The following is a 144,179-nucleotide window of genomic DNA, read 5'->3' as shown; positions in this document are numbered from 1 at the left end:
CACCCCCTAAACCCCTATATCCTAGTAAAATGAAGCAGTCATTACAGGCTTTGTGAAAACTCTCATAATCCTGGGATCCGTTTGTAGTCTCCAATAAATACTGAAAGACATGGGCAAGGTTTTGTAGCTACACAACTGAAAAATGGAGAGAACTTTAAATCCAGAGAAACCTTCCTTGGCTGTCCTGAGAGAAGAGGAAAATTCTCCCATCTACATATGGGGGGGGGGGGCAGTCAATGCATTGGCTACCATATGGAAGTTGAACTGGTGAGATTCAAGAACTGCAGGTGGTGCGAGAGAGCCGACCAACATCCAGGAAGAAAACAGGGTGCTCTGTCCTAACACCTTGTCTGATGAGCTCTTTAAATAGGGGACCCAGCTAGCTCATGCCTGGGCTGGTGACTTACAGGTGCTGTTTTAAAGTCGGTAACACGGCCGGCGCCACGGCTCACTAGGCTAATCCTCCGCCTTGCGGCGCCGGCACACCGGGTTCTAGTCCCGGTCGGGGTGCCGGATTCTGTCCCGGTTGCCCCTCTTCCAGGCCAGCTCTCTGCTGTGGCCAGGGAGTGCAGTGGAGGATGGCCCAAGTCCTTGGGCCCAGCACCCCATGGAAGACCAGGAGAAGCACCTGTCTCCTGCCATCGGATCAGTGGGGTGCGCCCTGTGGCCGCGGTTGCCATTGGAGGGTGAACCAATGGCAAAGGAAGACCTTTCCCTCTGTCTCTCTCTCTCTCACTGTCCACTCTGCCTGTCAAAAAATAAATAAATAAATAAAGTCGGTAACACTGGGTTATTTTACAAGACAGCAACACTTGCAACTTTCTCTCTGCCTCGCTTGGAACGGGCTCCCTTCCACTTAAACTCAGTCAGTGGAAGGTACCAGGGGACCAGAGGGTGATGGGCTGGTGGGGTGGGGCATTCATTCTCCTGATGCCTTTTTCTCCATGCAATCAGCACTGGCAATATGGCTACTATCTCCAGGATACTGTTCCCTCTCTTCACTCTGTGAGTTTGACCTGGTGTTACTCTTACCTCTGGTTCCCCATACCTTTTCTTATGCTTTTCCTATACCATGACCACACTTTTGTAAACAGTCTCTTTGTTAATTATCCCCTAGAGAATCCACATAGATGCGCCACTTTCTTCCTGATGGGACATAACTGATATGAGATGCCTCCTAGAAGATGCAACACATGAAGTTGCTTTCCTGCTCCCAACAAATGCAATGAGGAAAAATGAAATTAGAACATCCATGGCAAGTGGCCTTTGGACAAGCCTGAGAGAACTGACTTAAACTTTTACACTTAGAGGTCTATAGAGAGGACACTTCAAAACCTTCCTGGAAATGCATATTATGAAAGAAAATATGCATTAGTTTCATTTTTTTGCACCAAAATAAACATCACTTAATTCTATTTTTTTCACTTAATTCTATTTTCCACAAACATGCTCTCATACTGAAAGAAACCAAATTTGGCCATTCCTGCAAGACAATGACATAGATTTCTCAATTAAAGTTTTATCTCTACCTGTATAGTGAAAACTGATCAGAAAAGAAGGGAAGAAAAGGACACTCATTGATTCCATGTTTGTTGGTATGTAATGAGATGAGCTTATTCCATGCCTGCCACCAGGATGGGATGTCTCACATTTATAATCTTTGTCACTGCTGTCACTTACTGGGTATCAGTTAAGCATACAGAATATGATGCTATAGGGCCTTGTTAGGATACAGTACTGGAGCAAGGAGGCACCTGAGGCTCACAGAGGAGAAATAATTTGTCTGATTTCACAAAGCAGTTGACGGCCTCCATATGCACCTGCCCATCTAGCTCTTTCTTTGTGCTGAGTACCCTGAACTAATTCACCATATTGCACACTTCATCCGTGGAAAGCGAGGGCTTCTATTAGGCCTTGAGTTGTGAAATGGAAGACTATTATTTATTTATAATGGCAGTGATTTCAATCGCAGTAGAAGTTGCTTGAAATAAATAATGCGCCTTTGATATAGACATGTAAATATGACCTTGTTTCATGAATATACCCATCACTCTTTCTGTTGCCAGTGATAAGCTGAAATGCATTCTTAAGGCCTAACATGTAAAGCAAGAGACATGCACTGAGCACGTCTTGTGTCTTTATTTTTTAAAATCATGATGCTTATTCCCTCAAAGGAATGTTACCAATTAAGTGTTGCATTATAGTTCCCAAAACTCATTAAGAAATTATTAATTTTTGCCTTTTCCTCCAATGCCAGAATGATCCTGCTGTTGCAACTGCTCTTTTTTTCCCCAATTGTATTTTTACAAGCTCCTTATAAAGCCAGGTCCCTGCACTCTGTTATGTGGTGGCTGAGACAGACACAAAAGAAGGTGAAATGTCTCATTAAATGCACTCTGAGTTTCTAGAATATCGGCTGAACTGTGGTGCTCAACAGTTTATCTTGTAGTCATTCTGAATGCAAGAGAGGCCAGAAAAGGAGTGGGCATGCTGCCTTTTCGCTATTCAACATCCCCCGTTCCCTGCCGCATCCCCAGGGAATGAGGCCCTATGACCTTGCTGTCATTTTCGGCCTGAGCTCACTCACTGATGATCTGACATTGAGCTTGTATTCTGATGTGCAGCGAGTGTGTCTGAAGGGATGTGTAGCTCTGTTTTCCAGAAAGTGGATGTATTGACACACAGCTCCCAGAGGATCTGGACTCAGGGATTTGGGGATGGTATGTTTTACCAGAACACCAGGGACTAGGATTATAAGTATGGGCTTCTCTGTGGAGTTTGCAGTCTGGCTTGTGATAGTGGGTAGATTGGTCATGCTGAATTTGCCAAGGGCCCATCTACTGAGTGGGAAATCCATGTTTCCTTACTCCCCCTGTGCTCTATAAGGCTTTGCTCATGTAACTATACAGTTGGCAGGAACACACATTAGAGGGGTTGGCAAAACCCAATAGGATCTGGGTTTCATGGCCCCAGTACATGGGCATGAACTTTTCCCCCTTGGCCCGGATTTTTCACATCTCTGATCCATCCTCTGTCCCTAAGGTTCCCCTCTCTGCCTCTCAGTACCCTCTGTCTTCCCTCCTGTCCTTCACCTGTCCCTTACCTGTATGGCCCTCAGAATCTTCTTTCCCCTTCTCAGCCATTGATTTCCAAGGAGGGTAATGTAGAGAGGTGTAGGCATCTTGATAGGTTGTGGGTCTTCTTCTTTTTGACATACTTTGGAAAAAGTTTGAACCCAGCCTCGGTGTCAATATCCATGCCAGAGTCCCAGGATTATTAAGATATCATCTTTGTTGCATTACAAATTTTGGAAAAGGATTAAGATATGGTAAAAATCATGAAGGGTCAGCAATTGCAAAAATTGGAGTAGTCACACTATCAGACAAAATGATCTTTATCAATGTTTAAAGTGAATAATCCATGGTCATGTTAAGCCATTTATTAGACAGGACACTCTTAGCCTCAAGGAAAAGGCACATGATTCATACTGGATTGAACAGTAAGAGATTTTATTGGTTTTCAGTACTGGAAGTGCAGTGGTAGATTGTAATTCATGGACAGCTTGATCAAAGGCATTGTCTTAGTTCTGTATTCTGTCTGGATTCTTCCTCTTGTCATTTCATGAGCTGCTGCAACAGCTGGGGCCTCAGTGTTTCTGATTCTATCATAAGAGTAAGCTGGGCGGTCGGTGCTGTGGCTCACTAGGCTAATCCTCCACCTTGCGGCGCCGGCACACCGGGTTCTAGTCCCGGTCGGGGCGCCGGATTCTGTCCTGGTTGCCCCTCTTCCAGGCCAGCTCTCTGCTGTGGCCGAGGAGTGCAGTGGAGGATGGCCCAAGTACTTAGGCCCTGCACCCCATGGGAGACCAGGATAAGTACCCGGCTCCTGCTATCGGATCAGCGCGGTGCACCGGCCACGGTGGCCATTGGAGGGTGAACCAACGGCAAAAGGAAGACCTTTCTCTCTCTGTCTCTCTCTCACTGTCCACTCTGCCTGTCAAAAAAAAAAAAAAAAAAAAAGAGTAAGCTGGGCTTCCCATTCTGAAATCACTGACAAGCATCCTGTTTGGTTTCATTGAATCAAATTTGCTAGAGATTTGCATTCCCGTTTCAAAATAGCAAGGCAGCTAAGAGGATCAAGATTGCTATAGACAGACGAGGACCCAATTCTGGAGCTAGTGGTCTATTCTCCAGTTTTTGCTGCTGCTACACAATAAGGGTGGGTAAAATGGATATGGGGAGTCATATACAAGGTCTCTTACAATGATTTCCTAGAAATGCCCCATTTCCTACAAAATAAACCCTAAATATTTATCAAACTGTCTGTATGGCACAATACCTAATTAAAGCCCTTTAACATTACTTCCCTCACCTTAACTCCCATTTCTTTCACACAGACTCTTTCTGTTTTACTCGTACTAATGTACCATGTGGACTGAACTCACTGGTCTCTCTCCAATGCCCCTAACAGTCGTGTCAAGACTGGGTCTGAAGTCAGAAGGTGGGAATACAATTCAGATCTCCCATGTGGGTTGCAAGAACTCAGTGACTTGAGTCTTCACTGCTGCCCCCAAGGGGATCTGCATTACCAGGAAGCTGAAGTCTAGGGTGGAGTTGCATATCAAACCCAGGTACCCTGAGGTAAGACACCGGCATCTTAACTGGTGTCTTAACTTCTAGGCCAAATGCTTGCCCCCTCTCCTAATTAACCATTTAAAAAGTGTATAGACAGATGACTTTATAGGAATGTTCATAGAGAATGAATGGATGATCATACCCAAGAAGAGGACCGACCATGCATAACAAGACTTGGTGATCATTTGTGTTTGAAAAAAAAAATCTGTCTTTTTGTCTTTTATGCTTACCTTTAGACATATTTTTAATAGCCTACTTAGATTCACAGAAAATTTGAGAAGATGGTACAGATAGATTCCATATATATCACACCCGATTTCTCCAATTATTAACATCTTGCATTAGTGGTATGCATTGTCACTGTTAATGAGCCAACACTGGCACACTGTTATTAACTAACATTCATAGTTTATTAAATTCTCTTTAGCTTTTACCAAATGCCTTTTTCTATGTTTCAAATTACCCATCAGGATGCCACATCATATTCTAGTCATCACGTCTCCCAAGGCTCCTCGTGGCTGTGGCAGGTTCTCAGCTCTTCCCATATATGATGACTATTTTGAAAAGCACTAGTCACGTATTTTATGGCATGTCCCTCTACTGGGATCCGTCTGATTTGTTTTTCTCTGAGTTGTACTGGGATTATGTGTTTCAGCAAGGATAGACCAGAGACAAAGTGCCATTTTCACTGCGTCATTTCAAGGCTGCTTGCTCTCAGTGTCACTTATCACTGTTGATTCTAACCTTGATCACTTAACTGAGGTAGCGCTTGTCAAGTCTCTCCACAGTAAATTTATTATTTTCTTCTTTCAATCCTGTCTGGAAGAATTTCACAATGCACAATCCACACTTGAAGAATAGGTAGTTAAACTCCACATTTTTGAAGACAGAATATCTATACATATTACTTGGAATTCTGTTGCAAGGGAGTTTTTGTTTTAAATTTTCCTCTATTTATTGAGTTGTCTATTTATTACTATAGACTGAAGTGTGTCACTCCTAAGTTCATGTTGAAACCTCAACCCCCAGTGTGACTTTGGAGATAAACCTTTTAAGATGCAATCTGTTTTTAAAGATTTATTTCACTTATTTGAAAGGTAGAGCAACAAAGAGAGGGAGATACAGAGAAAGACAGAGATCTCCCATCTATTGGTTCCCTCCCCAAATGGCTGCAATGGCCTGAGTGGGCCAGGCTGAAGCCAGGATGCTGGAATTTGATTTGGGTCTCCCACATGGATGTCAGGGGCCCAAGCATTTGGGCTACCTTCCACTGCTTTCGCGGGAGTATTAGTAGGCACTGGATGGAATTCAGAGCAGCTGGAACTTGAACCAGCACTCCAATATGGGATGCTGGCATTGCAGGCAGTACCTTAATGCACTCTGCCACAATGCCAGCCCCAGATGTGATCAGTTTAAGATGGAGTCATGAAAGTGGGGTTGGTAAAATGAGATAAGAAGAGACACTAGAGAGCATACCCCTCCCCTCCACCCACCTTCAGTAGCAGTGCAGGGGAGGCCCTATAGGCTGGAAGAGATCCCTTCCTGGAACCCAGCCATGCTGTCAACCTAATCTGGAATTTCTAGCTTCTAGTACTGTGAGAAATAAAGCTCCATTGCTTAAGCTGCCCCACATATGGTATTTTGTTATAACAGTTCAAGCTGACTAGAACACGTTCATAAGGAAGGGCTAGTGGATGTTTATTTGATACTTTGGGTTACATCCAATACTACTTCATTTTGTTCAAATTGTTTCACCCTTGGCCATAGGACACAGGTTGATTTGGTCCCTTTGTCCATCTGACAAACTTCCATCATTGTGTATGTACATATATGTGTTTTTGTGTGTATTTGTGTGTATGTATACATGTGTATATATGTAGATATGTATGTATGTATATGTGTTTGTATGTATGTCTTCACACACACATACACCCCCTTACTTTTTGGCATAAGAAAGTGCTTAGCACTCATGTTGCATATTTTCCCTAGTCGTAAATCAACCATTTCTCTAAGATGTAAGTTTTCCAGTCGGTTGCATTTATAAGGGGGGATGTATTTGTTCAGTCATATGGGAAGACTATGTTTACCTTTGTAGCAAACTTCAAAACAACATGGTTACATCATTTTGCATTCCCATCAGCAATGACTGAGAGTGTCCACACTCTGCATTCTCACTAGCAATCAATATTGTCTATATTTTTCAAATTTAGCCATTTTAGTCAATGTGGAATGTTATATGCCTGGCAAATGATGTTGAATGTATCTTGTATACTTATTTTCTAGTTTTTAGATTGAAAGTCAGAGATGGAGAAATGGAAAGGTAGAAATAGAGCTACACACACACACACACAGAGAGAGAGAGAGAGAGAGAGAGAGAGGTACAGAGAAATATCTTCCATCTGAAGGCTCACACCCCAAATGCCTGCGAATGTCCACAATAGCTGGGGCTGGGGCAGGGGGAAGCCAGGAGCCTAAAACTCGGTGAGGGCCTCCCATGTGGGTGGCAGCAACCTAACTACTTGAGCCATCACCTGCTGCTTCCTAGGGTGCACACTGGAAGGAAGCTAGGATCAAGAATGGAGCTGGGACTCCAACTCAGGCACTCTGACATGGGGTGTGGGTGTCCCAAGAGACGTCTTCACTGCTGGGCTGGCTGTGTGTCACCCACTCTATTTCTCCTTTAAGCTTTCTGTTGATATCTGTTGTTAGTTTTTAGTTATTAATTTTTGGTTTTATTATTGATGAGTTGTAAGGGTACTTCAAAAAGTTTGTTGAAAATGGGCTTAAAAGATAAATGTATTTTGTCCAAAACATTTTTTAAATTTATTTGACAGATAGAGTTAGACAGTGAGAGAGAGAGAGAGAGAGAGAGAAAGGTCTTCCTTCCGTTGGTTCACCCCTCAAATGGCTGCTATGGGCGGAGCTATGCTGATCCAAAGCCAGGAGCCAGGTGCTTCCTTCTGGTCTCCCATGCGGGTGCAGGGGCCCAAGCACTTGGGCCATCCTCCACTGCCTTCCTGGGCCACAGCAGAGAGCTGGACTGGAAGAGGAGCAACTGGGACTAGAACCCAGTGCTCATATGGGATGCCGGTGCCGCAGGCAGGGGATTAACCAAGTGAGCCATGGCGCCAGCCCCCTGTCCAAAAATTGGAAATTCATGCACAGTTTTTTCATAATATCCAGTTTACCTGAGTTTTTGAAGACCTCTAATACACAGTAGAAGTCCTTTATCAGATATAGATTGTCTCAATATTTTATCTGTCTGTGGCTTAGTTTTTCATTCTCTTAATGGTGTCTTTCTCAAAGCTGAACTTATGAATTTTTTTTTCATACTTGGGTGATGACTTTGATGTTGTTTCTGAAAACCTATCATCAAATCCAAGTTTAGTTAGATTTTCTTCCGTGACTCTAAAATATTTGTAATTTTGGTTTATGTGAAGTATAAGATTTGTGACTTCTCTCTCTCTCTCTCTCTCTCTCTCTCTCTCTCTCTCGTGTGTGTGTTGATGCCCAACTGTTCCAGAACCTTTTGTTGAAAAACTACTCTTTTTTCATCTCATTGACTTTGTGCCTTTGTCAATAGTCAGTCGACCACTTTTGCATGTGATTATTTTGGGGCTCGCTGTTCTACTCCATTCATAGATGTGTCTATTTTATCCCCTAATATTGTACTGTCTTTATTAGTCAACATTTATAATAATTCTTAAAATAGGGAAGTAATTACTGATGCTTATTTATATTCAGTAATTTATTGGCTATCCCAGGCATTTTGACTTTGCATTTAAAACTTAAAATCTATTTATTTGTATCTACAAAATATATTCCTGGAAATTTTGTATGAGAGTTGCATTGAATTAATACAGTAAATTGGGGATAATTGACACTTTAATAGCATTTTTAATTTTTCTTTAACTTATTTCCTAATGGTTTCGTAATTTTGCCCTATAGATCTTGTACATATTCTTTTAGATATGTAACTATGTCATTGCTTGAATCTTATAAATGGTATTATCTTAAATTTTGATAATTCATTTCTGGTGTTAGGAAAGTAATTAGCTTTTATATTTTGGCCTTCTGGCCTCTGACTTTGCTGTGTTTGCATTTTAGTTTATGTTTTTTTATAAAGATTTATTTTATTTATTTGAAAGACAGAGTTACAGAGAGGTAGAGAGAAAGAGGCAGGGAGGGAGAGAGAAAGAGAGGGAGAGAAAGGTCTTCCATTCCACTGGTTCACTCCCCAAATGACTGCAATGGCCAGAGCTGAGCTGATCCGAAGCCAGGAGCTTCTTCTGGGTCTCCCACATAGGTACAGGGGCCCAAGGACTTGGAGCATCTTCTACTGCTTTCCCAGGCCATAGCAGAGAGCTGGATGGGAAGAGGAGCAGCCAGGACTCGAACCGGAGTCAATATGGGATTCCGGTGCTGCACCCTGTGGCTTTAATCAGCTGCGTCACAGCGCTGGCCCCCTATGATGTTTTCAGTAGATTCTTTGGTGGTTTATTCTTTGGTAATCACGTAATCTATGAATAAAGATAGTTTTATTTTAAAACTTCTGATCTGTAGGCCTCCTATTTATTTTCATTCCATTGATTGAGGTTTTTAGTACAATGTTTATGATGAAGAGCTAAATGGGACATTCTTGCTTCCTCCTCTTTATTAAGAGAAATCTGATTGCAGAACTGTGTCATCCTTTAGCTCTTGACCTTATGCTGGGATCTAGATACACAAGCAGGCACTTGCTAGGGAATCTGGAATGCTCACACATCTTAGGGCAAGAACTCTTGGCTCAGAACATGGGCTCTGGGGGTGAGCAGGCAAGAGAAGAAAATAAATTGGCAAGGAAAGGATATAATCCAATGAAGGAGACTGAGATGCTGTATCAAGGAGTTTGGACTTTTTCCTGAAGACAGTGGGGAACCACTGAAATGTTTGAAGCAGGAGGTAATATCTACATCTTAATTAGAGCAAAATAAAAGCAAAGGCAAACCTAAAGACAGATCCAAGCAAGATGCACACTTACTCACCTCTATCTATTTCAATGCCTGACTCTTAGAAGCTACTTTGTAAATATGTATTAAATCAAGTTTTGTTTCACAGAGTAAAGATGAGAACTAGGAGACTGTGTCAGTCAAGAATCAAGAAATGCCATTTCTTCATGCATGCAAAGGTACCTACTAAGTTGACATTGATAAATTAGCACAGTCAGGGTTCTATGTGTAGTGTCACCAGCTTTTTGTCCTGGCCACCTTGTGAACCCTGCAGAGGAAAGCTATTTGTCTCTTCTCTGCAATTGCAGGCTAAATCTAATCAGTTCTAGAAAGTGTAGCACTATTATTTTTGCCACTCCCCTGGTATTCTGATAAATGATTTCAGGAGTTGATAATTATAAATTCTCAGCAGTTGCTGACTAAGGTTGGCCAATGCAATCAATTAGATTAACTGCCAGGAAATTGGTCACTGCACAATCAATTATACCCCATAGTCAGGGTGGGAGTCTTTCTTGAGGCTGGGAATATTTACTGCTGGAAGGCTGGGATATTAAATACTTGAGAATTGGTGCACTTCTGGGCGACAGTGGTGATTGTGAGGGCCACTAGCTTAATGAATATGGTTGGATTAATGGCTACAGGTGGGCAAACTTAAATTGCTTCCTCCCTGAAGTTGTCCATCTTTCTGTCTCACTGCATGGTAGGTTGGAGTTTTAGGCTCTGCAGTCCCAGTCAGATCCATGCTTTTCCAAACAACAGGGCCCCACATAGAAACACTTTCTCCCTTGTCCCACTTCTCATATACTCCATGTCCACTCATATGTATTTGTTTTAAGTTCTTACTGTTTCATACACTCCAGGGTCTGTTTGCTTATTCCCGATAGGACAGAAGGAAACAAACACAAGAAAAATCCTGGCTTCCAAGTTGATTTGCATGCTTTAAAACATAGGTCCATCTCCACCCCAATAATGTCAGCCACACTTTTGCTTGTCTTGGTGATCTTTAATATTCGTATTTCGAACACACAATTTAACACTTATTGCATTGTCTTGTAGAACTTTCACATCCTGAAGTTGGGATGAGCTGTCCAGCTTGGACAATGCGTGCTCATGCGCTGGGTTCCAGAGCCTTGTGACTAGATGGAATGCCCACTCTCCCCTGCCATAGCCATTTCAGTTGTTTTGATTCTTAGAACAAATCAATCAATTTACCAATGATGGGCTAGATGCACTAGCTAATAAATAATTATCACATAAATTGGTTCAAGTACAGACTTTCAAACCAGAATTTGGAATGGAGTCCAGAAATCTCAGCTTCTAATTTGGAGTTCGATAATTTCCAAGGCAGAAGCATCTCCAGTAACCTCAATTCTCTGTCCCACTAAGAATTTAATTTCACACACTGCGGCAGATTGTGTCTTCCAAAAATGACAGCGTCAATTTTTCTGATCCCATTTGCTCTCTCCGAGTTTCTTCCATTTCTAATATTGCTTATAAATTAGGTGTTACATCTAAGAAATTATTGACAAACTCAAGGTCACACGGATTTACTTACTCCTGAGTGTTCCTCTAAGCATTTTGTAGCTTTTGATTTTACATTTGGGAGCATTAGGCATTTTAAGATAATTTTTGCATATGATGTGAGGTGAGTCCTGTTTCCCAGCACCATTTGTTGAAAAGACTATTAGGGAGTGGGAAAGGGGAGGGTTGTGGGTGGGAGGGACGGTATGGGGGGAAGCCATAGTAATCCATTATTCGTACTTTGGAAACGTATATTCATTAAATAAAAGTTAAAAAAAAAAAAAAAAGAAAAGACTATTACTTTACTCCACAGAATTATCTTGACACCCAAATAAAAAATCAATTAAGTACAAATGTAATGGTCATTGGAGTCTCACTTCTGTCCCAGTGATTTATATGTCTATTCTTATGCCACAGTCTTATTTACTGCAGCACAGTAGTAGTAAGTTCTGAAGCTGAGAAATGAGAGTTCTTCAACTTTGGTCTTATTTTTCAGGATCACTTGGCTTTTCATTCCTTGCATATCCATTTGTGTTTTAGGATCAACATTTCTATTTCTGCAAAGAGATGTAATGGGAATTTTGGTAGAGCTTATGTTGCATCTAGATCAATTTTCCATCTTAAAAAATCTGGATGATGAATCTAAATGTGAAACCTAGATCAATATGCCATCTTAAAAATATTAAGCTTTCTTAGTCTTGTTATCCATAAACCTGAAATTCTTTTTCATTTATTTCTACTTCTGATTTCTTCCAACAATGTTTTGTGGTTTTCACTTTACAAATTTTGCACCACTTTTGTTGGGTTTATTCAAAAGTATTTTGTCTTTTTGATGGCACTATGAACATAATTTTCAAAATTTCTTTTTTAGATGGCTCATTGGTGGTGAATATAATTGACTTCTTGTACCTTTCTGAATTTGATTCTTTGTTCTAATAGATTGTGGATGTGTATTCTCCAGGACTTTCTACATATAGGATTGTGTAATCTATACATAGAGGCAGATTTGATTCTTTTATCTCAATATTGAGGTCCTTTATTATTATTTTTCTTTTCCAGTTGCCCTAGACTGACCCCAGGATAAAGTCAGATAAAAACAACGATAGAGGACCTTAGATCTAGGTTTCTCATGCAGGAAGTTCCTTTCTATTCCTAGTGTTGCATTTTTCTCAAAATTTCAAATTGATGCTGGGTTTTGTCAAGTGCTTTCTGTATTTCTATTGAGATAGATTTTAGATCATGGATTATGCCCCAATTCTATTAGTATAATTTCTTACATTAATTGATTTTATACCATGTTATTCCCCACCCGAACTTACATTTCTCTGATAAATATATGACTACAATCTCTTTTAGTTTTTTTGGATTCTTTTTGCCACTATTTGACTGAAGGTGTTTGCATCTATATTCACAAGAGATACTTATTTCTTTTTTACTGAATATCCTGTCTCATTCTCTTGTCAGCTAATGACTCGGGACATGCTCCCTTATCTAAGACGGGTTTGTGAGAGATGGTTAATAATTCCTTTTAAATGTTTGATAAAAATCACCAGTGAAGGCATCTCAATATGTGCCTTATTTGTGGGAAATTTTAAAATTATGAATTCAGTATTTTCATTTGTTGTAGGTTTAGTCACATTTCTATTTTTTCTTCAATTTTTGCAGCTAATTCTCCCTAGGTATTTGTCCATTTCATCTAGCTTACCTTTTTAAAAATTTTTTTGCCATAGATTTCTTCATACTGCTGTGGGCAGTGGGGTCCCTGTCTGTATTTATTCCATTTTCTTCCCTGCACACATAAAATAATCCAAGTGGAGGCATAAAGATGTGCAAGGAAACAGGATTTATTCCAAGCACAGGAAAAGTTCAGGCAAGCCTGAAAGAAAGAAGGAAAAAAACACTAAAACACAAAAAGATCCCAAGCATAGAAAAAATTCAAATAGAAGAAAACCCCGTCTGTCCACTCATTTCAGACTGTACAATTGGAAGGCAGAGGAAGTGGTTTTGGAGAGGGTGGAGCATAATTGAATATTCAAAAGGGGGCAGAAACCTGACTACCCTCATCCTAAGCCCTGTTTGGGAAATACTCCAAGTGCCATGGCATCAGATGCATGATGGGAGTGGTGGTGCCAGCCTTGGTAATTTTATTACAATGACATGATATGACCTAAAGGTTATAGCAGGAACACATCCTGCAGCCATGTTGGATGTTTTCAGCTGGTGCTGGTTCTAAGTTTGCAACATTGGTAAACCTGCTGTTTCCAACACTCTGAAGGAAGTGGGGCTTGATGGTGCAAGGAAGGCAGGCCCAGATGGTGCCTGAGAGGGGCTGTCATGCAGGCTGGGCTGGCCTGCTAGGCTGGGGTTGGCTGCAGAGCTACCCTGCACAGGTCAAGCCAGGGCTATGAAACTGCAGAACACCCCTGCTGCTGAATGGGTTGGCTGAAGCTGCCAGCTCATGGCTACACTACCATGCAGCTCACCCATAGCTGTGAAAACTCAGCTCCTGGGCTGGCGCCACGGCTCACTAGGCTAATCCTCCGCCTTGCGGCGCCGGCACACCGGGTTCTAGTCCTAGTCGGGGTGCCGGATTCTGTCCCGATTGCCCCTCTTCCAGGCCAGCTCTCTGCTGTGCCCCGGGTGTGCAGTGGAGGGTGGCCCAAGTGCTTGGGCCCTGCACCCCATGGGAGACCAGGAGAAGCACCTGGCTCCTGCCTTCAGATCAGCGTGGTGCGCCGGCTGTAGCGTGCCTGCTGCGGCGGCCATTGGAGGGTGAACCAGTGGCAAAGGAAGACCTTTCTCTCTGTCTCTCTCTCTCACTGTCCACTCTGCCTGTCAAAAAAAAAAAAACAAACCCAAAAACAAACAAAAAAAACACAAAACTCAGCTCCTCCCTCCAGATACTTACCTTCCCACATCAATACCTCCACCTTACGTTTTCTTTTGCTTTCCCTCCCTCCCTCTCTCCTTCCTTTTTTCCTTCTTTCCTTCCTCCTTCATTGTTTTTCCTTTCTCCCCCCACTTCCACCCTGTGTATTCTCTCTCTCTCCCTCTCCCCTTTTCCCTCTCTCTCCTTGCTTTAATATCTGTGACATCAGTCAGTAAGAATGCTCCCTCTTCCATTCTTAATGTGGTTATTTTATTTTGTTCTTGGTGTTCTAGATGATTTCTTGACTTTTAACATAGAATTAACTTTTGGCATTTTTGTGTTCTCTATTTCGCTTAGGACCACTTTAATATTTACTTTAACCTTGCTTTAGTTTTTTTTGGTTTCCAAAGAATGAATGTTAACATTGATTTTACATCTTTCTAATTTTTGTTATGTATATTTAAGATGTACAACATGGTATTTTGATTTATATGGTGAAATGATTAGTACAGTCAAGCAAATTAAAATATCTATCACATCACATAGTTACCTATGTGTGTTTGGGGGCAGGGGGCTAAGAGCACCTAAAACCTACTCTCTTGGCAGATTTCCATTAGACAGTGCAATAATATTGACTATAGTTCTCATAGTGGGCATAATATCTCTAGACTTTCTAGACAGGTCATTTTCCATAAATGCAGCTTGATACAATTTGGCTTATATCTTTCCATTCTCTCCTTCATTATAACCACTATTATACTGTTTCTATGTACAAATATTCCTGAATTAAGATGAGATTATCTCTTGATAGAGAGAGGTTTCTGAGGAATCTCCAGACTGACTTCCATAGTGGCTTAACCAGTTTGCATTCCCACCAACAGTGGGTTAGTGTCCCTTTTCCCCCACATCCTCGCCAGCATCTGTTGTTGGTAGATTTCTGAATGTGAGGCATTCTAACCGGGGTAAGGTGAAACCTCATTGTAGTTTTGATTTGCATTTCCCTGATTGCTAGTGTTCTTGAACATTTTTTCATGTGCCTGTTGGCCATTTGGATTTCCTCTTTTGAAAAATGTCTATTGAGGTCCTTGGCCCATCTCTTAAGTGTGTTGTTTGTTTTGATGTTGTGGAGTTTCTTGATCTCTTTGTAGATTCTGGTTATTAACCCTTTATCTGTTGCATAGTTTGCAAATATTTTTTCCCATTCTGTCGGTTGTCTCTTCACTCTCCTGACTGTTTCTTTTGAAGTACAGAAACTTCTAAATTTGATGCAATCCCAAATGTTAATTTTGGCTTTGACTGCCTGTGCTTCTGGGGTATTTTCCAAGAAGTCTTTGACAGTACCTATATCTTGCAGGGTTTCTCCAATGCTCTCTAGTAATTTGATGGTGTCGGGTCATAGATTTAAGTCTTTAATCCATGTTGAGTGAATTTTTGTGTAAGGTGAAAGGTAGGGGTCTTGCTTCATGATTCTGCACGTGGAAATCTAATTTTCCCAGCACCATTTATTGAATAGACTGTCCTTACTCCAGGGATTGGTTTTGGATCCGTGATCAAATATAAGTTGGCTGTAGATGTTTGGATTGATTTCTGGTGTTTCTATTTCTGTTCCATTGGTCTATCCATCTGTTTCTGTACCAGTACCATGCTGTTTTGATAACAACTGCCCTGTAGTATGTCCTGAAATCTGGTATTGTGATGCCTCCGGCTTTGTTTTTGTTGTACAAGATTGCTTTAGCTATTCGAGGTCTCCTGTGTCTCCATATGAATTTCAGCATCATTTTTTCCAGATCTGAGAAGAAGGTCTTCGGTATCTTGATTGGGATTGCATTGAATCTATAAATTGCTTTTGGGAGAATGGACATTTTGATGTTGTTGATTCTTCCAATCCATGAGCATGGAAGATTTTTCCATTTTTTGGTATCCTCTTCTATTTCTTTCTTTAAGGTTTTATAATTTTCATCATAGAGCTCTTTAACATCCTTGGTTAAGTTTATTCCAAGGTATTTGATTGTTTTTGTAGCTATTGTGAATGGGATTGATCTTAGAAGTTCTTCCTCAGCCGTGGCATTGCCTGTGTATACAAAGGCTGTTGATTTTTGTGCATTGATTTTATATCCTGCTACTTTGCCAAACTCTTCTATGAGTTCCAATAGTCTCTTAGTAGAGTTCTTTGGGTCCCCTAAATACAGAATCATGTCATCTGCAAAGAGGGATAGTTTGAGTTATTCCTTCCCAATTTGTATCCCTTTAATTTCTTTTTCTTGCCTAATAGCTCTGGCTAAAACTTCCAGAACTATATTGAATAGCAGTGTTGAGAGTGGGCATCCCTGTCTGGTACCAGATCTCAGTGGAAATGCTTCCAACTTTTCCCCATTCAATAGGATGTTGGCTGTGGGTTTTTCATAGATTGCTTTGATTGTATTGAGGAATGTTCCTTCCAAACCCAGTTTGCTTAGAGTTTTCATCATGAACGGGTGTTGTATTTTATCAAATGCTTTCTTGGCATCTATTGAGATAATCATATGGTTTTTCTTCTGCAGTCTGTTAATGTGGTGTATCACATTGATTGTTTTGCACACATTGAACCATCCCTGCATACCAGGGATAAATCCCACTTGGTCTGGGTGGATGATCTTTCTAATGTGTTATTGCATTCTATTGGCCAGAATTTTATTGAGGATTTTTGCATATATGTTCATCAGGGATATTGGTCTGTAATTCTCTTTCTCTGCTAGTATCTCACTAAAAAGGCCTTCTAATCCTTTTTCCCTCTCCATGCCTTCAGGAACTCCTAGAACCCGAATGTTGGGTTTTTTAATAGTATCCTGAAGATTCCCGACAATATTTTTTAGATTTCTAATTTCCTCTTCTTTTCTTTGGTCTGACTGTATCCTTTCCTGTTCTCTGTCTTCTAAGTCCGATATTCTCTCTTCTGCTTCACTCATTCTGTTTGTAAGGCTCTCTAATGTGTTTGTCATTTGATCAATTGAATTCTTCATTTCATTATGATTTCTCGTCACTATCACAGTTTCATGTTCTACTAGTTGTTTCATTTCATTTTGATTCCTCCTTAATATTTCATTTTCACAAGAGAGATTTTCTATCTTGCCCATTAAGGATTTCTGTAGTTCGAGAATTTGTTTTTGAGAAATTCTTAATGTTCTTATCCACTTTTTGAGATCTGCTTCTTGCATTTCTTCTATCTCATCATCTTCATAATCTTGAATTGGGGTGTCTATTTCATTTGGGGGTGTCATGGTGTCTTCCTTGTTCTTGTTACCTCGGTTTCTGCATTTGTTGTTTGGCATATTGGAGATATTCTTTGGTTTCTTCTCATTATACTGTGACTCTACATTAAGTGGACTCTCTGCTTTGATGGATCCTTAGAGGCTCTGATGGGTGTGGCCAGAGAGCTCTGTTTGGTTCTTCAGGGTTAAGGGTGTGCCAGAGGTGACTCACCCAGATTGTTCTCATGCTTGCTCTCTCTCTCTCTCTCTCTCTCTCTCTTTTTTTCTGACTCAGTTGGGAAGTAGTTCCACACAGCTGAGTGGAATTGAGGGTAGCTGATGTATGAAATCTGGCCCCTGTGGGTATTTGTCTGGTTACCCCTGGGACCACACAAAGAGTTTATGCGGCCCTCAGTGTGGTCTCAAATTTCTCAACAGTCTCTCACCAGTTTGCCCAAGTTACCGAGTTTGTGTCCTCGGTGAGTTCTTTCACGCTCCCCTCAGATTTTCACAGTCTTAGCTTGTTAGCTCCTCACTTTCACTAACTAAGTCTTAACCTCCTGTTATTTCTCCCCACCAGAGTCAGGTTTTTCTGCTTGGCTAATGGCCAGCGCCTCTTTACATACGTAAAATGGTGCCTGCTCTTTGTCTTGCCTGGCTTTGTAAGGTGAGTGGAGAGAGAGGCTAATGTCCGTGCCGGTTCCCCTTATTTGTTCGTTTTTTCTCTCCTCCAGTCCGCCTGGTGAACTTTGTGGGGCTTTCATTCCTTCTAGGCTCTTTCTGCCTTTCCCCGCCAATGTCTTGGGTTACCAAGGTTTTTATCTCACCTCCCCTTCCAGCGCTGGCGCGCAGACTCTGCGGTGCGGCTTCTGCCTCCATGGGTTCTTGAAAACCATGTGTATTCTGCTATTGTTGGTGGATGTTCTATCAGTGTTTTCTAGGTCTAGTTGTTTCATGGTGTTATTCAAGTCCTCTCTAGTGCTCAGTCTTTCCATGTAGTGTCTAGTTGTTATAGTTAATATTAAAAGGGAGTTCTTGGAGTCTTTTGCTATTATTGTTAAATTATTATGTCTTTCTTTGATTCTGTCAGGTTTTTCTCTTGTATTTTGAGACTATATTATTAGTTGCACATATATTTATGATTGTATCACTTTAATTGGTTAACTATATGCTTACAAAAAAGTCTTCAGTAACAATGTTGTTAAAACATATTTTTATGGGGCTGGCATTGTGGTGTATAGGGTTAAGCCACAGCCTACAGCATCAGCAACCCATGTGGACACCGATTTGACTCCCAGTTGCTTCACTTCTGATCCATCTTTTTGCTAACGTGCTTGGGAATGCAGTAAAGGATTCCCCAAGAGCTTGGGTCCGTGAACCCAGGTGGGAGACTGGGAAGAAGTTCCAGGCTCTTGGCTTCAGATGCCCAGCTCTGGCTGTTTTGGTCATTTGGAGAGTGAACCAAATGAGAGGTGGAAAACTTCTGTGTCTCTCCCTCTCTTTCTCTGTTACTCTGATTTAAAAAATAAGATAAAGCATGTTTTTACTTGTAGAACTCTTTAGTTATAAGAGCTCTAAGTATGTGATTATAAAGTAAATTAAAAGTATCCTATCTCAGCCAGCACTGCCGCTCACTAGGCTAATCCTCTGCCTGTGGCGCCGGTACCCTGGGTTCTAGTCCCGGTCGGGGAGCCAGATTCTGTCCCGGTTGCTCCTCTTCCAGTCCAGCTCTCTGCTGTGGCCTGGGAGTGCAGGGGAGGATGGCCCAAGTGCTTGGGCTCTGCACCCGCATGGGAGACCAGGAGGAAGCACCTGGCTCCTGGCTTCAGATCAGCGCAATGAGCTGGCTGCAATGTGCTGGCCATAGCGGCCACTTCGGGGGTGAACCAAAGGAAAAAGGAAGATCTTTCTGTCTCTCTCTCTCACTGTCTAACTCTGCCTGTCAAAAAAATGTATCCTATCTCAAAAATTGAAAGAGAAAGAATGGAAGGAGGAGGGAGAGAGGAAGTAAAGCATTATTATTTTCTTGGAATCATATCTATTAAATACATGAAATCTATTCTTCTTATGGTAATCAATAGAAAATGTAATAAAAAGCATATTTTACCTGGTGTTGGGATAGGCAGCTCTTGCTTGTTTGCATGTTGTGTCCTGTCATTTTACTTTCAATCTATTCATTTCTTTTACAGTGTGTCTCTTATATACAGAATATATCTAGATAATGTTTTTATTTTTTACCCAATCTATTAAAATTGTTTTTAATTGAAGTGCATAACTCATTTATATTTGGTATCATTACTGACAAGGTAGACTTTATGTTTACTATTTTGCTATTTGTTTTCTGTGAGTCTTACCAACTTTGATTTTCTATCTTTCTCTTGTTATCTTATCCTGATTAAATATTTTCTAATGCAGTATATAAATTCTTTCCTTGTTTTCTTTTGTATAATTTTTGAGTTATTCTTGGTAGCTTCCCTGGACATTACACTTAACATCTTGATATATGATGATCTAACTTAGATTAATACTAATTTAATTAAACTGTATATAGACATTTTGCTCCTATATAGCTGTATTTCTTCCCTATTATTTGTGCTATTATTTCCATGTATTTATATCCTTTTGCAGTCTAAATCAATCAACACACATTCTTGTGATTGTTTCATGTGACTGTCATCTTTTATAGTGGTCAGAAGAAGACATCTAGAAAATGCATTTACTTCTTCCTTTCTGATATATAAGCCTTTTATATATTTTCTTTTTCTTTTTTTTTTTTTTTGACAGGCAGAGTGGACAGTGAGAGAGAGACAGAGAGAAAGGTCTTCCTTTTGCCATTGGTTCACCCTCCAATGGCCGCTGTGGCTGGTGCGCTGCAGCCGGCGCACCGCGCTGATCCGATGGCAGGAGCCAGGTACTTATCCTGGTCTCCCATGGGGTGCAGGGCCCAAGCACTTGGGCCATCCTCCACTGCACTCCCTGGCCACAGCAGAGAGCTGGCCTGGAAGAGGGGCAACCGGGACAGAATCCGGTGCCCCGACTGGGACTAGAACCCGGTGTGCCGGCGCTGCAAGGTGGAGGATTAGCCTAGTGAGCCGCAGCGCCGGCCTATCTATTTTCTTGACTAATTTCTTTGGTTCTTCCATTACATATAGTGAATAGAAGTAGTGGGAATGAGAATACTTGTCTTGCTATTCAATGTAGAGGGAAAGTTTCAACATTCGCTGTTGAGTATGATATTAGGTGTCGGTTTGTGATGGTGGCCTTTATTGTGTTCAGGTACATTCTTTCTACATATAATTTATTGAGTCTTTATTATGAAATGATGATGACTTGTCAAATGATTTTACCGTATTTTTGAGGCCATCGTAAGATGATTATATGACTTTTGTTCTTCATTAGTGTGGTGTATTACATTTGTTGATTTACTTATGTTAATCTATCACTTCATTCCAGAAACAAACACCATATGTTCATGGCATTTGATCCTTTTAGCATATTGTTGAGTTATTTGCTAATTATTTTGTTGGTGATTTTTGAAATTTATATTCTATTTCTAGGATTATATCCAAAAGAAATAGAATCAGTATCTCAAAAAGATATCTGCATTTTTATATTCATTTCAGCATTATTCACAATAGCAGAGACATGGAAACAACATATGTGTCCATCAACAGATGAATTCATTAAGAAAATGTGCTGCATTATGTGTGTATTTCTTTGTATATTATAAATTGTCTTTCAGCCTTAAAAAAGAAAATCTTGTCATTTGTGACAACATCAACAAGTGAAATACACCAGGCACAGGAAGATGAAAATTACATGATCTCACTTGTATGTGAGAATCTAAAAATCAGACTCATGGTGGTAACAGAGTAGAATGGTAGGTTTCCAGGGCTGCAGGCAAAGGAAGTGAGGAGATGTTGGTCAAAGGGTATGAACTTTCAGTGTTCCAATGAGTAAATTCTGGAGACCTGGTTTTTAGTGGCATGATTGTAGTTAATAAATATGTGCTGTTTTCTTTAAAGTTGTGAAGGGAGTAGATCTTAAGTGTTCACATCACACATGCAAGTAAGGTAATTATGTGAGTCATAAATGTGTTAATTAGCTTCATTTCATCATTTCACAATGTACACATATATCAACACATTACACTACATACTTTGGATATATACAATTTTTGCCTATCATACCTTAATGAAACTGGAAAAGAGGTCAGCGTTTTTCCAAACACCGCCTCCCCCGACCCCTGGCCTTGTCTTCCATGTATCTTCCTTCAATGCTTTGGTCAGGGTCTCATTTTCCCTAATTGGCATCACAGCCTCCAACAGCTAGGGCATTTAAACCATTAGTGTTTTGATAAATGGCTTGTGAATGGTTTGTTTTCTTACAGCCCTGTGAGACGGATCAATTAGTAATGATGCTTTGAGGATGGAACTTTTTTTTAAATACTCTAAATCTACCCTGGTTTTTCCCTGCTGCTATGCTTGTTTTTTTTTTTTTTTTATTTTCTGTTTTTCTTTTTTCTTTTTGCCTTCTTTTTTTTTTTAAATAGTAGGATTCCTCAAGTGGTTACCAAGCATTCTTTTTAAAAAAATTTTATTCATTTGAAAGTGTCACAGTTAGAGAGAGCGGGAAGTGGGATGAGGGGAAGGGGGGGTGGAGAGAGAGAGAGAGATCTTCCATTTGCTGGTTCACTCCCCAGATGGCTGTAATGACCGGGGCAGGGCCAGACCAAAGGCAGAAGCCAAGAGCTTCAGCCAGGTCTCCCATGTAGGTGGCAGGGGCCCAAGCACTATCTTCTGCTGCTTTTCCCAGGCCATTAGCAGAGAGCTGGATTAGAAGTGGATGTGCCATCCTCTGCTGCTTCCAAGACTCATTAGCAGGAAGCTGAATTATAAGTGCAGAGTAGCCAGGACTCAAGTGGAAGCTGGTGTCTCAAGAGGTGGGGCAACCTGCTTAACCCCACTGCCTGCCTCCAGGCTGCTGGTTTTCAACGCTCCTGTGGGCTTAGAGAGGATGAGGATGTGACAGGTTACATGGTCCCGAGCTCCACTCCTTAGCAGTTGTCCTGCAATGGATTCTCCCCAGATTGGTGCAAACATGGCTCATGTCCAGAGTTCTTTTTGCAAAATATTGTTTTTACAGGAGGGAGGGCGCAGCTTCACCTCAGCCCTCAGACTGCCTTTATGGAATCCACACTCATTGTTTCTCCCCACGGCCAAGATGGTGTGCACTTGGTTATCTCCTGTTGTTGATGACCTGAAGGTCACACAGGTAATGCATGACTCCATCCTCTGAAAAGGCATGATGTGTCTTCACAGACCTAGAGAACCCAGTGTCCCTTACCCAGGAGTCACAGACAGGTGATCAGGTCCCTAGTTCATTGCAACCTGCCTTGGTACATAGATAGAACCAATGACTGCTCACCCTGCAGAATTCTGGACACTTTGGCTCTTCCTCTGAATTCTACTCATGCTTCTGGCTAGTTCAAAAATTCCGGGTGACTTGTTTTCCTCCTTCCTCTTCCTTTATCACTTGCTGAAAATGATGAAGTCAGCAGTCTCCCACAGTCATGCCTGTAGCTGAAGCCACAGCGATACTACCCACTCCTCCTCTGGCAAACACATATTTCATTTCTCTCCTGACCTTTCCCTCCCAGGGAGCAAATTCTGTGTGATGCCAGCTTCTATATTTACTCAGCAGACTTCCAAACCTTTCTAAGAGGCTGTTCACTTCTTGCTGTCAGAAGGTGGGAAACCCATTCAGTTCGTCTGCACCATTTTCCAAAGAGGCCTCTCTGCCCCTCTGCATGTAGATCTGTCTTTTTACCCTTATGAGCAGTGTTCTACTCTGCCGACGCCAAGATTGGCTGCATGTGGAGAGGCAGTGCTGCTGTCTCCATAGTCTCCATGAATGAGAGGATTTGAGAGGGGGCAGGGTTGGACACCTGTCCCTCAGAGCCTTCATAAGTTCCACTCGCTGAGGGTCTGATCAGTGAGCAGGGGTCCTGTCCTGCTATGCCCTTAGTAATGTGGCTTGACTATAGGTAACACTTCACCCCTAAGGATCATCAACCATGCAAACCGGCCGCATCTTTCATTTTGTGCTGCAGATTCCGGTTCAGGCTCCAGAGTGCATCTGTAGGCTATGACTCTCACTCGGGCTTGTGGGCTGTTTGGGAGCAGTGCACCTCATGCAGTGGATGGATGGCTTATCTTGCCTGCCTGAGCCTGAGCCACCTACACAACTGGCATGCACAGTAGGTCAGTACTGGATCTTGAACTCATGTTGGCCTTGGCCCTGTGGTTTGCAGACTTTCAGCTGGCTGAATGTCCAGATATTTCCCCTCCAATCAGGGGTAGCAGCAATTCTAATGGAGATTCTTCCCTCCCTCACTATCTCTGCCCCTCTCCCTCCCTCCTTCCATCTCTCCTTTTCTTTCCTCTCCCTTCCTCTTCTTCTCACTCTCATCCTTCTTTCCTTGAACTTCCTGTAGTCACCTGTGCAGGTCGCTCTGCTGAAATAATTGGAACATTAAGATGAACGGGGTAGGGGGAGCTGACTGTGAGCAGCTGCTCTTCTCCTGGGAGAAACAAGCAGAAAAACAGTTGGTGGAGCTGCAGAGGAGAGGAGAGAGGTGCAGTGGGAGGTGGCTGGGGTTGATAGTGGCTCCTACCTCACAGTCAGGATCAGAGGGTGCACAGCAATGGAAAGACATCAGCATCAGTCTTGGAAGAAGCAACAGAGCCCATCATACAGATGAGAGGATAAGGAGGAAGCTTTGGCAAAGAGGACCATGAGGTCCCAAAGAAAGACAAAAAGATGAGTCCATGGAAACATCAAGGTGCAGGGTGAGCCAGGGTGCAGCAGGGACACACTGGCCAAGGCCAGGTCTGAGAGGCTGAGGTTGACCTTGAGGAGTCCTAGATACCTAGCTCAGGAGTGTTTGAAAGGCTGAGTGGGTGAGATTTGCATAAGCAACATGGATACCAAGTCCATTGGTCTTACAGACCCAAGACAGGACTTGGCTTCAGCTCAGTGGGGAAGATACTGTTGCCAGGCAAGTGTTCAGTCGGGAGCATCCTGCCTGGATTGTTGCCATCTCAAACAATGTGAAAGATAATCTGTTAGAGAAATCTATGCTTATGTGGGAGCCCTGTAAACACAGGGTGCGTGTAGAACAAGAAGAAATTTCTGGTGCAGCTTGGTGAAGGCCTTTGAGGACATACTTAGACAGGCAGTTCTTTCATTACTTCCCAGCTCGGACTGTGTCTGGTTCTGACATGAATGATTTCATCTTCATATCATCAACCTTCACACCTTGTTTGTCTTTGAATATCCATGGGATTTGGCATGGCTGCTCTCCGCGGTGTATTTTGGCTAAGTTTCTTCCTCTCAGTGTGATCCTGTCCTGGTTAGCGTCTTCCAGGAATCTTAGAACAGTTTGATATGCACATGATTCACTTACTTGTTTTTTAAAGTAGTGACATCACCCAAGTAAGTTATTTTTCTTACTTTCAATTCTTAATTTTGGCAAACAAGCGAAAGGAATTCTCTCTTCTGTAACTGCATTTTTTTTTATTTTGAATATTACTCGGTGCAGGTGACCTCCCAAATTTTGCAACTTCCCAAGTGTGCATATCCTGTTGTTTTTTCTTGACATTGAACACAGCAGCTAAAGCAGTGCCCAGCCTACAGTAAGCATCTGATATTTATCTGCTGAAGGAATGCCTACGTATGTCAGTGGGGATATGCAAGGAGCCCAGGCAGAGGCCAAGGAGCTGTGATGTGAGCAGCAGGTACACTGGATTCCTTAGTGCTTGACTGCTAAAATTGTAAACTCTTTCTGCTTAAATTAAGAATGACACATGTAAATGTGTGGTTACATGAACACAATACTTGGAATTAGAGTAGAAAAGGGATGACTCAAACAATGAACATATAGAACTACTTTATGATCCAGTGTTTCCATTTCTGGGTCTATATTCAAAGCAGTTGAAATTAATGTCTTGAAGCAATATCAGAACTCCCATGTTTATGACTGCATTATTCACAATAGGCAAGATATAGTTGTATCATCTTAAGGATCCATCAACAGAAGCATGGATAAATATTGGGATGCAAACATACACTGGAATACTATTCATCCTTTTAAAGGAAGGAAATTCAGTCATTTGCCACTACATAATGATCTAGAGGAGATTATGCTAAGTGAAAGAAGCCAGACCCAGAAAGATAAGAACAATGTGTTTTCATTTATACTTGGAGTCTGAAGAAAAAAAAAGATGATCTTACAGAAGCAGAGAGCTGAGTGTTGGTTACCAGGCACACTTGGCAGTTGGGAGAAATTCGGAAGGTGTTGGACAAAGGATATTAAATTTTAGTTCATCAGGAGGAATAAATGCAAGAGAGCCGTGGTCCATCATGATGACTACAGTTTAACAATATAATGTATATGGAGGCTTCTCCACTTATGATGAGACTATGTGTGTCCCAGTAAACCTGTAGTAAGTTCAAAGTATTGCATCTTGGAACAGCGAGTTACAAAAGATGCCAAAGTCTCAGGATCGAATTATAGAGTCTTTATTCCTGAAAGCCTGCAAAGCCGGCAGCTGCACGGGGGCAGGTGTTCTCCAAATCACGCAGCTTCGATTGAGCTCAGAGGTAAGCTTATAAAGGCAAAAACCACATCCTATTGTGAGTTAATTACAAAGCCAAGCATTCATTACAGAAGCCAGAACAAGCAAGGTTACGCTTCTCTCGGAGGGAGGAGGGATTTACACATTTTCCCAGCACTTAATGTAAACAGTCCTTACATAAGATGACATTCTTACAAGGCTAGTTGTGCAACTGGTTAGAAAGAGGACAAACGAGTGAATAGAGATCATGTAGAGACAAAATAGAGTGGATCAGGTCAGGCCATAGCTCACTTCAAAGTACCGCTCAGTTGAAATGCATTGATGCACCTGACCTACAGAACACTTCGACTTAGAAGCACCACCCACGGTACACTGTGAGTGCTTGAGTTGTGTCAGTGGTGGTATGGATGGCTTGGAACTGTGGCTTCCTATATCCTAAAGTTGAACCATTATAAGTTGGGGACTGTTTGTACTTCAGAGGTGCTAAAGGAGTAGATTTTAAGTGTTCTCATCACAAAAAATTAGATTAGCATGTGATGTTCCTCCCAGCAAAAAAAAAAAAAAAAAAAAAAAAAGAGGAGGAGATACAAGGAGACACATAGTACACCCTATAGGGCACTGGCTGTTGGGTAATTAGTAGCAGCAGCTGTTCATTGGACTTTGGGTGACTCAATGATTTTCTAGACTCAACTTCCCCTTCTGTACAATGGGAGTATGAAGAGCTCTTCTGTCTATCCCACAGAGCTGTTCTGATGCCCACATGAGCTGCTCATATTTGGGTGAGTTCCTTTGTGAGCCAGTGTCTCTGAAGTATCCAAGGTGCGGCGGGGGACCCCACTCTCTGGTCATCAAGCTCCTGTTGTCACTGTCAGTTCTCAAAGGAGTGTTTTGTCAGGAGCACAAGCTGCTGTCTGTCAAAAACCATTGCCTGAGTCAGGAAAGTACCAGTGGTGTTTCCACCAAACGGGCTTGAACTGGAATTATCCAGCTTAGTTGTCGGTTCAGTTTCATTTAAGCCCAGTTGAATGAAGCTTTTAATGAAATCAATTCTTATGGTCTTAACGTTCCCCACGGGCACTTAAAGAGTATTATTATTCCAAGCAGAACCGTTTGGCATGAAGAATAGAGCTGATGGCATTTTCGAATTATGGGGAATAACTGGCACTAGAAGACACGTAAAGAAAATCAAAATAAACCAGGCAGAGTCCTGGAATGGCTGGGAAGGGAGGACGGTTTATGATGTTCCCCCAGCTTCCAGCAGGGGGCGCTGAGGTCAGGGAGGGGGGCTCCTGATTTTTGTAGTAAGCGAGGTCCTGTAGGGTGCTCCTCAGGCAGGCCTGACCTTGCATCCCTCAGGGCCCGCGCGGAAGGTCAGGGAGCGGTGGAAGTTGTGGAGGTGGCCCTGGGAGGATGAGCCCAGAGGCCTGCGAAGATAGTGTCCATTTCCCCTCATAGTCACCGTCTCCGGCCGCTTCTGCAGGCCCAGTGTGCGCGTGGTGGCCTTACAGATCGGCCCGGGATCCAGCACATGCCTGCTGCTTCATCAACTGTACCTCCCCGTGTGCCCACGGAGCACCATTGCTCCTCTTAAGGCCCTGCTCAGCCGTCTCATTCCTACAAATGCTCCCTAGAACCCTCTGGGCAGAGACCACTCTGTCGCTACTGACATCTCACAGACAAAGGGTGGAGTTTCAGACAGATCAGGAATTGTCTAGAGTCTTGAAGCCCATCTGCCCTGGGCAGGGATTCATAGTGTACATGCTCATATGGACTCAGGAACCTTGGATTCTCTGTGAGTCTCAGTCAAGGAAGACCTGTGTGGAATTCCAGGCTACTGGCTTCAGCCCGGCCCAGCTCCAGCCATTGTGATCATTTGGGGAGCAAACTAGTGGGCGGAAGATCTCTCTTCTGTGCCTCTCCTTCTTTTTGTGTCATTTTTTCATTCAAATAAATAAAAGAAACCTTAAAAAAAAGTGCACATATGAAAGAGAACATGTAGTATTGGTTTTTCCATTTCTGGCTTATTTCACTTAATATAATGAACTCCAGTATCGTTCATTTTGCTGCAAATGACAGAATTCCATTCTTTTTACACCAAATAGTCATCCATTGCGTACATATACCACGTTTTCTTTATCCACTAATCTATTAATGGACACGTAGGCTAATCTGTACCTTGTCCATTGTGAATGGTCCTGCAATCCACAGGTGGAATGAAGATATGTGTCTTTCATATGCTGATTTCATTTCCCCTGGCTAAGATACCCAGAATGGGGATAGCTGGGTCATACGGTAGATAGCCCTGTTTGTGTTTTTTGAAGAACCTCTATTACTGTTGTCCATAATGGCTTTACTAATTTGCATTTCCACCAACAGTGTCTTTTTTATACTAGGCATTCTATGTGGAATGAGATGATACCTCGCTGTGGTTTTGGCTTGCATTTTCCTGATGGTTAGTGACATTGAGCACTTTTCATGTATTGTCCATTTCTCTTTCTTCTTTGGATGAATGTCTATTCAGATTCTTTGTCCATTTCCTTTTGATTTTTTCTTCAGATTTCTGAGTTCCTTATATATTCTGTGTATTACTCCTTTGTCAGATAAATAGCTTGTAAATGTTTTCTCTGATTCCATTGGCTGTCTCTTCACTTTGTTTTGTTCAGGAGCATGCCTATCAGATTGCTTGTTTTCAGAGAATTCTGGGATGGCCACAGCTTCTCCTATTTTTTTTTATATCCAAACTCCTTTTATCTCTCCTATCCTAGGCTCTAATAATCAACAACTTGTGTTCAGATTAACTTCCTTCCTTCCTTCCTTCCTTCCTTCCTTCCTTCCTCCCTCCCACCCTCCCTCTCTCTTTCTATCTCCTCTCCTCTCCCCTCCCCTCCCCTCCCCTCTCCTCTCCTCTCCTCTCCCACCCGTAAGGGAGAACATGTGGTATAGTCTTTCTAGTGTCTACTTTATTTCACTCAACATGATGTCCTCCATTTCCATCCATTTTGCTAAAAATTATGAGATTTCAGTCCTTTTTATGGCTGGATAATATTTTATTATGTATTTATATATCACATTTTTTTCAGCCATTCATCTGATGATGGGCATCTTGGTTTGTTCCTGATTTTGGCTATTGTAAACAGTGCTGCTATAAACACAGTGGAGCAGGTATCTCTTCAATAAAGTGTCATTTGAGTACACTCCCAGTAGTGGGGTTGCTCGGTCCTATGACATTTTCATTTATAGCTTTTAAAGAAATCTCTATACAGTTTTCCATAGTAGCTGCACTAATTTATACTGCCACCCACAGAGTGTACGTGTTGCCCTTTTTTCTTTTCCTCATCAGCATTTGTTACTCTCTGTCTTTTTGATAACAGCCATCTGATAGGCACAAGGGTATATCTCATTGTGGTTTTGCTTTGCATTCCCATGATGGTTAGTGATATTGAGCATTTCTTCACATATTTGTTGGCTACTTGTATTTTTTCTTTCAGGAATTGTTTATTCTTGTCCTTTGCCCATTTCTCAAATGGATTGTTTTTCTTTTAATTGTTGAGTTTTTTGATTTACTAAAATATTCTGGATTTTATCCCCTTGTTGGACAATCAGTTTGTAAATCTTTTCTCCTGATTTGTGGGATATCTCTTAACTCTATTAATTGCTTCCTTTGCTATGCAGAAGTTCTGAGTTTAATATAATTTTATTGGTCTAATTATACTTCTGTGGCCTGCACTTGGGGTCTTAACCAAGAAATCATCTCTTATCCCAATGTCTTGAAGTGTTTCCCTTACATTTTCCTCTAGCAATTTCAGAGTCTTACATCTTATGTTTAGGCTTTGATCCATCTTGTACTGATGTTTGTGTGCATTGAGAGGTAGTGTCTATTGTCAGTCTCCTAGGTATGTATGTTCCATTTTGCCAGCCCCTTCTATAGAAAATATTATCCTTTCTCCACCATATGTTCTTGGTGCCTTTGTGAAAAAAATCAGATGAACGCATGTATGTGGGATTAATTTCTGAGTTCCAATTTGTTATGATCCTTTGTATTTCCATGGCATTGGTGGTAATGTATCATTTTTCATCTCTAATTTTATTTATTTAAGTTTTTGGTCTTTTTTTTTCTTAGCCTGGCTAAAGATTGATATATTTTATTTATCTTTTCAAAAAACCTCAGCTTTTTATTTTGTTCATCTATTGTATTATTTTTTAGTTTCAATTTCATAAATATATGTAGATACTAAATATACTATACTTTACTAAATATTAAATCAAAACCACAATGAGATATTGCCTTATCCCTTTCAGAACGGCTATTATCAAAAAGACAGAAAGTAGCAAATTTTGTCAAGGAAGTGAAAAAAGGGGAGCACATATACACTCTAGGGACAATGAATTAGTATATATGTGTGTGTGTGTGTGTGTGTGTGTATATATATATATCAAAGTACATTTAAACCCGCATGTTTAGACATGTTTTAACATATAGGCTACTTTACTTAGTATCCTTTAAAGTATACTAAGGGTTTTAAGTAAAAATTGGTAATACCTGGAAGAAAAGAGTTCTCCATTATAAAATTAACTGGTGCTCATTCAGAAAATATGAAAATCTGACTTTGAGCCTATCAAAATAATGAACCATTGTTAAGATTGTTTCACTCCTTTCATTCTCTTCTTTAAGTAAAAAAAAAAAGTGAAGAGATTTATTGACTTATTTTAAAGTCAGACTTACATAAAGAGAGAGAGGGAGATATATCTATATATCTATATATATATATAGAGAGAGAGAGAACCTGCCATCCATTGGTTGACTCCCCAGATGGCTGCAACAGCCAGTCAGAAGCCAAGAACTTCTTTATTCCATCTTATTTCCAAATAATGATCCATTGTAAAGATATACCATCATCATATTTTCTATGATGCATGTATTGCTATAGAATTTCAAACATGTTTTATGAGGACATATGTCTTTATTTGCCTTAGGTGTACAGCTATGAGTGAAAATGCTGGGTGAAGTGATACCTCTCTTGTTACCTTTTAGAAAACCTCCCGAATATTTTCTGAAGCAGTTGCATCATTTTACATTCCACCAGTAATGTCTGAGAGTTCTTATCTCCCCTCAGCCTTGCCAACTGATCATTACCTGTCATTTAAAAATTTCAGCAATTTAGGTGATGTGAAAGAGTTTCTCAGTGTGGTTTGGATTTGCATTTCACTAATGACTGATGATGTTGAGCATCTTTTCAAGTGCCTTCTGGTGACTTGTCTTCATGTACCCGTGAAGAAGAAATATCTTCACAAATCCTATCCTATTTTTAAATTGAGTTTTCTTTTTTAAAAAAGATTTGTTTATTTATTTGCAAGACAGAACTACAGAGAAGCAGAAGCAGAGAAAAAGAGAAATCATCCATCTACTAATTCACTCTCCAGATTGCCAGAGCTGTGTGGATCCAAAGCCAGGATCCAAGAGGTTCTTCCATGTCTCCCATGGGCAGGGGCCTAAGTATTTGGGGAATCTACTGCTTTCCAAGGCCGTAGCAGAGAGTTGGGTCAGAGGTGGAGCAGTCAGGACTTGAACTGGTTCCCATATGGGATGCTGGCACTATAGGTGATGACTTTACTCGCTACACCACAGCACTGCATTCACCTCTTTTAAAAATAAAGATTCATTTGTTATTTATTTGAAAAGCAGAGAGAGAGAGAGGGAGAGAGAAGAAAAGAGAGAGCAAGAGCAAGAGTGAGAGAGTGAGATTTATTTTCCATCTTTCAATCCATTCCCCAAATGCCCAAAACAGAAAGAGTTTTGCCAGGCCACAGCCAGGAGGCAGGAACTCCATCTGAGTCTCTCACATGAGCCATCATCTGCTGTTCCCTGAGGCACATCAGCTGGAAGCTGGATTAGAAGTGGAGCAGCCAGGACTTGAATTGGCACTCTGATATGGGATCCCAGTGACACAGACATCAACTTAACCTGCTGTGCCACAATACTGGCCCCTGGGTTGTCTTTTTTAATATTGGATTGTCAGAGTTTTTAATTTATTTTGTATTACAGCCTCTTGTCAGACATACAATCTGCAAATAGTTTCTCCCCTTCTGTGCGATGTTTTTCATTCTCTTAGTGGTATCATTTAGACCATGGACATTTTAAATTTTGATTAATCCAATTTCTCTGAGTTTTCTTTAGATGTTTATGGTTTTCTTATCCAAAGTCATAGAGGTTTACTTATACAGTTTTTTATTTATTTATTTATTTTTGACAGGCAGAGTGGACAGTGAGAGAGAGAGAGACAGAGAGAAAGGTCTTCCTTTGCCGTTGGTTCACCCTCCAATGGCCTCCGCGGCCGGCGTGCTGCGGCTGGCACACCGTGCTGATCCAACGCCAGGAGCCGGGTGCTTCTCCTGGTCTCCCATGGGGTTCAGGGCCCAAGCACTTGGGCCATCCTCCACTGCACTCCCGGGCCACAGCAGAGAGCTGGACTGGAAGAGGGGCAGCCGGGACAGAATCCGGCACCCCGACTGGGACTAGAACCCGGTGTGCCAGCGCCGCAAGGCGGAGGATTAGCCTAATGAGCCGCAGCACCGGCCTGCTTATACAGTTTCTTAAAATATTTCAGTCTTACCTCTTGAGTTTATGTCTTTGGACCACTTGAGTTAACTTTGTGTATGATATGAAAGAAGCGGAACAAATTCATTCTTTGCATGGAGATATCCAGTTAGCACTGAACAAATTGTTGAAAACTTGCTTACTACTGAACTATATAAAGGCCCTGGCACAAAATCAATTGTAAGGGTTTATTTCTGGATTCCAAATTCTAGACTATATGTGTAGCACTATACCAGTATCTCATTGTTTTATTATTATAGATTTGTAGTAAATTTTATATTAGAAAATGTGAACCATCTTAACTTTCTTCCTTCTCAAATTGTTTTGTATAGTCCATAAAAACTTCAAATTCAGCTGTCCGATTTCTGGAAAGAGTGCCAGTGTAGATTTTGATATAGATTGCCTTAAATCTGTTGATCAACATGGACAGTACTGCCACTTTGGCCATTTCAAACCCCCAGATCCATGAACATAGTAGGTCTTCTTATTTATTTAGATCTTTTTAGTTTATTTCCATTGTATTTTGTAGTTTTCAGAGTACAGTCATACATTTTGAGGTAATATTTATTCCTAGATATGTTTTAATAATATTGCAGATATATTTTTTTAATTTAATGTTTGAGTTGTTCACTGACAGTATATAGAAATATACTTGTTTTATGTGGTGATTTTCTATCCTACAACTTTGTTGAATTCATTTTTTGGTTACAATATCATGTTTTCTTTGATAGAGTTTTTAAAATTTTCTGTATTCAGGATCATGTATTTACAAATAGACATAGTTTTCCTTTTTGCTGTCTAATCAGCTACTCATGTGTTTTTGTTGTTTGTATAATTTGTATGGTGACTCACATGGATTTATTTTCACATCTCAAGCCAACCTTTCATTCCAGGAAACACCTCCAATGGTCATGGTTCATGAGAACTTTATATGTTGTTGATTTTTTTTACCAGTATTTTGAAATTTTTGTGTCCATGTTTATAAGATGTATTGGACTTTAGTTTTTGTTCCTTGTGATTTATTTGTTTTTATTACCAGTGTCAAATAAGCTTCATAGAATGATTTGGGGATTGTTATCTCTTCTCCAGTTTTGTTGAAGAACTTGTGAGAAATTAGGTAAATTTTGATTTAAACACTTGGTTGACACCAGTGAAGCCATCTGGGAGTGAGCTTTTCTTAATGAAAAATTTAAAAATTAGCAGACACTAGTCTTGTTTGTGTGATCCCTTTGACTCTTAGACCTATCAGTGTGATCAATTGTGAACTGAAATCGATCACTTGGACTAGTGAGATGGCATTGGTACATGCAACCTTGATGGGATTGTATTGGAATCCCCTGGCACATTTCTAACTCCACCATTTGGGGCAAGTCCGACTGAGCATGTCCCAAATTGTACATCTCCTCCCTCTCTTATTCCCCCTCTTATATTTAATTGAATTATTAGTTCAATTTATATGTGCTGTAAGTATTTTAGATTTCTCTATTTGAGTTAGTATGAGATGTTGTCTCTTTCTAGGAATCTAGGCTATCTAATTTCATCTGGGCTATCTAATTTTTGCATGCATTTATTTTTTTGTATTCTTTCATAATCACTTTTGTTTAGGTTAGTTTGGTAATGATGCTTCCTCTTTCATTCTTTATTTTAGTAATTTGAGCATTCTCTCTTTTGTTCTTGGTTAGTCTACCTAAATATTTTTTTCTATTTTGTAGGTTTTCTCTTTATTTATTGTTTTATTTCATTTTTGTTGTACCCATAATTGTAAATATTTATTACACACAATGTGATATTTTATTCATGTTTACATTGTGTAATTATCAAATTAGAGTAGCAAAAATATCATATCAAACAGTTATCAATCGTTTGGGATGAGAGCAAAATTCACTCTTCAAGCTACTCCAAAACATATATTATTGTTAACTGTTTCACCATAATATGCAAAAAAATCCCACTAGAATTCTTATCTCTTATCTAGCTGTTACTTTTTACCCATTGCCTAAACTGTTGTTTTTTTCCAATTTCCTGTCCTGTCCCCTAGTTCTAGTGGCTATTATTCTACTCTCAACTTCTGTAGGATCAACTTTTTTTTTTTTTTTAAAGATTTTATTTTTTTGACAGGTAGAGTTACAGACAGTACAAGGGTGAGAGAGAGAGAGGTCTTCCTTCCATTGGTTTACTCCCCAGATGGCCACAACAGTTGGAGATGTACCAATCCAAAGCCAGGAGCAAGGAGCTTCTTCCCGGTCTTCCATGTGGGTTCAGGGTCCCAAGCACTTGGGCCATCTTCTACTGCTTTCCCAGGCCACAGCAGAGAGCTGAATTGGAAGAGGGGCAGCTGGGACTAGAACCAGCTCCTATATGGGATGCCAGTGTCGCAAGTAGAGGATTAACCTACTGCGCCATGGAGCTGGTCCCAGGATCAACTTTTTAAGATTCTGCATGAATGGGATGTCACAGTATTTGTCTTTCTGTCCCTGATCGATTTCACCTAACATAATGTCCTCTAGGCCCATCCATCTTGTCAGAAATTACAAAATTTCAACCTTTTCATGGCTGAATAGTGTGTGTGTGTGTGTGTGTGTGTGTGTGTGTTTATAACATTGTCTGTACCCTTTAATTAATTGACTGACTCAGATTGATTCTATTCATTCTTAGCTACTGTGAATAATGCTACAATAATCGTGTGAACAGCATTACAACAGCAGCTATATCTTTGGCAGGTTTATTTCATTTCCTTTGAATATATACCTAGCTGTGAGATCTGTACGTTGTAGAGTAGCTCTATTTTCAAAAATTTAAAAGGATGTTAATCAGTTTTATTCTAATAATTTTGACAGATACTGTGAAATGCACACAGTTCTTCAAAAACAAATTTAGAAAACTAAAATGGAAATTAAAAAATGAATAGCCTCATGTATATTTAAGACATTAATTATTTTAAAATTATATTTAAGGTATACAAATTTCATGTATTTCATATATACAGATTCAGGAACATAGTGATACTTTCTACTCTACCCTCACTCCTGCCCATACTCCTACTCTTCTTCCTCCTCCCTCTCCTAACCTATTCTTATTTTTTAAAAAGATCTTCTTTCCCTAGAGATAACTACATGTCTAAATACTGTCATTGGTGAATTCTAGCAAATGTCTATAGAAGAAATAATATCACAATAATATGTTAATTCAGCTAGTAAAGAGTCAACTTAAGAAACTGGTTGTGGGGTGGGGTGGGAAGATAAGCAGAAGGAAGAGAATAATACTGTATTGGAAATGAATGAGATAAAGAATAGAAAAACAAAGTAGAAAATAAGGAGAAGGTATTGAGTCCAGATCTTAGAACCAGGTCCATCATGGTGAAATCCAGTGCCAGGAAGGACCTCGCATTCAGCCTATGAAACTGAATTAGACAAGTAGGAAGAGGGACTGTTGCCACCATCATTTCCCCAGCTCTGGCAGCACAGAACAGAGAGTGAGATAAGAAAGGGAGTACATGAGTAGTTGCTGCAGAGTGAGGAGATATGTGATGGTCTTATAAAGAGGACTAAGCACACAACATCTGCTGTACTCTCTTTTAAGATCCACCTGAGCCAAGAGGTACTTTTCTTGGCAGGAAAAGAGTAAGCAGATGTCAATCTCCATGTATACCACAAACGCCTGAGTGATTTACATCTGGAAAGCCTTAAGGCCCAGACAGATCCTGAACCCAGTTTGGGGAACTGCTGGGATACCACACCACTGAACTGCCCTGGAATAACAGCCCAGTCCATGATGCGCCTGTTCCCACCCAGGTCCTGGCTGCAAAGGGCCATCTTTAGACTTCACTCGTATGGGTGCTGTGAAGTAGCTGCCCACCTGGAGCCCCATAACAAGTCAGGAGACATCACTCTTCCTCACACTTGGTCATTTTGGTGTGTTGATTAGTTTTCCACATTTTTTCCTTTATTAATCTCTGATTCAATTTTATTGTCATAGAACATATTTTGATTTTTAAGTCTTTTTACTGAAGCTTGTTTCATAGCCAAGCATACTGTCTATCTTGGAGAAAGTTACATGCACACTAGAGAAGACTGTGTTACCGTAAGTCGACACTTTCATAGATGACTGTGAGTTCCAGATGCAGTTGGCTGAAGTGCTGTTAAAGCCTTCTATTTATTGATCTTATGTCTAGTTTTATCCATGAGGTAAAGTGTGGCTTTGAAATCTCCAACTACCATTCAGTTCCATAATTTTCTCTTTCAGGTAGTTCAGGACTTTCTTTTTATGTACATACATGTTTAAGATGTTTTTCCTAACATGTTGAACTCTGACATTACAAAATATCCCTGTTTCTGGTAACAATTTTGTCTTACTATTTTTTTTTCTGATATTGACATGTTCACTTCAGTAGTTATTTGTTTAATGTTTGTGTGGCGTATTCTTTCTTACCAGTTCAAGCCTATTGTTCAGTCTCAAGTGTGTCAGTTACAAACATCATATACTTGGACTATGCTTTTCTTTTTCTTTTTTCTTTTTATTTATTTATTTATTTTATCTTTATTTTTAATGGAGCAGCCAGGTCTTGAACTGGTACCCATATGGGATGCTGGCTCTTCAGGCCAGGGCATTAACTTGCTACGCCACTATGCCTCTTGGATGCAGAGTTTAATCCATTTACATTTATTATTTTATTGGAAAGGTGAAATTTACACTTGAAATTTTGTTATTTTTGTGTTTTAGGTGTTTTTTGTCTCATTATGACTTTATTTACTTACTTTTGTGATTTATAGATATTTTCTAACATGCCACTTATTTTTTCTGTTTATTATGTTTTATACTTTTTCTTCATGTTGCCGTAAGAACTACAAAGTAATAGTTTGTCTTAAAACAATCTGAGTTAGTACCAACTTAATCATGTAAACATTTCTTTAATAAAGTTTCATCTCCTCCCCCCTCACTTGTGCCAGTGTTTTCATGCAAATTACATGTATATGCATTATAATTCTATCATCACAATTTTAAAATTGTTGCTTTATGCATTTTTTAAAAAATTAGACAAAAGTAGAAAAATGGTATATACAAAAATACATTTACAGTGTTTTCATATTTATCTAGGTGATTTGTTTCCTTATGAGTATTTGAGTCACTGTGTCATGGTATTTTTCTACTTCAGCTTGAAGCTCTCCTTTAAGTATTTCTTGTAAGACAGGTCATTTATTACCAACTTTCCTCAGGTTTCATTCATCTGAGAATGTCTTGCTATTTTTTTCATTTTAAAATATTTTTAAAAGATGTATTTATTTGAAAGAGAGAGAGAGTGGGAAAGGGAGAGGGAGAAAGAGTCTTCTGTTGGTTCACTCCGCAAATGGCCATAATAGCCAGAGCTTAAGGGATCTAGGAACTCCATCTGGCTCTCCCTCATGGATGACAGGAACTCAAGTACTTGAGCCATCATCTGCTGCTTCCCAGTTACATTAGAGGAGAGCTGGATCAGAAGCAAAGTAGATAGGACTTGAACCTAAACTCCGATATGAGGTGCCGGCATCCCAAGCGGTGGCTCACCCCTCTTTAACTCTTTAAACATAGTTCAGTTGTTTGAATATATTTGTAGTAGGTGTTTTAGTTTTACTTTAAGAAAACAACAAGAGTTTTAAAGTCTTATTTTACTAATTCTAGTGTCTGGGATTCCCAGATCAGTTGATATTGACTGCTTTTTAAAGCATCCATGGATTGTACTGTCCCGTTTCTTTTCATAATAGCTTTTTGGGCATTTTCTAGCTACTGTGGCCAGTTGGAGAGTGAACCAGAGGATGTAAGATATCTCTCTCCCACTCCCCTCCACTATTCAATTAAGCAAATCTTAGAAAAAGATAGACAGTTGCATGGAATAAGACTTTGTTGGACATTCCAAACCTGTTCTTCATCATTAGTGAATTCTAGGTTCCTGTTTCCTACAGTTACTGTAGTGGTGAGATCATTAGTTTTCAAAACTCTGGGACCAGAGGTAGAGATGTGCAAATACAGTTAAGTAAAGTTGCACAAAGCCAACTGTTTTTTTCCCCATAGTCTCATTTTTTTCTTGCATTAACTCTGTTCACAATGTTTCAAAGCTTTGGTTCTTTTTTAAAGACCTATTTATTTATTCGAAAGGCAGAATTACACAGAGGGGGGGAGAGAGAGAGAGAGAGAGAGGGAGAGAGACAAAGAGAGGTCTTCCATCTGCTGGTTCACTCCCCATCTGGTTGCATGGGTTGGAGTTGGGCTGATCCAAAGTCAGGAGCCAGAAGCGAGGAGCTTCTTCCTGGTCTCCCACATGGGTTCAGGGGCCCAGGGACTTGGGCCATCCTCCATTGCTTTTTCCTGGCACATGAGCAGGGAGCTGGATTGGAAGTGGAACAGCCAAGACTTGAATTGGCACTCATATGGGATGCTGACGTCACAGGCTGTAGCATTATTCACTATGCCGCCACAGCCCTGGCTCCAGAAACTTTGGTTCTCAGCCAGAGTTTTCACCTTCGTAATTTCTTTCCAGAGCTGTTCCTGCACTCCGAATCTACGTTCTGAACTCAAGTTCTTTCTATTCCTTTATGTACCACATGTCCCCAAAGCTTCATCTCATCACAGCATGAGCGCAGACTCAAGATCCAGCATGCAGCTACCTGATCAGGTCCATACTCAGATGAAGCCCCTACATGTCCTTGGATTCTGTTCTCAGTCAGAATATCTGTGAACTAAAGAGATCATTCCCACAGACCCAACACCTGGCAGTGGAAAAAATCTTACTGGAGTTTATCCTACCAGACATAAACCACCACTGTAAGCCTATTGCAGTAACCCTATCTTTACCACATGGTCCCTTTCATTCTCCTGCAGGATAGTGCCTGTGCAGCTACCAGAGGCTCCACTATTTAATGAAGAATTTCGGCAGAGAATATCCGTACAATCCTCAGATGGCCTTTTGCTAGCCTGAGGGGCTTTATGAAAGCACTACTTTAAATATCTTTGAGGTCTTAAAAAAAGATTTGCCTTGTTCCAACTTGGAATTGATATTTGGTCTAAGGCCTTTCTACTCTGAAAATTGTTTTCAGGAGATGCTGAAAATAAACAATCTATTTTCAAATCCAGCAAGTCTTACCTCGTTTGAATTTAACAGTTTAATTTCCACCTCATTTCTATGCTAGGCATTTTATCATAGGCAGTGAATAGAAGTCAGGTACAGCTTCTAGCTTCCTGTGTAGAGATTTCAATTGTTAAATCCTTGAGTTTTTGAGTAGACTTACTATTGTGTAAATTTTTGCAATCAACTTTTTTGTTTAAATTTCTGTTCCTATATAATATATATATTTTTTTAAATTTTACTTATTTATTTGAGAAGAAGAGTTACAAACAAAGAGAGGGAGAGACAGACAGCGAGAGAGAGAGAGAGAGAGAGAGAGAGGTCTTCCATCTGCTGGTTCACTCCCCAAATGACTGCAATGGCCAGAGATAAGCTGATCCAAAGCCAAGACCCAGGAGCTTCTCCTAGGTCTCCCACATGGGTGCAGGGGCCCAGGCACTTGAACCATCTTTAACTGCTTTCCCAGGACATTAGCAGGAAGCTGGATTGGAAGCAGAGCATCCAGGACTTGAACCTGCACCCATATGTTATGCTGGTGTTGCAGAGGGAGACTTAACCTACTACACCACCACATTGGCTCCAGCTCTTTTTTTTAAGGATTTATTTTATTTATTTGAAAGACAGAATTACAGAGTAAGGTGGAACCAGAGAGAGAGAGAGAGAGTGCTTCCATCCGCTGGTTCACTCCCCAAATGACCGCAACAGCCAGAGCTGAGCTGATCCGAAGCCCAGAGCCAGGAGCTTCCTCTGGGTCTCCCACGTGGCACAGCGGGGCAAGGACTTGGGCCATCTTCTACTGCTTTCCCAGGCCATAGCAGAGAGCTGGATTGGAAGTGGAGCAGCGAGGACTTGAACTGGCACCCATATGGGATGCTGGTGCTGCAGGCTGCGGCTTGAACTTGCTATGTCACAGCGCTGGCCCCAGCCCCAGTTCTATTCTTGGGACATCTTCCACTGCTTTCCCAAACACATTAGCAGGGAGCTGGATCAGAAGTGTAGCTGCAGGGACTCGAACTGGCACCCATATGGAATGCTGGCATTGCAGAAAGCAGCTTAACCCACTGGGCCACAACACCTGCCACAGGGTTCCATTTCTTTTGGCCTCAAATGGTACTTCCTTTATATTGCTTTGTGACTCCTTAGGTATACATCAAAAGTCTTCTCAATATCCTTTTAGCTTCTATGCAATACACAGTTTCCAAGTCAATAGCAAGGGTCTTTTTCTATGATTTATTTATTTATTTGGAAGGCAGAGTTACAGAGCGAGAGGGAGAGACACACAGAGAGAAGAGAGAGAAAGGAGAGAGCGAGCAAGAGCGAGAGCAAGAGAGAGTTCTTCCATCTGTTGGTTCACTCCCCAAATGGCCACAACAGCCAGAAATGAGCAGGCCAAAGCCAGGAGCCAAGAGCTGCATGCAGGTCTCCCACATGGGTGCAAGAACCCAAGCACTTGGACCATCTTCTGCTTTTTTCCCAGGTGCATTAGCATGGAGCTGGATGGGAAGTGTGCCCATATGGGATGCCAGTGTTGCAGACAGTGGCTTTACCTGTTGTGTCACAATGCCAGTCCCACCATGTGTCTTTTAAAAAAAATTCATATCTCACTTTTAGTTAACAGAATATGTATCAGTTATGTAACTCACCCTAAAGCCCAGTAGCTTAATAAAGCAGTTATTTATGAATGCAACTTAGGGAAGATTTCCCAGGGGCAGCTTTGTCTTGCTTGTTTCACCTGGGATAGCTCAGCTGGGACTAGAGCGTCCATTTTGAAAGTAGCTCACTCATAGGCTTAGAGAGTGCATGGGGACAGTCAGTTCCTGGCTGTGTGCTCTCTGTGGGATGGCTGAGCAGTCTCACAGTATGGTGGCTGGGTTCCAAGAGTCAGCATCCTGAAAGACAGGAAGGAAGACAGCCAGAATTATTTCTCCTGCTTTTTATTAATCAGTCAGGAAGTCCAGACTCAAGGGGGAGGAGAAGAGGGTCAAAGTGCTTTGGATTCATCTTTTTAAAAGGTTTTAGTTTATTTACTTGAAAGGCTGAGTAAGATGGAAAGACAGAGAGAGAAAGAGATTTTCTATATACTGATTCTCTCCCCCAAATGATTGCAAAGGCTGCAGCTGGGCCTGGCCAAATCCAGGAGGCAGGAATTCTATCTGGGTCTCTCATGTGGGTAGCAAGGGCCTGAGGACTTAGGCTATCTTTTGCTGCCTTGCCAGGCTTACAAGCAGGGAGCTAGATTGGAAGTGCAGCAACCAGGACTCAAACCAGCACTCCTATATGGGATGCTGGTGACATAACCCACTGCATCACAACGCCAGCCTCTGGAGTCATGTTTTGAACAAAGATCACATTCATGAGATTTTAATGAGAAAACGTCATACAAATGAAATAATCAGTTATGGGAAGAACCATGTATAGGCAAAGTCTCTCTTCCTTGAGGAAAATTCAGAAACAAATCTGGGGAGGACTTGGCTGGGCAAAGGAGGGGGTCAGCAAATAATGACTGTAGGCATAAATCAGGGGCATCAGTGATCTTGAAACAGCTCATGCTTTACGATCGCTGGCAAGCTACTGTGTCTCTTGATAGTCAGTTATGGTTGATCTAAGTAGTCCAGGTACTCAGATCAGGGATCTGATTAAAACCCACCAATTCTATTGAAAATAGCTGAGATTTTTGAATACAAAATGTCTGAGAATTAGGAGATTATTTCTCTCACATGGACATTTGGAAAATACTCTTTGAGGCAGTTTCCACATTTGAAAAGATATAAACAGAGAGAGAGAGAGAGAGAGAGAGAGAGAAATAGATCTTCAATCTACTGGTTCACTCCCCAAATGGATGCAATGGCCAGGGCTGGGCCAAGTAAAAGCCAGCAGCCTGGAATGTCATCTAGGTCTCCCATGTAGGTGATAGGGGCCCAAGTACTTGGGCCACCTTCATCTGTTTTCCCAGGTGCATTAGCGGGGAGCTGAATTGGAAATGGAGCAGCTGGGACTCAAATCGACGCTCCAATATGGGATGCAGCATCATAGGTGGTGGCTTAAACTGTTGTGCCACAACACCAGCACCATCTTCGCAATTTTTTTTTAAAGTTTCCTTCAATAAAGATACCAAAAATCCCAGGCAGAGAGTCTCAGGATTTGACTTTTCTTTTCTTTTTCTATGAGACAGAAACTGGTCTTGGATTGAAGAGCTCTCTGGGTCAGAGAAAGAGGCTGCATCCCGCCATCCATTGGCCCTCCTATCAGACCCTTCTAGCTTGCATCCAGAAACATTGCCCCAGGGACGCACTAAACGTCAGACTCTCTTACCCCTCCCACTGCAGGCTCTGCAGGAAATTTGCAGCACAGCACGTGGGGATTTAGTTACAGTCCTGTCACTGCTGTGAGTGGAAATGGCACAGCTAAATCTTCAGGCTCCACTTTGAAACCAGCTCCCCTGGTGTTAGGAGAACACTCCTTCCCATTACCTCTCAAACAGCACGGTGGAATGTCAAAGAGAATATGACACTCCAGGAAGGGGCCTGTGCCTCTTCAAAACCAAGTCATGAGTTTCTTTGGCCTCGTCGTTAACTGTTGGAGCTGATTTAATAAGTCTAAGTTGATTATTTATAAGCACACAGGGGAAAAAAGAGAGGCGCCGTTGTAATGGATGACATCACTTATGAGAGGAAACACTGCCTCTCACCCCCTTCTCCTTTCCAACTGAGAGGAGGACGATGCTTCTCCCTGGGAAGCATCTTCCTGTGTGGGTGCTTTCCTCGGGGACAAGGATAACAAAGTTTGTTCAAAAGCACCTTGAGTGCTTCATGCTTCCTAACAACTCACGGGAGGAGAGAGTCCCGCATGGGGTGATGAGTGTGTACCAATCAAAGGGCAGGGTGACAAGAATGGCACAGCCACGCTTTTGGGCACATCCTTAAAAATGTCTCTTTTCCAAGAAAAGGCTAATGGCATCATTTCTTTGGCTACAGAGTCAGAATTATTCCTCAGGAAGCCTACATTGTGAATGTCAGCCTCCTGATGTATGTTCCTGCGTGGCAATAACTCTGCTCTCTTGTCAAGCGCGAGGAGAGAAGGGACTTTTTCATATACCCAGACTGCAGCTTCATGGGGCCTCTTCTCCCTGGAAGCCTCATACAGCACCGCCCTGTAGCACAGTGTCTCTTGAAATGAGGTGCTCTGCAGATTTCTATGCGGCAAGAACAGCGACGCCAAAAGCAGCATATGTGTCGAAGAACCCGACAGAATGAAAAGCTATTTGCACCTTGCAGTGCTGCCTGACAAGCTGTAGAGGTCGTGATCCATGGACCCTCGTCCCTCAGCATCAGGCCCAAGCTCCTGGGGGGCTGGATGACTCCACTCACTCTACCCTCAGTCAGCAACTGCTCTCCGAGAGCCTGGGATGGGCACCCAAGGTGAATAAATCAGAGTCCTCCAGACACTGGCATTGAAAACGCCCAGGTTGATGGAATAGGTTCTGTGCCAGCGGAGGGAAGGGAGGAGATGACTGTGTCAAGAACAGCTGAGACAGAACTGAAGTTGTACGTCAATGCTGGCAGGTGCCACCTGAGGAATTGGAGCCTGACGTCTTTCCCCTGAAATTTTGATGATGACACAGATACATCTAGAAGTCTCCTCTTAGAGCTTTTACATTATTAAGGTTCGAGAGATGATTGAAGAGGAGGCATATTTGATGCCAGCCAAGATTATGGCATTTTCTGTTTATTCTGGGCTCTCTCTCCGTAGGCTCACATTTATTACACTTCAAGGGGCTCTTTGGAGTTTAGGAGAGAGACCGAACATTGTTCTTCTGGTTGCTTCCCCTTGAACTGCATCTGCACTCCCACCTGGCAAGATGGAGTAGTGAGACCGGGGGCCATACCCATCCTTCACTTCTCTGTAGAAGTGGAATCTATCCTCGGTTCTCTTTGGAGTTGATCTGGCTCAAGACATCCTCAGATGCCAGGAGATCAGTCATTATCCCCAGGACATCATTAGGGAAGCCAGCTACAGCACGGCTGTATATCAATATGTTGTGCCTCACCTACAACCCAAAATTACTTGAGATGCTCTGGAATGATGCATTTAAGATGAAAGTCATACATTTCAGAGGCGCCAGACCAGATGAAGGAATAATTACCATTCCACCTGCCTGTCCATGGCATTCAGCAATGAGCACCAGACAGGTGGGATGATGGCAGTCTGTCACAAAGTAGAGAGAGGAAGAGCCAAAATGTTGAAAAATTCAGTTTATTCCTGGATTCTTCTGTTTCCTGCTAGTTTTTGCCTGACTCCATCCTTTAGTATAGAATAGCTTATGGATATGACTGAAATTGGTAAGATGTTCTTATTTGAGTACACTTTTTACTTTATAATGGTTTCAGGTTTTCAGAAAAATTGCACAGTTATCATCTATCAAACATGTAGCTTACTTTATTATTGGCATCTCACATTAATATTGCACATTTGCCACCATGAATGCACCCATGTTGTCATATTTTATTCATATTTCCTTATATTTTCCTGTGTCCTTTTTCTGTCCTAGAATGTCATACAGGATATAACATTTAGGTTTCTTGTGTCTGTAGGATCCTCACAGCTGTGGTCATGTCTCCTGTTTTTCTTCTTTTTGATGACGCTGACAGTATAGAGGAGCACTGGTAAGGTACTTTGCATAATGTCTTTCAGTTGGGATTTGATGTTTTCCATGATTATACTGAGTTATGGATTTCAGGGTGGAAAATCAAGTCACATCATATCAAGGGGAAAGCTGTCAACCTGATTATCATTGATGGTGCTCTTGAGCAGCTTGTTGAGGTGGTGTGTGTAAGTTTCTCCACTGTAAAGCTGTCGTTATTGCCTCCTTTTCTGTTATTGTTTGGAAGGAAGCCACTATTGATAGCTCGAGTGTGTAGTATCTGCATGAGTTATTTAGAGTTATTCCGAATGAGAGATTTGTCTATTGTCTCATATTTATACATTTGGTCATTCAACCATTTTTATATCACTATGAATTCTTGGCTACTTACTTTATACTTTGGGTCAGAATCCAAATTATCCTTTATTCATTTTGATCAAATTGTTCTAGCTTTGGCCATTAAGAGCTCTTGTAGTTTTCTCATGGGTGTCTTTGACATATCCCCGTTACTGTTCTTTTAAAATGTTGTATATATTTTGTCGATTGATTTTTGACAAGAGCACAAAACTCTTAAATGGGAAAAAATAATATTTTCCATAAATAGTGCAGGGAAAACTGATATCCTCTTTCAAAATAGATATCTTTGCCTCTTAACTTACACCATACAGAAAAGTAACTCAAAATGTATTAAAAATCCAAGCATAAGAGTTGAACTTGTAAAATGCTCAGAAGAAAACATATGAGAAAAGCTTTATAACACTGGGTTTCTCAGATGTGACAACAAAAGCATGGACAACAGAGGAAATTGATGACTAAGTTGTACTTTATTAAAATTAAAAATTTTTGTGCAACAAAAGACATCTGAAGAAGATGAAAGGATAGTACACAGAGTGGGGAAATATTTTAAAATCATATATTTAGTAAATAATTAATATCTAGAATATATGTAAAGAATTCCTATAAATTAACAATAGCAGCAATAAACAACCCAATTCAAAATGGGTAAAGAACTTGAAAAGATACTTCTTCAGTGAGTCTATCTATCTATCTATCTATCTATCTACCTACCTACCTATAACCAATAAACACATGGTAAGATGCTCAATATCATCAGCCATTGGGTAAATGCAAACCAAAACCACTATGAGATACAACTTCACACCTGTTAGGAGGATGGCTTTTTAAAAAGGAAGTAATAAATTTGGGAGAAGATATAAAGAAATTTGAATTCTGGTAAATTTCTGATAGGAATGGGAAATGATTCAGGCATTGTGGAAAACAAGCTGTTCCTCAAAAAGATCAACATCGAAACACCATATGATCCAGCAATCCCATGGTGAAGTCCATACTGCAAATAATTGAAAGCATGGTCTCCACTAGATATGTGTATGCCTGTGTTCAAGGAGCACTATTCCCGATAGCCAAGAGACAGAAACAATTTGGGTGTCCACCGACAGTAGAATGCGTACACAAAATCTAGTGCATATGTACAATAGGACATTATCCAACCTTAAAAAGAAATGGAATTCTGTTACATGCTATCACATAGATAAACTTTGAAAATGGTATGGTGTATGAAATAAGCAAGATACAAAGGGAAGATAAACATTGTGTAATTGCATTCATATGAAGGACCTCAAAAGGCACAGTCCTACAGATAGAATGCAAAACAAAGGTTACCAGATGTTTTGGGGAAGGGGGATTGGGGAATTTCATGGGTATGGTTTCTCATGAGGATGATGAAAAAATTCTGGAAATGGGTAGTGGTGATGGCATCATAACTTTGTGAATGTACTTAATGCCACTAATTTTCACACTTGAAAACAGTTAGAATGGAAACTTTAAACAATATATATTTAAAAATACAATAAAACATTGGGGCAAAACATCCCCCCAAACCTCCCGGCAATGCTCATGTTCAGCAGGGCTGATAACCAGTGGCCTTGCTCCTCAGGATGACTTCGCTAGTAAGGGATTCTCCTTCACATGAGTGCAGGGTGGTGGTATAGACACATGCCCCAATTTACACAGTGAAGCACAGAAATCTGGCTCTTGATATGTTGTGTGTACCCTGGATAGACCTTTTAACAACACTGAGGCTCAATTATCTCATCTGTAAAGCTGAAATGTTCCACCAGATTTTTTTTTAAATTAAACAAGAAACTTCATGTAGAAGATTTAGAATAGAATTTGATAGTGACCGACAGTCAGTTGATGGGCAAATGTATCTGAATCCAAGGTTGAGGCTTCTGGGTAAAAATGAGATTGGCTTAAATAGACTTACACTTGAGTAGTTCTCACGCTTGGGCAGTGCCAGAATTACAGGCAGGGCTAGTAAAAATCCACTCTCAGCCCTTGGGTGGGGCCAGGGAATTTGCTTTTTTGGAGAGTGATTGTCCTGGATGGTGCTGGTGTTGCTGGTCCAGGGACACACTTTGAGACTTGTGGGACTAGCCACCCCTGAGGTCCTCCTCACTCACTGGATGACCCCATGCTGGCCCATGGACTCTGCTCTTCAAAGGTGATTCTTTTTTTTTTTTTTTTTGACAGGCAGAGTGGACAGTGTGAGAGAGAGACAGGGAGAAAGGTCTTCCTTTTGCTGTTGGTTCACCCCACAATGGCCGCCGTGGCCGGCGCGCTGCGGCTGGCGCACCACGCTGATCCAATGACAGGAGCCAGGTGCTTCTCCTGGTCTCCCATGGGGTGCAGGGCCCAAACATTTGGGCCATCCTCCACTGCACTCCCTGGCCACAGCAGAGAGCTGGCCTGGAAGAGGGGCAACTGGGACAGAATCTGGCGCCCCGACCGGGACTAGAACCCGGTGTGCCAGCACCGCAGGCGGAGGATTAGCCTATTGAGCCATGGCGCCAGCCGAAGGTGATTCTTAAAGAGGTTTACCATCTATTTTCTGGTCTAACAGACTTGTAATCTTTAAAGAAAAATGTTGTTTATTCCTTTGAGAGACAGACACACACACATACACACACACACACATACCTCCTACCTACTGGTTTTACTCCCCATATGCCTGCAACAACTGAGCCTGGGTTGGCACCAAAGCCAGAAGCCAGAAACACCATGGAGATCTCCCCCATACATGGGAGGAACCCAATTACTTCAGCCTTCGCCGCTGCCTGCCAGGGATTGCATTAGCAGAAAGCTGGAATCTGAAGCTGGAGCCAGGAATTAATCCCAGATAATTGCTAGGCCAAATGCCCATCCCCAGAAATAAAATCTTATCCTCAGGAATTCAAAAAATATCTCAAATACATATGCTTCAAACAAAGTAGTCAAACTTGGAAGTAAATCTTAAACTAAAATTTTTTCATTTTAGGATTCAGTAAATTCAGTCACCAAGTTTCTGAGAACTTGGTGAATCCCCGAACTTTATTTCAGTGAAAAGTCACAGGTGCAAACCTCGAGTCTTGCTCTAGCTCTTGGGACCTCTGCTGCCCTTGACGGAAGATGAACATCTGTGTCAACATTGAGCTTCCCACCAGACGTCCTTGTCACACCAACTTGGCCTTGGACAAATGCAATGAAACTAACATTGCAGATGACTTGGCCTCAGAAAGCAGTGGGAAAAAGGACTGAAGTCCCTTTTGTGTACACCTGTGTGCATCTGTGTGTTGAGAGTGAGGTCTGAGGACTGCAGTCACACTGTCCAGTTCCTGGTCTTTCAAGGCATTTGTAATCTCAGCTATGAAATGAGGAGAACAATTTCTACCTACTTGAAAGGACTGATACTGTTCTTGACACATGGAAAAACCCGATACAGGATTGCTGGTATTATTCACTGTTCTTACTGAATGGTTCCAAAAGTAGAGATTTAATCTGGGACTCAGTCCTTTCCAGTTCATGAAACAGAAGGTCACATTGATTTCCTTCTCTTGTCTTCTTCCTCCTTTTCCTCTTCTTTCCCCCATCTGCCTCCTCTCTCACATAAGCATATTTCCTGCCAGCAAACTTCCACAGACAAGTTTCTCAGCAGGACTTTCTAGAATGTGCTAGACCCCACGAGAAGAGGTAGCATGCTAAGGAGCTGCCCCAATTTTACTTGAACATCTCTAAAATCAGTTAAGGCAAGGCTTCAGCAGCCCATGCGGCCTCATTGCTATGCCATTCCACGCAGGAGCGCCGGGCACTGTAAATGACACATGAATAATGCATGCCGGAGCTCAGTGTAACATTTAGCACGCCTGACGCAGCCTGCATCTTGAGAGAAAGGCATTTTCATTCTGTGATGTCTTACAAGTGCAGACGCCTAGCAGGAGCCAAAGCCTGCATGCTGGTCTCTGAGAGCTCACCGTGGCAAGCACACAGTGTGGCTGCAGCCCCTGTGGCTGCTGCATTCAAACCCTTTCCCCACGTGGGAGGCTGCTCTCCTATTCCGCCCTCCCTCTGGGTTAACTCTTAAGGTGTTAGCCTTCCTTGTCCTCTGCAATGTGCTGGCTTATCAAGCTTTCCTTTGAAGATCAATTAAATCCAGGGGCTCCCCCTAAACCTTGTGGGAAAGGCGGTCTCCAACACGGCTTAGCTCTCGGTAGTCTCTTGCCCTGCCATCCGACTCCCCTGAACAGAACTGTCCTCTCCTTGTTGGGCTCTGGTGCTCTGCACAGCTGGAGACTTGATGGAGGAGCTCTGTCCACAGAAATGATGCAGGGCCCTCCTGGCCCGGATGCAGTGACCTGAACATGCTGGCACACTGCTCCAACACACAGTGGTCCTTTAGCCAGCAGCACCAGCTCTTCCTTCTGCATCTGGAAAACTCCAGGCATCATGTAGTATCTGTTCCTGGTGAGACCTCCACAAAACTCTTTACACCTGCCTGCTCTCATCACCAGCCCCCACTTCCCCAAAGGGAAACACACACAAAGCAGAAGTAAAAATCTCGAGCGGACACCTGCCCTGCCTAATCACGTTCATTGCTGGAATGACGATTTCCCCCCAGGGGACTTTTAGCTTCAGAGCATGGGCCTCTGCTCTCTTTTTATCTTTTATTACTAGCCTCTAGCATAGTGCCCAGTCCTGGGAAGCATCACAAAAAGCAATCATGTTGATTTGGTGAAAATGTGATTTATTCACGAGATGGAACTTGCACAAAGTGGTGCCTGGCTGGAGGCTCTGGAGACTTAAAATTAGCACACCTTGTTAGCTTCAGAAGGAACTTTGCTCCTTACCAGATGGATGCCCTTTGAGCACTTAACACAAGTCCCCTGTCTTATTTGGCCACTGAAAGGACCAGATAAACAAAGGTTAGGACATGAGCCTTGCCTAACGTTAACATGTGAAGAGCTGTCACTGGCACAGGTCTGTTACCTGAAGAATGCGTCCCACTTTCTACAGCATTCTCGCTTTTCATTTAATTGCCCCAAGAATGATTCTCAGAAAGCTACATCTGGTGCCTGAGAACTGTAATTAGCATACTTCCTGGTTCCTGTGCTACACAATATTAGACCAAGCAAAAATAATTCACCTGCTTTGCTTTAAACAGGGCTTGTTCCTGGACGATAAGCCTGGGAGCCATGCCCAAATAGCTTTCTTATCAACGCTGACAGCCTGACATGCCATTACTCACTTCATGATCCTCGTCCATCTGTGCCTCTGGATCCAAATCTACTATGCGAAAACGCTTTCCCATCCCAACCAGTTCCCTTCCTTGTAAGGCCCATCTCAGAGTGACCTGGCTGACACATGAAATCCTGCAAAATACTCTCCCTGGAGTCCCCTTAGTGAGATGCCACTGGGATTCTGTTTAAGTGGCATTGTCCTGTAACATGGTGGTCTGATACACTCAGCTTGGCTGTGTCAGCAGTTTTGTAGTGGTCTTTGAATGCTACTGCCGACCTAGGGCCTAAATTGGTAAGAATGTCACGCTTACCTAGATGTCATGTGGTTAGAAAACCTTGACTGTCAGGATGGCAGCCGTGACAACAACCATGCACTGCAGGCTGCGTGCTTTGCTCACCTTCCTCGCCCCTTGTGTCTGTCTGTTCTGCTTCCGGTGTGATTATCACAGCCTTGGTTGCCTGCTTTCCCAGCCTACCTCAAGGAGATTGCTGAGTCCCTCAGGAAGTGAGGAAATGGGGTCTCTGTACCAAGCCAGAGACCAGGTGCAAAGTCACAAGGGAAGCCCCCACATGGGTTTGGGAGGAGGACTGCAGGCCCTCTTTGCAGGTTCTTCAATTATTTGCAGTGCACTGTGCATCCTGACCCCTAGCACGACACACAGGTATTCCTGGTGCCAAGTCATTCTGTTAGCTGAAGGCAGGAAGGAGGCTGCAGGATGCCACCTCTGGACTCATGGGGCGGGCACAGGCCCTGCCCTCACCCCTCTGTGCTCCTGTCACAGGGGAGCTTATAAGGAACAGACGTTTGTCAGAGTTCTGGAGGCTGAGGGCCCCAAGATCATGGTGCTGGTGCATTCGGTAGCTGCTGAGGGCTACTCTGCTTGAACATGGCTCCTTGTGCTCTGTGTCCTCACAGGGCAGCAGGTGGAGAGGCCAAAAAAGCCAAACCCTGGGCCGAAGCCTCTTCTACAAGTGCCTCAATCCCATTCCCGAGGGAGGAGCCCTCATAGGCTAATCACACCTCCTGAAGGTCCCAGCGCTTGACACCACTACACTGGAGAGCCTTTCAATATGAAATTGGCAGGGACACAGACATTCAAGCCACAGCAGGCACATGCATGGCAGAGGGAACATGAGACAATCCTCAGGGCTCCAGAAAGGGGTGGAAGGCATGTCATAGTGTTGCTTGTCACCCAGTGATGCTTCCTGTCCCCGCTCAGGCTTGGGGCTTGGGGTAGCTGCTGAAGTGGGTCACTGAAGTTTCATTTTACGTTTGGTGCGTATGCTCCATCTTGCACCTAGGCTGGGTCCAGTGCGACCCTTCTCTTCCCACCAGTTCTAAGAAATTTTCCTGCAGAAACAACCTCACAACATCTGTACAGACGAGGCTGGGGCCTGGCCAGTTCCAGGAGGCCTGTGTCCAGTACTTCTCACGGCTGAGAGAAGTGGGAAGAGGAAAGAGCTCTTAGAACTCCCCTGAGCAACCTCAGATGTGGGCCGAACACCAGCACAGCCGCCAGTCCATGTCCATAGAGCAGGCTTCCTCACGTACTGAGCCATCAGGCACCTTTGCGATGTCACCCTGGCCACCACACTCCCCCACAGAAGTCCTCCGAGGATAAGAAGGGAGAACCCGAGCAAGCTAATGAGCCAGGGTGCAGAGGAAGCTGAGAGGACGGATACACAGCTGTCTGTGAGGAGCACAGGCCTCTGTCCAGACAGCGTGGGCATCTGCAGGAAGGCAGTCATGGCAATGACCTTCAAAATTCCGAGACTGATGCATCTTTCCTGAAAAATGAAAGATGGCCCAGTCAGTATCTGCATCATTCTGCACATCCTGACGAGGAGGAATGATGCATTTCTGCCTTTGCTGATGGCTCTGTGGCTTCCTGCTCTCAAGGGAGGAGGTGTGTACCTGGGTGTGGAGGGAGGAGGGCAGGGCAGCCCCAGCCACTCAGCACTGTGTGACCACATTCATCGTGTTGTGATTTGGATGCGGCTTCTCCTATCAGAACTTTCCAAAATGTGAGGTGTAATTCATGGTGTCAAGCTGGGTGGGCTTTGAAGTGGCATTTGAGGTCATGAGGAAGCCATCCTCATGAATGGATTAATGGTTTTGTTGAGAGACTGCATGAGTTCTCTTGAGCTTGGATTAGTTCTTTCTTTTTTTACTTATCTTTTTTTTTAAATTTTTATTTAATAAATATAAATTTCCAAAGTACAGCTTTTGGATTACAGTGGCTTTTTCCCCCTCCATAACTTCCCTCCCACCTGCAACCCTCCCATCTCCCACTCGCTCTCCCATTCCATTCACATCAAGATTCATTTTCAATTATCTTTATATACAGAAGATCAATTTAGTACATATTAAGTAAAGATTTCAACAGTTTGCACCCATACAGAAACACGAAGTGTAAAGTACTGTTTGAGTACTAGTTATAGAATTAATTCACATTGGACAACACATTAAGGACAGAGATCCTACGTGAGGAGTAAGTGCACAGTGACTCCTGTTGCTGACTTAACAATTTGACACTATTGTTTATGGCATCAGTAATCACCCTAGGCTCTTGTCATGAGTTGCCAAGGCTATGGAAGCCTTTTGAGTTCGCCAACTCCCATCTTATTCAGACAAGGTCATAGCCAAAGTGGAAGTTCTCTCCTCCCTTCAGAGAAAGGTACCTCCTTCTTTGATGGCCCGCTCTTTCAGCTGGGATCTCACTTGCAGAGATCTTTCATTTAGGTCTTTTTTTCTTTTTTGCCAGAGTGTCTTGGCTTTCCATGCCTAAAATACTCTAATGGGTTCTTCAGCCAGATCTGAATGCCTTAAGGGCTGATTCTGAGGTCAGAGTGCTGTTTAGGACATCTGGCATTCTATGAGTCTGCTGTTTATCTCGCTTCCCATGTTGGATCGTTCTCTCCTTTTTTAATTCTATCAGTTAGTATTAGCAGACACTAGTCTTGTTTATGTGATCCCTTTGACTTTTAAACCTATCATTATGATCAATTGTGAACTGAAACTGATCACTTGGACTAGTGAGATGGCATTGGTACATGCAATCTTGATGGGATTGAACTGGAATCCCCTGGTACGTTTCCAACTCTACCATTTTGGCAAGTCGGATTGAGCATGTGGATTAGTTCTTGAAGGACAGGATTAGCTACTGCAAGAGTGGATTATTATACAGCATGTTGAGCCTTCTTAGCTCAGTCTTTCATTCCCTTCCTTGCCATCTGGTCTCTCTCTCTCTCTCTCTCTCACACACACACACACACACCCAAACGCCTAAACTCACTTACTCCTGGCCTGTGATGTCACCTGTCGGGAGGCCCCGACCAGAAGATGATGCCAGCAGCATACTCTGTGGTACCCCAGAACTGTGAGTGAAATAAACCTCTTTTCTCAGGTATTTTGTTATAGTTACACACACTAGACTAATTCAAATTGTAACTTTTGCCTCAACTTCAATTTACCTGAGCCTGGGCACCAGGTAAATTTGGACCAACCCTTTCCCCCAAAGGTCACTTATAAAGTATCAGAAGCTTAGAGAAGAGGTCAGAGCCCTTGCCAGGAAGGAGATGGTGGCTGGGGGCCAGGATGGTGATCCCATGGAGACTCAGGGTGCAAGGGTGCAGAAAGATGTGAAACACAGCAGCAGGACTGGAGGTGAACTGTGGCATCCACACTTTCTAAGCTGGGGAGGGCATGAGCCTGAATGAGACCCTAACTCAGGGATTAACCCCTTGTTTCTGCCCATTGGTTTACCAGCTATGAATACAGAGTCTGGCTCATAGAGAGCCTTGCAAACAGAAATCAGTAAAGGAATGTGCCTCAAGTCTCTCGCAGTCTACAGAAAAGCCACCAACGCTGTTCATCACAAACAGGAGTGATCACCATGCATGACACTGAGGGATGAAGCTGCCATCAGAAATCATACAGCTGCTCTAGGACTCCAGATCTGCCACAGGCAGAACCCAGGGGAAAATGCCCATGGCATCGTCAGACAGATGCTTCAGCTCTTCCATCTAAAGTCTGACACTGTGCCTTAGACTAAGTCTGTCTGTGGCACTGGCATCCCATATGGGCACCAGTTCAAGTCTCAGCTGCTCCACTTCCAGTCCAGCTCCCTGATAATGGCCTGGGAAAGCAGTGGAAGATGGCCCAGTGCTGGGGCCCCTGCACCCACGTGGGATATCCAGAGAAAGCTCCTGGCTCCTGATTCCTGGATTTGGATCTGCCCAGCTCCTGCCATTGCGGCCATTTGGGGGAATGAACCAGTGGATGGAAGACTTTTCTCTCTGTTTCTCCTTCTCTAGGTCTGCAACTCTGCCTGTCAAATAAATAAATCTTAAAAAATGTCTGTTTCTAAATAAGGTCAGAGTTTGTGAACTCAAGAGGCTTCCATAGCCTTGGCAGCTCATGAGAAGAGCCTCGGGTGATTACTGATGTCATAAATAAGAATATCAATTGTTAAATCAACAATGGAAGTCACTGTGCACTTACTCCCCATATAGGATTTCTGTCCTTAATGTGTTGTACTATGAGAATTAACGGTAAAACTAGTGTTCAAACAGTTAAAAAAAAGTCTGTTTGAAACTTTAAAACCTAGAAAGAAATAACTATCTGAGCTTAGACTTCCAAGAAGTGTATTCTGAAGCAATAGTCTACATGCAGGCAGCTTATTTTGGGGAAAAATTTCAGGTAAGAAGATGTGGATGTGGGGAAGTTGGGGAAAGAGATGGTGAAAGCCACTGTAAGGAGACTTTGGCCACGGCTGCCACTGTGTGGGGCTCAATGCTGCAGGACTCCTAGGCAGACTTGGAAGATCAAAGGGCCCATTGACTTTTTAAGATTTATTTATTTATTTCAAAGGCAGAGTTACAGAGAGGCAGGGGGAGAGAGAGAGAGAAAGAGAGAGAGAGATCTTCCATCCACTGGTTCACTCCCCAGGTGGACGCAATGGCAGGAGCTTTGCCAATCCGAAGACAGGAGCCTGGAGCCAGGAGCTTCTTCCAGGTCTCCTACACAGGTGCAGGGGCCAAGGTCTTGGGCCACCTTCTACTGCTTTCCCAGGCCATAGCAGAGAGCTGGATCAGAAGTGGAGCAGCCAGGACCTGAGCTGGTGTCCATATGGGATGCAGCACTTAATGGGAAAGCTTTACCCGTTACACCACAGCACTGGCCCCTGGGTTCATTGACTTCTGTGCCCCTTGGCAAGTATGTCTGCAAGGTCCTTGGCTGAATGGTGCTGAGAGCCTGAGGCCTGAATTGACAAATGATGTAAAACTTCTGAGTATACCTTTCCTTATACCTCAGTGGTCGAAACCAAGTAATACTTCAGATTTAGTGATTTATCATGGGGATAGAACACAGTGATGACATAAGGTGCATCAAACTCTTCCAAGGAGGGTTTAGCTGGTTTTTCTCCTATTTCATTGACCCATTTGGTGTTTCCCAAACTTTCCAGAAGATTCACCCAGGTACCTGTTTAAAATTCAGATTCATAGGTCTCCACTTTGAGTTGATTTTTCAAGCTTAAGATGAACTCTCCATGGTGCATGCATGTGCATGGAAGTGTGTGACTTGCTTCTTTAACCTGAAAGGTGAGGGTAGCAGAGCCTTGAGGTGGCTGAGACTTGCACAGTGTTCACTCTGGTTCATCAAGGTTTATCTAGAATGGCCAAGGGAATATCTTCAAGGAGGCTCCCAGGGTGTTGAATGCCCAGGGATTTGCTTTGCAAAGCCAGAGAAAGCAGGAGGTGATGGTGATGGAAGGGAAGGTTCAACTCAGGCCTGAAGCCACACAGATGACAAATGCAAGCAAATGTGAGAGAGACAGTTGGGCAAGCATAGCACCAATTTCAAACAAAACAGGCAGAAAGGAACAATTTCACCTCGGTGTCAGCCATGTCTGATGCTGGAAAAAATTCCCTGCTGTGTCAGCCTCCTCACAGAGGACACCAAAGGACACCATGCAGTGCTGACCTTGCTGACACATTCATGGTCAGCTCTGCAGGGAATGCCTTTCATACCCTGAGTCCTGCTTCTGAAGAGGGCATAGGTGTGCATCTTGATCTCTACTACCTGTGTCAGGTAAAGCCAGCACTTTTCTTTGGGGTAAAATGGGCCCAAGTAACCAGAAGGTGTGCAATCCCACTGCAGCTGCAGTGCAACCCTCCATCTGGGGCATCTCAGGAGTCTGCCCACCTGCAGTGGGTCATCTGGCCTTAGTGCCCTGCCCTTAGGGTCTTCCGTGTGGTTCCTGTGCATGGTAGGTAGGGACCTAGGACACAGGAAGCTGCTCCTTCCTCGCCCATGTGCAGATCAGACAGTGGCAGTGTCCTCTGTCTCTATTCCTGCCCTAATTTGTCTTTATTGCCACCACTAGTTGGCCTCCTCCGGCTCCTGCATCTCTTCCCTCCCCCTCCTCACCTAAGCTTCCCACCTATGCTCCACTGTGCACCTTGCACCCATGTCTTCCTCCTCACTCATCTTGCCGCCCAGCTCCATTGCAGCTGACTCCATGCAGTTGTTCCAGTCCTGTGAGCTCTGACCACGCCTCCTGGGACAGTCCCCTTTCCCATGCTCTGCCTAATTTGGACCTCAGGGCTGAGTCCATCTCTCTTGGGCAAGGTAGGGTGCTGACCTCACTTGCTTCCTGGCTTCCCCATGAAACATGCTGGGATCAGACAGGAGGATTGTGAAGCTGCACCAAGCATGTAAACTGTGGAAGAGGTGCTGGTGGTCCAAGTCTTTGAACTTGATGGGATTCAGACAACACAGAGGTACCTGGGAAGACATTAGCCTCACAGATCTGTTGTGTCATGAAGCCTGGCCCATAGCAATGGTGTGTGCTCCCAGAAAAGGATCCTGGGGCAGAGAGCAGGCAAAATTCAATAGACCCTGTCCAACTGCAGATACATTCTGGTATAATTATGTCTCTTGCAGTACTTGGGATCTACTTATTGTGCTAAGCAGAATAAACTTTCCAACAATGACCAGTCCCAAACCCTAGGAGCTGTGTATTAATATGTTACCTTGCATGGCCATGGGTATGAAAATAGCTCATCAACCTAAGGTAAGAATAAGAGCATTGTCCTGGACGCTCTGAGAAGTCCCAAGGGAGGCAGAAGGGGCATCCATGGTAAACTGGGAGGCAGGATGGGCTGTGCCAGGGCCATGCAGGGTGAGAAGCTGACTGCCCGTTGCAGGCTTTGAAACCAAGAAAGGGGCCAGGAGCTAAGGGCTCTGGGTGGCCTTAGGAGCTGAGAAAGACAAGGTAATGGTTTCTTTCTAGGGCCTCTGGAAAAGAATGCGATACTCTTTTTTTTTTTTTTTTTTTTTTTTAAAAAGACTATTTCTTTGAAAGGCAGAATTACACACAGAGAGAGGGAGATACAGAGAGAGCGATCTTCCATCTGCTGGTTCACTCCTCGAATGGCTGCAATGACCAGGGCTGGACAAGGAGCCAGGAACTCCATCTGGCTCTCCCATGTGGATGGCAGGGGCCCAAGCACTTGAGCCATCTTGCACGGCTTTCCCAGGCGCATCAGCAGGGAGTTGTACTGGAAGTGGAGCAGCCAAGACTTAAAATGGTGCCCATAAGGGATGCTGGCATTGCAGGTGTCGTCTTAACCACTGCCCCATGACACTGGCCCCAAAGAATGCGATTCTTCTGATGCCTTGAATGTGGTCCAGGGAGACCCCTTTCAGACTTCTGGCCTCCAGACGTGTGAGATAATAGAGCTGTTGTGCTTTATGCCATAAACCTATGGTGATTTGTTTGAATATCAACAGGAAACACACACACACATACTAAGAGAAGAAGAAAAAATAGTGTTCATTCAAATAAACTCAAGTTTATTTGAGTGGCCAGTATTTTATCTGGAAATTCTAATCAGAGCACGAATAAAAGGCTGAGCTATATTAGGGCCAGAAACAGAGCCAGACTCTGTTAGGGACATGAAATCTGCGCAGTGTGGGTCTGGCAGGGTCCTCATCTATAGACTGAGGATGAAGTAAGGAACTTCATAAGCGAGGTTTTTATCTGCCATAAGGTTGTCGCAAGTGAAATGACCATAAATACTAGAATGCCAGCACGGTTTCTGAAGTATAATTATGGTAAACATTATGGTCCAACACAGATTCTGGCAGAGAGTGCACAAGTGAAATCATTTGGTTTCTTTCCCTCTCTCCCTTCCTGCTGCAGGAAAGGGTCCTAATACCTTCCCACAGCCTGATTATCCAGTATTCCCAGAGGGGCTGGTGCAGGACATGCAGGCACAGCCTGGGTCAATCTGCAGAGGCACGGCGTGGCCACTTGTCCCAATATGCAGGGCTCTGGCAGCCTCTGTGCAGGGAGCGCATTCTGCCATCAAAGAGGGGCTCTGGCCATTTGTTCAGTCACATTTAGCAAGCCAGGAATTTCCAGTAATTGAGAGTACATTCGTTTCTAAACCTGGAAATGGCTTGTAGGGAAAATATCCTTTTACCTGGATCCTGTTGCTGGGAGAGCTGTACAAGAGAAATTCAGCAAGTCCGTGGAAAATAGTACTAAAAGATAAGTTTATCAGCTTGTTACAGGATGCCATTGCAAGGTGATTTGGGAGGGAGAAATGTGACCCCCACTTTTTCTCCTCTAGTTTGGCATGTACACCATCCCCCACAGAGCTCCAAGCTGAATTCCCTCCAGGCTCTTCCTGCAGCTTTAACTTTATTTAGTGTAGAGTTGGTCTGTGTATAAAGTTAATTGAAAATGTATCTTAGTGGAGAATGGGACTGGGAATGGGAGAGAGAGGAGCAAGAGAGGTAGGAGTGTTGGTGGGAGGGTGGGTATGGTGAGAAGAATCACTATATTCCTAAAGTTGTATTTATGAAATGCATGACGTTTGTAATCCCTAAATAAAATATTTCTTTGGGGGAAAAACATAAGTTTATTTGGGTGCAAAATTTTGCAGCCCAAGCATAGTTTTTTTTTTATAATACACATTTCTATGAGTTTCTTTTTTGGAGATTTATTTATTTGAAAGGCAGAGTTACACAGAGAAAGAGTAAGAGAGAGAGAGAGAGAGAGAGAGGTCTTCCATCTGCAGCTTCACTCCCCAAGTGCTTGCAATGATTGTGGTTGAGTCAGGCCAAAGCCAGGAGCCAGGAGCTTCTTCCAACTCTCCCATGTGGGTACAGAGGTGGAAGCATTTGGGCTATCTTTCACTGTCTTCCCAGACACATTAACAAGGAGCTGCATCAAAAGTAGAGCACCTGGGACTTGAACCGGTTCCCATATTGGATGCCAGCTCAGCAGGCAGCAGCTTTACCCGCTATGGCACAGTGCCAACTCCATGAGTTTCTTTTTTCGAAGATTTATTTATTTGTTTGAAAGGCAGAATGATGGTGGTGGTGGGCGGATGCAAAGAAAGAGATCTTCCACCGACTGGTTCACTACCCAAATGGTCACAACTGCAGGGGCTGGCAGGCTGAAGCCAGGAGCCTGGAACTCCATCTGGATCTCCCATGAGGGTGACAGGGGCCCAAGCACTTGGGCCATCTTCTGTTGCTTTCCCAGGCACAATAGCAAGGAGCTCTATCAGAAGTGGAACAGCTGAGACTCATATTCATATAAGATACCAGCATCATAAATGGTGGCGCAATGCCAGCCTCTCCATCAGGTTTTAAAGAGCCCTTGTATGGATGGATTTCAAGAATTTTTTTTTTGCACCCAAATAAAACTTATCTTTTAATTCAATTTTCCATGAATGTGATGAAGTATCCTCATGTATGCTAAGCCTCAAAACAGCTTCAGGCAAATGTTAATCCTGTTTCCAGCCAGTTCTCATCAAGAAGCCCTGTGAATAAAATGAGGACTCTAGGGCCCAGCTGGTCCTCACCCTGCTACAGTAAAAGCCTTGGCCGCTCCACAGTTCCCCGTCCACCCTCCCCTCCCCACTCCGGCAGCCCCTGGTCCCTGCAGTAATGGCAGAGGGAAGTCTGAGCCTGTGCATGCAAATGGCTACTAAGGGAAATTTCAACCCTGGGAAATTCAACAGTAATTTTTGAGATGTTTTTCAGCAAGCTTCACAGCAAGCCTTCATCTACAAAATTAAAGGACAGAAGAGGCAGGCTGGTGCCCTCCCAGGAAACCCTTACAAATGCATCTTCATGAAGACCTGTTGTTCCTCTCAGGTCTCACCAGTGTACCCAGGGCTCCCCAGGAGCAAATGAGCAAACACACAACTAAGGGAGAATATGGGGACTGGTATTGTGGTCCAAGAGGTTAAGCTGCAGCTTGCAGTGCCAGCATCCCATATTGGAGCACTGGTTCGAATCCCTGCTGCTCTATTTCTGATCCAGCTCCCTGCTACTGCACCTGGGAAGGCAGTGGAAGCCCTTCTGAGTGCTTGGGCTCCTGCCACCCACATAGGAGATTAGGATGGAGTTTCTGGCTTCTGCCTGGCTCAAGCCTGGCCATTGTGGCCATTTGAAGAGTGAACCAGTGATGAAAGATCCCTCTCTCTCTTTCTCTATTGCTCTGCCTTTCAAGTCAATCAATCTTGGAAACAATAATTTAAAACAATAAAGATGAAGTGTGACCCCCATTAAGTTGCTGTAAAGATTCACCGAGCTGTCCCTAAAGTTCCCTGTCCTGGCTTCTGCCTGCTCTCCTGGTTTCATTCTGCGCCATCCCTGCTCACACACATGGACACACCATGGTTTCCCGTGTGAGTCATGCACACACTTGTCCCTGTGTTGCATCCATGTGAGGTGTTTGTGCAACTCCTTGCCTCTTCCTGGCCCAGCCCTTGTGCCAAGCCAAGTTCACTCCTGCTTACTCATGGAGCCCCGAGTGTCCTGTGATTTCTTCCACCAGTGGTCACCCCATGCTCAGCCTGCACCAGTACCGCTCCTTACATGACTCCACCCTAGCAGCGAGCATACCTTTTCCGGCTGGCTTATGTCCTCACGGCTGTTCCACAGCTCGCCCCTGGCAACAAGCAGTGAGAGAGGAGGGACGTTCCCTGCTACGTCTCTGGCACAGATGGGAAGCCAGCTGACATCATTTGCTGTCAAGAGAATAAATGCAAGGCTGACACCAGGGGTCCTGCTGTGCTCTTGGGACAGATTGGAGCCCCTGCCCCCCAGCTGTCTCCCCTCTCTCTTGGGCCTCTGATGGCACTCCTGCCATTGCCGTGTTGCCTGTCCCTGGTGGCCAGCTGAGGTAGTGCCTTCACTGCAGAAGTGATGCGGCCCTATGGCAGGCCCTGTAGGCTCCTGCCTGCAGTGGGCATGTGCTTGGTGGATTCCCCAGGCCCTCCACAAACAGAGCTCAGTGGGGGCAAATTGGGTTCCCTCCTCGCAGTGCATCCAGCAGGACTGGGCAAGCCAGGGACAATGCAAGGGCTCCTGGTGCTCACTGATGCCCATGTCCTTCTCTATGGAGTGGCATGGCTGGTGTCAGGGGGGCGTGGCAGTGGGGAATCAGACAGTGAAAGCAGAGAGCAGCTTCCTCTTCTCCCCAGGTGAGCAACTCAGCACACTCAAACACACACTCCGTACACACCCCAAATCAGTGCATGGCACTCACGGGTCCCGCTGAAGAAACATCTTTCTAGTAACGCTCTCCCTCTGCTGATTGGACTGCCTGGGTGTCAGGAATGACTGTTCAAGTGCTTGAGTGTTGAGGTGATCAGGATGCTATAGAGCAGATGTGATAAAGGGTTCACACTGGAGCAGGCACCCGGGGGGCCCTGAAACTCAGCTGTGGGAGTCTGGAGGTGCGCCAGGACCCTCTCCTGGATCCCAGTCCCCCAAGGGGGCATTGCTGGACCTTGAGCTTCTCTGGAGGTGATGCATTTTTCAGATTGACCTAAGACGGCACCAGGACAGTGTGGGCAGCTTCAGCTGCTCCCCCAAAGCACATGGATTCCTTTTCTGAGTCTGCTGTTTTTCTCTGCACTCACCTCCACACTAGAGCTTGATCTCACCTGGCTGGGATCTTTCTCCTACTGGGCAATAACTTGAGTCCTTGCATCTGAAAGGGACATATCTGAACATCAGAAGAGCAGCTAGCATTGATCTTAGGTCTTGGAGGATGAGGTCCCATGCTGACTTTAAGGGAAGAAGCGTGCTGGCTCTGAGGTTTCTGCAGGCTGTGACTTTTCCCTCTAGTGATCTGGCTAAGATTAACCTGCTCCTTACGGTCTGTGGCTGGCCAGGTTATCATCATGGCATTAGTGGAGGTTAAGGATAGTGGGTGTGATGCTGTGGACACAGTTTGGAAATAATTGCAATTGGCAACCAATCTCATTTTGTACAAATCTGGGCAAAGTCACTAATGTTTGTTAGAGCACCTTGAACCTGTCACACTCCTCCCTCATACAGTTGTCCCTGCGGGTTCACATGGACAAGCCCATGCCCACGGCCCAGCTTCTGAGAGTCAAGTAAAATGGCAATGGCGCCCTGCTCATGGGTATTGTTGATCAAGAGAGTTCTGCCTCTGGTTGTTGATCCTCCAAAGACAGACCGCAGGGACGGCTCTAGGGGAAGGGCAGCAGTAACCACACGTCCCTCTCTGGGGCCTCATCTTAACTTGGGCACCCCATGCAGCCGCAACTGCCCCCTCAGAGCAAGGCCAGGACCCTTTCCTCCCAAGGTCAGGGGCTGGATTAAACCACCGAAGGAATAAAGGTACAGAGGCCCCATCCCCGCTTGAAACTTTAGACCTGGGCAGAGGGTGGAGGTGGATGCCGAAAGCATAGTCACACCGAAAAACACCTCTCTAAAAATTTCTATGTTGGAGCTCCCGCCCCTAGTGCCTCAGAATGCACTTGGAGGTAGGGTCTTTAAAGAGGTGATGAAATAAAAACAGATCATGAGATGGCCTCCCATCCAGCTGGACTGGCGTCCTTGTGAGATCAAGAAAGAGTGGAGATGTGGGAGTTCGAAGGGGAGGCTGTGTGAGGACACGGTGAGGAGGTGGCCCTCTGCAAGCAGAAGAATCCATACCTGCTGGCACTTTTTTTTCTTAAAGATTTATGTTATGGCCAGCACCATGGCTCACTAGGCTAATCCTCCGCCTGCGGCACCGGCACCCAGGGTTCTAGTCCCGGTTGGGGCGCCAGATTCTGTCCTGGTTGCTCCTCTTCCAGTCCAGCTCTCTGCTGTGGCCTGGGAAGGCAGTGGAGGATGGCCCAGGTCCTTGGGCCCTGCACTCGCATGGGAGACCAGGAGGAAGCACCTGGCTCCTGGCTTTGGATCGGCACATCGCTCTGGCTGCAACACACCAGCCGTAGCGGCCACTTTGGGGGTGAGCCAACAGAAAAAGGAAGACCTTTCTCTCTGTCTGTTTCTCTCTCACTGTCTAACTCTGCCTATCAAAAAAAAAAATGAAAAATAAAAAAAGATTTATTTCATTTCAAAGTCAGAGAGAGAAAGAGAGGTCTTCCATCTGCTGGTTCACTCCCTGATTGGCCTCAATGGCCAGAGCCGTGCCCATCCGAAGCCAGGAGCCAGGAGCTTCTTCCGGATCTCCCACACGGGTGCGGGGACCCAAGGACTTTGGCCATCCTCCATTGCTTTCCCAGGCTATATCAAAGAGCTTGATCATAAGGGGAGCAGCAGGGACACGAACCAGCACCTATATGGGATGCCAGCACTGCAGGGAACAGCTTTACCCACTATGCCACAGTGCAGGCCCCAACCTGATGGCACTTTGCTCTGGGACTTCGAGCCTCCAGAACTGTGGGAAACAGATTCAGCTGTGGAAGTGGCCATATCTGCTGTATTTCAGCACGCTAGCCCATGCTGACTAGTAAGGTAGACATGGAGCCCCAGAGGCGCTGCAGCCGGGAAAGGCACAGGCGAGGCACCGCATGAAGGAGGTGGCGATTGGTGCAAATCCCATACGGATTTGGCCATAATGGGTACCTGGAGAACCTGATCCTGGCATTGCCCCTCTGTGCCCCCACCCCATGCTTTGGTTTCTCTGCCTGTCTTGTGCCTCCTACTCACCTTTCTACATAAGGTAGGCAGCTCTTCATTGTTCCCCGTCAGCAACCGAGAAACCGAGGTTCAGAGAAGGTGTGATTTGCCTGTAATTTTATAAATGCCAGGAGCAGCTCTCCTGAGCCTGTTAATGAATCTCCCATCAGAATTCTCTCAGGCCACTCCTCTGAGCAGAGTGATTCTCGAACGTCAGGTTGGAGCTTGTTTATCACAGCTTTGCTGTATCAGCTCTGGCCCAACAGAGGGCAAGTCCAGCACAAGCGAGTGTCCCAGACAGCGAGACGTATGATCTCATCTTGGCAGCTGGCAGGAGTCCATGGTAAGCCAACGGAGGGTGGCGGTGAGCCTCAGGCTGGAGCTGAGGTTCTGGGGGTGGGGTGCTGGCTTCCCTGCCAGCCTCTGGGGTGACCTGGGCATGCGGCTCCAGGGACAGCAGAAGCTGCTGCAGGGAAGTGAATACGGCACGGTGTTGGCTTAGTGGCTGGTGGGGGAAGCCCCTAGGTCTTCTCCCCTGGCAGAATCTTCAGCAACTTTTATGTGACTCCAGTGCTTGGAACAATTGTTTCATGTGTGTGTGTGTGCATGTGTGTGTGTGTGTGTGTGTGTGTGTGTGAGTGTAACTGTTTTGTTTTGGGAATGGGGAAAACTCCAAGAGATAGCCAACCAGTTACTTAGATTAGTCTAAAGGCAAGCTGGCCTCTGATATAGAAACAGTAGCACAAATCCTATGAGCTCCCTATACTTTCCAGAGCACCTTCTTCTTTGGGTGTACCATTTCCTACAACCCCACAACCCAGGGACCCATACCCACCCTCAGTGATCCTACCCAGAACCTCAGCCTGGGCTCGCCTGAGTCCTGTGTGTTGGCTTCCCTGGGACCAAAACTGTCTTCAGAAGACCTCTCCCTCCACTGTGCTAAGTTCTGGCTTGGTTCAACAGCCACTTCAATAACCTTCGCAAAACAGCCTCTTTAACCTGGGAACGTGACCCCCTGGCTGCTTCCAGCTGAGTTGCAATCAGGATACAGTTTCTGACCTAGCCCCCAGCTTGCACCAGTTGGCAGGGTTTCAGGGGCCTCCACCTTCTTGTTGGAGCCTGAGCCAAGATCTGGGCTGCAGGTTACAGAGGTAGAATTGGCAAGAGCAAGGAAATTCATTGTCTCCCTATTTGTCTGTGTGTGGGGGGTGGGGTGAGGAGGGGATCTCATGGTGATGTGCTGTAACTAGGGAACTAGATTAGTCTGTGTGAGCTGGAAGCCTCGAAAGACACAAATGTGATACTGTCCTCCTTCCTGTCCATCAAAACTCCCCCTTTCCCAGGATGCCCTGCGGCATCCAGGACCTAAAGGAGATGCCATAAAAATAGGGATATTAAGCTCCATGTGGAATGTGTGGAGGGGCCATAAAATTCCCAGGTGGCTTCATGCCTGTAGAGGTGCCGCTCTCTACCCCTTAAAGGGGGCCAACAACTGAGGGGAGCCCTGTCTTTTGCTGAAGACCACAGCTGGAGGAGTTACGTGGTGCTTGCTCCCTCTCTCTCTCCCTCTCCTCCCTCCCCCTTCCTCCTGTTGGGCAATCCTCTGACCCATCCATACCAGGTATTAATCCACACGGGGAAACTCACACTCATGTATATATGTGTGTTCACATACTCATTTTTTTAAAAGGATCTATTTATTTATTTATTTGAAAGTCAGAGTTAGAGAGAAAGAGAGGAGAGAGAATCTTCTATCTCCTGGTTCATTACCCAGATGATTGCAACAACCAGGGCTGGGCCAGATTATATCCTGGAACCAGGAGCTTACTCAGGTCTCCCACCTAAGTGGCAGGTACCCAGGCACTTGGGCCATTTTCTCTGCTTTTCCCAAGCCATCAATAGGGAGCTAGATTGGAAGTGGATCGGCTGGGACGCTCACCAGCCTTGATATGGGATGCTGGCATTGCAAGTGGCAGACTTACCCACTATGCCACAACTGCAGCCCCCACTTTCTCATCGTTTGAATAAAATTTGTTATCTCTCTGTGTACTTTATACCTGTCTGCACTTGGCAATCTTACCACTGTTTCTGTGAGACAAGAGCCCACATCAATAACTCTCTTCATGGGCCTTTGTAGGTGAGGACAGGGTCTTGGGACATCCCTTGAATCAAAAGTGAGAGCTGAGTGAACCTTTCCAGGTCAGTAGTTGGTGATGGGAGACCACCTACCTGGCAGTCACAACATGATACCCTGTGTGGGAACTACATTTTAACCACCCAATCTCATTCTCTGTGAAAACTAGCAATTCAAATGCACCATATTTAAGGACAGAAAATGTGCAAAAATAAGATAAGGGCTTGCACTAGGAGCAGGGAGAATTCTCTGTTTTTTTTTTTTTTCTTCTTCCAGAATTATCAACATAAATGATCCCTGTTTACATTGTGAACTCATGTTGACTCACAGCAACTTAATTGCATGTTTGTTATCAAACAAAGCGATGGCTGCCCGTGACTGCTGGAGCTGCAGAGTTTAATTGGGGAGGGAGCCTCAAAGAGCACCTGTGTCAAGCTGAGTGAACATCAGCCCGCAAGCAGCTGCGTTTGTAGCATTTAGCCTGCGGCTGGGTTACTGAGGGCAGGGCTTGCTCCTTGCTGTCTCTGGTGAGCGCCAGGCTCTGCCTGCTGTCCACACAGAGTGCCTGCTGGGCCTCCGCTCAGGCCCAGCCCTGCCTCCCCTCTGCAGGGCTGCTACAGATGCCTCAACGCCTCCTGACACTTCTCTGGACTCTTCTCTCTGGGAAGGAGGGATTGAGAGGACGAAGGCAGAAGTTGCGGGCCTTTGCAATCCAGTGTCCTGCATTCTTCAGCTCGGGCAGCACCCAGGAACCTCATCGTCCATCTTTAAGTTAGCAAGGAGTGCAGCATTCAGTCTAAGAGGTGTTTTTAGGAGGAATGGAATCAAAGACTGGCCCCATTGATCTTGCTTGCCTCTTTTTATGTAGCCTTCCTATGTGTACATCATGTCAAATCATTCACTCATGCACTTATGTAACACATTATTACATGCTACTACATGGAAGGCACAGAACTTGGGGTTAACTGGACAATGAGAGGAGGCATGCTTTTGTGTGGGAATCATGCACATTGTAATCATGCCATTGGTGCCGCATCAAGTCTTGCTGTCTAGTTGGCTTTGGCTTGGCTGGGCTAGTCACCCCCAAGTAATCCCTCCAGCCCTTTCCCATTCCTCGCTGAACAATCGCCTTTGAGAAGCATCCGTTCTCACTTAAACATTGACCTTGCATGTCATGGCAGGTTTGCATGATTAATCTTGAAGGCACGCTTGTTCTTTTATCAGAGTGAATGTGAGTGCCTGACTGTAAAGGTTTCACAGCGCAGCTGTTCCCAGGACAGTCCTGTCCGGCTTTCTACTGAGGGTGCTGGAGGTGAATGACACCTCCCAACTGAGCTCTTCTCATTCATTCATTCACCCATCTGATGTAAGGAAAATGTTTGTGGATTTAAGAAATAATGTCAATCTCGTTGGCAAGGACTGGGTTCTTCTTCTTTTTTTTTTTTTTAATAAGATTTATTTATTTGAAAGGTAGAGTTACAGAGAGAGGAGAGACAGAGTGAGAGATCCTCTATCCACTGGTTCATCCCCCAAATGGCCACAATGGCCAGGGTTGTACCAGGATGATGCCAGGAGCCAGGAGTTCTTCTGGGTCTTCCATGTGGGTGAAGGGGCCCGGGGACTTGGGCCATTTTCCGTTGCTTTCCCAGGCACCTTAACAGGAGCAGCCAGGACTCAAACTGGTGCCCATATGGGATGCTGGCACTGTGGCATGCAGCTTAACCACCTGTACCACAGAGCCAGACCCAGGGACTGGGTTTTAAAGGTGGCACCATGTCCCTCCAAGGTCAACCTGCTTGTGTGGCCACCTTCATGCACAGTTCACCATTAACACCTTAACTGCCCCTCAGAGAAGCGAGTTGTGACCACACTCTGTTAGTGGGCCTCTGTGCAAACCTTGCCCTGGCTCACTTAACTAAAAGAGGGGAATGTGATCTGTACTTGAACCTTATTGGAGTCAAGCATGTGGTCGTTCCTTCACATACATCCTTTTCGGTAACTTTGTCTACCCTAAAGATACTCTTCCATATTTTTCAAAAGTTTCAAGTTTTGCTCTCTCCCTGTCAGTTTGACATTTGCCAACTGTCCTGGTACCACTCAGTGGGATCCCACCCTTTTCTACTGATTTGTAAGGAAATCATGGCCAAATATCAAGTTTTTACATACAACTATGTGCAGATTATTTTTGGCCTGTTTTATTCTGTTGCTTTATTTCTATTCCTGCAATAATAAGTTTTAAAAACTGCTATTGCTTTGTAAATCTAAAATCTAATAAGGTTCATCCCTTTTTTGTTTGTTTGTTTGTTTTTGGTTATTCGAAGATTTTTGAATTTTGCCTACCTGTTAAGATAAGGTGACAAATTTCAGAAAAAAAATTGTTGAAGCTTAGATTTACCTTGAGTTTTTAGCTTCATTTTGGAAGAATTGACATTTTTAAACTATTGAATCTTGAAGACATTGGTGTGATCAATCTCCATTTATGCTATTCGTTGTTATATTTTTCAATTAAGTTGTAATTTCTATATATAGATGCCTTGGCTGTATTTATTGGGAATCATTTCTCTAAAATTTACTTACCTGGTTATTGCAATGAGAATATTCTATTTTATTGCCTATTTTGATTTGCCATTGGTAGTAAATGGAAATGTTACTAATTCTTGCATATCCACCTTGTTCTAACATGCTTTAGTGGTACATATGAAGTGCTCAGATTTCCTGAGGTGGGACTCACGTTTCTAACTTTATTCTCTTTTTTTGTCGCTGAGTGACTGTGCTTCTCAACACTTTTGTGTAAAGAGGGACCTTGTTAATGGTTCCCCATAATTTCCACTGTGGTTGACAGTTACTCTTTATCAATGGAGGAAAGTTTTTCTGTTTCTTACTTGGTATAATTGCCTAGTTTAAAACTATGATGAATATGTGGTAAACTTTATTTGAATGTTTTTGGTGTCTTTTGGTACAATTTGAAACACGTCTTCTATTGTAGTGTAAAATGTTAGCCTTTCCTTTAATTACTATCATCTATCTAAGACACACATTTTAACATTTCCAAACCTTTGATTTATCTTACAATCAATAGTCTATTGTAGGTTTGGAAAAGATTTTCCTTCCTTTTAGTGGTACATTAAAGAAATATGTTATAATTAATAGCATTTCTGATGAAACAAAACGCATTAATAGGCTTTTTAATGTTTAAATATGTAGCAGTTCTGGCACAAACCCAACATAATAAGTCTTATCTAGGACCTCTATATTTATTTCGTAAGAATGGTCCATTTGCAGGGCTGGAGCTGCTTCATAGCAGATTAAGCTGCCACCTGAGATTCTGGCATCCCAGGCTGACTTGAGACCTAATGGCTCCCCTTCAAATCCAGCTCCCTGCTAATGCACCTGGAAAGCAGTGGAAGATGGCCCAAGTGCTTGGGCCCCTGCACTCACATGGGAGATCCAGAAGAGGCTCCTGACTCCTGACTTCAGCCTGCATAGCCCTGGCACTTGTGGCCATCCAGGGAATGCACCAGCAGGTGGAAGATCTCTCTCTCTCTCTCTCTCACTCTCGCTCTCTCTCTCGCTCTCGCTCTCTCCCCGACCCCCATAACTCTGCTTTTCAAATAAATAAAAGGTAAATAAATCTTAAAAGAAATGGGCCATTTTTGCTTTCTCCTACCTATCAAAGTGATATAATCAATCCCACGAAAGTAGCTGTGGGAACTTCCTTTTCATTTTTTCTCTGGGAGAATTTTTTTCTTTCTTTTTTTTGAACTTTTTATCTCAAAATAGTTTTAAGCTTATCAAACAAAATTGTGAAGTAGTACAAAGAATTCCCATGTATCCCCCACCCAACTTCCCCTATTATTAACATCTCAGACAAGCATGATGAACTTGTCTTGATCAATACCACTCCTAGTTTCCTCTATTATTAAAACCTCGTGTTAGTATGATATATTTGTCATAATGAATGAATCACACCTATCTTCCCCTGCTTTTAAATCCAAGCTCCTGATATCTCTTCCACCCTTCCCAGCCCCATATTTCACCAGTTTCACATCACTGTGTGGTATGCATGGGATTTTTTAAAAAGAGATTTATTTGTTTATTTGAGAGGCAGAGTTACAGAGAGAGGGAGGGAAGCAGAGAGTCCTCCATCTGCTGGTTCACTCCTCACATGGCTGCAAGGGCTGGAGCTGGGCGGATCCAAAGCCAGGAGCCTAGGAGCTACCTCTGGGTCTCCCACATGGTGCAGGATCCTAAACACTTGAGCTATCTTCCACTGCTTTCTCAGGCTGTTAGCAGAGAGCTGAATTGGAACAGGAACAACCAGAACACGAACCAGCACCCATTATGGAATGCTGGCACAGCAGGCAGAGGCTTAACCTACTACACCACAGTGCTGGCATCTATGCATGCAAATTTACTCAGGAAACAATCTAGAAGGTCCTTCCCCATGCAACTCATGATCGCAACAACATTGTCTCTAACACACGACAACTACTGTTCTGCTTGCCATCTCCACAATGTTGATATTTCAAGCATGATGCCTGGATGGATCAGGCAGCATGTGATCTCCTCCTCAGCATCATTTCCTGAAGGTTCACCCAAGCCGTTGTGTGCTCACTGCCTTTTCTCTTCTTGTGGCTAAACAATGTACCATGGGAGAGATGTCCCACAGATTGTTCCACTGCTCAGTTCTTGAAGAATATCTGAATCATGTAGAGTTGGTGATTTTTAATGATAAAACCACTCTGAATATAGGCTTTTGCATGAGCATAAGCCTTCATTTATTGGGGAAAAAAATGCCAGACTATGACTGTACAGCAGGGATATGCTGTTCTTCAGAAACTGATGAAGAATTTCTAGAGTTCCTGCACCATTTGTCATTCCCACCAGCACTGTGTTGGTAGTTGGTTTTCTTTGTATCCTCACCAGCATTTGGTGCTATCAGCTTTGTTATCAGGCTATTGTGACTGGTCTGAAGAGATCTCTCTCCATTTTTTATTTCGTTCATGGCTAATGATGTTGCTCTTGTATGCATACTGTATTTGTATTGTACTTATGGAGACATATTTATGCCTGTGTTTGCCCATTTTGTAATGGATTATTTATTTTTGTCCTTAGGGCTTTTTTTATATTTTTTATATTTTATTATATTTTCTAGATACAAATCCTTTCTAAAACATGTGATTTGAGAACATTTTCTCCCAGTATGTAGCTTGTCTTTTCATGGTCTTCACAGGGTCCTTTTTAAAACAAAACAAAACAAAACAAAACAAAACAAAAAACAAATGAAAAAAACAAACAAAACAAAATGGGGGCTGGCACTGTGGCGCAAGGGGTTAAAGCCCTGGCTTGAAGTGCCAGCATCCCATATGTGTGCCGGTTCTAGTCCCAGCTGCTCCTCTTCTGATCCAGCTCTCTGCTGTGGCCTGGGATAGCAGTGGAGGATGGCCCAAATCCTTGGGCCCCTGCACCCATGTGGGAGACCTGGAAGAAACTCCTGGCTCCTGGCTTCGGATCGGTGCAGCTCTGGCCGTTGCGGCCATCTGAGGGGTGAACCAGCACACAGAAGACCTCCCTCTGTTCTACCTCTCTCTGTAACTTTGTCTTTCGAATAAATAAAATAATTCTTAAAAAAATCAAGCTTTTTGTTTCAGAATACTTTTAAATTTGCAAAACAAAAATTATGAAGTAATGCAAACAATTTCCATGTACCCACACCCAACTTCCTTATCATTAATATCTTATATGAACATGATGAACATGATGTAGTTCTCACAATTAATGAACCACATCCACTTCCCCCTATTTTTTTAAGTCCAAACTCCTTCTGTTCCTCCGAGCCCTATAGTTAAAGCCTCTAAGTTCAATAAAAGCCTCTAGTAATTGGCATACTCTGTTCCTACTGAATTTTTCTTTTAGCTCCTGTGTAAGAGGGAGCACATGTGGCATTTGTCTTTCTGTGTTTGGCTTTTTTTCACTCAACATGATGTCATTCAGTTCCATCACTTTTGCTGCAAATGACATACATTTTATTATTTCTTACAGAAGTATTCCATTGTGTTCATATATATATATATATATATATTCTTTAGACATTCATCTGATGATAGACTCCTCTTGTGATTCCATATCTTGGCTTTTGTGAACATGCTGTGACAAGTATGATGGAGCAGTTATCTCCTTGATCAATGATTTCATGTCTTTTGTGTATATATTCAGAAGTGGGATTGCTGGGTCATTTGGTAGTTCTTTCTCTAGTTTTTAAAGAAATCTCTATAGTCTTTTACAGAGCAATTTTTTTTTTTTAAGTTTGGTGAAGTCCAAATAAAGTCCAAGTTTAATAATTCTTTTTTAATAATTTTTTAAAAGATTTTATTTATTTATTTGAAAGGTAGAGTTACAGAGAGGCAGAAGCAGAAAGAGGGAGAGGTCTTCCATCTGTTGGTTCACTCCCCAAGTGGCTGCAATGGCTGGAGCTGTGCTGATCTGATGACAGAAGCCAGGAGCTTCTTCCAGGTTTCCCACGTGGGTGCAGGGGCCCAAGGACTTGGGCCATTTTCTACTACTTTCCTAGGCCATAGCAGAGAGCCAGGTTGGAAGTGGAGCAGCCAAGATTTGAACTGGCATCCATATAGGATGCTGGCACTACAGGTGGCAACTCTACCCACTATGCCACAGTGCTGGCCCCTCCTTTCAGTCTTATTTGTTGTGTTTTTAAGAATTAAAAATTTCAATATGCTTATTGTTTTCCAATTTCATTGATTACTGCTATGTATATGTTGTGGGTGTATTTGTTTCTTGATATCTTTTGATGAGTAATAAATTAATTTTGATGCAGTTCAATTTCTCTTTTTCTTTGATTGTACATTTGTCATATATAAGAAACAGTTCCATAATCCAAAGTTATATAGATCTAGATTTATACCTGAACTGTCTTCCAGTAGTTTTGCAGTTTCTGCTCTTATATCTATCATGATTCAATTATGAGTTGTTTTTGTATATCTTTTGAAGCAGAGGTTCAAATTCATTCTTTAGCATGTATATATTCAGTTGTATCAGCAAAAATTGACAACAAGTCTATTCTATCCACTTACATGACTATGGCATGCCTGGCAATATTTAATGAATGTATCGTCGATGTATGGGTTTATTTGTGAACTCTCTATTCCATCATATTTATTTTTATTTCTAATTTTATGCCAACATCATTCTTCTTAATTAGTGCCATCTTGTACCAGGTTTTGAATTAGGAAGTGCTAATATTAAGAGGGTTTTTAAAGATTCTTTAGGGTGCTTTGACCAATGTCTTACTATTCCATGCCTATGGAGCTATTCCATATGAATTTTAGTTTCAACTTGCCCATTTCTGTAAAAATAGCAATTGGAATTTGATAGGGACTATGTTCAATGTCTAGATCAACTTTGAGATTGTGCCATCTTAAACATATTAAGTTTTCCAATTAATTACATGGGACACAATAGCATTTTGAATATCTTATTTAATTTTTCAGCAATGTTTTGCAGTTTTCTATATACATATCTTGTGATTTTTTTGTTAAATTTTATGCTATTTTACATGGAAACTTTTTTTTTGAGATTAAAAGAATTTTATTTTAAAAAAGGGACAAATTTGTGCATTTCATAGGTACAGTTTTCAGAACATAATGATGCTTCCCATTCTACCCTCTCTCCTTCACTCCCACACTCTCCCTTCCTTTCTTATTTTTCTTTTAGTTTTTGCAATGACGTACTTTAATTTACTTTATAATCACAAACTCAACCCTCTACCACATAAAGAATTCAACAAGAAGAAAAACTACAGTTCCTCAGGAGTATAGACAAGGACTCTAAATAATAAAATCTCAAAATGTCAATTTGTATCCATTTTGTTTTGAAAGATAGGATATTTTTTATGGCAGAGTAGTATTCCATTGTGTGTATATACCACAATTCTTTTTCCAATCATCACTTGATGAACATCTGGGTTAATTCCATACCTTAGGTATTGTGAGTTAAGCTGTTGTAAATGTGAGGGTACAGATAAATCTTTCATATGCAGATTTCATTTCCTTTGGATAAATTCCCAAGAGAGGAATGAGAGGGTCATATGGTAAATCTTTTTTCAGTTTTCAGTGTACACATCTTGCTATTTTTTTGTTAAATTTTATCATTTAATGCCATTGTACATGAGAATTGTTTTCTTAACTTTCCTGTTCGTATTTTTCATTAATAGTACATAGAATTACAAATCATTTTGTACATTGAACTCAACACTGCAAACCTGTTGGGTCTATTTATTAGCTCTAATATTTTGGGGGTATTCTTTTGGAATTTATGTATAAAATCAGTCATCTACAAATAGAGAAAGCTTTACTTATTCTCCTTGATATTTTGATGATTTTTCTTTTTTTGACCAATAGGTCTGGCTAGAAAGTCTACTGCAATATTGAGAAGACTTGGCTTGAATGGGTATCACTTACTTCCTTAACTTAGGGAGAAGTTCTCAGTTTATCACCATTAGGTTCTGTATTGTCTGGGTTTTCATAATAGATGATCCAAGTTGAGAAGTCCTTTTATACTCTCACTATTTTATTTTTTTTTAGAAGAAGGGATGCTGTATTTTCTCAAATTATTTTTCTGCATCTATTGAGATTACCATGTGTTTTTGCCTTTTATCCTATTAATGTGGCATGTAATGTTGATTTATTTTTATTTGTTAAGCCAGCATTGCCTTCCTGTGATAAATCTAAATTTGTCATAGTATATAATCCTTTTTACATGCTGCTGGATTCAGTCTGACAATATTTGGTTGAGGATTTTATTGTCTATGTTGATAACACATATTTATCTAGTACTTATTTCAGCATAGATTTGTTTGTCTGATTTTTATATTAGATTTATGGTGGCCTCATAGAATACATTAAGATGCATTCCCGTCTCATATTTTTGAAAGCATTCATGAAAGATTGGCACTAATTTTTGTCTAAACATTTAGAGATATTACAGTGAAGTTTTTTGATACTTAGATTTTTTTGTAGGAGTTCTTAAAAAATACTGATTCAATTCATTTACTTGTAGATTTAGTAATAATTTGTGCATTCTTGAATCAGCTTTGATCATTATTTTTGTTTTTTTTTTGTTAGGGATTTGTCATTATCCAAGTTGTCGCCGTACAGTTACGTGTAGTGTTAGAATATTTCTCTTATTTGTATATTAGTGTTGTTTGTCCATCTCTGATTTTAATAATTTGATTCTTCTCAGTTTCTTTCTTGGCCAAGGTACTCAAAGATTTGTGAGTGTTGATTCTTTTCAAAAATGTAACTTTTGTGCTTTGTTTCTGTGTAATGCTTTCTAGCCTGTTTTATTTTTAGCATAAACTTTTTATGATTTTATTCATTCTACTTGCCTTTTGGTTAATCTGCTCTCCCTTTCCTATTTTTTTAAGGTGGGAGATTCGCTATTGATTTGAAATTTCTTCTAACCCCTTTTTGTTTGAAAAATATTTGTAAGGAGCTAGAATTCACAATAGATAGTTCTTTAAGTGCTTGAAAATTCTTGCGGTATTTCATTTTAGCATTCATGGTTTCAGATGGGAAATACGCTGTCATCCAAACAGACATGTCCTCACCAGGAATTTGTCATTTTTGTCTGGCCTCACTCAGATCTTCTTAGTTGCCAGAATTCTAACTGTGTCATGTCTTGACTTAGATTTCGTGGTGTACATCTATTCTGGAATTTGCTCAAGGAGGGCTGCAGAGAAGGCTGCCATTCAGGAAAGTCTTGTATGGTTTGGGACTCCCACAGTAGCAAAGCAGGGATGACCTGGGATTCTCATCACCTGGCTCTCATGCGGTGCAGAAGGCAAAGACATGGGAGAGAGGCTTAGGAGGTTTTAGTAGTGAGAACTCAGGAAATGGAGTCAGGCTGTTTCCTCGAGTTGTGCTTCACACCGTGGAGTAGTTTATTAGTGTGTGTTCCATGTGAACTCTCGAAGGGTCTGTATGGTGCTACTGTAGGGTGGAATATTCATTCTACAAATGCCAGTGAGAGTAACCTGATTAACGTGCTGCTCAGGTCCTATGTCCTTACTGATCTTCTGCCACTTTGCTTTAATTTTTATTAATATAAAGGGAACAGATTTTGATCTACCAATTGTTGAAAGAATGGAGTAGGGGCCTCCAGCGCTACTAGTGTATTTGTCTACTCCTTACAGTTCTGTCAGTGCTTGCCTCTCACATTTTGACACTCTTCTCTAGGTGTAAACATTGGAAGCATTGTTAGGTATTCTTTGAGAACTGACTTTTCTAACATATGTTGTACCACTTGATGATAGAAAATTTTTCTGTTCAGAAGTTTGATTTTTTTAGGTTAGTATATATCTATTTTCACTTTATTTTACTTCAAAACTTTTTGAAATAAAAGGATCAGGAAGACAGAGACACAGATCTATTTATCTATCTCTATTATCTACCTATGTCAATCTATCATCTATCTATCTACCTATGTCTGTCTGTCTATCTATCTATCTCTATTATTTACCTATCTATGTCTGTCTATCATCTATCTACCTACCTATCTATGTCTGTCTGTCTGTCTATCTATCATCATTTTTGTAGTTCCTATCCTCTTGTTCTCTCTCCGAATATTTGCAATAGCTGGAGCTGGGCAAAGGCCAAAATCAGTTGCCGAGCATGCAATCCAGGTCTCCCACCCAGGTAGAGAAATCCTGTTTCTTAAGCAATCATCATTATTGCTCAGGGTCTACAATAGCAGGAAGCTGGAGTTAGGTGCCAGCATCAGAAACTGAACCAAGGTATTCCACGTAGGACAAAGGTGTTTTCAGCGCTGACTTGCTTTTATTGTCCCAAGCATGACATATGTTTCTCTAGCCCTCAACTTTTAGTCTACATGTATCTTTATATTTGAAGTGTGTTTCTTATAGACAACATATAGTTCATGAAATTCTCTCTGACCATCTTTTTCTTTTAACTTGTGTATTTGAACTTTCACAGGGGCCTGAGCTGTGCTGTAGCAAGTAAAGCTGCCATCTGCAATGCTGGCATCCCATGTGGGCACTGGTTCACATCCTGCTTGCTCCATTTCCAACCCAGCTCCCTGGTAATGGCCTAGGAAAAAACAGTGGAGGATGGCCCAAGTGCCTGTGCTCCTGCTATCCACATGGGAGACCTGGAAGAAGCTCTTGCCTCCTGGCTTCAGCCTGGCCCAGCCCCGGCTGTTGTGGCCATTTAGGTAGTGAACCAGTGGATGGAAGATCTCTCTCTCTCTCTCTCTCTCTCTCAACTTTCAGATAAATAAATAAATCTTAAAAAAGCTTTTATATTCAAAGCAGTTATTGTTGTAATCAAGCTAACATCTCTCACGTTAGTAACATTTTTATGCATTAAAATTGGCCTTTAAATTTTTTCTTACCCCTCTGGATTTGAGTTTTTTGTGTGTCTCTGTTTCCTGTCTTATCATATCAGTTATGATCCTTTTAAAATTGTTTTAGTGATTGCCTTAGAATGTGCAACACACATTCATTTTTTTTTATTTTTTAAAGATTATTTATTTGATAGTCAGAGCTAGAGAGAGAGAGAGAGAGAGGAGAGACAGAGAGAGAGACAGAGAGAGGTCTTCCATCTGCTGCTTCACTCTCCAGATGGCTGCAATGACCAGAGCTTAGCCTATCCAAAGCCAGGAGCCAGGAGCTTCTTCCTGGTCTCCCACATGGGTGCAGTGGCCCAAGGACTTGGGCCATCTTCTACTGCTTTCCCAGGCCATAGCAGAGAGCTGGATCGGAAGTGGAGCAGCTGGGACTTGAATGGGTGCCTATATGGGATGCCAGCACTGCAAGTGGTGGCTTTACCTGCTATGCCACCATGCCGGCCCCAACAATACACATTTAGAACTAATCTAAGTCCTCTTTCTGTAACACTATACTGTTTCATGGATAGCGCAGTTAACAGCACAGAGTGTTTCTAATTTCTCCCTCCTGTGCCTTACAACATTGCTTCATTTTTACATTTTACTTATTCATATGCAAATTTTTAAGATTGAATTGTACCCCCTTCCAAAGGAATATGTTGAAGCCGAACGCTCAACACTTCCTAAGTGATCTTTTTTGGGAAACAAGGTCAGGGCAGATAGAATTTGTTAAGATGAGGTCTGAACAGGCTGGGCATTTACTGAAATGTGACTGGTATCCTTCCAGGAAGATAGCCATGTGAAGACAGACAGGTACACACCAATAGAATGTGGTTCCAAAGGAAGAAATTGGCATTATGCAGCTGCAAGCAAAAGATGCCAAAGATTCTGGAGAAGCATCAGAAGCTAGGAAGAGGCAAGGAAGGACTCTCCCACAACTTTCAAAGGGAGTATGGTCATGCCCACACTTTAACTTCAGACGTCCAGCCCCAGGGAAACATAATATATTTATCTTTCTTTTTTCAGCCTTTAAAATTTATTTATTTACACAAAGAAAACAGATTTCATGTATTTCATAGACACAGTTTTAAGAACATAACAATCCTTAGCATTCTCCCTCTCTTCCCCCAATCTCTCTCTTCCTCCCTTTCTTACCTTTTCTTTGATTTTTTACAATGACATATTTCCAATTTACTTTAGAATCACAAGCCTCTGCCTCCACTAAATAAATAATTCAACAAACAGAAAGTAGAAAGACCACTGTTCTTCAGGAGTACAGACAAGGGCTAGAGACAATAATCAAATCTCGATGTCAATTTCACTCTTAGATAATTGCATTTTTGTACCCCTTATATTAGCTATCACATATGTGAGACAACATGTGATATTTGTCTTTTGGGGGTTAGCTTATTTCACTAATTGTAAGTCACACCATTTGTGGTACTAGGTTATAGAAGGTCTAAGCCTCTATAGCAGTCCTGCCTCATCTGTGATAAATATGTTCTGAGGCCCCCAGTATTTCCATGGAGCTATGGATAGAATAGAACCCTAGGTACACTATGCTTTTCCTATAAATACACACTTATGATAAAGTTTAAATCATAGACGAGGCACAGTGAGCAGGTAACAACTAAAAATAAAATGGAACCATTATAATAATATAATGTAATAATATTGTCAACATCACTGCTCTTGCAGTTGGAGGTCTTATTAAGCAAAATAAGGGACACAAACACTGTGACTCTGTGTCAGCTGCTCTGATATTGGAATGACTACTGAGTGACAGGTGAGAGGTGGTGAGTACCATGAGTACTGCATGGGTATGCTGACGAAGGGGAGATGCGTGTTCTGGGGATCATGGAGCAGGACAGCGTGAGCTTCCATCATGCTACTTGGGTTGATGCACTATTTAAAATTTACACATTGCTTGTTTCTGGAATTTTCCATTTAATATACTCAGACCATGGTTGATCCTTGGTACCTGATTGCATGGAGGAAAGCACACCCATGACACGTGAGGACTCCTGAAATAGTTGTCATTGCACTAGGATACATTATTGCTACTATTAATTCGAACAGACGGTATCTCCTAAATTAAATTAATTATAAGGAAATATATGCTTTAATTTTATCCTTTTTTCCTCTCTGATGTTTCTGTTTTTTCCAAATTAGGTTATTTATTAGAGCAATTTTAGCTTTAACATGAAAGCTTTTCTCCAATCTCAACATCCTATACCTTGACACATTATTATCAACGAAGGTCTATAATTCACATTAGGGTTCACTCTTGGTGTTGTACATTCTACGGATTTGAATATATGCATACTGACATGTATCTGCAACTATAGTATCATATACAGAAGTTTCACCACCTTAAATGTCCTATGTACTTTGACCAGTTATTCCTCCTTTCTCCCTAACACCTGGAACACACTAATTTCATTTGACTGCCTCTATAGTTTTGCCTCTTACACAGTGTTATGTGGGTGGAATCGTATAGTCTGAAAAATATCTCAAGTTGGCTTCTTCTATTTAGAAACATGCACTTATGCTTCCTTCATGTTTTGTTTCATATAGTTCAATAGCTCATTTTTCTTTAGCACAGAATAGTATTCCATTGTGAGGATATATCCTAGTATATTTATCCATTCACCTACCAAAGGTGATTTTGATTGCTTCCAAGTCTGGGCAGTTATGAATAAAGCTTCTATGAGTATCTTTGTGCAGGTGTGGTGTAGACATAGTTTGTAAGTTGTCTGGGTAAACAACAAGCAAATGGACCATACGATGAGAGTTTGTTTAGCTCTGTAAGCAGTTGCCAACCTTTCTTCCAAAGTGGCCTTACCGTTTTATATTCTTACCTGCCAGCAATGAATAACAGTTGTATTGCTCCATATTCTTGTCAGTGTTCGGCACTGTCAGCATTATGGATTTGGGGTGTTTTAATAGGTGCATAGTGTATCTCCTTGAAGTTTTAATTAGTTTCCCTGGTGACTTATGACATGGAAGAGGTGTGCATATGCTCATTTGCCATCTGTATTTCTTTGGTGAGGTGTCCATTAAGGTTTTTGGTTCATTTTTTAGTCAGGTAGTTTCTTTCAGCATTGTTGAGTTATAAGAGTTCTTTGTGTATTTTGTACAACAGTCCTTTATAAAATATGCATTTTGCAAATATTTTCTCCCAGACTAAACAATCTCTTAACACTCTATTTTGCAGAGCAGAAAATTTTAAATTCTAACAAAATCCAGCCTAACGGTTCTTTCTTTCATAGTTCATTCCTTGGATATTGTAAAAAGCTATCACTAGAGTCAACATCATCTTGGTTTTTTCCTAGGTTATCTTCTGGGAGTTGTATAGTTGTACATTTTTTGTTAACATTTTATTTATTTATTTGAGAGGCAGTTACAGAGAGACAGAGACAGAGAGAGAGGTCTTCCATCCACTGGTTCACTCCCCAGATAGCTCAACAGCCAGAGCTGAGCCAATTGTAAGCCAGGAGCCAGAGCTGGGTCTCCCATGTGGGTGCAGGGGCCCAAGCACTTGGGCTATCTTCTACTGCTTTTCTAGGCCATAGCAGAGAGCTGGATCAGAAGAGGAGCAGTTGGGACTCAAACCGGCACCCAAATGAGATTCCGGAGCTGCAGGCAGAGGCTTAGCAGCTCACTACGCCATAGTGCCAGCCCTAGTTTTACATTTTATGTTTAGGCCTGTGGTATGCTTGAATTAATTTTTGTGAGTAGTGTATGTTCTGAGTCTAGATTTGTGTGTTCATGTCTTGAAGGTCCAGTGTCATTGGTTGGAAGGACTCTCTGCTGCACTTTAATTGCCTTTATTCCTTTGCCATATGTCCGTGACTATATGTCTGTGGGTCTATTTCTTGGCTGTCTTGTATTATATTGACCTACTTGCCTGTTATTTTGCCAATATCACACAGGATTGATAACGGTAGCTTTAGATGGAGTTTTTAAGTCAGTATTAGTCTTCTAACATTTTTTTCTCCTTTAATATAGAATTGCTTTAACAAAATATCAGATGTTAAGAAAGATGCAAACAAGAGAGGGTTATTTAGTTCACAGTTTTTGCAGGACAAAATGTCAAAGAATGGCAGTACCATCTAGTCAGACTCTGGCAAGGGTCTTCTGGCTGCAACAAAACATGGTGGGTGGCATCACAGGGCAGGAGTGCCTGCAAGAGTTGGCGACAGCACTCATGAAAGAGAGAGAAGGAGGGAGAGTGCTAGGATCTATAATGACCTGCTATGTTTTTTAAGATGTTTTATTTATTTGAAAGTCAGAGTTGGGGCGGGGGGAGAGAAATCTTCCATCTGCTGGTATACTCGCCAAATGGCAGCAATGACCAGGGCTGGGTCAGGCTGGAGCCAGGGGCTTCTTCCAGGTCTCCCATGTTGGTGGCAGGGGCCAAGGACCTGGGAGGTGGATCAGAAGTGGAGCAGCCAGGACTTGAACCAACTTCCACACGGGATGCCGGTGCTGCGGGCTGCATGCAGCTTAAATCGCTGTGCCACAACGCCTGCCCCGTCTATTTGTTCTTGGTGACTGATCCTGTCCCACATTACCTAACCAGAAATTCTGTTATTTGTAAGCGATTTCCTCTAGTAATTTGATGGCTTCAGGTCTTAGATTTAGATCCTTGATCCACTGCAAGTTGACTTTTGTATATTGTATAAGATAAGGATCTTATTTCATACTTCTGCATATGAAGAGCCAATTTTCCCAATATCATTTGTATGTCAGCTTTGAGGTGCTTGTATAAATGATAATGTGCTCTTAATTTCAAATTACATTTGTGTTTTATAAGATCATATATGGAAGCAACTGGCCTTTGTGTATTAGCCTTGTATTCTGTGATCTGGCTGTCTTTGCATATTAGATCAGGAGTTTTTGACAATTCTTCAAGATTTCTAATGGTAAGTCCACTGGAATTTGTCTATCTTTATGGACAAAGTCCTCCCTTCCCTCCTGGTAGTTTTAGTGTGGTATGACAAGTGTAGATTTTTTTTTTTAAATTTATCCTGATTGATGTTCTCTGAGCCTATGGATCTGGCATTTGGTGTCTGCCATGGATTTGGGGGAAGTTCTGAGTTGTTATTACTTCAAATATTTCTTGTGTTCCACCATCTCTTTCATCTCTCTGGCATTCCAGTTATGCATATGTTACACCGTTTGGCACTTCTGACAGCTCTTCTATATTCTGCTCTGTTTTATATTTCTTTGTATTCTTTTTTCTCTTTGTATTTTAGTTTGGAGCATTTCTATTGACATATCTTCAAGTTCACTGATTTTTTTTCCTAGCTGAATCCAGTCTAGTAATTAGAACATCAAAAGCATTCTTCTTTTTGTGTTATAATGTTTTTGCTTTCTTGTATTTCCTTTTGATTCTTTTTTTAGAGTTTTACCTCTCTTCTTACTTTACCCAATTGTTTTTGAGTGCTGTCCATTTTTCCATTAGAGCCCTCAATGTGCTAGTCATGGCTAGTTAATAATTTTCTGTCTGATAACTCCAAAGTGTATTCTGATGCTTGTATTGTCTCTTCACATTGTGTGCTTTCATTTTTATTTAGTTGAAAAGCAGAGAAACGCACACACACACACACACACATATGGGGGAGAGAGAGAGAGAGAGAGAAAGTGACAGAGAGAGAATGAGAGAGAACTCCCATTTGCTGATTAACTCTCTGCAATGCCTGCAACAGCCAGGACTGTGTGAGGCTGAAGCCAGGAGGCAAGAACTCAACTTGAGCCTCCATGTGGGTGGCAGGAACCCAACTACTTGAGTCATCATGTGCTGCCTTCACCAGGAAGCTGGAATAGAGAACAGAGCTGGGACTTGAATCCAGGCACTGTGATATGGGATGCAAACATCTCAGGTGGTGTCTTAACCACTGTGCCAAACTCCTGAACCCACACTGTGCTTTTCATTTCATAAAAACTAGTACATCTTTTTTTATTGAAATCTAGGAATGAGATGTATGATAATAGGATATGAGGAACATAATTTAATGTGAAATGTGGTGTTGAGTTGGCTAGAAGTTGGACTAATGTGTGTCATAGCTGTAAGTATGAAAATCCTTTTTATTATTTGTTTTATTAAATATTGTAATTTAAATAGGTGTACATATTCATGGCATGTAGTACAACATTTCAATACAGGTATACAATGTGCACTGATATCAAAACTGGGTGATCAAGGTTTTCCCCTCTTTGAAATGACTTTATGATTGGCACCCTGGTGTTCCTCTCTTCTGTCTGCTTGTTAAATATATGATGGATCATTGGGAACCACACTCACCCCACCATGTTGTGAAGCACCAAGAACTTACTCCTCTCATCTAATTAGGATTTAGTACCTGTTATCCAGTATCCTTCCATTTCCCCTACTCTTCCCAGACTCAGATAATTACTGTCCTTTGGTCAGGTTTAGCTCTGTTTTAGCTTTCACATATCAGGGAGAACATGTGGTTATATGTCTATCTGTGTTTGCCTTATTTTACTTAGCATAATGGCCTCCAGTTCCATGCACTGTGCTGTAAATGATTTTCTTCTTTTTGTGTTGCTGAATAAGATTCCATCATGTATACATATTATACTTTTTATCCATTCATTTGATTATAAAAGCTTTGGCTGATGCTATATCTTGGCTATTGTGAACAGTGCTGCAATAAACATAGTGGTGTGTATCTCTTTTATAGAGTAATTTCAAAACTTTTGGATATATGCCAAGCAGCAGGAATGCTGGAGTGCACAGTAGTTCTATTTCTAGTTTGTAACAGAATCTCTGCATGTTTCCCATAAGGATATACTAATTTACAGCCCCAGAAAAAAGCATGTAAGGGTTTACTTTCTTCATTCCTTCAACAGGACTTTTTACTTTTTTTTTGAAAGGGATAAGGCAATATCTCGTTGTGATTTTGATTCTCATTTTCCTGGTGGCTAGTGACATTGATAATTTTTTTCCATCTATTTGTTGGTTATTTGTATTTCTTCTTTTGAGGGATTTTGTGAGTGCCATATATTTTCTAGATACTAATCCTTTGTTGGATACATATTTTCAAATATTTTCTCCCATTCGGTCTCTTCATTTTGTTTACTACTTCTTAGTTTTGTTATCCCATTTGACTAGTTTTGAATTTATTGCCTGTGTTCTGAGTGTCTTATAAAAAAAACTGCCATCACTGATGTCTTAAAGTATTTCCTCTGTTTTCCTATAGCAATTTCATAGCTTTAGGTCTCACAGTTAGGGCTTAGATTCACCATGAGTTGATTTATGCATATGGTGAGAGGTAGGGCTCTAATTTCATTCTTCTACATAGGTATATCCAGTTTTGCCAGTACCATTTGCTGTAAAGACTATCTTTTCTCCAATGTATGTTCTTAGCACCTTTGTCAAAAGTCAGTTGGATGAGGCCGGCACCATGGCTCACTAGGCTAATCCTCTGCCTGCGGCACTGGCACCCCGGGTTCTAGTCCCAGTTGGGGCACCGGATTCTGTCCTGGTTGCTCCTCTTCCAGTCCAGCTCTCTGCTGTGGCCCGGGAAGGCAGTGGAGGATGGCCCAAGTGCTTGGGCCCTGCACCCACATGGGAGACCAGGAAGAAGCACCTGGCTCCTGGCTTCGGATTGGCGCAAGGCACCCGCCGTAGTGGCCATTTGTGGGGTGAACCAATGGAAAAGGAAAACCTTTCTCTCTCTCTGTCTAACTCTGCCTGTCAAAAAAATAATAATAAAATAAAAGTCAGTTGGATGGATTTATGCGATTAATTTCCAGGTTATCTGTTCTATTCCCTTGGTGTGTGTGGTTTTTATGCTAGCACTGTGCTGTCTTCATACTGCAGGTTTTATGTATGAATGTCTTTGACTTTCTCTACTTTTGTTTTTATCATCCTTGCTGTCTTTGGTTTTTCTTAAGAACTCTGTATGAATTACGGTTTGTATCATTCTTTTAGCTGTAATCCACTGTTATCAGAGCCTGGTTAATGTGACGGCTCAAAGAGGCAATGGGAAATGTTCTGAGCCCTGTGGGGAATGCTCAGCTGTTGTGGGCCTCGGCCCTGGTAGACACCTTTGCAATTGCTCCTGAGCTGGTTACCATCCCTGATTTTGGTCAGAGAGCAAGACTGGAGGACGTCCCCTGAGTGAGGTCAGTTTCTGGTACAGCTTTTCTCCTGAAGAAAGGTTTTGTTGGAGAATGCACCAGTAATAAATAATAATAATAAAAGGTTAGGTTTTTTCCTCCTCTTGCCAGAGACACAAGATGAGTTTTCTTACTAAAAGTAGATCTACCATATGACCCAGCTAGGCCACTTCTGGGAATTTACCCAAAGGAAAAGAAATTAGATATGAAAGAGATACTTGTACTCCCATATTTAGAGCAGCTGAATTCACAATGGCTCAAACATGAAATCAACCTAGATGTCTACTGACTGATGACTGGGTAAAGAAAATGCAGTACACACACACACACACACACACACACAAACTGGAATATTACTCAGCCATAAAAAGAATGAAATCCTGATATTTGCAACAAAATGGATGCAGCTGGAGATCATTATGCTAAGTTAAATAAGCCAGAAAGACACATATCAAATGTTCTCTCTGATTTGTGGAAGTGAATCTGTAGAGTATAAGCATTGTGCATTTAGTTATTCATATTGCTTCATTGATTCATACCATGTAAAGGACAATATACTCTTCTTTCTCATAATAAAAAAAGAAGAAGTAAAGAGAGGGTAATAGTGAGGGCTTTAGAGGTTGGTACTAATGCTATGTTCTTAATTTGAATGTTGGTTATGAGTGTGCTTAGAGGACAAAGAAACATCATTTATCTGTATACTTGGTATGTATACTGTATTTCAATAAAGTGTTAAAAAGATGATTCTTTTTTTTTTTTTGACAGGAAGAGTTAGACAGTGAGAGAGAAACAGACAGAGAGAAAGGTCTTCCTTTTCCATTGGTTCGCCCCACAAATAGCCACTATCGCAGGTGTGCTGCGCTGATCTGAAGCCAGGAGCCAGGTGCTTCTTCCTGGTCTCCCATGTGGGTGCAGGGCCCAAGCACTTGGGCCATCCTCCACTGCCTTCCCGGGCCACAGCAGAGAGCTGGACTGGAAGAGGAGCAACCAGGACAGAATCCGGTGCCCCAACCGAGACTAGAACCCCGGGGTGCCGGTGCCGCAGGCAGAGGATTAGCCTAGTGAGCCATGGCAGAAGCCCAATAAAGTGTTAAAAAGATGATTTTTCTTATGTTTCACAGAGAGAACCTGCTGAGGTTCCTGTAGGCAAAGCCTATGACATTATGGGCCTAACCTGGGGCCCCAGAAGTTTCTCACTCCAATGCCAGTCCACATTCAGCCTCTTGCAATTTGTCAAGAGTACTATTGCAAGCGTTTCTGTTTTGTTATGACTTCAGCTTCAGGCCAGCTGGTCTCACCTCTGAATCTCAGTATTCATTGTCTCTTGAAATTTGGGGAACTGTTTCTTTTGCAATCTCAATTCTCTGACCCCAAAGTCATTGATTTTTAGTTTATTCAGCTGGTTTCCTGTTGTAGGGATGGAAATATAATTTTCAACCTTTTAAAATGTTGAACCTCAAATTGGAAATATACAGAGTATTTTTCACCTCCTAGGATTTCAATTTCATCCCAACAAGTTTGATTTTGCTCTTCATTATACCTTCTAGGTCTCAGTGTGTCCTTTTGAACATATGCAGTACAGTTATAATAACTGTTTTCACAACACAGTCAGAACTAACATCTGCGTCAATTCTGGATTGGTTCCATTTGATTGATTTGTCTCTTCATTTAGGGGGTTTGATCAGATGCCAAATATTGAGACTTCTATGCTGTTAGATCCTGGGTATTTTGATATTTCCATTACTAACTTTGAGCTTTGTTCAGGGATGCAGTTACACAGTTTGAAACTGTGTGATCCTGTCATATTTTCCTTCTGCTATGTTTTAGGTGGATCCAAAGCAGGTCCCAGTCCAGGGCACCTCCTTGCCCACTGCTGAGACAGAACCCCTCTGTGAACTCTTCCCACCATCCCTGAAATCTAGATTGATCCTGCCTCGTTGCTAGAAACGTGCTTCTCTCTGGGCTCTGTGTTTGTGTCCAGAACTTTCTTCTTTCTGATCTTTTGGGAAGGTTTTCCCAGCCCCAGATTCTTCATCCTGATCTGTACTGTGCAGAATTCACATTCGGATCAATGTGAGGTTCTCTCCACGCAGCTGTCTCTTCGCTAGTACTCTCTAGTACTCTCTAGTATTCTAGTACTCCCCTCTCTAGTACTCTGTCCTTCAGACTTTCTCTCTGTGTGTCTCTTGGTTTCCCCATAGTCTTAGCTCCATCATCTCAGCTCAGGAATCTACAATCTCCTGTGTCTGGAGACTGCCAGTGTAGGAAGCTGGAGCAACTGTCGGGCTCACCTCATCTGTTTCCTGTCTCTCCAGGATCTCTGCTTTTTGCTGCAGTATCTTGACGACCGTGGATATACGTGCTTTGTGACTGCCACAACTGCATGGCTATGCTCAGCCTCTTTTTGCTATCTTGCTTAGAACTGTAAGTCTCAGGGTGTTAGCCATCACAAAACACACCAAACACTAGAGTAAGGGAAAGAGTTTATTGGGGAAAACCGGCAGACTTGGATGGGAGGACGAAGAAGGATAAGAGAGAGAAAGAGAGCATAAGAGAGAGAGAGACAGAGGAGAGGAGCTAGTGAGGAGAGAAGACAGAGCAGAGAGAAGAGCCAAGAGAGCACGTGTTCAGGAACAGGCCCTCTTAAAACTTTGCCCGAGAGCGGGCAGGGAAGCAGGAGCAGCGAATCCCATTAGGATGGGGGTGGAGCTTGACAACAGAGGTTGGGCCATGTGGCCACCTGGCTTCCAGCAATGGCAGCAGAACCTGGGTATAGAACATAAATCAAGGTACAGATTGTGCCATAGATAAAACTGCCAGTTTCCTAACACAGGATACTACTTTTAGGAAGGGAGTTTTTTTTTTAACTTTTTAATAAATATAAATTTCCAAATACAGCTTTTCGATTACAGTGGCTTCTCCCCCCCATAACTTCCCTCCCACCTGCAACCCTCCCATTTCCTGCTCCCTCTCCCATCCGATTCACATCAAGATTCATTTTCAATTATCTTTATATATAGAAGATCAATTTAGTATATATTAAGTAAACATTTCAACAGTTTGCACCCACACAGAAATACAAAGTGTAAAGTACTATTTGAGTACTAGTTATATCGTTATTTCACATTGTACAACACATTAAGGACAGAGATCCTACATGAGGAGTAAGTGCACAGTGACTCCTGTTGTTGACTTAACAAATTGACACTCTTGTTTATGGCGTCATTAATCTCCCTAGGCTCTAGTCATGAGTTGCCAAGGCTATGGAAGCCTTTTGAGTTTGCTGACTCCGATCTTATTTAGACAAGGCCATATTCAAGGTGGAAGTTCTCTCCTCCCTTCAGAGATAGGTACCTCCTTCTTTTATGGCCTGTTCTTCCAATGGGATCTCACTAGCAGAAATCTTTCATGTAGTTTTGTGTTTTTTTTTTTTTTTTTTTTTTTTTGCCACAGTGTCTTGGCTTTGGTAGAGTTTTCTATAAAACTTCCTGAGACTGAAACTTGTTAACTTTGGTGAGTGGATTTAAGATTACTGATTAATTTGATTTCTGTTCATAATATATCCATTTGTTAATACAAAATCTATTCATACAATACCTATTTATTTTTTAATTTTTAGAAATTTACATAGAGAAAAGCTTTCAATATTTCATATATACAGTTTTAAGAACATAATGATATTTCCCACTCACCCTCTCTCCTCTTTCCTTTCTTATTTTTCTCTTAATCTTTGTGATGATTCACTTCCAATTTCCTTTATAAACACAAGCTTAATCCTCCACCAGATAAAGAATTAAACAAATAGTAAGTAGAAAGGCCACTGTTACTCTCAAGTATAGACAAGGCCATAAACAATAAAGCTCAAGATGTCAATTTCACGCACATGCACTATATTTTTTGTACACTATATATTATCACAAATTGGAGAATATATATGATATTTTTCTTTCTGGGACTGGCTTATTTCACTAAGCATGGTGTATGTATAATGTTTATTTTTCTAATAAATTAACTATTTTTATAGTTTTAAATTAAGCTGATATAAAATAGACTATGTAATACCATGGTGTGAGTGTATGTGTTTGTCTACGTTTCTTATGCTGAAAATAAATCTACCTCCTGAGGGTATTAAGAGGTGGGGAACTCTGGGATGATTAGATCATGTGGAAAGAACCTTCATGTTGGGATAGGTGCTCTTGTAAGAGATCTGGAGGAGCTTGTTTCGGGGTAACGCTGCATGGCACAGCAAGGTAACCCATTGCTTACAATGCCTACATCCCATATCAGAGGGCTGACTTGAGTCCCAGCTGCTCTGCTTTCAATCCAGCTCCCTGCTAGTGCACCTGAGAAGGCAACAGAAATGGCCCAAGTGCCTGGGTTCCTGCCAGCCATGTGAGAGACTTGGATGGAGTCCAGGCTTCTGGCTGCAACCTGGCCCAACCCTGGCTGTTGTGGGCATCTGGGGAGTGAACCAATGGCTAGAAGATTACTCTCTGTCTCTCTTCTTTTCTCTCAGTCTGACTTTTGAATATGTAAATTAATACATTTATATATTCAAATAAATAATAAATGAATATATAAATGAATAATAACAAATAATAAATTAATGAAAAATAAATGAATATTTTTAAATGGAGCTTGTTTGACTTCTGCCACGTGAGCACTCACAGGAGATGCCACTTATGAGGACAGGGCGTCACCAGATGACATACCTGCTGCCATCTTGGTCTTGGACTTCTCAGACTGTAGAACTGTGAGCCATAAATTAACTGTCTAGTATTTGCCTGGTATAAGGTTTTTTTAACCTATGCCAAACAGACTAAGTCATGTCTTATAATTTTAGCATCTCTCCATTTTTATATAATCTCTCTTTTATTCCTAGAATTATTTATTACTCTTTATTTAGAGTTCATGTTCATGCTACTTGCATTTTAACTATAAAATTCTGTTCTTCATGATTTTGTCCTTAATTTTTGTGTTTTCTACTTCATCAATTTTCATCCATCTCAATTTGTTACATAGTTCCTCATTTTAATGCTTGTTTCTTGTTCTTTTTCTAATTTCTTGAGTTACAAGTTTGAGTCATATTTCTTCATTTAGTGTGTATACAACTAAAATAGTATTTAAATCTTATTTTTTAACTTTCCCTTAGGAAATCTGCATATATATTATACCTAATAAAATATTGTTGAGTTCTTACCAAATTGTAATTTCCATAAGGATTTCTTCTTTGAGCAATAAACTTATTTCATGTATCATTTTCCAATTTCCCAAAGAAACATGAAGAATAATTTTCTCCATTTCTGTTATTAACTTTTAACTTTATATGTTGTATTCAAGCAAAATATTATGCAAATGCTTTGGCATCTGTTTATTCTTGATTTGAATGCATTTTTGAAAATGGAGCCTATTCTTATTGTTGTTTGTTGCATTTCATATGTCTATTATTTCACCCTAGTCATACTGTTCAGTATTCTTACTGATTTTTGAAGTATTAGTGTTGTGCTGTTTCAATAGTTATTAGACTTAGAAAATTATGTTTCTATATTTTTCAAGATTTATTTATCTGAAAGGCATAGTTATGGGTCACAGGAAAGATCTTTCATCTGCTGGTTCACTCCCCAAATAACCACAATGCCTGGGGCTGGGCTGAGCCAAAGCCAGGAGCCAGGTGCTTCTTCCAGGTTTCCCACGTGAGTGCAGGGGCCCAAGGACTTGGGCTATTTTCCACTGTGTTCCCAAGGTACATCAGCAGGGAGCTGGAAGAGGAGCAGCTGAGACTGGAACTGGCACCTACATGGGAAGGCAGCATTGCAGGTGGCAGCTTGACCTGCTATGCCACCATGCTGGCCTCATTACCAATTTTTTTTATACAACCAATTTCTCAAATTCTGAGAGGTGAGTTAAATATACATGTCTGTATGTTTGGATTTCTCAATTACTCCTTGTAATTCTGTCAGTTTTACTATTCGATATATATATATATATATATATTTAACTTTTATTTAATGAATATAAATTTCCAAAGTACAGCTTATGGATTACAATGGCTTCCACCCCCATAACTTCCCTCCCACCCGCAACCCTCCCCTTTCCCTCTCCCTCTCCACTTCCATTCATATCAAGATTCATTTTCAATTCTCTTTATATACAGAAGATCAGTTTAGCATATATTAAGTAAAGGTTTCAACAGTTTGCACCCACATAGAAATACAAAGTGAAAAATACTGTTTGAGTAGTAGTTATAGCATTAAATCACAATGTACAGCACATTAAGGACAGAGATCCTACGTGAGGAGTAAGTGCACAGTGACTCCTGTTGTTGACTTAGCAAATTGACACTCTTGTTAGGTAACGATATGCTTTGGATTGTTATAGTTTTCTAGCAAATTAGTCTCTCTTATTTTTTAACCATGTAAGGGTCTTTTTTCTTAATACCAATTACCTTTGCCTTTAAGTCTATTAAAACTTTCTTTTAATTAATATTTATAAATTAAATCATGATATATTAATCACTGGTCTACATTTTTTCTATCATTTAGTTTCTTTTTTAAAATATGCATTTATTAATTTATTTAAAAGGCAGAGTTACCAAGAGACAGGGAGCACCAAAGAGATTTTCCATCTTCTGGTTCACTCTCCAAATGGTTGCAAAGGCTGGGGCTGGTCCCCGCCAAAGCCAGGAGCATAAAACTGCATCCAGTCGCCCATGTGGACAGCAAAGGCCAAAGTACTTGGACCATCTTCCGTTGCTTTCCCTGGAGCGGCGGTGGGGAGCATCATGTGTGGAGTAGCCAAGACTCAACTCCATGCTCATATGGGATGCCAGCCTTGTAGATGGTAGCCTAATCAACTGCGCCTCAATGCCAGCCCCCACTGTTTTTTAATATTTATCAGTCATACTTGAGCATTGTCTACAGATTAAACAGTTGTGAGTGCAATGATGGACCTCTGGCATGCATGCTCAGAATCACTGTTGGGATCATATCCCCTGCCATCTTTGCCACCTGCCTGACTCACGGATTACCTGGATGTGAAAACATTCAGACTCTGGATTAGAAAGCTTTCTTAACTTGGCCATAAATTCTATTTTACCATTTAATTTGTCCCATAATTTTTTCAAGAAAATTTTTTGGTACATAGATGAGACCCCTTAACACTGCACTAGATGTTTGAGTATGGTTTGTGTAGGTTGACCATATCCCAACTATACCAAGCGCAATGCTTCATGTCTCTGTATCCCTGTGGTCAGAGAGGACTGCATCTCATAATCTCCCTGGAGTTTTTGCCCTCAACCTCTGCAAACTCCAACCTACTACCTATTTGAAGCACATGGTCTGCAGAACTGGAATTGCCAGTGGTGAGCCTCTAATCGTTTAACCTAAGAACTGGAAAACTAGGAGTCTGGCAGGGAAGAAGAATTTCTGGTGCTGATGTGTGTTACACTCCAGTCTGCACCTGTCTGTGATGTGCTCTGCCTCCCACTGCCCGGAGGCTTCACCAAACTTCTTTCCTGCTCTCCGGGCACTCAACCTGATCTCTCTAGCTCAGGTTCTCATCTTCAACAGTCTTTCCCATCACTATCATCTTATAGAAAAAGTGTGTCTTTGCTATACCCACCATAAATCTTGCCAGAAACAAACTTGTGTTACGCAATTTTCTGTGGGGTTATGAACTGTTTTTCCAAACTGTAGGCTTCTGGGGGCTACGGACAGCTTTCTCTGCCTCTCTGTGTTTGCTGGTTTTTTGCAGATATTTAGATCACTACACACCTTTACATGGGTTCCTGCCTAGTCTTTTGTTTTCCTGAGTGAGCTCCTGGTGGGATAAGGAGCAGAGGGAGGGGAAGGACAGACAGAACCTTGAGCCTACTTGTATTTTCCCAACTCCCAGCTCAGCAGGTGACACATAGGAATGAGGATACAGTAAACATCTACGGACCTGAGGAGTTATTGAAATTCATTTCCTCTCCTCCTCCACCTCTTCAGATAAACTGCTGTCTTTTCCCAAGGCACTTTCTTTCAATATGAAGGTAGAATTTCACAGGAATGCTGCTGTCTCTCAGACTAAGAATGCACAAACGCTGGGGAAAGATTTCAGGGATGAGTATATCCAATGACACTTAGAAATTGCTGTCCTAAGTGCTTTTAAAATTCCCCACTTTCTTAATCAAAAATTATAATGTTGAATGCTTCTCTTTCAATTCCTAATATAAATTATATCCTTTCTGTCGCTGTTAGTGAAAAATCTCTCCTGGTTTGTTTGTGATTTTGACATACTCTGCATATGAAATTGATAGCTAGAGGGGTTTTTTCCTAAGATGTTATTTGTTTATTTGAGAGGCAGCGTTACAGACAGTGAGAGGGAGAGGCAGACAGAAAGGTCTTCCATCTGTTGGTTTATTCCCCAAATGGCCGCAACCGCTGGAGCTTGAAAAATCTGAAGCCAGGAGCCAGGAGCTTCCTCCAGGTCTCCCACATGGGTGCTGGGGCCCAAGTACTTGGGGCAGCTTCTACTGCTTTCCCAAGCCATAGCAGAGAGCTGGATGGGAAGAGGAACAGCTGGGACTAGAACTGGTACCCATATGGGATGCCAAGGCTGCAGGTGGAGGATTAACCTACTGCACCACAGTGCCGGCCCCATGATTTTTTTTTAGTAGTAGTCAAGAGTAGAGCTGTATTCTAGCATTTTCTTCCCCCTTTCTCTCTTGACATGAGTTGTTTTGCTTTTCCTCCAGCTCTGGTACCACACAGGTCTCTCTAATGCAGTGCCTGAATTCTTGGTACCACACAAGCCATTTGAATGCCCACGGAGCTTGTACACAGCTCGTTCTGAAGGGAGGTACTGAATCACTAAATTCTGGCTGCCCACTGCAAACCCAGGGACCACACCTGTCTGGAGACATTAATTTACTAAATTATTTCACTAATGCAAGTTTTTAGATTACTTCACCTTTGGTTCAATTAAATTTACTTTAACACACAATTATTGATCACCCACATTTTCCCAGGAGACTGGAGTAGGAGTTGTGCTCACCACAGATCTCATAAATCAGCCAAGAAAGCAAACATACAAACAACAGGGCAGGTGGAGGCAGTTGCTTAAAGAGCCAAGTCATTATCTCAAATACAAGTTGGGGAAACTTTTTAGAGGAGGAAGGATTTCATCTCATCCTGAATGGTGAGTACTTACAGAATGGTGGGGAAGCAAGTAACTAGAGGAGCATTTCATGTGAAGGGAAAGGCACAAACAGCGCAGTCCATGTGAAAGCAAAGGAGGAACCTTAAACTTTGATGTTATGGAAGAAAAGGGGGCGATTTAATAATGCAACACAGGAAGTGTCACGTCATCAATGGTCCCTCCAATGGAGGCATTTCAGCTCCAAGTCACATTGGGAATTCCTTTAACTACAAAAGAATGAGTAAGGTAAGTATCTACTTGCCACTGTGGGAGAGAAAACTGCATTCAAAAATGAAAAATCTCAGGATAGAGAACATCAGAATAAGCCTACGCTGACCCGTTGTCACAGCTGAAGACATACTGTTAGGATCTTCACTTCTCCAGGAGAAAGTGATGGGCAGAGGACATATATCAAATTTCTTTCTCTCTCTCTCTCTTAAAGATTTATTTACTTTATTTGAAAGGCAGAGATAGAGAGATAAGCAGGGGAGAGGGAGAAGGGAGAGAGAGAGAGAGTGAGAAAGAGAGAGATATTCCATCTGCTGATTCACTCTCTAAATGGTCACAATGACAATGGCTGAGGCTGGGCCAGGCCGAATCCAGGAGCCTGGAGTTTCTTCCAGGTCTCCCATGTGGGTATAGGGGCCCAAGCACTCAGACCACTCAACGCTGCTTTCCCAGGCACATTAGCAGAGCTGGATCAGAAGGGGAGCAGCTAGGACTTGAACCGGTGCCCATATGGGATGCCACATTGCAGGTAGAGGCTAAACTTTCTATACCACAGCCTCGATCCCTATCAGTCTTATTTCTGTGGATACTCTAGGAAGTCAAACCTCCTTAGGGATATAGATTGTACACCCAGCAATTACACTGAAAGTACTTGGGCCCCTACCACCCACAGAAGAGACTTAGGTGGAGTTCCAGGCTCCTGGCTTCAGCTTGGCCCAACCATGGCTGTTTAGGAGATTTGGAGAATGAACCAGTGGATGGATACACTTACCCTCCCTCTCTCCCCTGCCTTCTCTGTAACTCTGCCTTTGAAATAAACAAAATAAATTAAAAAAAAAAAACAACCAGAGTCTTCCCTTAGATACATGTGTGTCAAGGGTTGTACCTGTCTTCTCCTGAAGAATTATGAGACTTGTTTTTTTTTTTTTTTTTTTTTTTTTTTTTTTTTTTTGACAGGCAGAGTGGACAGTGAGAGAGAGAGACAGAGAGAAAGGTTTTCCACTGCCGTTGGTTCACCCTCCAATGGCCGCCGCGGCCGGTGCGCTGCGGCCGGCGCACCGCGCTGATCCGATGGCAGGAGCCAGGTGCTTCTCCTGGTCTCCCATGCAGGTGCAGGGCCCAAGCACTTGGGCCATCCTCCACTGCACTCCCTGGCCACAGCAGAGAGCTGGCCTGGAAGAGGGGCAACTGGGACAGAATCCGGCGCCCCGACCGGGACTAGAACCCAGTGTGCCGGCGCCGCAAGGCGGAGGATTAGCCTAGTGAGCCGCGGCGCCGGCCGAGACTTGTTTGTTAAAACACATCCTCTGTCTTCATCTTTTAACATTCTTGCTCTAGAAAACTCCACCCAAGTTAGACAGCTTTTGTTTGCTGGAATAACTGACCAGTTCCATGGTCAAGGTTGGAGTGGTTGTGTCTGTATTGGGTTTGGCCATGGGTCAGGATGTGGCTCCTTCATCTATCTGTTGGCTCTGCTCTCCTACACGACAGCTATACCCTCCTGAGGTCACCTCCAGGACTCTGGGCTGACATCCCTCATGTGCAGCCTGAAGAAAGAGTTTTTAATGTCAACACCATCATAAAATGCACACATCATTCTCATTGGCCCAGAATGGGCTTTGTGTTCCTCCCAGGCCCAAAGACTGGTGAATGAAACAGACCAGTGGAATGAAGGGAGCTACTCAAAATAAGCAAGGGTGTGGGAGGATGATGAGTGCTGAGTGTTCATAGACTCAGTCAAGCAGTGCATACTTTCTAGGAAACAAAGTAAGATCCATTTCAAAATTCACCTCCCCCCAGGAAGCCCTCTCTTCTGATTTTTCAAGTGTGTGCTTCTATTATAGTGCTTAGCTACCTAAGTTATTACAAGGTTGCACACAATACATGCTGTATGTCCCAGAGACATGCATTTATGTGTGTTGCTATCACGTAGATGGCTTGGGGGTAAAAACGTGAACACTTCAATTCTTCTTAGTAATACTTATAACAGAGCTCTAATTTCTTGCAGGCATATTACTTAATATAATCATTCTTGTCCCAAAGAAAGTAGTCAGTTTTTGATGGATGAGCAGAGCCCTAAATAATGATATTAATAAAAACAATAACTCTTATTTACTCGCAAATGTTAAATAAATGGCTAATATTTACTTCTCATATTAAATAAATACTAAGTAAATCTTAATTCCAAGCACTATGGAAACAGCTTTCTCTCATTCATCACAAAACTCTGCAAGATTGCTGTGATTTTGCCTTATTTTGCGAGTAAGAAGAATGAAGTTCTAAGAAGCTGAGTGCCACAGAAATGATCATAACACAAGTGGGTGGATGAAATTTGAAGTTTGTCTATAGGGGCCAGTGTTGTGGTGCAGTGAGTAAAACCACCACTTGCAGTTGGCACAGGTTTGAGTCCCAGCTGCTCCACTTCCAATCCAACTCCCTGCTGACATGCCTGGGAAAGCAGTAGAAGATGGCCCAAGTCCTTGGGCCCCTGCACTCACATGGAAGACCCAGAAGAAGCTCCTGGCTCCTAGCTTCAGCCTGGCCCAGCCCTGGCTGTTGTCATTTGGGGAGTGAACCAGTGGATGGAAGATCTCTCTCTCTTCTCTCTCTCTCTCTCTCTCTCTCTCTCTCTCTCTCTCTCTCTCCATTTTTCAAATAAATAAACAAATCTCAAAACACAATAAAGTTTTTCTGTATCCAAAGGCAATGTCTTAGTTATATGCCAGTAATTATCAGGCACATCTAGGTGCAAGGACCTTTCTTAAACACAGCCTCAGGTAGAAGCATCCGAGGTAAGCATCAAGCTTGTGTGCGTGGGAAGGGTGTGGCTAGGAACTCCCACCCCCCAAGATACCCCTGAGGTACTCCATGGAAGACCTGGGTTTCACTGGCATCATTCACAAGACATAATCAGTGTCCAGTTGTTGCTGGTCTGGCTGGAGCCCCTCTGTCCACAGCATCACCTGGTTGTCCAGGTGATGGGAGGGAGCAGCAGGGCCCTGATACTCTGTGACCAGGAGGCCTTCAGAGGTGGCACTCACCCACTTCCTTTCTTTCCTGAGGGAAGCCTCCCCTGCTCCTTTCAGGATGGTACTAGCTGGGTCTCAGAGCCACAGGGACTGGAGAACGTGAGCTCTTGCTCCAGGACCAGGGGCACCCAACGCAGGTCAGGCCGGAGGCTTGGGGCCCTTGCTTGTGAGACTCCAGACAATGAAGTTTGATTAATTAATTTGAAACTTGATATTCCTGGTCTGCCTGCTTCTTTGATAAAAGGAAATGTTTCTAATTAAATAAAAGATAAATAAAAAAGATGTGTAGCATGTGTTCAATAGATTGTGACCATCCTTTGTGTTGGTCTTGGATCTAGAATTGAGGGGATGTTATTATTATTATTATCAAATGTTTATTTATTTGAAAGGCAGAGTTACAGAGAGAGAGAGAGAGAGATATGACTGCTATGGCCAGGGCTAGGCAAGGTTGAAGTTAGGAGCCAGGAGCGTCTTCCTGGTCTGTCATGTGGGTAGAAGAGGGCAAAGGACTTGGGCCATACTCTGCTTCTTTCCCAGGTGCATCAGCAAGGAGCTGGATCAGAAGTGGAGCAGTGGTGCTGCAGGGAGTGGCCTTGTCCACTGCACCACAGTGCTGGCCCTGAGGGGACATTATTAAACCCTCTTCATCATGACACCCATGCTAAGCCTGCAACAGATTTGGTTAGAGATTTGGAATAAGTCATTACCAGATACAGTTTTCATTTTTTCTAGGATTCCTGATGAGTCAAATCCTGGCCGCTAAAGCAGTTCCACACTTGGGCAAGCGGCTGGGGCTCAGGGAACACCAACCTCTCGACTGAGCTGTTAGACTTTTTTTCTTCTCCAAGACAAAGTTTGGGATCTCTTGGAGACAGCCCCATTCTCCTTAGGGGCTCAGCCCTTTCCCCTGCTAGTTCTGGGTGGAAGATTGCAACTAACTTGAAGATGTAATTAAAATCACAAGGTCACACAGGCATCACAGGAAGCTGTAGTGGGGGAGATGAGGGCAGATCTGGGAACAAGCTTTCTAGCCATAGCTGACAGCTTGCTTGCACAAAACCTGCAACCTGTTTGTACAGGACAATCTACTTACCTCTGAGGGGCCCACAGACCCCTAGCCACACTGAACAGCCTCAGCTGCCTTGCATAATGACAGAACAAAGTGCCCTGTTAATCCATTAGGGAGAGGGAGACCCGAAAGGAAACCTGGTGGGGAGATTGGCGATGAGACAGAAACAAGTCAGTTTGCAACTAGTCTCTTTTGGCATTTTGTTGATGCAGCCCCGGGGGCTCACTCCAAGCACCCCCCTCCCCAGCACCAGTCCATTAGGAAGGGGATTTTTTTTTGGTGTAGCTTATGAAATATTGATTGTCCTTCCTCCTTAACATTTTAATTGCATTTCAGGGAACACTGAGTTGCAGTCAATATGGGGCTGCCTGGTTTCCCTTTGCCCCTAGGGGAAGCAAGAACCTGCTGAAGCAAGAATGCAGACGGAAACCTTATAAATAAACCAGAGGAATTAGAGTGAGGACAACTACCCATGGTCAGGTTGGCAGCTGCACCATAGATCTATTGATGGGGAAGTTGAGTTGTGGGGTGTAGGAGACACAGACAAAATCAAACTGGCTTTCTGCTGTGGGTACTCAAGTCACAGCCAGGCACATTTGATCACCCTTGGCCATCCCCAGCATTGTCTGGACTGTTCAGTGTTGTCCAGCTGTTTCCTGCTGAGCTGAGTAGAAGTCCCAAATCCCACTGAATTGTGGCAAACCATGTGGACAGCCCAAGGTATCCCACAGATCTGATTACAGAGAAACGTGGCCTGCCACATTGGAAGTGGAGGCAGGAGGTTGAGGCAGGGAAGCACCCTGCAGAGCTGACACATCCCAGCCGAGACATAGTCATTGTTCTGTCAGGAGAGCGTGTGCAGGTCTCTGCATGCAAATTTAGACAAGCTCTGGGAGCCCCTTCCCTCACCGCCCTGCCTGGAGTTCCAAGGTCTGGGTCCCAGGAGGCGTGCGGAGATGGGTGAGTGAGCCTGGGTTTGTACATGAGCTATGATGTGGTGAAGTGCTCTGAGAAGCCGCTCCCAGTCAGCTTGTGTTCAGAGAGCTTCTCAGCTCCCTGCAAGCCGTGCTTTGTCATCAGGCTCTGACTGAGGGCTGGAAGCACTGGCTCCATTTATTTAACATCTATCATTTTCTGCATTGTGATTTATTTCAGCCTGGCATCTTCTGTAGGTTATTTAACTTTTCATGAGTGTGCATGTCTCATCTTTCTGCCTGCCTTGCAAGTGCCCCAGGGGCTGTAACTGCACCATATGCTTCAGAGTCGGCATTTGATCTCAATTCGGAAAGGTCCTCTTCTCCCAGGGCCTTCCTGTGCTGTTGAAGGAACGTGGCCTGAGAGATTCAATGAGTCTCCTGAGGCTGCAGGGTGCGTGAGGGCAGGCTGGGCTGGAGCTGAACTTCCTGTGCCTAATGGCTCACTGTCCCTAATGGCACACCCGGAAATGCTAACAGGTGCAGTGAACCATTTCTTTCCTTCCTCTATTCAACAAAACGATTCTCATGCATAATCACACGGTTAGCAGTAATGTTATTTTCTTGGAACATTCGTAAGTTTTAAGACAGATTTAAGAAGAAAAAATCAATTTAAAACGTACATTTAAGTCTGTAAATTATTTTGTGTATGACCTAACTTTTGCACCTGCCAAACAAAATATATCTTGTCATTTCCACTTATCCATTATTTTACAGGTCCAGCAGAAATGGAAATTCCATGTGGTCACATAGAACTGCTCTGTTGAAATAACTACAGTTTTGTGTGTTTATCTTCACAGTCATTGTGCTGTTCTTGCTCATTTTGAGTATGCTGTTGGAACATAGGCATATAGAGTGCCGTAGGACAGGGATCGGAAACCGTACGTGTGGGGGGTTTGAATGATTCCCATCTTATTACTAGAATTAATGTGTGAGGTTTCAGTGGTGTGATTGGGGCAATACTGCTTAATGGGGAATGGAATGCAATATTGAAGACTAGGTAGTGAAAATGTGCTAATTTGCTTGTAGCTATCTACCTTTCATCTATGAATGTTAGCTACCATTTATCTTATCTATCATCAATCTATCATATGTACAGATACATATGTCTATATGTATGTTACTAAAACTCTACAATAACCATAGTGATTATTTGGAACTGAGACCAACACAAGATTTTTTGGTAATGAGACATGTTATCTTCAACATTTTTTTAGAATGGTGATAATAAGGGACAGATCAACTTTTAGTAAATTTTGTTACTGTTTTAAAGTTCTCTGCAGAAAATAGATCCTCTAGGGGCTGGCGCTGTGGAGTAGTGGGTAAAGCTGCTGCCTGCAGTGTCAGCATCCCATATATGGGTGCCGGTTCTAGTCCCGGCTGCTCCACTTCTGATCCAGCTCTCTGCTATGGCCTGGGAAAGCAGTAGAAGACGGCCCAAGTCCTTGGGACCCTTCATCTTCCTGGGAGACCCAGAGGAAGCTCCTGGCTCCTTGTTTTGGATCGCGCAGCTCCAGATATTGTGGCCAATTGAGGAGTGAACCAGTAGATAGAAGACCTCTCTCCCTCTCTGCCTCTCCTTCTCTTTCCATGTAATTCTGACTTTCAAATAAATAAATAAATCTTAAAAAATAAATGGATCCTCTAGCATCTTTCCTGAGGAGAGGTCTGTTTCCACAGCCCTGCTATGGGGTAGCCCTGTCACTCCACATGGTTTATTATAGCAATCGTATTCTGCCAGAGATGTGGGACTCCAACCTCTCTCCTTCCTCCGCTGTCTAGTTCTGTCCACCAGTGAGGTCCCATACAGATGAGAACAGTGGGTGCCTAATAAACCTTGCTGTTGGGCTTCAGTCCTAGCACCCTGGGTGCAGGGAGAATGGCTGGGCCAAGTGGAGATTCCTTGTTTAGAGAAGAGGACTGAATACTCTGGTGGAGGCAGCTGAGTGGGCCACTCTTTCAACAAACCTAAGCCGACATGTGTGGCATCAGCTCTGCCTACAGGGAACCTGTTGGCATTGGCAACACAGGTTGACTGAGAGAGGAGTGATTTAAAGAGAGGGAGACGGGCTACCTGTCTATGTCTGAAGCCTCCCATCTTAGGATCCTTAGGCCAGTTTCCCAACCTTGACCACCAGACTCTAACTCTGGCATTGAAGAAGAGGTTCAAATGTAAAAGAGAAGAACTTGACAAACAAGAGTATGGGTAACTGAAGGGGAAAATATTTATGAAATCTCAAAGATTGCAAAAATATGATCACTTTGGTGTAATATTCTTTACTTTCTAAAAAAATCACTATCTGACACTGTGGTATAGTGGGTAAAGCCGCTGTTTACAACACTGGCATCCCATGTGGGTGCTGGTTAGAGTCCTGGCTGCTCTACTTCCTATCCAGTTCCCAGCTCCTGGGAATCAGCAGAAGATGGCCCAAGTGCTTGGGTCCCTGCACCCACGTGGAGACCTAGATGAAGCTCCTGGCTCCTGGTTTCAGCCTGGACTAGCCCTGGCCATTATGGCCATTTGGGTAGTGAAGCAGCAAATGGACGATATCTCCACACCCCCCCCCCCACCAATTTCTCCCTCTCTCTGTGGTTCTGACTTTCAAATAAATAAATTAATCTTTAAAAAGCCACTATATTTTCAAGCAAAGCAAAATTAGGGAGATTTCTCCCCCTCTACATGCCCTACCCAGTGGTTCTTAACCCTGGTGGCATACTGGAGTCACTTGTTGATGGCTGTTGAGAAATGATAGCCATGTGGACTAGCTCCAGATGGATTATATCAAGTGTGGCCTGGGTCCACAGCATCTGTGCTTTCCACATCCTCCAGAAGTAGTCTTGGTGTGGTGTCTGGGTGGCCCTTACTGCTTTATCTTACAGGAAGTTATCTGATAATTCATCTTCCTTATGCCATTCCTACCTTCAATGTCCCTCACCTGGCTTGACATGTCCCTGAAGTCTTGACTATGCAGGCAAACAACAAACCCTCCATTCCACAGACATCAACTAAATTTCTGTTTGGGGGCAATGAATTGAACACATGTTTGAATTTCAAGTAATTTGAGCGAGGCCGGGGCTCTGATAAAACGTAGAGAAGGCTCAGGGCCAATGAACCTCACAGCCTGGGAGAGGTGTTGGCTCAGAACATGCCTTCCATGGCAGCAGGGGTGCTCAGCCGAACAGAGAAAACATCCTGCAATTAGGGAGGCAATAACTTTGCTGGCAAATACATAGATGTGGAGATTGCAATACGAGGTACCCTGTCTGCACAGATAACTCCTGTTGACTTGTTTTTCTCACATTGTCATGTTCTATTGGTTCTCTCTTTTTTTAAAAGATTTATTTTATTTATTTGAAAGACAGAGTTACAGAGAGAGGTAGAGACAGAGAGAGAGAGAGAGAGATCTTCCATCTGCTGGTTCACTCCCCAGATGGCCGCAACGGCCAGAACTGCACCGATCTGAAGCCAGGAGCCAGGAGCCAGGAGCCAGGGGCATCTTCCTGGTCTCCCAAGCGGGTGCAGGGGCCCAAGGATTTGGGCCATCTTCTACTGCTTTCCCAGGCCATAGCAGAGGATGGGAAGAGGAGCAGCCGGGAATAGAACTGGCGCCCATGTGGGATGCCAGCACCGCAGGTGGAGGATTAACGTATTACGCCACAGCACAGGCCCCTATTGGTTCTCAATGAACCAACTCTTATTCTGGCTTCTGTTGAGCTTGCATATAACAATTCTTTATGATTCCTTTTGTTATGCAAATGTTATATATATGTGTGTGTGTGTGTGTGTGTGTGTATCTATCTATATGTATCTTTAACAATTTCTTTACCGTGCCCAAGGGTTTCTAGTAGCCAGAGTGATTTCAGGATGCACTTTAATAGGAGTTGCCTTGATCTCTTTTATAAAGTATCATTGCACAATCAAGGATTTGTCTTAATAATTTGGGGAAAGTTTTCTGCAATTTAACAAAGAACCTGCTACAGCTTCTCTTGGCTTTTCCTGGCTCCTGGGATATTTTTGCCATTTCTGACTATACAGGGTTCAACACCTTTCCTTGGCAACTCATTATGCAACTTAGTAGAATGTTGTGCCTATGGTCTCTTGAACCCTTAAGTTAATCTCTTGTTTCCCTAAATTGCAATCAGGCAAGACTCTCACAGGTGACAGGGCCATGGGTCATGTTAGATTGCACTCTCCCATGTATATAGCTTCCAGGCTTCAGAATGGATTTGAAAATAACAGACAGGTCAGGGCCTGGCATCTTCACTGAATTCCAACCATTGCTATCTTATGAGAGATTCGACAATGAGCAGGGCATTTATGACTTTATTTCTTCACCAAGGGACAGATGGACTGGGGCAGATGGTGATCATGGCCCCAGTGAGCATCCATCTCCACATGGTCAGAGCCACTGCTCGTACCTCCTGTCATTTGCAAATGTGGTAGGAAACTGTCCCTTGAGATGCACAACTCCTATTCTGAACCCAGGACTCTAAGAAGCTGCTCAGATGGCTGAGTGGCCCACGGTACCCACAGAAGACACCACTCATCAGAGCTATTCAGTGCTCTAAAACCAAAAGCATCAGTGAACATACATGGCCTGTCTGGTGATGGTGACAGGATCCACCTCAGGGATGCACACACAGGCAGGAGGCTTACAGGCTTGTTTGGCCTGTGACTGTGCTTTGCTTTCCCATGTATGGCCTATCATAGGCCAACATATGTTTGCCACATGTTAGCTCTTAAACCATGCTGGAAAGCTCATCACCCCATCACTTTCATTCCAAGAGCTATTTTCTCAGATGCTAAGAGTAAAGACCATGAAATGTATCATTAAGTTGGCAGGTACTAATGCCATCTTATTAGTTCAACTGATCATTTTAAGTGCATAACTGATCATAAAGATAGAAATAAGTGTCAAAGGAATCACGTAAATTAGACCAAGTGTCTGTTAATAACAATAGAATTAAAAAGAAGAGAAAGATCTAACATGGGAAGCAGGCCACACAACAGACTCATAGAATGACAAATGCCCTAAACAGCACTCTGGCCTCAGAATCAGCCCTTAAGGCATTCAAATCTGGCTAAAAAGCCCATGAGAGCATTTTAGGCATGGAAAGCCAAGACACTGTAGCGAGAAATGGCCTACATAAAAGATCTCTGTGAGTGAGATCCCAGTGGAAAGAAGGGACTATCAAAGAAGGAGGCACCTTTCTCTGAAGGGAGGAGAGAAATTCCACTTTGCTTATGGCCCTGTCTAAATACTAACAGAGTTTGTGGAATCAAAAGGCTTCCATAGCTTTGGCAGCTCATGACAAGAACATCAAGTGATCACTGATGTCATAAATAAGAGTGTCAATTGTTAACAACAGGGGACGCTGTGCACTTGCTGCACATGTAGGACCTCTGTCCTTAATGAGTTGTACTATGAGAATTAATGGTAAAACTTGTCTTCAAACAGTACTTTATACTTTGTGTGTCTGTGTGGGTGTAAACTGTTGAAATCTTCACTTAGTATAGAGTTTGTCTTCTGTATAAAAGTCAATTAAAAGCAAACCTTAATGAAGAATGGGATGGGAGAGGGAGAGGGAATAGGAGGTGGGAGGGCAGGTATGAGGGGAAGAATCACTATATTCCAAAAGCTGTACCTATGAAATGTATTAAATAAAAGATGTCTAAAAAAAGAAATAAACGTACTGAAAGCCGACTAGAGCAAAGACTTGTTCCACCCAATCCACTGGGGGAAAACAGTTGTGCATCCATCACTTGGGTGTGTCTGGTCTTCTGTAAGAGACAGGCTTCCCTTGGGGGTTGATGTCCAGCAGGAATGACTCACCGGCTGGTAGGCAGGGGGTGACAGTGTGAATCACCTGCTCAGTGGCACAGGTAAGTAGCAGCAGGAACCGAGGTGCTGACAGAGAGAGCACTCACCTGAGAGGCAGAGGCAATGGGGCTGGCTTAGCCCTAGAATCAGATGCTGGCCAGGGCCTGTGGCTGCAGAGAGCTTTCAACACAGCAGTGCAGCAACACAGCTTCCTGCGTAGCACGGCTTTCTGGGAGGAAATGTGTAGAGATCAGGCCTTCTGGCCTGGGGCCCTCTTACCCCTTTGGATGTTTTCACAAGCATGCAAGTCTTGGGTCTTGGCCCGAAGGCATCAAAAGAAGACTGACCTCATTCCTCTTATCTCCATTCTCTATACCATCCAAGAGGGAGAGGGTCATTCCCCAGCTTCCCACGCACCCATGGCTGAGAGCAGAGGCCAAAGCCTACCTTGCAGAAGAGCTTCCCATAGTGGACTTCTGAGGCTCCTCTGTCAGCCTCACTCTGCCTGCTGCATACAGTGGGATCACAGGTCTGGACACCTGTCTATTTTGCAGAGTCATGGAAGGCCCTCCCTGCTCCCTCCTTGACTAGCCAACTTCCAGTCATTTTCAAAACCCAGCTCAGTCGTCAGGTCCAGCTAGACATTCCCCACCACTTACATCCCGGAGCTGGCCCCAAGGCCCTGTGCGAACATGCAAGCCTCTGTTCTGGGACCCTGCCTTCATTTCCTCCCATTACTACCACCACTAAACTGTGCAATTCCCGAGGGAAAGGGAAAGGTCCGATTTGTCTGATAATCTCACATGCAGCATCTTCCACTGATGGTTAAATATTTCATTGGTCTGTGTGATTGAGTTTCAGCCATGTTTTAAATTTGATAGCTTGTTCTTCCTTTGTAGTTTGTGGGATTATCAAGAAGGCTACAGAAGCCATTCACTGACAAGAGCTATAAGGGCAAAGCGGGCACCTGGGAAACAAGTCCATCATGGCCAGTTCCAAACACCAGCACGAAGTCGGAGCATTGTCTGTGGTGTTGTGTAATCCCCCAGAGTGCTGAGGGCTGAGTGTGCCGGGTGCTCCTGGAGACACAGGAAGAGCGCATGATGCAAATAGCTCCTCTATTCTTGTGCTCTACATGTGCCGCAGAGCTGACCTTGGGGATCCAGCAAACCCCTTTGCAATCTGTAAATCAGACCCTGGAAGCCACTTCTCTGGTGCTAAGGGATTAAATGAGAAGAGAAAGATGCTGTATTTGTTTGAAAATCAATCATATTCCTAATCCTGGCTCAGGCTCAGCTTTGGGCACAGAGGGTGGTTGAGGTTTGCACTGTAATTTACTGCTGCTCATCATAGCCTTGGCTTTGTGTTAATCTTTCCTCATCCAGGCCAGGTGCAGGGTGCAGCGCTCTGAAGGGGGCTGGCCTTTCCCTTGGACTTGAACAGTGATAATATTGAGAGAAGGGGGGGCACTGCAATTGGCAGTCGCTTCATCGTTGGCACCGGCTCATTAACTACAGAACCCGTCAAATTCCTCTAGTGGGAGTTATGTTTTCATCTCATTTGTCTCACTGATTAAAGACAGGGAGTGTGTGTGTGTGTGTGTGTGTTTTCCTTCTATCCATTCATTTCTACCAGCACAGGTATGGTAGCTAAGAAATGGCAACCATACGAATGAGTGAATTTCGCTGATTCTCAGGGATTTAGTACACAGGAATTGTAGTTAGATGGCTAACATTATGTCACAAATTAGCTAAATCCTTTGCCATCTTCACAGTAACCATAGGAGGAGGTGTGATGATCCCATTTCACAGATGGGGGCACCAAAAGGAGCACACAGCAGCACACAGTTGGGTGGAGCTTTGTGTGAAAGCCAGTTGGGCCAGTGAGCTGCTTTTTTTCCTCAATGCCTTGCTTGTCCTATTGATGTTCAAAAACACATTCTGCATGGAGCACACACCTGGACGGCTCATTCCTCAGGCTGCACATCACAGTGAGTGGAGAACCATGGGTCCTGCCAGGCACGGAGACTCCTGAGCACACACTGGCTCTGGCAGCTCCTGGATGCTCGTGGTCTGCTCTGATTAGGCGGGGCAGGTAGGCAACAGTCTCCTGCAGTTGCAGAGGGAAGTGATTAAAAGGGGCCTGGAGCTGTGGTGAGGCACAGGTACAGCAGGATGGAGCTGGGATGGGGAAGTGGGTGAGTTCTTTCCTGTCTGGGCCCCAGGAATGTGAATACTAGCAGGGAGAGAAGAGATACTGGATGTTTGGAACAGATAGCGTCACTCTCAGAAACAAGTTCTGGCAGTGTTTGCAGAAAACGCACATGGTCAGCTGACCCTGCCCAGGGAGTTCTGCAAATCTTTGGCTTGCCGTGAGGAGCCTGGATGTGGAAGGTTTTCATTTTTCATCTGGGAGAGATCTTGGAAACATTCGTATGTATCATTGCAGAATTTGAAAGGCAGCAGAAGGAATATTACCCTGTGCAGAATCCCAGGTTGCAAAATGTGTTTGGTGGAAGAGTGGAAATGGCCACAGTGATGAGATGTGCATCTCTAAACCTTACATGTCACCCTTGATCTCTCATTCCTCATCACAGCCTGATGAGTCTGTTTATTCAGCGTGGGAATAGAGTGTATCTTGTATTTGGATAGTCCTTTTCTAAGCAAGAAGGTTGTTAGTGAAGTTGTTCTTGAAAATATGGGACCTTTCACAGCATGTCCAGCTGTCTCTCCATCCTTTTCCATCAGCATTGTTACCAACTGACAGCAAAGGAATCTGAGGTTGAGTACCTTGCTCATGTATCACAGAGTGCAGCAGCTGGGATCACTCAAACCAGGGTGTTTCTAAAAGACAAGCTCTAATCTTGTCTGGAACTTACCAGCAATGACAACAGTAACAAAACAAACTTGTGCTTAAGGAACAAAAGGAAGTACCTATGATTGACATGATGGCACAATAAGAATAAGACACCATCTAGGACAACAGCTTATGTTGACCAATGATGAGTTAGAGAGCAGGTGGCTCACCTGTGATGCAGGGCTAGCTAGCAAGCCAGACAGGTCAGGGGAGGGGCTAAGCAGCCATTCACTGGGCCCAGGGAGCATCTTGTCTGCCTTCAGAAACCTTGTGGGGGTCCCATCAAAAGCAGCTGTCCAGCATCTCTGCCCTGTCTGGTGTGAACTAGACCAGGGCAGGCTGCCTGGGAGTGTGCTGAGGGCATGGATATGTCTTATGACCTAAAAGTGTAGCAGACTGCAGAAATTGTACAAGCCAAGGAGGCTACCAGGAAGAGTCACAGTGGTATGTCTTCTTTTGGAAGGGCTGAGCATAGAGGAGAAGCCAAGGAAAGAGACAAAGTGTGAGTGAGGAGAATTTGGCAAATGATGGACTTACAGTGGATAAGGCTGTTGAAGGGATGCCTGGAAAAATTGTGAAGAATGTTAACCACATACAACAGAGGAAGTCCTTCGATAGTTTTAGAGCAACCCCTTCCTAGGCTCTCTGGTGGCACCAGTGGAGGTGGGTGGCTCCCGTCACCAGAGATATGTTGATGATATGTGCAGATTCTGGTAGATGCCACCTCATAGAGCATGGCACTTGGTAATGTAGCTTCTGCACTGGAACCTCACACAGGACAAAACCTGCAATCCTTGTCTTACTTGAACTTTTTATTATTTTTACCTACATTTATTTTATTTAATATTTACATATTATTTATATTACTTTATTATTATCAGTGTTTTAGGCAGAGATCAACACCAAGTTCTCTCTGTGGTGACATTTAAAAAAAATAGACCCAAGGTCCTTCAGGATCAAGATGATATCTTAAGTGAGAAAAGTTTAAGCACTTTCCTCTACCAATTTGCTCAAGTTATTTCCCACTGAAATAACTAACGTAAAAAGCAAAGTTCTGTCTCACAGTAAGTAGCCATGAAAAATTGAACACTGACCTACAAAATCTCTGACAAAACTCATCTCCACTCTTGGTGTGAATGAATGGAATCCCCTTCATGTGAGTGGTTGCGAAGATCACAGAACCCAGGAAAGCTACAATTCCCAAAGAACAGCACCAGTGAGAATTAGAGTGAGTGGGTTCCTGTTGAAGATCCCATGAGAAGGAGCAAAGAAGAGTCAACAGAGGGGGCAAACTACATCACCAGCAAAACCAAAGTTCTGATGCAGTTTTTTGAGAGACAAGGGAGACAGAGCTTGGTGAAAGAGCAATGGATGGTTGGAGACAACAGCAATCTCAAGAAGGGTTGATAGATGTGCCAAAGTAAACATTAGAGGCAAAAGAAAAGCAAACTGTTTAATTAGTTCGAGATGTTCTTCCATAGTTCAGACCAAATAGATCAGCGGAGGGAAAACATGAATGACAGAGAGAAGAATTCCTGGAGCCTGAACTCAGTACACAAGAAATTCCAGAAGGACAGGGCAGAGCTGAGGGAAGAGGCACAGAAACAATAGTTTCTCTGAAGGAGGCCGGCGCCGCGGCTCACTAGGCTAATCCTCCGCCTTGCGGCGCCGGCACACCGGGTTCCAGTCCTGGTCAGGGCGCTGGATTCTGTCCCGGTTGCCCCTCTTCCAGGCCAGCTCTCTGCTGTGATCAAGGAGAGCAGTGGAGGATGGCCCAAGTGCTTGGGCCCTGCACCCCATGGGAGACCAGGAGAAGTACCTGGCTCCTGCCATCGGATCAGCACAGTGCGCCGGCCGCTGCGCCCATTGGAGGGTGAACCAATGGCAAAAGGAAGACCTTTCTCTCTGTCTCTCTCTCTCATTGTCCACTCTGCCTGTCAAAAAAAAAAAAAAAAAAAAAAAAAAAAAGAAAGAAACAATAGTTTCTCTGAAGGAAAAGCTCAAGTTTTCACATGGAAAGAGTTTACTAAACATTGATCTTGTTAACTGAAGAAAAAACTAAAAAGGAGGAAGCACCTGGTGGCATTTCTGAATTTCACCTACACAGAAAAATGCTTTTCACCTAGCCAAAAATAGAGAAAAATTTGGTTCTTAAAAAAGCATCAAATGGCGATAATGACTTTCTCAATAAACATATTGAAATCTAGAAAACAACAGAGTAATGTTTTCAGAGTTCTGCATGAATATTACTAAAGCCCTAAAGTTCTTTTTAAAAAAAAAAAAAAGATTGATTGATTTATTTGAAGGTTAGTATGAGAGAGAGCGAGAGAGAGCACGCTCTTCCATGTCCTGGCTGTAATGACCAGAGCTGAGCCAGGACAAAACTAGGGGCCAGGAGCTTAATCTGGGTCTCCTATTTGGATGGCAGGGACCAGACACTTGGGCCATTCTCCACTGCCCTCTGAGATTATTAGCAGGGAACTTAATGGGAAATGGAGCAACCAGGACATGAACTGGAGCCAATATGGGATGCTGGCACCATAGGCAGTGGCTTTTCCTGTTGCACCACAATGCCAGTCCTCCTGAAATCCTTGACTATTCATTAAATGTAAGGAAAAGGAATGATAGTTTTTCAGATGCTAGATCTCAGAAACCCCTCCTCCTCCTACTTGTCTATCCTTGTGGGGTTGGAGAAGTAAATGCTCAAGGAGTTCTACAGAAAAATGGAAACTGACATAGATCAGCTTGAGATTAGAGAAGGAATTTTATGGAACTGAGTTTCCCAAAATGGGGTACTCATACTAGTGGAAAATAGAAGAGATTTAAAAAATGTGGGGGCCGGCACTGTGGTGCAGTGGGTTAACACCCTGGCTTGCAGCAACGGCATCCCATATGGGCACCAGTTCGAGACCCAGCTGCTCCACTTCCAATCTAACTCTCTGCTATGGCCCAGGAAAGCAGTAGAAGATGGTCCAAGTGCTTGGGTCCCTGCACCCACGTGGGAGACCTGAAAGGATGGGTGCAACTCCAGCTGTTGTGGCCACTGGGGAGTGAGCCATCAGATGGAAGACCTCTCTCTCTCTCTGCCTCTCCTCTCTCTGTGTAATTCTGACTTTCAAATAAATAAATAAATCTTAAAAAATTAAAAATAATTGTGTAGGGGTGGTTAATTTCATAGCAATTTTTTTTTCTGTGAATAATAACAATAAAAAACTTTTAAAAGCAGTATGGCATAGGAGGATGCTAAATAAAAGAGAAAGCTAGTTTGAAGTAGATGTAAAAGAATATTGATTCCACAAGGATATGAGCAAGTGGCAGGCCAAGGAATCAGTAACAAAGAATAAATAATTTCTGTAACAAAATTAGCAAAAGTTAGAGTCATATTAAATTGCTTGTGTTAATATTTTTTGTGCACTTCCATGCAAATGTTAATAAGGAAGACTCAAATTAAGTGTTGACTGGGGCCTTGGGGAGACACAGCCTGCAGCGCAGAGTGAAACTGTGCCATAGCCACTGGGAGTTGTTGCCCATGTCATGGTCAGAAACTCTGTTTTAGTGTAATGGCCTCCCCACGGACCCTGATTCTAGAATCGTGCATGGCCAGTGACTGCCTCTGTTCAAGTAACTCCTGTCACTGTGAAATTCTCACATGGGCTCAAAAAACAGGTTGACCTTAAAGCTGCTCCCTGGGAGGCTGAGAATAGAATTTTTTTAATCTATGTTGGAGAAGTATATTTGGCAGCTGTGGGAAAGAGGGAATGTTCAAAAAAGTGTCACCACGGTTCAAGGTGGTTATGAATGACAGATGGCTAAAAATGATGGATAACTAAAAAAAGACATCATGAAAACTGGGGAATTAATACCGATTTAGAGTCAGATTTCCTCACCAATGCAACAAAATCTGTAAGTCAGTGGAAACTGAGGGACCAAGAATCCTTAGGAGTAGCCATCTTTGACGTTTATTTGGGTGAAAATGTGCTCAAAATTTAAAGGTTACTTTCATCAAACAAAACTCCCTCATTTCTTTAACTCAAATGGCATTGATTATATATTGCATCACTGATAAAATTCAAAGCAGACTTTTGTTAAAGAGCATGTCAAGTAAAATGGAAAGACATAATATCACTTCAAATACATCCATGGTTTTTCTGACTTGCAATTCCATCAGACTTTCAACTTCAGTGCCCACACTAGAGTTTGAATCTAAAGCGCCTCACTCTCAAGGGTTTAAGTTCTTCTGAATCAATGTTCTGAATGTAGGGATGACTCTTAATTTGTTCAAAGATTGGGACCTCCTCAGTACCTTTGACAACTACTCTATGCTTTGGAGGAATACAGAAGAGCTCTAGATATTTAGCTATATATGGATCTACTCCACTAAGAGCAGCTATGGTTTACTGTGGTTTCACTATTCTAGGTGTTGGACCTGTGAATATGAATGAAGCAAAGACCCTTCCCTCTTTTGGACCTTATACGCTGCAGGATGTAAGACAGGGGTGAGCGGGAAGCTGGTGGAAGGCATCAGATAAAACCCAAGGAAATCTGAGTAAAGAATGAACTTTAGTTAATGACAATGCATCAATGTTGGTTCATTAATTTTAATAAATAGATGATACCAATTAAGATGTTAATAAAAATGGGAAACTGAGTGTGGAGTATCTACGGTATTCTCTCTACTACCATAACAATTTTTCAGAAAATTAAAAAAAAAATTCTAAAGTAAAAGCTTCATTAGAAATAAACTCACTGACTATGAATAAATAAAAAATAAATATTAAAAATATAATACCACGAATTGCATGCTCTATGAAGCAAGTTAAGGGTATAGAACATGAGAAGAAGGGGGTGCTTAGGTAGCATGTTTGATGGAAGCCTCTGATCAGGAGACATTTATTTATGGGAAAAGCAGAAAAAGAGTGCCGAAGCCCTGGTTTACTCTGCAAATGCCCACGACTGCCGGGACTGGGCTGAAGTGAAACTGAGAGAAGAAAACTCAGTCCAAGCCTCCCATGTGGGTGGCAGGAACCCAATCACTTGAGCCATCACTGCTACCTCTCAGGGTCTGCCATAGCAGAAAGCTGGAGACAGGAGTTGGAAGCAGGAATCAAACACAAGCACTCAGATATGGGACATGATTGCCTCAACTGGTGACTTAACCACTGTGCCAAATGCCCAGCCTGATCAGCAGACATTTGAGAAGAGGATAAATGGAGTGGGAAGCAAGCAGTATGGCTACCGAAGGGAAAAATATTCAAAGGGGAGAGGAGTAAATCCAAATCCCTGAGACACAAAGGTGCTTGGAGTTTCAGCAAGGCTTGCATAGAGTGTAACTGAGGGGCTGAGAGACGTCAGTGGGTACAACAGAAATGTGGGGTCTGTAGACCATGGTTAGCTTTTTCCTTCATGCTAAGTGGAATGAGAACCACCAACATGATCTATTTACATTTGCAAAGATTTTTTTTTTCTGGTTTCCTGGACAGAACCAACTGCACGAGGAAAGAGTGGATTCACAGATACTCCAGGAGAGGCTCTTTTATTCGTGAACCTGAGAAAGGTGAGGGTGGTTTAGACCAGGACTGGGACGGGGAGAAGCAGTCAGATTTCAGATGTGCTTGAAGGCCAGGGTTTGAGACAGAAGCTGAACTTCTAGAAAAATGCAAATGGCAGCTAAAAAACTGTCTGGGCATGGTCTTCAGGAGAAACAGTGATGGGAGGAAGATAGCGAGCCAAGGAAGTAAACAGGAGAGGCTTGGTTTACCTTCATCCCCAGGGATCCCTGGGGGACTGGTCTGGACCTCCACTGATACTGAACTTCATGGATGCTCAAGCGGCTTCTGGGAAACAGCATAGCATTTGCACATGAACTTGTATGTATTCCTGAGTGCTTGAAATTTCTCTAGATTACTTATAATGTCTGATTCAAAATGAATGGTATGCAAAGGCTTCTATCATACTGTATGGGGGAGAATGGCAAGAGTCTACATGCTCAGTACAAGCACAATGGCTTTTTCCCAAAATACTTTTTTTTTTATCTGTGGTTGGTTTAATCCATGAATACATAGCCCAGGGATTTGGAAGTCCAGCTGTACTTTAAAGGACCTGAGAAGTGTCAGAGAGGAGAGAGGCAGAATGCTCTGGGGACAGCAATGCGGATTAAGGCTAACCAACTACTCATTTATGTTGAATAAGCATCATATGAGGTGTAGGAGGGAAAATACCACTGCTTCATACGGCAATAGAGGAGGAATATCTTGGGGGAAAGCTTGGGTTTGTTTAGAGCAATAGAGTGAAAGGAATCTTCAGAGAAGAGAATTGCTACACAGAAGATTTTGCTGTTGAGAGTTGGTGATCCTTGGGGCAGGAGGATTTGTTGAGAGATTGAGTAAGATTATGGGACAGAGAGAGCTCAGTGAAATTCTAAGATACTATGAGGCATATAATATGGTGAAATTGTTCCTAATGGTCTGTTAGGAGCAAAGGAAAACCCAGTTCTGATCATTTTCCTTTTCTGGGACTGGCCTCTCAGTCTCTTTAATAGTCGCAACGCTTAATTGAATTATATGTCCTTCAGAATTAGAAAGCATCTACTGCAAGTTACTGAATGAACATCCATTCCCTGAGTCTTAGTCAATAATAATAAAAGAAAAAAAAAAAACCTGTCCCACCAATGTACTAGCTATGAAATTTCAGCTACTTATTCAAGAGATCTGGAAATGCCCACTGACTATAACGCAGTTCTCATCTCTGCTCCTTTCTACATGGTTTTTCCTTTGTTTGTTTCTTTGTTTTTGGTTCTTAATCTGATTTTAAGATGTCATTGTCCCTCCTCGAAGACAGAAGTCTTTCATTCATACTCTTACACCAGAAATAATGGATCCTTGCCTGATCCAAGGGGTAGAAGATTTTTCTGTCTCCACCCTTCCTAGTAACATGAGGTTTTTGGGGCCGGTACCGTGGCGCAGTAGGTTAATCCTCCGTCTGCAGTGCTGGCATCCCATATGGGCGCTGGTTCTAGTCCTGGCTGCTTCTCTTCCAATCCAGCTCTCTGTTATGGCCTGGGAAAGCAGTGGAGGATGGCCCATGTCCTTGGGCCCCTGCACCTGTGTGGGAGATCCAGAAGAAGCTCCTGGCTCCTGGCTTCGGTTTGGCGCAGCTCCAGCCATTGCGGCCATTGGGGAGTGAATCAACGGAAGGAAGACCTTTCTCTCTGTTTCTACCTTTCACTGTCTGTAACCCTACCTCTCAAATAAATAAATAAAATCTTTTAAAAAATAATCTAGGCCGGCACCGCAGCTCAATAGGCTAATCCTCTGCCTTGCGGCGCCAGCACACCAGGTTCTAGTCCCGGTCGGGGCGCCGGATTCTGTCCCGGTTGCCCCTCTTCCAGGCCAGATCTCTACTGTGGCCCAGGAGTGCAGTGGAGGATGGCCCAAGTGCTTGGGCCCTGCACCCCATGGGAGACCTGGAGAAGCACCTGGCTCCTGGCTTCGGATCAGCGTGATGCGCCGGCCGTGGCGGCTGTTGGAGGGTGAACCAAGGGAAAAGGAAGACCTTTCTCTTTGTCTCTCTCTCTCACTGTCCAGTCTGCCTGTCAAAAAATAAAAAAATATTAATCTAAGGTTTTTATTTTGCATAGGAGGAGAGTGGAGAGTCCAGAGGTGTAGTCGACGTTTCACGCTCCTCCCCCAGCATTAGCGGAAAGCTTCCTGCCTGTCCTGCTGAAAGGTGCGTCAGTGGTCTCCTCCCTGCTCTCAGTTTCTCCTGTGAACCTGCTGGAGAGTCTACAAAGAGAGCTCACATGTCGTTGAAAGCTTATTTTGTCTGAGATCCCAAATATTAAAAAATATAAAGGATTTATTTAAGAATCGGAGGGGAGAGAGAGCGAGAGAAAGAGAGAGCTCCCATCCTGTGGCTCACTACCCAAATGTCTGCGACAGCTGGGGCTGGGCCCAGGCCTAAGCTGGGATCAGGGAACTCAGTCCCAGTTCCCCAAGTGGGTGAGAGGAACCCAAATACTTGAGTGGCCAGCACTGTCTCCTAAGGGCTGCATTAGCAGGAAGTTGGAGTCAGGAGCTGGAAGTGGGTGTCACACTCAGGCGTTCCAATACAGATTGGGATGACTTGACTAGTTTCTAAGGCTAGGCCAAAGTGTGGCCCTTTGACCATTTTCACTGATCTATTAATACAGAGCTAGATTTATTTTTAAAAATAAAGATTTCTAGCTGATTTTTTCTTCTTTTAAATAGACAAATGATAATTGTGTGTATTTATGGGATCCAAAGTGATATTTTAACACATATATACATAGTGCAATGATCAAATCAAAGTAATTAGCATATTTGTCATATCTTTGTGGTAAGAATATTTAAAATTCTTCTTTTTTGTTATTTTGAAATATACAATACATTATTTTTCAGTAAATCACCTTGGTGTTATAGAACTATTTATTATTCTTGCTTCACTTTGTAACTGTTGACCAATATCTCTCATTCCCTGTCCACTTCTCTCTCTGCCAGTCTCTGGCAGCCACCATTCAACTCTCTACCTATATGACTTCAACTCTTTTAGATTCCACATACAAGTGATATCATATAATATTTCTCTCTGTGCCATGCTTCTTTCACTTGACTTAAAGTCCTCTAGGTTCATCCATATTTTTGTGAATGACACATTTTTTTCCTTTTAAGGCTAAATAGCATCCTAGTGTGTCTGTGTACCCAGTTTTAAAAATCAATTTCTCCATTGATGGATATACAGATTGTTTCCATATCTTGGCTATTGGAATAATATAAATTTCATTTCCTTTGCATATACCCAATAACAGGATAGCTGGATCATATGTTAACTGTGCTTTTAGTTTTAAAAGAAATTCAATACTGTTTTCCAAAATGGTCACAATAATTTACAATACCACCAACAATGTATAAAAATTCTTTTTTCTTTACATTGCCATCCTAAGCAATAGTTTATATCTTTCATCTTTCTTATAATAACAAGTATAAAATATGTGAAGTGATACTTTGTTGTGATTTTTTTAAGGTTTATTTATTTATTTGAAAGTCAGAGTTACAGAGAAGGTGAGGCAAAGAAAGAGAAAGAGATATCTTCCATCCACTGGTTCACTCCCCAAATGACTGAAGTGGTCAGAGGTAGGCCAATCTGAAGCCAGAAGTCAGGAGCTTCTGTCAGATCTTACACATAGGTGCAGGGGCCCAAGCACTTGGCCCATCCTCTGCTGTTTTCCCAGGTGAATTAGCAGGGAGTTGGTTCAGAAGTGGAGCAGCCAGGACTTGAACTGGCACCCATATGGGATACCAGTGCTGCAGCCAACAACTAAGCCACGGTGCTAGACACTGTTGTGGTTTTAATTCTCATTCCTCTGATGATATAGAGATGCTGAACATTTATTTCATATCTTGATCATTTATGTCTTCTTTTGAAAGGTATCTATTTAAGTCATTTGCCCATTTAAAAATAAGATTATTTGTTTTCTTATCATTGTGTCATTTAAATTCCTTATATGCTTTTGAGAGTAGCCCCTGATACAATGTGTAATTTGCAAATATGTTATTCCATTTAGTGGGCTTTCTTTTTGCTTCATTCATTTGCTAAGCAGAAGTTTACTGTTTGATGCAGTTTATTTTGCTAATTTTTGCTTTCATTTCTTGTACTTTTAGGGTCATTTCCAAAAAATTGATCAGATCAATGTCATTGAAGTTTTCATTTATGTTTTCTACTAGTTTTGAAGTTTCAGGACTTCCATTTAAGATCTTAACCTATTTTGAGTTGATTCTTGAATAAGGGGTGAGGTAAGGATGTAGTTTTATTTTCCTGTATGTGAACATACAGGTTTCCTATTAACATTTAAAGAACAGACTGTCCTTTTCCCAATGTGTATTCTTAGTGCCTTTATAAAAAAATCAATTGACCAAAGGGTTTTGGCTGTATTTCTGGCCTATTTAACCCAATATATCTGTTTTTATGTCAATACCATCTTGTTTGATTACTATAGTTTTGTGATATATTCTGACATTGAGTAGACAATACCTCCAACTTTGTTTTTGTTTTTGTTCAAGATTGGAGTATTTGTGGACTTTCATGGTGCTATACAAATTTTACAGTTTTTTTCTTTTATTTATATGAAGAATGACATTGAAAATTTGATGCAGATTTCATTAAATCTGTAGCTTGCTTTGGGTAGCATGAACATTTTAACAGAATTGATTCTTTCAATCCATGGACATGGAGTATCTTGCCATTTATTTGAGACATTTTTAATTTCTTTCTTCAATATTTTGTACCTCATTATGATTATAATTTTCATTATACAGATACTTTACCGTTTTGGTTAAACCTCTCTAAGTAGATATTTTTGACACTATTAATAATGGAGTTGTTTTTTTTATTAGACAATTTTATTACTGTTAGCTTGTGTAGAAATGCTACTGATTTCCTCAAGTAAGTTTTGTATCCCACAACTTTATGAATCTGTTCATCAGTTCTAACAGTGTTTTGGAGAGGTCTGTAGAACTTTCTGTATCTAAAATCATATCAAGGGCAAAGATAATTTTTTAAGATGTTTATTTTATTTATTTGAAAGTCGGAGTTACAGAGAGAGAGAGGTTGGTCTTATATCCGCTGGTTCACTCCCCAGATGACAGCAACAGGCAGGACTGGGCAGGCCAAAGCCAGGAGCCAGGAGCTTCTTCCAGGTCTCCCACATGGGTGCAAAAACCCAAATACTTTGTCGAACTTCCACTGCTTTTCCAGGCCTATGCAGGGAGCTAGATTGGTTCCAGGCCTATGCAGGGAGCTAAATTGGAGTGGAACAGCCAGAACTTGATCCTGCACCCATATGGAATGCCGGCATCACAGGTCATGGCTTGACCCACTACAATACAATGCTGGCCCCACAAAGACAATTTTGATTCATCCTTTCTTATTTAGATGCATTTTATTCTTTTCCTTGTCTAATTTCTCTGGCTAGGACTTCCAGGACTGTATTGAACAGAAGTTGTGAGAGTGGTCATCCCCATCTATTTTCATGTTTGATTATGATGTTAACTGTGAGTTGGTGATGTCTACTTTATGGTGTTGAAAGCTAAACCTTATAAAACAAATTTTTGAGAGTTTTTAATCATGAAAGATGTTGAATTTTGTCAGATGTTGGTTCTATGTCTATTAAGATGATAATGCGATTTTTGTCATTTATTCTATTCATAATTTTATTAATTTGTTCATGTTGAGCCAACCTTGGACTCAGGAATAAATCCCCTGCTCATGAAGAATGAGGATTTATTGTACTATTGCAGGTTGGGTATAGTATTTCTTGAGGATTTTGGAATTGACCTATATATTAATGATATTAACCTGTAGTTTTCTTATGACATCTTTTCCTGTATTTGGTAGCAGGGTGATGGTGGACTCATAAAATGAGTTTGGAAGTATTCCCCCTTTCATTTTTCTTTTGGGAAGAGTTTGATGATGATTGATGTTTTTGCTTGATAGAATTCATCTTTGAAACCAAGTTTCCTGGGCTTCTCTTTGATGAGAGACTTTTAATTACTGATCTGATCTTGCCTTGCTACTCATCGATCTGCTGACTACAAGAGACAGATTTAAGATTTAAGACACAAAAAGGTTGACTAGAAAAGCATGGGAAAAGGATATATCATTTGTCAGAGACTGAATATGTCTTCTCCAGATTCCAGTCATTGGAACTTAACAGATTGTGTAATGATATTAAGGGATGGGGTCTTTAAGTGGTCATTAGGCCAAGAAGCCTCTTTCCTCTTCAGTGATATTAATACAATTAAAGATTTGCTTAGTATATATTTACTTGAAAGGAAGACTGACAGTGGCAGGGGGCAGGGCAGAGAGAGAAGGAGAGGTCTTCCATCTGCTAGCGCACTCCCCAAGTGGCTACAGCAGCTAGGCCTGGCCTAGACTGAAGCCAGGAGCCACAGGAGCCTGGGTCTCCCACAGGGGTAGCAGGTGTTTAAGTATTTGGGCCTTTATCCACTGGCGCCACAGGCATGTTAGCAGTAACCTGGATTGGAAGCAGAATATCTAGTACTAGAATTGGCACTCTGATAAGAGATGTGGTGTCATGAGCCGAGACTTCACCAGCTGTGGCAAAATGCTGGTAAGACGCTTATGAAAGAGGCCTTGCATAATGTTTTCTCTCTTGATCGTCTACCGTCTGTTGTGTGACTGACAACAAAACTCCTGACAGACATCAGATTCTGGGGCTTTGGTCTTGGACATCGCAGCCTACAGAATTATGAGGAAACTCTGCTCTTTACAAATTACCCAGTTTTGAGTATCTTCTGATAATAGCACAGACTAAGACACTCTTTAAGTAGCAATCAAAAGAGAGTTGAAGCAGATAAATTAATATCAACCATAATAGACTTTAAGTGAAACATTGTTACTATTAAAAACTAGTACTCGGGGCGGAGCCAAGATGGCGGAATAGTGAGGGCGCGCACCGATAGTCCGGGAAAATTTAGTTTAATAAAAGGGGAGTTACGGTAGCCTCAGAAAAAAGAACCAGGAAAATATTGCAGACAAAACTCTTCTGGATCCAGTGGGCGTGAATCGGAGGACCTACTGGGAGAACAAGGTCGCCCACCGCGCGCGAAAGCCGAACCGCAGGACCGAGCCGCGGGACTGAGCCGCGGAAGCCGAGCAGCGGGACTGAGCTGCGCAAGCTGCAGGGTCTGCCCGCAAGTGCTCGAAGGGGAGTGCAACAGCGGGGAGACTTGGGAAGTCCAGGGCTCCGAGTCCACACATCGGCGCTGGAAGGGGAGCAGACCTGCGTGGAGAGCGTGGGAGCCCACAGTTCGGGACATCAGCGGCAGACTCAACACACCAGCGCTGGAACGCGAGGTGAGCCGAACCTCAATAACCCGAGACACCGGCAGGCAAGCGGAGAGAGGAGACTAGAGGGAACGACCCCCGGGGCGGGGGGGACTTCACCAAGCTAACTGGAAGAGAGAGAGGGGGAAAAAAAAAAGGTGACTGGTATGGACACGGGTTTCCCTCTCTCCGCTCACCTCTCAAGGGCGAGCAAGACAAAGAGCAGGCGCCATCTTGGACATACGTCATAAGCAGAGCGACCTCAGGTCTGCACCGGCCCTGAGCCTAGCAGAAAAACCTGACTCTGGGTGGGGCGAATTAACAGGAGATTAGGACTTAGTAAATTTATGGTGCTACTGAACTGAGACTGTGAAAAAAGAGACGGTGGGGGAGAGAACTCACGGAATTCACGTGAGCACTCTCCAGAGACGCTACAATTCCGTAACTTTGGCAACCCAGTGGGAGACTGAAGGAGAATTTGAGCCCACTCTAAGGGCCGAACAGATTCCCTGTGTGGTCCTTGGGAAAGAGCTTCTGATCTCTGGCTCCTGTGGGTATATCATTCGCCTGCTAACTACCTCCAACTTTGTTCAGCTGTGCAGAATAACTTCCCTGTTGAATCAAAAAAAAAAAGAGAGAGAAAGAGAGAGAGAGAGAGAGGTTTACCACGCCTAACCTGGGAGTGTCACCTTAGGCACACCAAACAGAGCTCTCAGGCCACACCCATCTCAAGCCCTAAGGCTCCCTCAAAAACAGATAGTCCACTTAATCTAGAGTCGTAGTATAACAAGAAAAAGCACCACAGTGAAGAAACCAAATATCTCCAATATGCCAAATAACAAACGCAAAAACCAAGGTAATAAAAACAAGGAAGTCACCATGAAGCCCTCAAATGAAAAAGACACCCCAATTCAAGATTATGAGGATGATGACATAGAAGAAATGCAAGAAGCAGATCTCAAAAAATTGATAAGAACATTAAGAAGTTCTCAAAAACAAATTCTTGAACTACAGAAATCCTTAATGGACAAGATAGAAAATCTCTCTCGTGAAAATGAAATATTAAGGAGGAATCAAAATGAAACGAAACAACTAGTACAACAGGAAACTGGGATAGTGACTGAAGTGAAGAATTCAATAGATCAAATGAAAAACACAATAGAGAGCCTTACAAACAGAATGGGAGAAGCAGAAGAGAGAATATCGGACTTAGAAGACAGAGAACAGGAAAGGATACAGTCAGACCAAAGAAAAGAAGAGGAAATTAGGAATCTAAAACATATTGTCGGGAATCTTCAGGATACTATTAAAAAACCCAACATTCGGGTTCTAGGAGTTCCTGAAGGCATGGAGAGGGAGAAAGGATTAGAAGGCCTTTTTAGTGAGATATTAGCAGAAAATTTCCCAGGTTTGGAGAAGGACAGAGAAATCCTAGTACAGGAAGCTCACAGAACCCCTAATAAACACGACCAAAAGAGACCCTCACCACGGCACGTTGTAATTAAACTCTCCACAGTGAAACATAAAGAAAAGATCCTAAAATGTGCAAGAGAGAAACGTCAGATTACTCTCAGAGGATCTCCAATCAGACTCACAGCTGACTTCTCATCAGAAACTCTACAAGCTAGGAGGGAATGGCAAGATATAGCCCAAGTACTAAGAGAGAACAACTGCCAGCCCAGAATATTATATCCTGCCAAGCTCTCATTTGTGAATGAAGGTGAAATAAAGACTTTTCATAACAAACAGAAATTGAAAGAATTTGTTGCCACTCGTCCAGCCCTGCAAAAGATGCTTAAAGATGTGTTACACACAGAAACAAAGAAACACGGTCATCAATATGAAAGAAGGTAAAGGAAGGAAACCAAGGAAGGAAAGCTCACAGCTAAAGATCACAGGGAATTCAAAGCATATATTAGAACTTATCTTTGGCAAATGGCAGGGCAAAGTTACCACTTATCATTAGTCACATTGAACGTGAATGGCCTGAACTGTCCAGTTAAAAGACACCGTTTGGCTGATTGGGTTAAAAAACAAAACCCATCTATTTGCTGCTTACAAGAAACACATCTTTCCAACAAAGATCCATACAGACTGAAAGTGAAAGGCTGGAAAAAGATATACCATGCCAACAGAAATGAAAAAAGAGCAGGCGTAGCCATCTTAATATCAGACACCATAAACTTTACCACAAAAACCATTAAGAGAGACAAAGAGGGACACTACATAATGATTAAGGGATCAATTCAACAGGAAGATATAACAATTATCAATGTATATGCACCTAACTACAGGGCACCGGTTTATCTAAAAGATTTGTTAACGGACTTAAAGGGAGACTTAGACCCCAATACAATAGTACTGGGGGACTTCAATACTCCACTCTCAGAAATAGACAGATCAATAGGACAGAAGATCAACAAGGATACAGTAGATTTAAACGACACTATAGCCCAAATGGATCTAACAGATATATACAGAACTTTCAATCCTACAGCTAAAGATTATACATTCTTCTCAGCAGTACATGGAACCTTCTCTAGGATTGACCACATACTAGGCCATAAAGCAAGTCTCAGCAAATTCAAAAGAATTAGAATCATACCATGCAGCTTCTCAGACCATAAAGGAATGAAGTTGGAAATGAACAACTCAGGAATCCCTAGAGCATACGCAAACACATGGAGATTGAACAACATGCTCCTGAATGAACAATGGGTCATAGAAGAAATCAAAAGAGAAATCAAAAACTTTCTGGAAGTAAATGAGGATAACAGCACAACATACCAAAACTTATGGGACGCAGCAAAAGCAGTGTTAAGAGGAAAGTTTATATCAATAGGTGCCTACATCAAGAAATTGGAAAGGCACCAAATAGATGAGCTTTCTATTCACCTCAAGGATCTAGAAAACCTACAGCAAACCAGACCCAAATCTAGTAGGAGAAGAGAAATAATTAAAATCAGAGAAGAAATCAACAGGATTGAATCAAGAAAAACATTACAAAAAATCAGCCAAACGAGGAGCTGGTTTTTTGAAAAAATAAACAAAATTGACACCCCATTGGCCCAACTAACTAAAAAAAGAAGAGAAAAGACCCAAATCAATAAAATCAGAGATGAAAAAGGAAATGTAACAACAGACACCACAGAAATAAAAAGAATCATCAGAAATTACTACAAGGACTTGTATGCCAGCAAACAGGGAAACCTATCAGAAATGGATAGATTCCTGGACACATGCAACCTACCTAAATTGAACCAGGAAGACATCGAAAACCTAAACAGACCCATAACTGAGACAGAAATTGAAACAGTAATAAAGGCCCTCCCAACAAAGAAAAGCCCAGGACCAGATGGATTCACTGCTGAATTCTACCAGACATTTAAAGAAGAAGTAACTCCAATTCTTCTCAAACTATTCAGAACAATTGAAGAAGAGGGAATCCTCCCAAATTCTTTCTATGAAGCCAGCATCACCTTAATTCCTAAGCCGGGAAAAGATGCAGCACTGAAAGAGAATTACAGACCAATATCCCTGATGAACATAGATGCAAAAATCCTCAATAAAATTCTCGCCAATAGAATGCAACAACACATCAGAAAGATCATCCACCCAGACCAAGTGGGATTTATCCCTGGTATGCAGGGATGGTTTAATGTGCGCAAGACAATCAATGTGATACACCACATTAACAGACTGCAGAAGAAAAACCATATGATTCTCTCAATAGATGCCGAGAAAGCATTTGATAAAATACAACACCCTTTCATGATGAAAACTCTAAGCAAACTGGGTTTGGAAGGAACATTCCTCAATACAATCAAAGCAATCTATGAAAAACCCACAGCCAACATCCTATTGAATGGGGAAAAGTTGGAAGCATTTCCACTGAGATCTGGGACCAGACAGGGATGTCCACTCTCACCACTGCTATTCAATATAGTTCTGGAGGTTCTAGCCAGAGCTATTAGGCAAGAAAAAGAAATTAAAGGGATACAAATTGGGAAGGAAGAACTCAAACTATCCCTCTTTGCAGATGACATGATTCTTTATTTAGGGGACCCAAAGAAATCTACTAAGAGACTATTGGAACTCATAGAAGAGTTTGGCAAAGTAGCAGGGTATAAAATCAATGCACAAAAATCAACAGCCTTTGTATACACAGACAATGCCATGGCTGAGGAAGAACTTCTAAGATCAATCCCATTCACAATAGCTACAAAAACAATCAAATACCTTGGAATAAACTTAACCAAAGACATTAAAGATCTCTACGATGAAAATTACAAAACCTTAAAGAAAGAAATAGAAGAGGATACCAAGAAATGGAAAAATCTTCCATGCTCATGGATTGGAAGAATCAATATCATCAAAATGTCCATTCTCCCAAAAGCAATTTATAGATTCAATGCAATACCAATCAAGATACCGAAGACCTTCTTCTCAGATCTGGAAAAATTGGTGCTGAAATTTATATGGAGGCACAAGAGACCTCGAATAGCTAAAGCAATCTTGTACAACAAAAACAAAGCCGGAGGCATCACAATACCAGATTTCAGGACATACTACAGGGCAGTTGTAATCAAAACAGCATGGTACTGGTACAGAAACAGAAGGATAGACCAATGGAACAGAATTGAAATACCAGAAATCAACCCAAACATCTACAGCCAACTTATATTTGATTAAGGATCTAAAACTAATTCCTTGAGCAAGGACAGTCTATTCAATAAATGGTGCTGGGAAAATTGGATTTCCACGTGCAGAATCATGAAGCAAGACCCCTACCTTACACCTTACACAAAAATCCACTCAACATGGATTAAAGACCTAAATCTACGACCTGACACCATCAAGTTACTAGAGAACATTGGAGAAACCCTTCAAGATATTGGCACAGGCAAAGAGTTTCTGGAAAAGACCCGGGAGGCACAGGCAGTCAAAGCCAAAATTAACTATTGGGATTGCATCAAATTGAGAAGTTTCTGTACTGCAAAAGAAACAGTCAGGAGAGTGAAGAGACAACCGACAGAATGGGAAAAAATATTTGCAAACTATGCAACAGATAAAGGGTTAATAACCAGAATCTACAAAGAGATCAAGAAACTCCACAAAAACAAAACCAACAACCCAATTAAGAGATGGGCCAAGGACCTCAATAGACATTTTTCAAAAGAGGAAATCCAAATGGCCAACAGGCACATGAAAAAATGTTCAAGGTCATTAGCAATCAGAGAAATGCAAATCAAAACCACAATGAGGTTCCACCTCACCCCGGTTAGAATGGCTCACATTCAGAAATCTACCAACAACAGATGCTGGCGAGGATGTGGGGAAAAAGGGACACTAACCCACTGTTGGTGGGAATGCAAACTGGTCAAGCCACTATGGAAATCAGTCTGGAGATTCCTCAGAAACCTGAAGATAACCCTACCGTTCGACCCAGCCATCCCACTCCTTGGAATTTACCCAAAGGAATTTAAATTGGCAAACAAAAAAGCGGTCTGCAGCCTAATGTTTATTGCAGCTCAATTCACAATAGCTAAGACCTGGAACCAACCTAAATGCCCATCAACGGTAGACTGGATAAAGAAATTATGGGATATGTACTCTTTAGAATACTATACTGCAGTAAGAAACAACGAAATCCAGTCATTTGCAACAAAATGGAGGAATCTGGAACACATCATGCTGAGTGAAATAAGCCAGTCCCAAAGGGACAAATACCATATGTTCTCCCTGATCGGTGACAACTGACTGAACACCAAAAAGGAAACTTGTTGAAGTGAAAGGGACACTATGGGAAACGGTGACTTGATCAGCATAGCCCTGACTGTTAATGAACAACTTAATACATTATCCCTCTTAGTAGTTTTTTTGTCTGTTCTACTTAATATGACTGATTTAATTCTGTAATTAATACACAGTTATTCTTAAGTGTTGAAATTTAACTGAAATGTGATCCCTGTTAAACATAAGAGTAGGAATAAGAGAGGGAAGAGATATATAATTTGGGACATGCTCAAGCTGACTTGCCCCAAATGGTAGAGTTAGAAACATACCAGGGGACTCCAATTTAATCCCATCAAGGTGGCATGTACCAATGCCATCTCACTAGTCCAAGTGATCAATTTCAGTTCGCAATTGATCATAATGAAAGGACTAAGAGTCAAAGGGAGCACATAAGCAAGTCTAGTACCTGCTAACACTAACCGATAGAATAAATAAAGGGGAGAGTGATCCAACATGGGAAGTGAGATACTCAGCAGACTCATAGAATGGCAGATGCCCTAAATAGCACTCTGGCCTCAGAATCAGCCCTAAAGGCATTCAGATCTGGCTGAAAAGCCCATGAGAGTATTTCAGGCATGGAAAGCCAAGACACTCTGGCAAAAGATCTCTGTGAGTGAGATCTCAGTGAAAAGAACAGGTCTTCAAAGAAGGAGGTACCTTTCTCTGAAGGGAGGAGAGAACCTCCACTTTGACTATGACCTTGTCTAAACAAGATAAGAGTCGGAGAACTCAAGGGGCTTCCATAGCCTTGGAAACTCATGACTGGAGCATAGGGAGATTACTGATGCCATAGACAGGAGTGTCAATTGGTAAAGTCAACAACAGGAGTCACTGTGCACTTACTCCTCATGTAGGATCTCTGTCATTAATGTGCTGTGCATTGAGATTTAATGCTATAACGAGTACTCAAATAATATATTTCACTTTGTGTTTCTATGGGGGTGCAAACTGTTGAAATCTTTACTTAATGCATACTAAACTGATCCTCTGTAAAAAAAAAAAAAAAAAAAAAAAAAGAAAAGAATAGAAACTATCAACTCCCAACTTGACTCTCACTGGGATTAAACATGACAATAGGTCTGATCTGATTTCATCATCATTAAAAAAAATCATCTATTATTTTTCACTTTATGTTTCTGTGTGGGAGCAAACTGTTGAAATCCTTACTTAATGTATACTAAGCTGATCTTCTGTATATTAAGATAATCGAAAATGAATCTTGATGTGAATGGAAGGGGAGAGGGAGTGGGAAAGGGGAGGGTTGTGGGTGGGAGGGACGGTATGGGGGGGAAGCCATAGTAATCCATTATTCGTACTTTGGAAACGTATATTCATTAAATAAAAGTTAAAAAAAAAAAAAAACAAAAAAAACTAGTACTCCACAACAAAAGGGCCACCAAATCAATAAGATTTGCAAATTTTAATCACAGATGAATCCGACAATTGAGCCCAAGATTACCTGAAGGAAAAACTGGAATTCTTGAAGGAAGAAGTAGAAAACTGAACAACAGAATCGGAGTCTTCAATATCCCACCTCCAACAATGGATGGAAAAAATAGACATTAAATTAATAAAGATGTAGAAGACTTGAATGAGTGCACTTTAAATATTCTTCAGGACAAACCATAAGAAAATGTATAAAGCAGTTAATTAAAATTTTAAAATTTTAAAAAAATTTAAAAATTTAAAAAAATTAAAATGAAAAAATAAAAAAATTAAATTGTATGAAGAATATTTTTTAATCACAATGGAATTAAGTTACATGTAAATAAAAGAAAGCAACTTGGAGGACAGTGCTGTGGCATATAGGTTAAGCCTCTGCCTGGGGTGCTGGCATCCTCTATGGGCAGAAGAAGCTCCTGGCTTTGTGCATTGTATTGGTCCAGCTCCCACCATTGCAACCATTTGAGGAGTGAACCAGCAGATGGACGACCTCACTCTCTGTTTCTCCCTGTCTCTGTCTGTGACTCTGTCTCTCAAATAAAGAAATCAATCTGAGAAGGAAAAAAAAAAAGCAAGCAACTTGGGAAATTCACAAAGTGTGGGAAAATGTGGAAATTAAGTATATTGTTAAGTGTCTAATGGATCAAAGCAGAAGTTGAAGGGAAGGTAGAACATGTCTTATGATAAAAAAAAAAAACAAAAAAAAAACAAAAAAAAAACCAAAAAAAAAAACAGGGACCAGTGCTGTGGTGCAGTGGGTTAAAGCCGCAGCCAGCAGCACTGGCAACCCATATGGGCGCTGGTTCAAGTCCCAGCTGCTTCACTTCTGATCCAGCTCTCTGTTATGGCCTGGGAAAGCAATGGAAGATGGCCCAAGTCCTTGGGCCCCTGAGCCAATGTGGGAGACCTGGAGAAAACTCCTGGCTCCTGGCTTCAGATCAGCTCAGCTCTGACCATTGTGGTCATTTGGGGAGTAAACCAGCGGATGGAAGATCTCTCTCTCCCTCTCTCTGTCTCTCTCTCTCTTTCTTTCCCCAACTCTACTTCTCTCTCTAACTCTGAATTTCAAATAAAATAAATCTTAAAACAAACAAACAGAAAAAATGCCTTAATTTTAGAGGATGCAGATAAAGTAGCACTTGGAAGGAATATTGTGAGTAATTTTATGAGCACAAATAAATTGCTTTGATGATATGGGCACATTTCTAGAAGACAGAACCTCCCAAATCTAACTCAAGAAAAAAAAAAGAAATCTAAGTGCTGACAATAAGCAAAGAGATTAAATCAGTATTTAAAAACTCACTATAAGGAATACTGCAGGTACGGAGTTTCCCTGGTGGATTTTACTGAAATTTTAAAGCAAAAAATATTTCCTCACAAACTTTTCTGAGAATATTATAAACTAAAGAGAAAAGGAGGAACAAATTTCCAATCTATTTTATGAACTGGTATTACTTTCATGCTAAAACTTAATAAAGATGTAAAAAGAAAAGAAATTCTGGATCTACATTCCTTATGGATGAAAATGCAAAATCACCAGCAAAATACTTATAAATATCTAGACATAAAACCACACTTAATATATTTGCATGAATACTATATAAAAAGAATTATATACCTTGATCAAGTAGGATTTATTAAAAATTTAGTTAATGTAATAAAATCAGTAAATTAATACATCATATTTGTAGGAAAAGGATCAAAATGACAAGATTGAAGAACAGAAAAAAAATTGAGAAACCCCTTCACCATTTTATGGCAATAAAAATCAAGCAATCAAAAAGTCAATGTATTCAGAATGGAATGGAATTTCTTAGGGCTAGCCAAAAACTTTTGAATAAAACCCATATCTAATATCATATTAACAATGAAACACAGGATGCTTCCACTTTAAGATCAGGATAAAGGTAAAGATATCTGCTCTCCTCACTTGTTTTTAATTTTATTAGAGGTTCCATGCAGGGTAATTAAGGCCAAAAATAAATAAATGACATTTAGTTTCATAAAGAAGGCATAAAGCTATATTCCCAAAATACATGGTCTTTTACATAGAAAGTTATTTAGAATACACAAAATTACTACAACTAATAATTTCAACAACGTCGCAGGATACAATGTGAAAATACAGAAATAAGTTATATTCTATAAACCAGAAATAAACTATCTGAACATGGATTTAAAAAAAGACAATTTTATTTACAATAGAATAAAAAAAAACACTTATGAATAAGTTGAGCATAAATTGCAGGAATTGCACCCTCAAAATTACAAAGTATCATTCAAAGCATTAAAGATATGAATAAGTAAGAAGACATCCTATGTTCATCGATATGAAATTTAATACCCCAATTGACCCAAAGATCCAATATAATTCTTTTTTGCATAAATTGGTAAACTGATCCTAAAACTCACATGCAAACATAGAAGATGTAGAGTAGCTGTTAACAACCTAAGAGAAGATCAAAACGTTGGAAGATTCACATTTTCTGATTCCAAAACTGACCATGGATCTTTAGTTGTGAAGACCTGTAGTGCTTGCACAAGGGTAGAAATAAAGACCTGTGAAGCAGAATTGAGAGTTCAGGAGGGAAAATCCTATGGTCTACTGACTTTTCCAAAATGTGTCAACACATTTTACTGGAGGAAAGAATCATCTTTTCAAGAAATCATACTAGGACAATTAGATATCCACATAGAAAAATGAAGTTGAACTCAAATCTCACACTGTGAATAAAAACAACCATAAAATTAATCTTACCTTTAGCAGTAAGGACCAAAGCTATATGATTTTTAGAATAACATATAGAAATAAATCTTCATGTTTTGGGGTTTTGCTTTTTTTTTAAGATAAAACACCAATGTAAACACCACAAAAGTAAGGTATAAAAATTAATCTTCATCGAAACTGTAAACTGTTTTTTTTTTTTCTGCTTTGGAAACATATTTGATTTTTGTCCCCTGATCCTGGTATAGAGCTTTTTTTTTAAATGTAGATTTATTTATTTATAACAAAGAGTGACAGAAAGAGAAAGAGTGACAGAGATCTTCCATCCACCAGTGCACTCCCCAAATGCCAGCAACAGCTGGGGCTGGGCCAGGTCAAATCCAGGAGACAGGGAACTCCACCCAGGTCTCCCACATGGGTGACATTAGCAGCCCAGGTACTTGGCCCTCATCTGCTTCCTTCCCAGGCACGTTTCCAGGAAGTTGAATGGGAAGTGGAGTAGCCAGGACTCAAACAGGCACTTCAACATGTACCTGTGCCCCAAGGGGGAGTTTAACCCACCGTGCCACAAAGCTCACTCCAGGATCTCTTTCTTACTTTTGTTTTAAATACATGTCATATATTGTTTATAGGTGAGGCTACGTGCTGTCATAGTGTCATCATGAGAGCATGGCAGTGAAGTTACACAAATCTAGATGGTGTGAGTCACTCACTCAGTGTGGCCTCTTGATGCCATCAAGAGTTGCACTAAGCATGACAGGTGGAAGTCCGCTGCTGGAGTAACACTGCACAGTGTTTTACAGCAGGCATTTTTTTTCATGAGTAGGAGTACACTGCAAAAATCATTATACAAGTAGTTATGTACACCAGTAACTCAGTCATCCATCATCACTAGTAAGTATTGTGCACGTGTATACAATTGTATATACTTTTGTATGACTAGCAGCATAGCAGGTTTGTTTATGTTAACATGCGCACAAACATGTGAGTAATACATTCTGCTGTGACATTTAGTGATCATGACATCAGGGGTCCATGGATGTGGTCGGTACTTGACTGAGTTCTCCTGATGCAGTGCATGACTGTACAAACACAGGCTACTGCTCTGCTCTGTGCAAGAAAAAAAGCTTAACTTTATTCCTTTCCCCTAGGCATCAAATTATATCTGTTGTTCCTCCCTGGGAAAATGCAATTTAACATCAATAGCAAAGCCTTCTGATACCTAGTACTGGGTTTTATTTCAGTACCAATTAAATTGTCATTTTATATAGCCCTGTATTGTTTTTAATCTCTTTCATTCTTGGACCCTATCAAACTGGAATAAATTATAACCCTGGCTCACTCAAAATACCAATAGATATGATTGTTCTATTTTATCAGTGTCTGGAATGTAAATAAAGAAGGACAGATTTGTTCCATCAGTAAAACCAATGCTTTGTAATAGAAATCTGTGGCTGCTCATCACGTTAAAGCAAATATAAGGAGGGTGAACATACAGTATTGATCACAGAGCAGAAGGAAGACAGCAAATTGTGGGTCAAATGGGAAGCGCTAGGCTTGGAGCTGTACACCATTTGTAGGAAGGGGAATTCACTATTCCTGCGCCCTAGTTTTCCAGGATGACAGGTAGCTGCTACTGGATTTCTGTCTCCTTTCAGAAAAGCCAGAGTGACATTAACCCTCTCACTTAAATCTGGATCAATTCTAAATAGGTGAGGCCCCTCTGTCACTCCATGCTAGTTCCACTGGTCCCTGTGTGTTTTCCGAATGTGTTACTTATCAAGCCACTGCTCCTTAAATACTGCAAACATTCCCATCCCAAGATCTTGCCCCACTCCCTCCCTCCTGCTGCTTCTTTGCTCCAATACTAGTTGACAGAGAGAACTTCTTTGAAGACTTGACTTAAAATGGCATTGCCTCTACCCTTCTCCATGGTACTGATCAAGAACCGATGCATCATTGTGTTAACTTAATGATAGTGATGGAGTGTCTCCTACCCAGTGCTCCGGCTCCTGGAGGGCAATGACATCTGCTGGATTTCTACTCTGTGGTCACCTCAGTGCTAGAAAATTGTCTGGCGCAGAACCATTGTCCTTGTTTTTGTAATAAATTTTGTTCTCTTTGGTTTTGTTTTGCTTGTGTTTTTCTGACTTTTTGGGCTTTACTTATGCCTGTTCTGACATATTAATTGAATTGTCAAAACATTCTTTGTGCAAACTTATAAGGAGTACTGGCTGGGTATTTTGTAGAATGCCCTCCACTGGATTTTTTCTGTTATTTTTCAATATAATCTGACTGAATTTATGTTTTTCTTGTGGGGGGTGCAGAGTACTGAAGAGATACTATATGCCAAGGCCCAATCATTAAACCTTTCATTTTTTTAAAAAAATTTGTGTTAATATAAAGAGAACAGACTTTGTGTATTTCATAGATATAATTCTAGGAAGATATTCATACTTCCTTCCCTTTCTCTCTCCTTCTCCCAAGCCCCTTCCTTCCTTCTTTCTTTTTCTTCTTTAATGTTTCAAAAATGTAATTTAGATGTACTTCATACATCTAACATACATACATACATCGCAGGCTTAATGCACCACTAACCATAATATTCAACAGGCAAATGTAGAAGGATCTATGCTCCCCAGAAATATAGACAAGGGCTACAAACAGTAAGCCAAGGGAGGATTTGCCATGGGTCTCTGCTGAGTGACTTCCTCATCACCACTCTTTCTAAACTTTGACAGGAACTCTCTATGTGAACCCCACATCTAAAGAATGGGAACTCATACTCCACGTATGGCAGGGGGATATAGGGAGACGTTTCTGAAGGCTTCAGCATGGGACGTTGCATTCTTCTTCAAATTTATTCAATGATACATATGAGTGTGAATTTAGGGATATTTGTTTTGTACTTTGGGCTGAAACTTTTACTGTTACTTGTTGTGTTGTTCAAATTATTAGGGCTTTGGCCATTGGGAGTACTTTCATTCACTTCTGTGCTCCTTTAGGGGATTTCTGTATGTTTTGTGAACTTCTGGTGCAATAAGATGATCCATATTGGATATCCCCTGCTACAAGTCCATAGCCAGCCATTTCTCCAAGGAGAGCTGGTTCCCTTTGTTGGAGAATAGTAGTACCATCTGAGACCTGGGCACTGGGCATGCTTTTTTTTAATGGGGAATAATTACTTCTAGGTCCTCTCAGCTGATAAAGCAAGGGAATTTATGAGCATACCCGAATGTGTGTATGAACACAAAATTCTAGATATTTCCATAAGCATCCCTCTTTATATAGAGCTAAAATTAGTTCATTCTGAATGTATTGCATGGATCGCTGTGATCCACACTTCTCTGTGATCACCAATAATGAGAAAACTGGCTCTCACCACCTGCTAGTGATTTATGTCAGGCAAGGTGGATACATGGACAGCCATTTCAGAATTGTTAACCTGAACCAGAGGGGAGTGCTTATGTACCATCTCCTTTGTCTTTAATCGAGCAGTGTCTGCTCATTCCCAGAGATCCTTAGGTCAGGACCTTGACATCCCATTAGTGAGGAGGTGTCATGCATTTTTAATGCAGATAAATTCTTCTATCACCATCTGTATCCCATCTGGCACATCCCACCCTTCTAAGTGCTATTTTCAAAATTGTACACATAGAGGACTCCATCTTTGTTCTATACGTTCCATGGGTTTTGATGCACATGTATTTCATCTAGCCTTGTTGTATCACACAGAACCACACAGTGTAGTACCATGTGACACTATACAGATGCTATATAGAAATGTGGTCCTAAATATTTTTACCCAGTTCCTTGTCTTTTTTTTCTCAGCAGCATCCTTCACAGAACACAATTTTTTCAATTTTAATAGAGTATAACATATCTATATATTACCTCATGCATAATGGTTTCAGTGTTTTATCTAAAAACTCATTACCAAATCCAAGGTCACATAGATTTCTTTCATATGTTTTATTCAAGAAGTTTCATACTTTTGCATTTTAATTTAGGACTATGATCCATTTGGAGTTCAGTTTTGCATAAGGCTCCAGTTCTGCATCTAGGTACATTTTATCAGTGTTTTGTAGCTTTATGCATATGGAACCTATGCATACTTTGTTGGATTTATACTTAAGTACTTCATTTTTGTTACATAGTAAAAAAATAATATTTCTTTTACTTCAAATTCCTGTTGGTCATTACTGCTATTTGGGCTATGGACCTTGTATATTTTGGTTATGGACCTTGTATGTTGACCTAAAAATTTGCTATCTACTTATTTCTAGGAGTTGTTTTACAGCTCTGTAATTTTGTACATGGACAAATGCCATGAGGGCATATGGGCAGCTTTGTTTCTTCATCTGAAGCTTTCTTCCCTTTGCTCTAGGTTTATTGTGCTGTGTAGGACTCCCAGGACATGCCGAACGCTGGTGTGAAAGAGGATATCCTTGCTTCCTCTCTGTCCTAGGCAGAGATTCTTCAGTTGCTCACTTTAAAACATAATATTACATAGTTTTCATAGCGTCCTTTCAGTAGTTTAAAGAAATGACTGCTCTTTCTAGCTCTCTGAGAATTATTATACTCATGAATGTGTTGAATTATGTTGAATGCTTTTTCTGTAAAAATTGATATTATTATGTTTTTTAGTTCTTATTCAATCTGTTAAAATGCATTACATTATTTGATTGATAAACACTGTACCAGAATTCATTCCTGGAATGATCCACATTTAGTATTGATACATTATCATTTATGTATATACATGTGTATATTTTTATATATTGTTGGATTTATTTTGCTAATATTCACATCTTTACTCTCCTTATTTTTTTAATACAGCTGGTTTTGTTAACAGAATAATTCTGGTGTCAAAAATATGGACTGGGGCTGGCGCTGTGGCATAGCAGGATAAAGCCACTACCTGCAATACCGGCATCCCATATGGGTGCTGGTTCAAGACCCGGCTGCTCCATTTCCCATCCAGCTCTCTGCTATTACCTGGGGAAAGCAGTGAAAGATGGCCCAAGTCCTTGGGCCCCTGAACTCACATGGGAAGAACCAGAGGAAGCTCCTGGCTCCTGGCTTTGGATCAGCGGAGCTCCAGCTGTTGCAGTCAATTAGGGAGTGAACCAGCAGATGGAAAACCTTTCTCTCTCTCTCTCTCTCTCTCTCTCTCTGCTTCTCCTTCTCTCTCTGTGTAACTCTGGCTTTCAAATAAATAAATAAATAAATAAATCTTTTAAAAAAATGTACTGCAAGGTATCCCAACCACTATTATCTGGAAGAGATTGTTGAACATTGTTTTAATTCTTTTGACGTTTAATAAAGTCCTTCATTGAAACTGTGCTTTGTGCATTTTGAAGGTCTCAAACCATTAATTTCTTGTCTTTGACAGATGAAGAGTTATTCAAGTTATCTATTTCTCCTGGAGGGGATTGTAGTAGTTTCATTCTTTGCAAGAATTGGTCCATATCATCTAAATTATCAGGTTTGTAGCCAAAGCATTCTTTACAGAGTTCCCTTTGCATTTTGGTGTCTAGAGCATTGGTCACGCTGCACCTCTCCTTTTCTGGCCTTGGTGATTTGAGTCTCATATCTTTTTCTTTTAATTATCATGGTAAGAGGACATTAAAATTTATTGCTCTTTTTAGAGAACTAGTTTTTGCTTTTTTTTTTTTAATTTGTCTAGCTGGAATTTGACTTCTCTCCTCATTTTTATTATTCCCTTTCTTCTGAATTTTTAAAAAAAATTTTTTTGACAGGCAGAGTGGACAGTGAGAGAGAGAGACAGAGAGAAAGGTCTTCCTTTTCCCTTGGTTCACCCTCCAATGGCCGCTGCGGCCGGCGTGCTGAAGCCGGTGCACCTCGGTGATCCGAAGCCAGGAGCCAGGTGCTTATCCTGATCTCCCATGGGGTGCAGGGCCCAAGGACTTGGGCCATCCTCCACTGCACTCCCTGGCCACAGCAGAGAGCTGGCCTGGAATAGGGGCAACTGGGACAGAATCCGGCGCCCTGACCGGGACTAGAACCCGGTGTGCTGGCACCACAGGCAGAGGATTAGCCTATTGAGCCACGGCGCTGGCCTCTTCTGAATGTTTAAGTTTAATTTATTATTTTTTTCTGAGTGTCTAAGGTGGTAATTGATGTTGGATATTTCTTCTTTTTGAATTTTAAGTTTTTATTTATATAATGTGAGCAAATTTCATGCATTTCATACACAAATTTAAGAGCACAGTGATACTTCTGACCTGTCCTCCCTCCGGTCCACGCTTCCACCCTCTCTCTTTCTTCCTTCCTTATTTTTTCTTTTAAACTTTACAATAACATGTTTTCAGTTTATTTTATAATCACAAGCTTAACCTTCCACCAAATAAACAATTCAAAAAGTAGTAAGTAGAAAAACCACTGTTCCTGAAGAGTATGGACAAGTATAGACAAAAGTACACATTACATTTTTTGTGGTCTGTACATTAATGTACAAATCACAAATCAAGGAAAACATATGGTGTCTTTTTGAGACTGGCTTATTTCACTAAGTATAATAGCTGCCAGTTGCATTCATTTTGTTGCAAAAGATAAGATTTCATTCATTTTTATGGCTGAGTGGTATTCCATAGTGTATATTTGCCGCATTTGCTTTATCCAGTCATCAGTTGATTGAAATCTGGGTCGATTCTGATTCCTTATCTTAGCTATTGTGAATGGAGCAAACATGGGGGTATAGATAACTCTTTCATATGTTAATTTCCCTTCATTTGGAAAAATTTCCAGGAGTGGGATGGCTGGGTCATATGATGGATCTATTTTCAGATTTGAGATGACTCTCCATATTGTCTTCCATAATGGTTATACTAGTTTACAACCACTGAGCCATTGAGAGTATATACTTTCCTTTAAATGTTACTTTGGCTTATCCTTTAGTTTGGTAAATTACATTTTCATTGGATTAGTAGAAATATTTTTAAATTGTGCTTGAATTTCTAAGTTGCCTTTGATATTTAGAGCTGTGTTGCTTAATCTCCAAATGTTTGTAGGATTTTTCCAACTCTAATTATGCTATTGATTTCTACTATATTTTGTATGATTTCTATTATTTTAAATTTGTTTAAGTGCTATTTATGGCCAAGCATATGGGCTAGCTGAATAAGAATGTGAACGTTGGCCGGCGCCGTGGCTCACTAGGCTAATCCTCCGCCTAGCGGCGCCAGCACACCGGGTTCTAGTCCCGGTTGGGGCGCCGGATTCTGTCCCAGTTGCCCCTCTTCCAGGCTGGCTCTCTGCTGTGGCCTGGGAGTGCAGTGGAGGATGGCCCAAGTGCTTGGGCCCTGCGCCCCATGGGAGACCAGGAAAAGCACCTGGCTCCTGGCTCCTGGCTCCTGCCATCGGATCAGCGCGGTGCGCCGGCCGCGGCGGCCATTGGAGGGTGAACCAAGGGCAAAAGGAGGACCTTTCTCTCTGTCTCTCTCTCTCACTGTCCACTCTGCCTGTCAAAAAAAAAAAAAAAAAAAAAAAAAAAAAAAGAATGTGAACATTGCTATTCGTGGAATTCATTTATCAGCTACGTCATGACATTGATTCATTATGTTATTAGTCTATATCCTTATTATATTTTTTTCCTGCTTCTCTACAAGTTATTGACAGAGTAGCATTAAAATCAGCTATTATCACCATGGATTTCCCTGTGTTTCTTTTGCTTCTGTCGGTGCTATTCACATATTTTCTTTCTCATTTGTTAGATGCATCTACATTTAGGATTGTCATGTTTTCTAAGAAAATTGAATCCTTTGTCATTAAATAGCGTCCCTCTTTAACTTGACTATTTTCCTTATTCTGCTTTTCCTCTTTTGTTTTATTTTTTCTATTCTTTTTTTAATATAAATATTTTTGCAAATTTATATAAAGGGAACAAATTCCATGTGTTTCATATCAACAGCTTTAAAAAGATCACTCACTCTCACCCCCCTTCTCCTTCCTTTATGATTTTTCTTTTAATTTTTGCAATAACATATTTTCCATTTACTTCATAATCACAAGCTTAGCCCGCCACTAAATAAACAATTTGATAAGTAGAAAGTAGACAAACCACTGTTCCTCAAGAATCCAGACAAGGGGTATAAACAATAAATTAATATAGTCACTGCATTTTTCTCTTGATTAGTTTTATCAGGACACCTATTACTCAGTAAGTTTATATTACTTTGAATCCCAATATTTCAAATGAGATTTCTCAAGCATGGTTGGGCATTTTTGCTTTCTCCATTCTGACGTCCTCTGCATCTCAGTTGGCCAACTTGGATTACTCTCATGTTAGTGATTATTGCCATATTTACACCTTTCATTTTCCATTTGCTACAATTGTTCTATGTCCCTTCTACCTTTGAGTGTGTTCTCATTTTAACTGAACATTTTATACGACTCTACCTCATCTTCTCTTGGGATTTGACTTATACTTTTAAAATAGTGATTGCCCTAGAGTTTACTATGTACATTTTTTTTCCCAGCCAGACTGAATTTATTCAAAGGAAATAAAGTCACCGAGGTTGACCAACTGCCAGCATGCACACAGACTGAGCACATGGCAGAGAGCCCTATGTACATTTTTTAAAAAGATTTATTTATGTATTTGAGAGGTAGAGTTACAGACAGACAGAGGGAAAAACTAGAGAGAGAGGTTGTCTATCCACTGGTTCACTCCCCAAATGGCCACAACTGCTAGAGCTGGGCTGATCTGAAGCCAGGAACTGTGAGCTTCCTCCAAGTCTCCCACATGGGTTCAGGGGCCCATCCTCCACCACTTTCCCAGGCCATAGCAGAGAGCTGGGTGGGAAGTAGACAAGCTGGGACTTGATCTGGTGCCCACATGGGATTCCGGAGCAGCAGGTGGCGGCTCAACCCACCACACCAGAGCAGTGGCCCTACTGTGTACATTTTAACACATCTAAATCTACCTTCAAAGAGCAGCTGTCTTGGTCATTTCCCTGCTGCTATCACAGGACATGTAAGATTGGGTAATTTATAAAAAACAGAGATCTCCTTAGGTCATAGTTTTGGAGGCTGAGAAGTCAGAGCATGGCTGTGTCTCTGGTGTGGGTCTTCCCACAGTGGAGAGGGAAAGGATCTCACCTTCTCTTGAGGAGAGCAAGATGGCAGGAAGAGGCTGCACCCACCTGTACAACAAACTGGCTCTGGGAGTAACTAACTGTGACGATGACATTACTCCACTCAGGGGGGCGGGCACTCATGACCTAATCACTTTTTATTTTATTTGTTTTAAAAATTTATTTATTTGTTTGAAAGGCAGAGTTACAGAGAGGCAGAGGCAAAGAGAAAGAGGTCTTCCATCCACTGGTTCACTCCCCAGTTGGTCCCAATGGCTGGAGCTGCGCCAATCCGAAGTCAAGAACCAGGAGCTTCTTCTGGGTCTCCTATGCAGGTGCAGGGGGCCAAGCACCTGAGCCATCCTCCGCTGCTTTCTCAGGCCATAGCAGAGATCTGGATCGGAAGTGGAGCAGCCGGGACTAGAACTGGCGCCATATGGGATGCCAGGACTGTAGGCAGTGGCTTTTACCTGCTACACCACAGTGCCAGCCCCCAACTTTTTTTATTTTAAATAAGAATTATTTTATTTATTTGGACGTCAGAATTAGAGACCGAGTGAGAGATTGATCTTCCATCCACTCTTTTACTCCCCAAATGGCTGCATCAAGCAAGGTTAGGTCAGGCCAAAGCCAGGAGTCAGGAGCTTCTTCCAAGGGTTCAGGGTTCTTCACATGAGTTCAGGGGCCCAAGCACTTGGGCCATCTTTCACTGCTTTCCCAGGCACATTAGCAGGGAACTGGATTACAAGTGGAGCATCCAGGACACCAAACAGCACCCAAATGGGATGCTGACACTGTGGATGGCAGCTTTACCAGCTACACCATTGCGCCAGCCTTAACCTAATCATATTTTATGAAGCCCCATCTCCATATATAAACTGATGCTTTGAGGATTAAGCTCCCAACATATGATCCCTGGTGTTACAGTCAACATATCAGCAGTCTGCTACTGCTGGTTTTGTTAACAGTAATTCTGGTGTCAAAAGACTGGAATGCAAGGTATCCCTATCACTATTATCTGGAAGAGATTGTTGAGAATCGTTTTAATTCTTCTTTGACATTTAGTTGATTTTATATGCCAGAAATCATATAGGAGGATAATATGCATTCTCCATCAGCTTTTCAGAGACCTCTTGTAGACGTGAATTTAAAACGTTTTTGCACTATGATAAATTTACCTTTTTTTAGTTGTACTAATTTATTAGATGTGTCTTATTCCCTGTACTATAAGAGAAGGGAAAAGAATTGCTAGGAATATGCACATCAAAGTATTTATGTAGTAGAATGGTAGATAATACTTCACATTTTTTATATTTATTGCATCTGCTCCAAGAATAATAATTTTATTTTACTTACTTTAAAATTTCTATATATAGATAAATAAGTATCTTGTTTTTATAAATTGATAAATATTAAATATGAAAATCATGTATTTAAACCAATTTCCTTAATTTTTCCTGTTTATTTTTCATTTGTTTTGTTATTGTTTTTGTTATCTGATACTGTATTTTCATGTTAATTTGATATTAATACAAAGAAAACAGATTCAATATGGTTTAGATACAGTTTTTTATTTTTTATTTTTTTACCTTTTATTTAATAAATATAAATTTCGAAAGTACAGCCTTTGGATTACAGTGGCTTCCCCCCTCCCATAACTTCCCTCATACCCGCAACCCTCCCATCTTCTGCTCCCTCTCCCTCTCCCATGTCATTCACATCAAGATTCATTTTTAATTATCTTTATATACAGAAGATCAATTTAGTATATATTAAGTAAATATTTTAACAGTTTGCACCCACACAGAAACACAAAGTGTAAATACTGTTTGAGTACTAGTTTCATAGATACAATTCTAAGAATATAATGATATTCTCTTCTTCCCTCCCTCTCTTTTTTTCATTACTAAAGATTTATTTATTTATTTGAAAGTTAGCATGACATAGAGAAAAGGAGAGAGGGGGAGGAATGTTACATCTGCTGGTTCACTTCCCAAACAGCTTCAATGACCAGAGATGGGCCAGGCTGAAACCAGGAGCCAGGATCTACATCCAGGTATCCAATGTGGGTGCAGGGCCCCAAGCACTTGGGCCATTTTCTACTGCTTTCCCAGGCACTTTAGCAGGGAGCTGGATCAGAAGTAGAGCAGCCGGGACATCAACCAGTGCGCGTATGAGATGCCCAGTTACGCCATGATGCCGGCCCCCTCCCTCCCTCTTTATAACTCTATGAATGTTTTGAAGTTCCCTCTCATACATTCCACTTCCCATTCCTTAGAACACACTGTTATTTATTTCACTTCTTCATGCAGTATAATCATCCAGGTATCATTACAATTATTGCTCTCAAAGGTCCCCTAGCTTTCAGATCAATTAAGAACAAGAACAATGGAATGCTTTATTTTCCTTTCACTTATTTCTTCTCTTATGTTTTATTTGTTTAATGTGGATCAAAATTTCTGCCTATAAATAATTTTTTCCTTCTGCCAGAAAAAACATTTTAACATTTCTGGCAAAGAACATCTTACAATGAATTTTTTTCACTTATTGTGAGAAAAAACAAGCATTTCTTCTTCACTTTGGAATGTAATTTTACTGGATCTATAATTCAGGGATGATGTATTTTCTCTCTTATGC

The 144,179-nt window shown here is 42.0% G+C and overlaps 1 long non-coding RNA gene across 1 annotated transcript; it reads left to right on the top strand.

Annotated features, from left to right (window-relative positions):
- The first annotated feature begins 55,303 nt into the window (after positions 1-55,303).
- On the top strand, positions 55,304-137,583 carry LOC127491631 (uncharacterized). The gene is made up of 3 exons (XR_007920450.2): positions 55,304-55,482; positions 117,256-117,344; positions 137,284-137,583. It is a non-coding gene; the product is annotated as an uncharacterized lncRNA (long non-coding RNA).
- Positions 137,584-144,179: the final 6,596 nt, after the last annotated feature.

This window comes from Oryctolagus cuniculus, chromosome 3 (genome assembly GCF_964237555.1).
Source record: "Oryctolagus cuniculus chromosome 3, mOryCun1.1, whole genome shotgun sequence".
In the NCBI taxonomy this organism is placed as follows: domain Eukaryota; kingdom Metazoa; phylum Chordata; class Mammalia; order Lagomorpha; family Leporidae; genus Oryctolagus; species Oryctolagus cuniculus.
The sequence above is the reverse complement of the archived record's forward strand: the minus strand, read 5'-3'. Positions and strand labels throughout refer to the sequence as shown.